The sequence below is a fragment of the Microcaecilia unicolor genome, chromosome 3 (assembly GCF_901765095.1).
Source record: "Microcaecilia unicolor chromosome 3, aMicUni1.1, whole genome shotgun sequence".
In the NCBI taxonomy this organism is placed as follows: domain Eukaryota; kingdom Metazoa; phylum Chordata; class Amphibia; order Gymnophiona; family Siphonopidae; genus Microcaecilia; species Microcaecilia unicolor.
Window position 1 is genome coordinate 216,494,335 of NC_044033.1, and position 113,049 is coordinate 216,607,383.

Genomic DNA, 113,049 nt, shown 5'->3' on the forward strand with positions numbered 1-113,049 from the left:
CAGCTCTGGCTAGGCCTCCAAGCCTAATTTTTAGGTTTTGTTGAGTGCCTGGGGTTGAGGGCTCTTCTTGAGCAAGTGCAAACCTGGTGGCGCCAGGTCCCTCCTTTTCTCCCCCCTCCCGCTGGCTCCGTTTTTAAAAAAAAAAAAAATTTTGAACGTCCTTAAAGGCGTTTATTTCGACGTTTATTTAAACGTTTATTGCAGCTACTCACTGGGACACCAGGTCGTTACAGCTCGGAGCGGACAGCAGGTAATTTTTACCTTTTATAGCGGGCAGGGGGTTCCCCGATTGGTCTCCACGTGGCCCATGGCGTCGGAGGGCGAGGGCGCAAAGAGTCGCTCCCCGGATCGCGTGTGCGCTTCCAGAGGGGATGCGGGGTGCTTAAAGTCTGATTCGCCCTTGTTGGGTGACAGTTTCGTGACCGATGAGTGTCCCGGTCCTTCCTCCGGTGTGGCGGTTTTTCCCGCCATAAACGCCCATCCCCCGCGGCTCGCCTCCGCCATATTGGTCGGCCACGCGGCTCGGACGGCTTCTTCTTGGGCCGCCCTTGAGGTGGGAGACATTGATGCCATGAACGCCCTTAATTTGGGCGACGGCACAGAAGCGGCTAAAGTTAAGCGCCGTTCTTCCCGCGCGGCTCCTTTGCGGAGTGTCGCGCCGGACGCCATTTTGGATGCGCAGCATGTCTCTCCCCCGCTCTTCGAGCGCCGGTTGAGGGTGCGTCTAGGGCTGTTGCCCAGGCTGCGGAAGTGCACAGTCTGGGGGGTTTCTCCCCCGAGTTTGTTTTGCTGCTGCATCAGGCCTTCCTTATGCAAAACGCTGCCCCTGCTCCCTCGTCTGGTAAAGAGGTTGAGGCCCCCGGAGGTAAACGCCCTTGGGTTGATTCCCAGGCCTTGGAGGACTTTGTCTCCTCCGATGTAGATGAGGGCAGCGTATCTGAGTTCTCCCAACGGTCCTTTGCGGATTCCTTGGAGGAGACGGATCCCCGCTCGGATGGAGCGGATGACCCCTCTGCAGCGCGGCTCTTTAGCTCAGAGGATTTGCCCAACCTGTTAGTGCAGGCCATGGGCATTTTGAAGATTTCCTCTCCGGAGGACGTCTCTCCCTCAGCCCCTGTTGGCTCTGCCATTATGCTGGGGACGAAGCGCCCGCCTAGAACCTTCCACGTGCATGATGCCATGCACACCTTAATTTCGGCTCAATGGGATGTCCCGCAAGCGAGCCTTAAAGTGGCTAGGGCTATGTCCCGCCTCTATCCTTTGCCTGAAAGTGAACGTGAGGCCTTTCTGTGGCCTACCGTGGATTCTTTAATCACTGCGGTGACTAAGAAAACGGCGTTGCCGGTGGAAGGTGGCACGGCCCTAAAGGACGCCCAAGACAGAAGATTGGAGGCGGCCTTAAGGTCGTCCTTTGAGGCGGCTGCTTTAAGTTTGCAGGCCTCAGTTTGCGGCTCCTATGTGGCCAGGGCGTGCCTGACTTTGGTGCAGCGGGCTTCCCCCTCAGATCATTCCTTGAGGGCTGATTGGCCGGCCCTGGAATCGGACTTGGCCTATTTGGCAGACTTGCTGTATGATGTCTTGAGGGCCTCAGCTAAAGGCATGGCTCAGACAATCTCTGCGCGGCGGTGGCTTTGGCTGAAGCATTGGTCTGCTGACCACGCCTCTAAATCCCGCCTAGCGAAATTGCCTTTTAAAGGCAAGCTGCTCTTTGGGGTCGAGCTGGACAAAATCGTGACCGATCTCGGCACGTCTAAGGGCAATAAGTTACCAGAGGTCAGGGCTCGGGCTAGTACTCGTCCCGGTACCTCCAGAGGACGGTTTCAGGAAGCCCGTCGGTACCGCCCGGGCAGGTCGGGCTCTTCTGCCTCCTCTTCCTTCAAGAGGAACTTCTCCCCCAAGCAGCATTCCTTTCGCAGAGACCGCCGTCCCGGAGGTGCTCCCTCCGGTCCTCCCCCAGGGTCTCGTACCCAATGACGGGGCCTTGGTCCACACCCCAGTGCAGATTGGAGGACGGCTGTCCTCGTTTCTGGGCGAGTGGACCACAATAACTTCAGACGCTTGGGTGCTGGAAGTCATCAAAGACGGCTACAAGCTAGAGTTCTGCCGACCCTTAAGAGACGGGTTTGTACTCTCTCCCTGCAAGTCTCCGGTCAAAGCTGTGGCAGTGCAGCAGACCTTGGACAATCTGATCCGCCTGGGTGCGGTCGTTCCGGTGCCAGAAAATCAGCTTGGCAAGGGACGTTACTCCATTTACTTTGTGGTACCAAAGAAAGGAGGTTCTGTACGGCCTATCCTCGACCTCAAAGGGGTCAATCGGGCCTTGAAAGTTCGGCACTTTCGCATGGAGACTCTCCGCTCTGTTATAGCGGCAGTGAAGGCAGGGGAGTACCTGGCATCCTTGGACTTCAAGGAAGCGTACTTGCATATTCCCATCTGGCCTCCCCATCAACGCTTCCTGCGTTTTGCAGTCCTGGGCCGACACTTCCAGTTCAGAGCCCTCCCGTTCGGGTTGGCTACTGCTCCGCGGACCTTCTCCAAAGTAATGGTGGTCATCGCGGCCTTCCTGAGGAAGGAAGGAGTGCAAGTCCATCCTTATCTGGACGACTGGTTGATCCGAGCCCCCTCTTATGCAGAGTGCGGCAAAGCTGTGAACCGGGTGGTTGCTCTTTTGAGCTCCCTGGGGTGGATCATCAACTGGGAGAAAAGCCAGCTGCGCCAGACTCAGTCCCTGGAGTATCTGGGAGTTCGATTCGACACCCAAGTGGGCAGAGTGTTCCTGCCAGACAATCGGATTGTCAAACTTCAGGCTCAGGTGGACCAGTTCCTAGTAGCCTCTCCTCTTCGGGCTTGGGACTATGTGCAGTTGTTGGGCTCTATGACGGCCACGATGTAAGTAGTGCCCTGGGCCAGGGCTCATATGAGACCACTACAACACTCTCTGTTGCAGCGCTGGACTCCGATGTCGGAGGATTATGCTGTGCGCCTTCCCTTGGACCCAGCAGTGCGCAAGGCGCTGAGCTGGTGGATGCAGACAGACAAGTTGTCTGCGGGAATGCCTCTGGTGACCCCGGAGTGGATTGTTGTCACGACGGACGCCTCTTTGTCGGGCTGGGGAGCCCACTGCTTGGGAAGGACAGCGCAGGGGCTCTGGTCTCCTGCAGAGGCAAAGTGGTCTATCAACCTCCTGGAACTCAGAGCCATTCGGTTGGCGCTTTTGGAGTTCATCCCGGTACTGGCGTTGAAGCCAGTACGGGTCCTGTCGGACAATGCCACGGCTGTGGCCTATGTCAACCGCCAGGGAGGTACCAAGAGCGCCCCTCTAGCCAAGGAGGCTATGAGTCTATGCCAGTGGGCGGAAGCGAACCTGGAACAGCTGTCAGCGGCCCACATTGCCGGAGTCATGAATGTCAAGGCGGACTTTCTCAGTCGCCATACCTTGGAGCCCGGAGAGTGGCAGCTATCTGCTCAGGCGTTCTTGGACATCACGAAGCGCTGGGGCCAGCCGAGCCTAGATCTGATGGCGTCATCGGCCAATTGCCAAGTGCCGCGCTTTTTCAGCAGAGGACGGGACCCTCGATCCCTGGGAGTAGATGCTCTTCTCCAACAGTGGCCGACACAAGAGCTTCTCTATGTGTTCCCGCCCTGGCCCATGCTGGGCAGGGTGCTAGACCGGGTGGCAAAGCATCCAGGCCGGATAATCCTGGTGGGTCCGGATTGGCCCAGACGTCCCTGGTATGCGGACTTGATCAGGCTCTCAGTCGACGATCCTCTGCGGCTGCCAGTGGAGCAGGGCCTGTTGCATCAGGGTCCCGTGGTGTTGGAGGATCCCTCCCCCTTTGGTCTTACGGCCTGGCTATTGAGCGGCAGCGTCTGAGGAAGAAGGGCTTCTCAGACAAGGTTATCGCCACTATGCTGAGAGCGAGGAAGCGCTCTACTTCTACTGCTTACGCCAGAGTTTGGCGTACCTTTGCAGCGTGGTGTGAAGCAGGCTCACTTTCTCCCTTCACTGCTCCAATTTCTTCAGTGTTGGCGTTCCTGCAAGAAGGTCTGGAGAAAGGCCTGTCGCTCAGTTCCCTTAAAGTCCAGGTAGCGGCCCTGGCTTGCTTCAGGGGCCGCCTGAAGGGTGCTTCCCTGGCTTCGCAGCCAGATGTGGTGCGTTTTCTCAAGGGAGTTAATCACCTGCGCCCTCCTCTGCACTCGGTGGTGCCTGCGTGGAATCTCAATCTGGTGCTAAGAGCATTACAGAAGCCGCCTTTTGAACCCTTGTCGAGGGCATCTCTGAAAGACCTGACGTTGAAAGCAGTCTTTTTGGTGGCTATCACTTCAGCCAGAAGAGTTTCCGAGCTCCAGGCGCGCTCATGTCGAGAGCCTTTTCTGCAGTTCACTGAGGCAGGAGTGACTATTCGCACAGTGCCTTCCTTCCTGCCCAAGATTGTTTCTCGCTTCCATGTGAATCAGCAGCTCTGTCTCCCTTCCTTTCGTAGGGAGGAATACCCAGAGGAATACTCTGCTCTTAAATATCTGGATGTGAGACGAGTCATCATCAGATACTTGGAAGTGACCAATGATTTCCGGAAATCGGATCATCTGTTTGTCCTGTTTGCAGGTCCTCGTAAGGGTCTGCAGGCTGCTAAGCCTACAGTGGCAAGATGGGTCAAGGAAGGCATTGCAGCGGCTTATGTGGCCGCAGGGAAGGTGCCGCCTATCCAGCTGAAGGCTCACTCCACTAGATCTCAGGCGGCCTCGATGGCAGAGGCCGGGTCCGTCTCCTTGGAAGAGATATGCAAGGCGGCAACTTGGGCATCGGCCCATACATTCTCCAAGCATTACCACTTGACTGTGGCGGCACGGGCGGAGGCCCGGTTTGGAGCTTCAGTGTTGAGGTCAGGGATTTCAATGTCCCGCCCTGGGTGAGTACTGCTTCGGTACATCCCACCAGTCTATGGATTGATCAGCTTGATGATATGGAAGGTAAAATTATGTATAATCATACCTGATAATTTTCTTTCCATTAATCATAGCTGATCAATCCATAGCCCCTCCCAGATATCTGTACTGTTTTTATTCTGGTTGCATTTCAGGTTCAAGTTTAGTCTTCAGTTACTTCAGAAAGACTTCGTGTTCAAGTTTTTTCACTTGGATTCTTCAAGAGTTAAGACGAGTTTGTGTTACAGTGAGCTGCTGCATTCCTCTCCCCTCCGTTATACGGGGCTGGATTGAGACTTAAAATTCTGCCGGCACTCCCTCCCGCTTCGTGCGGCTGTAGGGCAGTTTTGTACCCCTCCCGCTTCGGCGGTGTTAGGGTCAGTCAGCTCCTCCCGCGGTTGCGGTTGCAGGATAAGCCAGATCCCCCCGCATCGGCGGGTGTGGTGTCCCTCCCCCGCTCCGCGGGGATGAGCTGGACGGATTCCCCTCCCCCACTTGTGTGGGGATGAGCTGGGTTAATTCCCCTCCCCCGTTTCGGCGGTGGTGAGCTGGGCAGAGTGTCCCTTCGTGGGTGTAATTCTCTAAGTGCTGAGTCCTGCGGATGGAGCTTTGATATCGACATACTGAGGAGTTTCCGGCAGCACATGACCACATATAGGGAGGCAAAAGTTTGCTCTCTATCTCCACCTGCTGGTAGATGGACACAACCCACCAGTCTATGGATTGATCAGCTATGATTAATGGAAAGAAAATTATCAGGTATGATACATAATTTTACCTTCGTCCACGCCGCGCAGCCGAGAAGAGGACTTCGGCTGGCGGGGGTTGGGGAGGAATGCACCACCTGTACAAAAACTAAAAAAACAAAACGGGGGGACGACCCTGGAACTTGGAGAAACGGAGGGAGGGATGGACGACAACCCTGGAGCACGGAGGAAGGGGGGGGGGGGGGGGCCCAGGCTCACACACTCTCTCTCTCTCTCTCACAGAGACACACACTCGCACACAGTCTCACTCACTCTGTCACACACACCACACGCAAATTCACTCTCTCTCTCGCACAGTCACTATCACACATACACACTCCGAGGAAAACCTTGCTAGCACTAGCCCGTTTCATTTGTGTCTGAAGAGGGCCTTTTTCTACTAGTGTCTAATACGTTTTTGCTATTGTTTTGGGTGAACTCAAACGCCGGCAAGCTCCGCCTACTGGCTTCAGCCCATATAATGGGCTGGATAGGCTCATGCCGTCTCCAGTCTCAATCTAACCTTCTTGCTGCCATGTGAACCCCAAAGGATCTACGTCCATCTCCGTGGGATCATTCCTGCAAACCCCGTTCGGCTGTCTACTGCTAACTTATTGAGATCGCCCCCTACAGGCCCGCAGCTTTCCTTTTCCGGCTTCCCGCCCTCCTCTGACGCAACGTTTTTAATTCTCCTGCGTCTTGCTTGCCCTGCTCTGATTCAATTTCCTGTTTCCGGCAAGGGAAGGCGGACGCATCGGGAGTCGGGACGGAGGGAAAGAAGTTGTGAAAGGGGACGAGGAGGTACCGGAGAAGGAAAGCTGCGGGTCTGGTGGTGGGCGACCTCAGGTATGAGCTTGACGGTAGGAGTGGGAGGGTTTTGAGGAAGACGTGCCGGATCGTTGACAGGTAGGAAAGGGGAAGACATGTTGGACAGGGGAGAGTGAAAGAGAGAGGTGGCAGATTACGGGGAGGGGAGACCGGTCCCGATAGTGTGAAGAGGGATGTTCAGTGTGTGAGAATGTGAGGGCAGTCGAATTCGTGTGACTTGGTATCTCTATATGCTGGCTGTCGTTTTCTGTATTCATTGCTATTTTACCTGGTGTTAGAGGCTGTAATGAGTCCCTTATAACCTACACTTAAAAATAAGTTCACTTTGCTTTCACGTTCTGCAGAGTTCAGTAGTATCAGTGATATAAAGAAAAGAGGATTATTTACAATCATAGGTTAGAATTATCCAGCAGTGCTGTTTTTAACATGAGTTTTCAAGATCCGTTAGGTCTGGGAAAGAGAGGTATGTGTAACTAAGCATGATTATAGCTTTTGTGACTATATAAGAGTAGGTGAAAAAATGGCATGTTTCTCCTTCTGTTTGCAAACTCGTGGATGGTGTTCGGGAACTGGATGTGAAAAGACATGGTAAAGTGCCTTTTGTTAGAATGACTGGGACTATGGTGAGCTGCCAAGTTACCCAGTTTTAGGAGTGAGACCTTTTGGCCAATCCTGGTTTTAAACTTAAATCCCAAAGCAGTCTGGTACTTCTAGTCCCTGATTCTACCCTTTGAAATCAGTGCTGTAGGTCCCATAATGCATTAGGATGAAGTTGGCAGAAAACTGGAGCTGCCCTAAAATCTCCCTCCTGGATCTGGGTATCTTGGAAGTTCTGAGGATGAGGGGTGTATGTGAGTGAAGCTTTCAGCTTATGCGTACAGATGGAGCCTCCCCACAATTGTTTTCATATATTACTTTCACTTTGCAGGTACTGTTATGGTAGTGTTCCTCTGATGTGCTATATTGCTGCTGCTGCTGCTGCTAAAGTCTTGCCTATTTCACATCACACCAAGACGCTAGTACTGTAGTGCCCTTCTGCTTATCTACACTTATTGGCTTTTCTGTGCTTTGTTTTCATGTACTGTTTGCCTCTTTGCAGGCAACTATAACTGTAGTGTTTCTCTCTCGGTGTACAATCTCACTGCTGCAGTAGTCCCACCAAAGTACTTTAACTTAGCGGTGGTATATGCTGGAGCAACCTCAAGGAGCTACTCCTGGGCAGTTCCTCATTCCGTTTCTTTGTAGCTTCTCTGCATTCTTTGGAAAGCCCACTTTGGCTTTTGTCCTCATCATATTCCCCTTTCTACTTGCTGCCTCACCATCAGCTATGCCACCTTCTTCCTCTAATCTTATTCCCATTTCTCTGTTGGTCTTCCCATTTGTAGGTCTTTCCATTTTAAGACCTTTGTTTTCCATAACATTATTCAGAACTGTAATATCCCAGGCTCTTTTAATATTCAGGTACCTCACAGAGACTTGGCTACAGAACAGAGAGGAGCTCTTTTTGTATCGATGCCTGCCTCCAAACTGCACTGCTGTTTTTACATCCAGGTTTATTAGATGAGGGGAGGGAGAGTTGTCATTTTTTCCACTATGCTTCCAATTGTAGATCGCTTTCTGTGACACTGTTTATCCTGAACCACATCTGTTTTTTTTTGTCTGGAATTAGCAGCTCCCCTGCTTTTTCTTATAGTCTACTACCTGCCAGATGCACATACCACTATGTGGGATGTTCTAGCTAACACCCTTTCAGATATAGTGGTTCTTTATTTTAACTTTATAGGCTTTGATGATTTCAGTGGTCACCTACACTGTCCTTCTTGGTCCCAGGATATCCATTTTCTCAATCTATCTGATTTTGGCTTTAGACAACATTGATGTCTCCATTTATTCCGCAGAACACATTTAGGTCTTGTTCTCTCTTCCAGTGACTCTCTTCCTTTTAGTTTAATTCCTTTTCTTCTCTCCTCTCCTGATCTCTTAGTCTAATTACACACTAATCTCTTTCACTATATCCCCGAACCCTCCATAGTTAGGTGATTTCCCTGTTCCATCTCACAGCCTGAGCTGCATTGACCCCTCCACTCTAACCCACTTTGGTTTCTTCTTTTCCCTTCAAGTGGACTGGCTGGCTTTATCTGAGTAGGTTGCTTGTTAGTACTCTAAGCTGCATTCTGTTTTAGATTCAATTGTTCCCCTGATATCTGTTATGTCCTTCTACCCTGCATCAACACTGGAACTATTGGGGACTCAGATTTTTAAAGCATCAGCATGGCATATCGAGAGACACTGGTGGCATAGGACCTCAGCCACTCTTGCTCATTGTAGGTCAATTCATAAATTCTGTCACACAAAAATAACAGAAGCCCAAAGAGCCTATTCTAAGCAAATATGGTTAAATGTATTTGTAACTCCCCAACCCCTCCGTCCTTTTCCTCCTTTCCCGAAATCACTGATGAGGAAACAACACATCTTCTCTCCTCCTCAAAACAAACTACCTGTTCCTCTGATCCCATTCCTACCCACCTTCTTAACACCATCTCTCCTACTCTCACCCCTTTTATCTGTCATATCCTCAATCTTTCACTTTCCACTGCGACCGTTCCTGATGCCTTCAAACATGCCGTGGTCACACCACTCCTTAAGAAGCCTTCACTTGACCCTACCTGTCCTTCCAACTATCGACCCATCTCCCTCCTCCCCTTCCTCTCCAAGAATATTTGAACCGCCGCTGTCTTGACTTTCTTTCATCTCAAGCTGTTCTTGACCCACTCCAATCTGGCTTTCGCCCTCTTCATTCAACTGAAACTGCACTTACTAAAGTTTCCAACGACCTGTTACTGGCCCTATCCAAAGGTCTCTATTCTATCCTCATCCTTCTCGATCTATCCGCTGCTTTTGACACTGTTGATCACAGCTTACTCCTTGATACGTTGTCTTCACTTGGATTCCAGGGCTCTGTTCTTTCCTGGTTCTCCTCCTACCTCTCGCTTCGCACCTTTAGTGTACACTCTGGTGGATCCTCTTCCACTTCTATCCCATTACCAATCGGTGTACCTCAGGGATCTGTTCTCGGGTCTCTCCTGTTCTCCATCTACACTTCTTCCCTTGGCTCTCTGATATCATCCCATGGCTTTCAATACCATCTCTGCACTGACGACTCCCAGATCTACCTCTCTATCCCCGACATCTCAGCCAGCATCCAGACCAATGTATCAGCCTGCCTATCTGATATCGCTGCCTGGATGTCTCAGCATCATCTGAAACTTGATATGGCCAAAACCGAGCTTCTCATCTTTCCCTCTAAACCCACCTCTCCTATCCCCCCTTTCTCTATTTCTGTGGATGGTACTCTCATTCTCCCTGTCTCATTAGCTCATAACCTTGGGGTCATCTTCGACTCCTCGCTCTCCTTCTCTGCTCACATTCAGCAGATTGTCAAAACCTGTTGTTCCTTTCTCTAACATCAGCAAAATCCGTCCCTTCCTCTCTGAGCACTCTACCAGAACCCTTATCCACACTCTTATCACCTCTCGCCTAGATTATTGCAATCTGCTTCTCACTGGCCTCCCACTTAGCCATCTCTCTCCTCTTCAATCAGTCCAAAACTCTACTGCGTGACTCATTTTCCGCCAAAGTCGCTATGCTCACATTAGCCCTCTCCTCAAGTCACTTCACTGGCTCCCTATCCGTTTCCGCATTCAATTCAAACTTCTCTTACTGACCTATAAGTGCATTCACTCTACCGCTCCCCAGTACCTCTCCACTCTTGTCTCTCCCTACGCCCCCCCCCCCCCCCCCTCTGGTACTCCATTCTGTGGATAAATCTCTCTCGTCTGTCCCCTTCTCCTCTACTGCTAATTCCAGACTCCGTTCCTTTTATGTCGCTGCACCTCACGCCTGGAATAGACTTCCTGAGCCTGTATGTCTATCCTCGTCTTTGGCCGTTTTCAAATCCAGGCTGAAAGCCTATCTCTATCGCTGCTTTTGGCTCCTAAGCACTACTCACTTGCCCTGTACCCTTTTATCTCCACCTCTTTAATTCCCTTACCTCTTAGTTGTTCTGTCTGTTTGTATGTCCTATTTAGATTGTAAGCTTTTTGAGCAGGGACTGTCTTTTCCTGTATGGTGTACAGCGCTGCGTATGCCTTGTAGCGATATAGAAGTGATAAGTAGTAGTAGTAACTGATGTTTCTGTACCGTTATGTAATTCTACAACCCACGTATAATTTTTCCTAACTGTTATATGTAAGCCACATTGAACCAAAACTATATTTTTGGGTAATTGTGAGCTATAAGAATGAATAAATAAATTCTCTGTCTTTAATTGCCTTAGGAAGCTCTTTCCATTGTTCCTCTGATTTCTAGTCCCCTTCCCTCTATTCTTGATAACGTGGATGGTACTTCTTTGCCTACGTCTTTGACTTCAAAATAACTGAACTGCAAGAATCACTACCCTCTGTGTCTTACCCAACTTTTCTGTCCACCCCCTCTGCAATCCTTTCCCTATTCTCTGCTGTTGCTAATGCTTTTGGTTTTTTCAGCCTTTGCAAACTTTGTAACCTTGTCTTGACAGTGGTCATCCTTCAATATTCTTACCACAACTACTCTCTCCAAACTTTTGTCCTCTTCAAAATAAAGGTTTGCTCTCTTGATCATTTTCCCTCATCCTTAGATATGTGCTCCTCTGGGTCTCCTCCTACTAAATCTTTCAGTCTCCAAACTGAGATTATTATCAATCTGGTCTGGACACATACTCAGTGCGCCCTCTTATTGAAACGCCGGACTGTCCTTCTATGTTAAATTGTACAGCGCTGCGTAACCCTAGTAGCGCTTTAGAAATGTCAAGTAGTAGTAGTACTTGACTTCTACCTTTCAAACTGTATAGGTCTTTATCAAATCTCCCTTGTATGTGTAAACTGTTGGAAAAAGCAATGTTTGCTGAGCTACTACATCACGTGGAAGCTTTGAATATTCTTCATCCCTGGCAGTCCAGCTTCCTTCAGACCCATAGTACTGAGACTTTGAGCACAGGCTTACTGAATGAGCTTCATGCTAGAAATGACAAGGGCAGAATGGCTCTGGTGGGGTCAGTTGACCTATTTCAGCTTGTGATCTGACTCTGGTGTTGTCAGTTGACTTAACTTCAGCTTTTGATCTAGCCGATCATTCTCTTGGCTTGGTTAGTAGACATCAGCCTTTATGGTACCATCTTACAGTGGTTCGTTTCTCTTCTCTCTAGAAGTTCCTTCTCAATAGCATTTCCCTCCTCCAATGATCTAGAAACCAAGGAACAGTAACAAAGTGTAACATTTGCACTGTTACATGGATCAGTTGACCAGCTTATGTCCCTCTGCAGAGGGCAGTGATTAAATAATATATATACAGTTCTTGATCCAGTTTTCTCCATGTCTACTGGATTTTTGTTCATTCCTTCAGCCCTGCAGCAGATGCCAGGTTCTGAATTATAGGCTCCTGATGGCATGCCATGAAACAAACCACTCCTTATATCACCCATGTGCTGTAAGACACCTCTCACATGATCTTACCCAACACCTCCCATCCAAATCCTCTTCTACCTTCAGCTTATTATCGACTGTATCTAATTTCATGTAATGACTATATCATATTAACATCCTGTAAGCCACATTGAGCCTGCAAAAAGGTGGGATAATGTGGGGTACAAATGCAATAAATAAATAAAAAAAATAAATAGTGCTAAAAAACCTATCAGCACAATGAAGAACCTGTAATTTACTGGTTGCATGATGCACGGATAACATTATCTCCAAAATAAATTGTAGACCCATCCACTCAGCGCTAAAGAGCATTTTATGAGACTTTAGCACAGGATGAATTATGAAGAATTTGTTCTGAACTCTGTACCCTATTCTTGAAAAGTTATTGCTTTAGAAAGCTTCCCTTTCATTGTCATGTGAGGTGACATAGTAAATGACAGCAGATAATGACCTTGAACGGTCCATCCAGTCTGCCCAACAAGATAAACTAATTTTACGTGGTATGTGATACTTTATATGTGTAACCGAGTTTGATTTGTCCTTGCCATTCTCAGGGCACAGACTGTAGAAGTCTGCCCAGCACTGTTCTTGTACTAAAAGTTCTGAAGCTAACATCAAAGCCACTTAAAAATTACACTGCAGCCCATCCATATCTATTCAGTTATGATCAGTGTGCGTAGACCGTAGAAGTCTGCCCAGCACTAGTTTTGCTTCCCAATTACTGGCATCGCCACCCAGTGTCCGCTAAAATTCCGTGGATCCATTCCTTCTAAACAAGATTCCTTTGTGTTTATCCCATGCATGTTTGAATTTCATTACCGTTTTCATCACCACCTGCGGGAGGGCATTCTACGTATCCACCACCCTTTCCATGAAAAAATGCTCCCTGACATTACTCTTGAGTCTGTCCCCCTTCAACCTCAATTCTTGTCCTCTAGTTCTACCGCCTTCCCATCCCTGGAAAAGGTGTGTTTGTGGATTTAATACCTTTCAAATATCTGAACATCTGTGTCATTTCACCCGTTTCTCCTTTCCTCCAAGGTATACATGTTTAAATCGGCAAGTCTCTCCTCGTACGGTTTGCAATGCAAATCCCATACTATTTTTGTAGCTTTTCTTTGCACCGCTTCCAGTCTTTTTACGTCTTTAGCAAGATACGGCCTCCACAACTGAACACAATACTCCAAGTGGGGCCTCACCAATGACTTGCAGAGGGGCATCAATACCTCCTTTCTTCTGCTGGTTATACTCCTCTCTATGCAACCTAGCATCCTTCTGGCCACGGCCGTCGCCTTTCCACATTGTTTCTTCACCTTCATATCCTCAGACACCAATACCCAAGGTCTCTCCTGAGTCAAGCTTACTAATCTCTCCCCTCCTATTTGGTATTTCTCTTTTGGGTTTCTGCACCCCAAGTGCATCACTCTGCACTTCTTGGCATTACATTTTAACCGTCTCGACCATTCTTCTAACGTTTGGAGATCCCTTCTGATTGTTTCTACTCCCTCCAAGGTATCCACTCTATTGGCTGTCTTCGTGTCTTCTGCAAAATTACAAACCTTTTCTTCCAACCCTTCAGCAATATCTCTCACAAATATATTAAACAGAATAGGCCCCAGCACCGACCCCTGAGGAACTCCACTGCTCACCTTGCTTTCCTCCTAGCAGATTCCATTTACCACCACCCTTTGCCACCTGTTGGTTAACCAGTTTCCTATTCAGTTCACCACTTTTGGATCTAAGTTCGGCCCTTTCAGCTTATTTTTTATTTTGCATTTTCAAAGTTATACAAGCCAGAGTTCAAACACTACAATTTTCCAAAGTACATTAACTGGTCAACTCGTCAACATTGCCAAATTTTAACCAATATCAATAATGTATCTTCTGCCATAATTCCCATGCCCCCCTCCCTCCCAACTCCCCTGTTTCACTCTTCTGCAGATTATGTGGCATCAGGGTTTTACAGTGGTAGCCATCCAAATTGTATAAGGTTCCCAGATCTTTTGATGTTGAGTCAAACGCCCTTTTTTTAAGGCTGTAAGTTTGGACATCAGTTGAATATACTCCAATTTTCCCAATACCATTGAGGTGTCCGGCAGTCTCGGTTTTTTCCAGGCCGCTGCAAGTACTAATTTGCCCGCTACAAACACCTGGGTGGCAAATTGATGTATATGCCGTGGTATATTGGGTGGTTTAAAGTGTAATAGGCAATATTCCATTTTCACTTCATAATGTAAAGCTGTCACTAAGCAAATAAAATCTACAATGCTTGCCCAATATCTTTGCGCGTGTATACAGGACCACCAGACATGATACATATTACCCTCCTCTCCACAGTCCCTCCAGCATTCTGCTGAGCTTAGTCGAAACATTTTAGCCAAACGGCTAGGGGTGTAGTACCAGCTATATAAAATCTTATGTCCATTCTCTACCATGGTACTGGATACTGACACCCGCAGTAAAGATTTAAAAACCTTTGCCCATTGTAAAGGGTTATGAGCTATTCTCATGGCTAGGACCCATTTTTGTGTATAGTATTCTACTGGGTACTCTCGTGCCAATAGGGCTTTGTATATTCTAGTAATACACCCTCGTCCTCCTCCTCCCGTCATCCCCCTTTCCAACTGTGTTTCAGTTAGCTCGAGTTCCTCTCCCGCTTTTCGTTTAATGAAATTTTGCACCCTAACATAGTGGAAGGCCTGAAGCAGGGAGAGCCCATATTCCTGACACAATTCCTGGTACGTATGAATCCTATCTTCTTTACACATTTGTCCCAGTTCATACAACCCCATTTCTTCCCAGTCTTTGTATACCTTGCCAAATTCTTCAGAGCCGAATTGAGGAGCAAATCTAAGGTAAGTATGTTGAAAGTAAGTGCGCTCTGGGATGAATTTTCCCCTTATCTTAATCCATATTGCTAGAGGCCATTGTAGAAGGTAGAGGCTTCTCCGGCTTAGTTCCTTAAGTGTCTGTTTGGGCAGCCATGGGATCGCCCTAAGTGGGTATGGTTCCAGCCAGTGTTGTTCAATGCCCACCCATATCTTCTCTGTGTTCTGGGACCAAGTTGCTAAGAGCCTAATGTGTGCCGCACAGTAGTAATCATAAAAAGAAGGGACCCCCATACCTCCTCTGTCTCGGGGTTGGTACATTGTGTCTCGTTTTACCCTGGGCGGTCTTTTCCTCCAAATAAAGGAGAAGACTTTGCCTTGTAGGCCTCGAAAGAAGGCATCAGGTATGTCTATGGGTAGTGCCATGAACAAATATAGCAATTTCGGAAGCATTATCATCTTAACAGCATTAAACCTGCCCACCCATGATAATGTCAGACCTTCCCATCTTTCCATTTCCCGGAATAAGTCACATACCTTACCTGGGAAATTGTGCTCGAATAGGTCCTCTATTCGGCGTGTGATATTTATCCCCAAGTACCTAATGTATTTAGATGCCCATTTATAAGGGAATTGTCTTTTCAGTAAAGCTAGTGTTGAATTAGGTATATTCACATCAAGTGCCTCGGATTTGTCAAAATTAATTTTGAAACCCGATAGTGCCCCATAATTTTGTATCTCTTCTCCTATCACCGGGAGGGCCCTTTGAGGATCTTTTAGGGTGAGGAGAATGTCATCTGCGAAAAGGAGTATCTTAGTTTCAATGCCCCCTCCTCTAAGGCCCTTTATCTCTTGATTCGCTCGAATCTTGGCGGCCAGTGGTTCCATCACCAGCGCAAACAGTAAGGGCGACAGTGCGCAACCCTGTCTGGAACCTCTGTGTAGGAGAAATGGACTTGTCAGTGTCCCATTAATGCGCACTGCCGCCGATGGGCTTTGGTAGATGAGATGGAGCCACTCCACAATCCTCCCTTTAATTCCCACCTTTTCCAATACTGCGAACAAAAAAGGCCAACCGACTCTATCGAAGGCCTTTTCTGCGTCTAAAGATAATATACAGAGTGGTGATTTAAGTATATGGGCCCCCTGTACTACCTGCAATATTCTCCGAATGTTGTCAAACGTCTGCCGTGTGTGGACAAAGCCTGACTGATCTTCATGTATAAGTTGTGGAAGGTATTTCTGAAGCCGTGTAGCCATAATCTTTGTAAATATTTTATAGTCCACCCCTAATAGTGAGATCGGTCTATATGAGCTGCATAATTGGGGATCTTTACCTGGTTTATGTAAGACCGTTATTGTAGCCATATTCCAGGTGTGTGGCAAGCTTGTGGTTTCATCTAACGAGTTAAATACTCGTAATAGCATTGGGGCTAGCATTTTCTCATATAGTTTGTAAAATTGAGGGGTGAACCCGTCTGGCCCTGGAGCTTTATTCGGGGATAACGCTCGAATCGTCTGTTCCACTTCTTCTAATGTGATAAGCTCTCCCAAAGTCTGCATGGCTTGTTCTGGAAGCCTCGGGAGGTCTATATCTGTTAGATACGCCCTTATCTCCTCTTCTCCACCTTCCCCTTCAGCACTATATAAGTGTTGATAGTATCTTCTGAATGCCATTTCTAAGAACTCGGGCTCCGAATGCACCCCTCCTCCCCCTATCATGTTCCTATTGGTGTGTTGTGCTAGTTTATGAGCCAATAACCGGCTGGCTTTGTTGCCAAATTCAAAGTGCATTTGACGCACACGTTGTAACTTTTCTGCTATATCAGCCAGCTCATGTAATTGTGTGCGCAGCTCATACGCCTGTCCCCTTAAACGTAGCGGGTTTTGAGCTGTCCCCTCCTGCAGCAGTTTCTCTACTTGCATTAGCTGCTGGCGCAGAGCATTATCTTTCGCACATCTCTCTCTTTCCATCGCCTAGAGCGCAACCTTTCAGCTTATTCACGAGTCTTCTGTGGGGGTCCGTAACAAAAGCATTTGCTGAAATCCAAGTAGATTACAGCTGGTGCATGTCCTTCATCCAGATCTTTGGTCACCCAGTCAAAGAAGTCAATAAAATTTGTTTGGCAGGATGTTGCCTCGGGTCCTGTAACCCGTTGTCTTCTAGAAAGTTAACTATCTTTTCTTTCAGTAGCAACTCCATTATTTTTCCTACCACCGACATGAGACTTGCCGATCTCTAGTTTCCCACTTCTTCCCAGTCTCCACTTTTGTGAAGAGGGACCACATCCGCTCATCTCCAGTCTCGCGGAACCTCTCCCATCTCTAAAGATCTGTTAATTAAATCTTTCTCTCTGAGCTTCCTCAGTATCCTGGGATGTATCCCATCTGGCCCCATAGCTAGCTTTGTCCACCTTCAGATTCTCCAGCTGTTTAAAAACAGTTTCTTCCGTAAAAGGCGCAGTATCCACTCCATTCCCAGATATTCCTTCTGCAGCCAACCGGGGTCCTTCACCAGGATTTTCCTCCGTGAACACTGAAGGTCTTCCGCTCTCTGGGTTGGCCAGGACTGGGGGGAGCAGTGTTCATAGCCGGTGGTGGGGAGGGGAAGATATTTTATTATCTGGCTATTTGGATATGGCTGGCATATTTTTTGACTTTATTTCATTGTCACTGACTTATCTTTCAAAGGACATTAAAATAATTAACTAGACAACAAGGTATGCCATCCAGATATCGTTCATCTGAATATTTGCCTCACGGTAAATGATTTTGGGAAGGGATTTTAGATTTACCTCATGCCTTTTTCAGTTGTATCTCAAGGTCGATTACATTTAGATGCAGTATTTCCCTGTCCCCAAAGGGTTCACAATCTAACCCTATTGTTTACTAAGCCGTGCTAAAGCCGACACAGCCCATTCACTTTGAATGAGCTTTTGTCGGCATTGCCACGCGGCTTAGTAAATGGGGTAAGTTTGTACCTAAGGCAGTGGAGGATTAAGTGATTTGCCCAAGCTCACAAGGATCCACAGTGGGATTTGAACCCTGACTGCCCTGCACCAATTTTAAAGTTCCTCCTGTGTGAACAGGTGATGTCAGAGGCTGCGTCTGCATGCACTTCATGGAAAGCCTCACTCCTCTCAGATGCTGAGAGGATCCATTCTTGAAAAGCTATTATTTTCATGGTGTGGTGAAGCTGTGTAAGGGTCACACCTTTGCACCAGGGTCCTGGTGTGAAAGCTTTCCTGCTCAAAGCACAAGGGTCCAAAGCACGAGTGCGGTACCCTCGGTCTAGTTTTTTTCTACAGAGCAAGGAGGTTGCGTCTGGTTGATCTCCCCGCCCTCGGGACTATTTTTCTCTCTAATTTCATGATTTTCTTCCTTCTCTTTTATAGTTTTTTGTCCCTCCTCATATGTTTTGTAGATTGGTTTAGCTCTTTGAGGTTTTCTTTATTTTTCACGACTCCCAAGGACCTCTTGGACCAGAGGTACTGAGCTCAATTAGAGGTAAGCCCCTTGTAAGGTGGTTTTTTTTTTTTTCACTGTTCTCATTTTATCATAGTCTCCTTTTTTGAACGCTAACGTATTGGATTTCCTGTTTATACTTACTCCAAAGCTAATATCTAAACCTGATCATATTATGATCCGTGTTATCAAGCAGCCCCATCGCCATTACCTCCCGCACCAGATCATGCGCTCCTCCACTAAGGACTAGGGCCCAGATGCACTAAACCTGAACGACCCTTTTAATGACCCTTAACGAAGAAATTTTCAAACGTAGCATGCATCAAAGGCCATTTCCCGAGGAAGCTAGCAGCTAACGAAACTGGAATGCAAATGATAAACTACCATTGAAATGTAGACAATTCGGAATGCACTAACCATACCGACGATAGCAACGATTCACTTACCGCCAGAAATTTAACGTCCGCTCAGACCTGTCGTTAAAGCCTGAGCTGTCATCTCCCCGCTGCCCCCTGACGATGAAAAACCAAATTGCTGGCATGTTTAAAAAGAAAAGTGGCTCCCTGCTTCCCTGTGCCTAAAATAAAAAACGAAACTAAATTAAAAAAGGATAGGGAGGGGGCAAAGGCACTCATCAGCAGCGTCCTGTATGGACGGCCTTGCCTTGCCCCCCCCCCCCCCCCCCCCCCCCCGAAGTCCCCGCTGCTCCAATTGTGAAATAAAAGCTGTTAAAATGAAACCTTTGCAGTTGCTGGGCTCCCCCTATCTTCCTGTCTCTCTCTTCTTCAGTCGGCAATGCTCCGCCTCCTGCCCTCCTCCACCTCCGTGCCCCGCCCCCCCGAGTTTGTCCCCGCCGCTCCCCCCTCCACCGTAGATAACTGACGTCAGAGGAGGGCGGGCACAGGAAGAAGAAGGAGACATCGGAGGAGACAGAAGAGATCAAGAACAGCTGATCCATCCCTTGCAGTGCCTTCAAACATAGGTGAGAGGCGCTGCACCGGCCTTTATGGTGGAGGGGGGGGTCCGGTGGAGGGGGGGAGCGGCGGGGACGAACTCGGAGGTGGAGGAGGGCAGGAGGCGGAGCATTGCCGACTGAAGAAGAGAGAGACAGGAAGGGAGGGGGAGCCCAACAACTGAAAAGGTTTCATTTTTAACAGCTTTTATTTCACAAACGGAGCTGCGGGGACTTTGGGGGGGGGGGGGGGAGCAAGGCAAGGCCGTCCATACAGGACGCTGCTGATGAGCGCCTTTGCCCCCTCCCGATCCTTTAATGTTTGTGGAGACATGCAGGGGAAAGTGGGGAGCCACGTGTTTGTGTTTTCTTTTTTTTCTTTTACGTTTCTGGCATGCGCAGAGCAGCCAGCATAACGCTTGGCTGCTCTGCGCATGCTTTACGAGCCGATTACCGACAGGGATTAGTGCATCGTTCTTTACAATACCGCACCAAACTTGTGCGACTTGTTTTTTTGGAGCATTGGTCGTTTTTTTTAAATTTGGTAATGGCTTTAACGATTTTGCTTTTTTTACGTTTGGTTGATGCATCTGGGCCTAGGTCTAGAATTTTTCCTCCTCTTGTCGGTTCCTGTACCAGCTGCTCCATAAAGCAAGGAATTTTACTTCCCTAGCATGCCCTGATGTTACATTTACACAGTCAATATCGGGGTAATTGAAATCACCCATTCCTTGTCATGAAGCATATGAAGCCATTACGTATGGGTTGTGTCCATCAACCAGCAGGGGGAGATAGAGAGCAACTCAACTTTTCACAGTTCCTCATGGCCAGTCAGCTCCACTGCCTCTTCAGTATTCTCTATCTCCCCAAGCAGGGTGGCTGCAGCTTCTTCGAGCTCCATCAAAAATCTGCCTGGGGGTGGCTCCTGGCTTGCCAGTTGTTAGCCGGGGTGTTAGAGGCTATAGCAGCTTCACTTTGAAGGCACATAGGATAGCCCTTTTCCTGCCTTACCCATGCCTCCGTGGATGTGGACATATTAGCTTGCTTTTCCTTGTCCTTTCCCACTCAGTGGATGCAGGCACATTGGTTCGCCTTTCCCTGCCTTTCCCACTCATCTGAGCCTCCGGAGTTCTTATTACCTCTGCTTTCCTCACAGCGTTAAAAAAAAAAAAATGGAACAGAGGTTTTCCTTTGATTCTTCTATGGGACCGGAGCTGTGATACTCGGTCCGGTGAGGTAAGAGTGTTTTCTAACTCCTTCGGGGTGGGCCCGCGATCGGGGCGTTTTTGGTGCGAAACTGCCATTTTGAATTTTTCCGCCGTTTTCGGCGATGGCTGCAGAGAATGTAAAGCGCTGTTCCCGGTGTGGCAAGCGCAAATCAGCAGCGGGGCTCTGTAAATCGTGCTGTACAGGTGTAAGAGCCGGCCCGAGCATGGCGAGCGATGATTCTTCCCACTCAGAGCTGGCAGCGGACGCCATTTTGAATTCTCCGCATGGCGCGGCCTCCATAGAGACGGAGAGCCGGGGTGGGGGGGGACCTCGAATTGAGGCTATTCAGAGAGCGGCTAGCCCTGGCCGGGATCTGGGTGCCCAGGGCAAGTTTTTCTCCCCTGATTTTGTGTTATTTTTGCATAAAGCATACATGCTGAAAAGAGCTCTCCCTCAAGGGTCGTCTGAGGCCCCATCTATTGTGCCCCCCCCCCCCCCTGCTGGATTCTGGCCTGGGACTGCCCGCTGAGGCTATTTGCCCTGATAATTGGCATAAAGAAAAGCGTAGAAGGGCTAATTTCCCTTCAGATTGTAGTGCACCTTCCCCCCCCCCCCCCCCCCCCCCCCCCCCCCCGTGGTCGGGCTGTGAGGATTCGGAGAGTTCTGGCAGGCCTTCGTGGTCTGAGGAGCCAGAATCAGGTGCAGAATTACCACAGGATCTGGATGATCCCTCCGCGGTGAGGATTTTCCACCGTGATGAGCTGCCAGCACTTATTTCAGATGCCCTACAGGTCCTTTCTATTGAAGAGCCTGACAGTGGCACGGCCTCCTCTGTGAATCCTAGGATGGCTAGTACCAAAAAGCCTGCTTGAGCCTTTCCTTTGCATGACTCCATCCAAAAGCTTATTTCCGCTCAGTGGGCTGACCCCGAGGGACCTTTTGACAGTTTCCAGGGCTATGGGGCAATTATACCCTCTGCGTGAGGAGCATTTGGCTCGCTTTGCAATGCCTAAAGTAGATGCCCTAGTCACTGCGGTGCCAAAGAGAACTACCCTCCCTGTGGAAGGAGGAGTTGCCCTGAAGGATATACAAGACCGTAGGCTGGAAGCAGCACTTAAACAGTCCTTTGAAATTGCAGGTCTTACTGTTCGGGCATCTGCATGCAGTTGTTATGCTGCTAGAGCCTGCCTGGCGTGGTTGCAACAGGCAGTGGAACAGCCCGGAGATGGAGCAGAGCCCTTCTCGGATGTGGCTCCGCGGCTGGAGTCGGCCTTGTCCTTCTTGGCTGATGCCCTTTATGATATTGTCAGAGCTTCGGCTAAACAAATGGCAGTAGCAGTGGCAGCTCGCCGTCTTATTTGGCTACGACATTGGGCAGCGGACATGGCCTCTAAGCAAAGGTTGGTGAAGTTGCCCTTTCAAGGCCTTCTCCTATTTGGTGAGGAGTTGTGGAAAAAAATTGTTAAAGGCCTGGGAGATCCTAAACCACTACTACTACTTAACATTTCTAGAGCGCTACTAGGGTTACGCAGCGCTGTACAAATTAACAATTAAGGACGGTCCCTGCTCGGAAGAGCTTACAATCTAAAGGAAGAGCTTACAATCTAGCGCTTGCCTGAAGATAGGCCGAGGCCTTCCTCCAAGGGCCAGGCGGTCCACTCCTCTTATAGACCTCGCTTCCGTGAAGCTAGAAGGTACCGCCCGGGGCGTTCTGCTGGGTTCACTTCTCGTGGCCGTTTTTTCAGCAGAGGAACTCCTTTCGCTCGGACAAGCGTTCCGCAGCCACTGGCTCTAGGCCTGGAGTTCAGGGGCGACCCTCTCAATGATGGTGCGCCGGCCCCTCCTCGCTTCCTGTCATCGGAGGACGTCTTTCCCTTTTTCTCGAGGAGTGGGCCAATATTTCCTCAGATCAGTGGGTTCTGGACCTGATCAGAGATGGCTACAGAATAGAATTCAACGCCCCAGTAAGAGACGTGTTTGTGAAGTCCCGATGCGGTTCTGCTGCCAAACGGGCGGCGGTAGAGGAGACTTTGCAAGGTCTGATTCAGTTAAGGGCCGTGTCCCCGGTACCACCCGCCGAACACGGCTACGGCCGATACTCCATCTACTTTGTGGTGCCGCGAAAAGGTGGGTTTTTTCGCCCTATTCTGGACTTAAAAGAATTAAACAAGTCCCAGAGAGTGCGGCATTTCCACATGGAAACCCTGCGCTCCGTCATTGCTGCGGTACAGCCAGGAGAGTTTCTCACATCTCTAGACCTGAAAGAAGCTTACTTGCACATACCAATTTGGCCCCCGCACCAGAAGTTTCTGAGGTTTGCGGTGTTGGGAAAACATTTCCAGTTCCGGGCCTTGCCTTTTGGCCTCGCCACAGCTCCCCGAACCTTTTCGAAGGTAATGGTGGTAGTAGCTGCTTTGCTCAGGCGAGAAGGTATCAGGGTTCACCCGTACCTAGACGACTGGCTCATCAGAGCAGACTCTGTAACAGAGAGCTATCGAGCTACAGCCAGAGTGGTCTCAGTACTTCAATCTCTAGGCTGGGTCGTCAATATGGCCAAAAGTCACCTGACCCCCTCGCAATCTCTAGAATATTTGGGGGCCAGGTTCGACAGACTCGGGCTATGTATACCTACCCGAGCTAAGGCGGTGCAAGCTTCAGAATCAGGTCCGTCTGCTCCTAAGGATGCCCCGCCCGCGAGCTTGGGACCTTGTCCAGCTGCTGGGATCGATGACAGCCACATTGGAACTGGTGCCCTGGGCGAGAGCGCACCCGAGACCTCTACAGTATTCCCTACTTCAAAGATGGTCTCCAGTTTCTCAGGATTATCAATGCAGACTTTCTTGGCTCCCTGCGGCCCGACTCAGCATGGAGTGGTGGCTCTCAGACAGCATGCTGCGGCGAGGAATGCCGCTGGTGCTCCCCGATTGGTGTCTAGTAGTGACAGATGCCAGCCTGAAGGGCTGGGGCGCACATTGCAAGGGGAAGCATGCCCAGGGTCTATGGACACCCGAGGAGTTGGAGTGGTCCATCAACCGCCGAGTTGAAAGCGGTGTTTCAGGCGCTTCTGGCCTTTCAAGTGACCCTGGAAGGATTGGCTGTCAGAGTAATGTCTGACAACACGACAGCAGTGGCCTACATAAATCGAGAAGGCGGCACTCAGTGCAGAGCACTGGCCGCGCAGGCCGAACAGATTTGCCACTGGGCCGAGCTGCCTCTTCTCTCGGCAGCTCACATTGCAGGTCAGAGCAACGTGCAAGCCAATTATCTAAGCAGGCATCAGATCGATCCAGCAGAATGGGAACTAGCAGATGAAGTATTCCTGCAGATATGTGCCAAATGGGGCAAGCCCGTGATGGATCTTATGGCGACAAGTTCAAATGCCAAAGTCCCGTGCTTCTTCAGCAGACGGCGAGCTCCTCGCTCGGCAGGGTTGGATGCCTTGACTCAGCCTTGGCTTCCGGGCCTACTATATGTGTTCCCTCCATGGCCCTTGATAGGGCGCGTGCTCCTGCGGATTCGGCTGCACCCAGGAGAAGTGGTCCTCATCGCCCCGGATTGGCCCAGGAGGCCTTGGTATGCGGACCTCCGACAGATGCTAGTGGAGGCTCCCCTTCCTTTACCTCTGGTACCGAACCTGTTGTCACAGGACCCTGTAGCCATGGAGGACGCCTGCCGCTTTGGCCTTATGGCATGGCGATTGAGAGGGCGCAATTGAGGGACAAAGGCTATTCAAACAGTCATTTCCACTCTCCTGCAGGCCCGCAAGCGTTCCACTTCCGTGGCTTATGCCAGGATTTAGCGCCAGTTTGAGTCTTGGTGTGCTTCAAAAGCGATCACACTCATGCGGGCTCCTGTCTCGCCGATTCTGGACTTTTTGCAGGATGGTGTACAAATAGGCTTGGCCTATAATTCCCTGCGGGTGCAAGTGGCCGCATTGGCCTCCCTTCGTGGTAAGGTTGAAGGCGTGTCTTTAGCTGCTCATCCAGATGTGGCATGGTTTCTTAGTGGGGTGCTTCGGCTCCGGCCTTCCGTGCGAGCACCCTGTCCAGCTTGGAACCTGGGGCTTGTTTTGAAGGCCCTGCAGGCTTCTCCTTTTGAACCGCTTCGGCGAGCATCGGAGAAAGATTTGACAATAAAGGCCGTTTTTCTTGTGGCCATTACTTCGGCGAGACGGGTGTCAGAGCTCCAGGCGCTGTCCTGTAGAGACCCATTTCTGCAATTCTCAGAGTCCAGGGTCACGGTTCGGACCGTGCCTTCCTTCATGCCTAAGGTGGTTTCAGCATTTCACCTAAACCAGCCTATTTTTTTGCCCTCCTTTGATAAGGAGGAGTTTCCAGAATCTTTTGGGCAGTTGCACCTGTTGGAAGTGCGCAGAACTCTGCTGCAGTATCTGCGAGTTACTATCTCTTTCAGGATCAATGATCATCTGTTTTGCTATCAGGTCCTCGCAGAGGGTCTCCAGCGTCTAAAACCACTATTGCCCGCTGGCTCAAAGAAACTATCTTTTCAGCTTATCTGCTTGCTAGCCGGTCTCCGCCTGTAGCCTTTAAGGTGCATTCTACCAGAGCGATTTCTTCCTCTTGGGCTGAAACTGGAGCACTCTCTCGTCAAGAGATATGCAGTGCAGCAACATGGGCTTCTAAGCTCTCTTTTGCCCGACATTACAGGCTGGATGTGGCTGCTAGGAGGGATGCGCGTTTTGGAGCACAAGTGCTAGCGCGTGGTATGACCTGTTCCCACCCTATATAGGGATTGCTTTGTTACATTCCATACGTAATGGCTTCATCTGCTTGATGACAAGGAAGGGAAAATTAGGTTCTTACCTTGGTAATTTTCTTTCCTTTAGTCATAGCAGATGAAGCCATGAGCCCTCCCTGTATGACTGTCTGTATGCTGTGAATCTGTTTCAGGTTCTGTTCTTGTTTCCTGAAGTTCCTTTCTTGGGAGAAAGTTGGAAAACAGTCTTCAGGATTCATGTTCACTTATAGGAGGATGAGTCCATTCCCTCCAGTTTATGTTTTGGAGGATGAGTTTATTCCCTCCAGGAGGTTGTGTGTATCCCCTCCAGTTATACAATAAGGAGGACGAGTTTATTCCCTCCAGGAGGATGTGTTCATTCCCTCCTTTTGTGTTCATGCCCTTGTTAAGGGGCCATCGTTCGCTGTGAGGAAAGTTCATGTTATTCCCATTGTGGTTTGCCATACTGCTTTGGAAGCTTCAAATACTGAAGAGGCAGTGGAGCTGGCTGGCCATGAGGCACTGTGTAAAGTTGAGTGCTCTCTATCTCCCCTTGCTGGTTGATGGACACAACCCATACGTAATGGCTTCATCTGCTATGACTAAAGGAAAGAAAATTACCAAGGTAAGAACCTAATTTTCCCTTATTATCGTGTTGCCCAGCTTGTTAGCCTCCCTAATTTCCAATAACATTTCTACATCCGTCTGTTCATCCTGGCCAGGCAGACAGTAGTACACTCTCATCACTATACTTTTCTCCTTTACACATGGAATTTCAATCCATAGGGATTCCAAGATATGTTTTGTTTCCTGCAGAATTAGTATTATAGAGTTGTTTAATTAAAATTTCTTAAGGTACTAGGGATATCAGATGAATATAATGATCCTTTTGATTGTTGTAATTTTATTTAGGGTTTGCTTCTTAGAAACTAATTAAATGTAATTCAGACTCTATTGAAAATTCTGCCTCCATAAAAAGATTTTGACAGATGCATCCAGCCTGGACTGGGGAGCTCATGTAGATGGACTTCACACTCAGAGCACTTGGTCCTCCCAGGAGGTCAAATTTCATATCAATCTTCTGGAACTGTGGGTGATTTAGAACGTTGTAAAGACTTTTAGAGATTGACTTAGGAGCCAAATAATTCTAATACAGACAGACAGGTTGCAATGTACTGTGTCAACAAGCAGGGGGGTATGGATTCTTACCCCTTGTGTCAGGATGTGGCAGTGATGCTCAGAGCCACATACCTGGCAGACAGGCTAAGCAGGGTCATGTAACCGCATGAGTGGTATCTCAATATGGACGTAACCTGTGAGATTCTTCGAGTGTGGGGCACCCCTTTGCCACTCATCTCAACAACAAAGTCCCTCAGTACTGCTCCAGACTCAGATCACATGACAGACTAACATCAGATGCATTCCTCTTGAATTAGCGAGGAGTGTTTCTTGTATGCATATCCTCCCACCCCTCTAATGACTTTGTTTAAACTGTAGCAAGACCGGGGAACCATGATCTTAATAGCACCCTACTGGCCGAGGCAGATCTGCTTCCTTCTACTTCTGTAGTTATCCTCCGAAGAACTGTGGAGGTTGGATTGTTTTCTGACCTTTATCACACCGAAGAATGGGGTTTCTTCTGCATCCCAACCTCCAGACCCTGGCCTTCACATCCTGGATGTTGAGAGCTTAGAATTTCAATCTTTGAATCTGCAAGAGGGTGTCTCCAAGCCTGTTGGCTTCCAGGAAAGGTTCCACTAAGAGGTGTAGGAGGTTTGCCGTTTTTGGTATGTGGGCAGGGCTCTAGATCCACAAAAACTGCTTGAATACCTCCTACACCTCTCTGAGTCTGATTGAAAACCAGCACTGTAAGGATTAATCTTTCTGCAATCAGTGCATATCACCACCCTGTAGGGAGCAATCCCATCTCTGTACAGCCTCTAGTTGATTCTCAATGCTGTCCTTACCCAGCTGGTGAAAGCTCCTTTTGAGCCTCTTGATGTCTCTCATCTGAAGTACCTGACCTGGAAGGTCTTGTTTTTGGTGACAGTCACTTCAGCTTACAAAGTCGGTGAGCTTCAGGCCCTAGTAGCCTGTCTGTCTTACATAAGATTTCATCATAACAGGATAGTTCTTAGCATGCATCCTAAGTTTCTTCCTGAGGAATGTCGGAATTCCATCTTAACCAGTCAGTTGTCTTGCCAACATTCTTCCCAATACTTCATGGCCACCCTGGCGAAAATGTACTTCATATCTTGGACTATAAGAGAGCCTTAGCCTTCTATATGGCGCGGGCTAAAGCCTATAGACAGTTCACTCAACTTCTTGTTTCTTTCGACTCAAACAAGATGAGGATAGCTATCAGTAAGCTTTGTCCAATTGGCTTGCAGATTGCATCTCCTTTTCTTACGCCCAGGCTGGGTTGAATCTTGAGGGCCATGTCACGGCTCACAATGCAAGAGCCATGACCTCGGCAGCTCACTTAAGTCTGCCTTCATTGAGGAGATATGCAAGCCTGCAGTGTGGTCTTCGGTACACACATTCACATCTCACTACTGCCTCAAAAACAATACTCTTTATGACAGTCTGTTAGGTCAGACAGTTCTGCAGAACTTGTTTGGTATCTAGAATCCATCTCCACCCTCCTAGGCCCATTTTTACTCTGTTCCAGGCTGCAGTTTTAACCAGTCTTTATATTATTTTTTAAGTTAGTCTTGCCCGTTTCGAGACTTGTCCTAATGTTGTTTTCGATGACCCTGGTGGTTAAGGATTCCCAAGTGTGGGATGCTACTGTTCTGGGAGAATACCTGCTACAGGTAAGTAACTTAAAAATAGAAAGACTAGGGGACACTCCATGAAGTTACATGGTTATACTTTGAAAACAAATAGGAGAAAATATTTTTTTCACTCGGCAAATAGTGCATCCTCTGGCAAGTTCCAGAGCTTAACTAACAGCAGTTAGCATATCTAGGTTTAAGAAAAGATTTGGACAAGTTCCTGGAAGAAAAGTCTGGGGAAAGCCCTACTTATCTCTGGAATCGCTAGCATTGAATCTTGCTACTTTTTGGGATTCTGCCAGTGGCCACTGATTGAAACAGGATAATGAGCTAGATAGACCTTCAGTGTGACTCAGTATGGCAATTATTATGCTCTTTTGTAAGCAAAAGAGTGTCGAGGGAGATCTGGCTGCAAGCTGCGCCAACTTATTGCAGCTGCCAACACCTACATTTGCACGGCAGTCTGTGTTCATGGCTGGTTATAATTATCAGTAGCTGAAAGAAGTTGGTGCTGCTTGCAGCTCCTCATGGACTCTGCTTATTGACAGATAAAAATCCCTGAAACCATAAGACAGTAGATCATTCTTCCCCCTACAGAGCCACTGTACCCCTTTCCCTACCTCAGCCCCCTCTTCAGCACTCTCCCAGTTCATCTCACACATCCCATTACCACTGGTCTGTTTCTCAGTGTCACCTCTACAGTCCCTCACAACACTGTCAGCACCTCTGCCAAACCAGGGCAGCTATATGAAGTCCTGTGATGTCCTGTCTATTGAAAACAGCATATGACTTCATCACTGCTTGGATCACACCGTTCCAGAGCTGTGCAGGAAGAGCATGATACCTGCTGCTTTTCAGCTACTGCTTTACATCATGGCAGCATGAGAAATTCTGTGCAGAAACACACAAAATCTGTGCAGATTCTCGAATGTGAGGAATTCCCCCAGGAGTAACATATGCAAATGGGTAGGTTATACAGTAAAAAGTGGCAGTTCTCTCTTCCAAAGAGAGATTTAAAAGGAAGAAAGAAGGTATTTATTTATTTAACACATTTATATCTCACATTTTCCTACTCAGTTGCAAGCTCAATGTGGCTTACACAATACCGAAGAGGCAGGCTCCGGTTCAGTAAAATACAAATACACAATATAGTAGTAAGCATGTAAGAAACATAAGTATAAGGCAACAAAGAAATAAAGAGCGGGTGGTGATAGAAGTCCAATACGGTCAATAGTTTTGCTGTGTCACAGGAAGTAGAAAGTTAACTTGGATCAGGGGGGTAGGCCTTCTTAACAAGTTGGTTTTCAGTATGCACCTCATTACCCAAACAAATGAGAAGGAACAAATCCTTTTGTGTTAAAATAAGAATGAGACCTGCTAAAGAAACTGTGGAGACAAAGCTGGTATTTGGAGCCAAACTAATGTTTGTTCAACTTTTGGGGGATAATTTTGTAACTTTTTTTTTTTTTTTCCCAAATTTTGTTTTACAAGCAGAAAAGGGTTTTGTTAAATTACTGCAGGCAGTACTTGCATTGTAGGAATGGAGAAAATTCATGCTTTTTGACCCGAATGTAGGCATGTTTGAGTGGAGCTGGTGCAAGTGTAAATGTACATTGGTGAAGTTCACATTGTTGCAGTTTTTGTTTTTGTGCAGCCTTTTTATAAAGATTCATAGGCTGCTTAGATTGTCTTTATAAAATAACCCCAAAATAGGTGCCTACTTGCACTTCTATCTAGGTGACCTGTTATAAAAAATTATGCTACAGAAGACTTGGGTGCTGTGATTGACTTTTCCCTAAATTCTGAAGGTTTGTCTGCACGTACCACTTAGTGAATTCTTACTCCCTATCTGCTTCCTATCTTTCTGCAGAATACACAAACATGAGCAGCTCAGAAGAGGTCTCTTGGATCTCCTGGTTCTGTGGCCTACGGGGCAATGAATTCTTCTGTGAGGTGAGTGCCTGGCAAGAGAGGATCACAGGGGTGGTTGGGAGGAAGTAGACAAAGTAGGTGGGGCACAGGAGAAGATGATATGATTTTCAACTTGTGGGTAATACACCTGTCACATGGCCCTTTCCGCCTACACAGTGAGTGTGCCATTCCTTCAGGAATGTTCTCAATATTGGTTCCTTCCCATTTCTTGGGAACTAGTTCTTGCCCTCCAGTTGAAAAGATACAAGATGTAGGTAGTCTTGGTTCATGAGTTTGTACAGCCTTGTCACTATCTAGAATTCCATCCCTTCCCCAGAATGTGAAAGATCTACCCTATTCATCTCCTGAGGGAGAAGGGGTGATGGAGAAACATAGGGCTTTGTTAGAATTTCTTCATTCTTGTTGTCCTTGATTACATGGTGCCGGGAGCTCTGGGGAGTCAAAGGATTCGGCACCTGAGAAGCGTTGGCGCCAGGAAGACCGCTCTCCCGCCATACAGGAGGTGCTGATTTGACCGTCTCCAAGCAGCTGAGATCCTGCTCCCGTATCAACCCCAGCAGTTCTGCAAACTGCACCCCAACCGGTATCCCAGCTTTTCCCCAGTGTCGGCCCTCGATGAGCACATTCAGGCCTTGCTCCCTGAGCTGCTGGATGGCCTTATGCAGCGATGTATATCGGGGGGGGGGGGGTGCTTGCGCCCGCCATACCTTCCGCTGTGGCCCCACCTGACTCTCAGCCTGTGGTGCGGCCTCCGATGCCGGCGGCGCTTGCAGCACCGGTATCAACTTCCACCTAAGCCGGTATCCCCTCGACATCCATAGAGGAAGCTTCACCGGAATCGAGGTGGGAGCCAGTTTCTCGACGCTGGTCTCGAGGACATGGCTCCTTGGCATCGAGGCATGTTCGGTCTCAGACATCCAATAAGGAGATCCTGTCCGACACCGAGGAGGAGCGCTCATGGGAATCAGAGGAAGATCCCAGATACTTTTCCTCAGATGGGTTTTATGGGATCCCTTCTGAGCCCTCCCCACCTGAAAGGAGACGGTCTCCACCTGAGAGCCTTTCTTTCCTATCTTTTGTCAAGGAAATTTGGTGGAGGATGAGCCCAGGGCCAAGATGCTCGAGGTCCCGGACTAAACATCTCCTCCTAAGGAGGCTGTGTTGGCACCTTTCCACGAGGTACTCCTTGTCAGGAACTGGGTGTCCCCTCTGTTGGTCCCTGTTGTGCCCAAGATTGACACCCAGTGTCGGATCCACAGTGAACATGGGTTTGTAAGGCCTCAGTTGCCTCACGATCCTTGGTGGTGAATCTGCTCTCAAAAGAGCCAGACTACTAGGGACTGTGCCTCGGCGCCCCCAGGCAGGAAAGCTACAACCCTGGATTCTTTTGGGAGGAACATGTACCAGGCTTCAGTGCTGATCTCCCGTACACAGTCATACCAGCTCTTCACACGTGTTTACTTGTGAAACTTCGGAGCAGGCTGAGCCTTTTCGCCAGTTGGTCAAGCAACAGGTGTGTCAAAGTTCTTGGCCAGTGGCACTTTTGACACTTTCGATGTGGCATTCAGGATCTCTGCTCAAAGTATAGCAATGCGCAGATTCTCATGGCTGCGTGTTTCTGACTTGGAACATTCTGTTCAGCAGAGGTTGGCGGATACCCCTTGCCGGGGGGATAACCTTTATGGAAGGAAGGTTGAGGTCACTGACCAGATCAAGAAACACAATGAAACCATCTCTTCTCTCTCCCGCTGGACACCTTCTGTATCCACCTCCTCATTTCGGAGGGTTTTTGGCAAGCCACGGAGTGGTCCTACTACTATTCTAGGTGTAGGTACGCTCTTGCGGCTCGTCAGCCTACTCAGGTTCAGCCTCAGCGCACTCGTTCACATCAACAGCCTGTGCCTAAGGCCCCTGCTGCTCCCCAGTCAAAGCAGGGGGTAAACTTTTGTACTGGCTCCAACAGAGCATAACCGCAGTAAAAGTGTCGGTCCTGGACAACTTGCCGGGGGGGGGGGGGGGGGGGGCTAAAATGTTTTCACCAAAGGTGGCCTCTTATAACCTCTGGCCGGTGGGTTCTTCATATAGTCTGTCTTGGATACGCCCTCAATTGGCTCTCCAAATTACCCACCGAGAGCTCATTCTTTCATCTCTCAGCACAGGCAAGTACTTGCAGAGGAACTCTCTGCCGTTCTGAAGGCCCGTGTGGTCAAACCCGTTCCACCAGAAGAGGAAACGCAGGGATTCTATTCCAGGTACTGCCTTGTGCAGAAAAAGACAGGGGGGATGCATCCCATCCTAGACATGAGGGCCCTTTACAAATTTTTAGTCGGAGAAAAGTTCAGGATGGTTTCCCTGGGCACCTTTCTCCCCATGATTCAGAAAAATTATTGGCTGTGCTCTCCAGACTTAAAGGATGCATATATTCACATCCCGATACTTCCATTCCACCAGAAGTATCTTCGATTTTGGCTGGGAACACATCACTTCCAGTATTGTTTGTTGCCATTTGGCCTCGCGTCAGCTGCCAGGGTTTTCACCAAGTGTCTAGCAGTAGTTGCAGCATCGCTATACAGACTGGGAGTCCATGTGTTCCTGTATCTTGATGATTGGCTAGTGAAGTGCACCTCAGAGGATGGTGCTCAGGAGTCCATGCAGATTCCTAGAGCTACTAGGGTTCGTTTTAAACTACCCCAAGTCCTATCTCCACCCTGTTCAGCGATTGGAGTTCATAGGAGCCCTGCTTGACACGCTGATGGTTTGAGCCTATCTTCCGGAGACGCGAGCAGACAATCTTGTCTCACTGGCGTCCAGGGTTCGTGCCTCTCAGAAGATCACAGAACGGCATATGTTGAGATTGTTGGACCTCATGGCTTCCACAGTGTACATTACTCCCATGGTATATCTTCACATGAGATCAGCTCAATGGATCCTGGCTTCTCAGTGGTATCAGGCCACGGGGAGTCTAGAAGATGTCATTCAGTTGTCCCCAGAGCTTGAATGCTCTCTACAGTGGTGGACCATTTGATCCAATTTGACTCTGGGACTGCCATTCCAAATTCCTCAGCCACAGAAAGTGCTGCTGACTGATGTATCTCTCCTCGGTGGGAAGCTCATGTAGATGGACTTCACACTCAAGGTGCTTGTCCGCCCAGGAAACGAATCTTCAGATATCCTCCTGGAGCTTCGAGCGATCTGGAACACACTAAAGGCTTTCAGAGATCAGCTGTCTTACCAGGTTGCAATGTATTACACCAACGAGCGGGAGGGGGGACACGATCTCGCCCTCTATCAGGAGACAGTCCGGATGTGGCATTGGGCTCGGCAACACGGCATGTTTCTTCAAGGCACTTATCTGACGGGCGCAAACACTGTGTCTGACAGGCTAAGCAGGATAATACAACTGCACGAGTTCTCTCCATATGTGTGTAGCACGCAAGATCTTCTGAGCGTGGATCTTTTTGCCACTCAGCTCAATCACAAGGTCCTTTTGGTTTTTTCAGGCTTCAGGCCCACAGCAGGCTAACTTCCTCCTCAGTTGGGGGACAGGCCTTCTGTATGCTTATCCTCCAATACCTCGTGGGAGAGACTTTGTTTGAAACTCAAGCAAGACCGCGGAACCGTGATTCTGATCGCACCATATTGGCTGCAGCAGATGTGGTTCCTTCTTCCGGAATTATCCTCCGAAGAACCGTGGAGATTGGAGTGTTTTTCCCGACCCTCATCATGTAGAGGTTACTTCTACATCCCAAGCTCTAGTCTCTGGCTCTCACAGCTTGGATGTTGAGAGCCTAGAATTCACTTCCTTGGGTCTTTCGGAGGGTGTCTCCCGGGTTTTGCTGGCTTCCAGAAAAGATTCCACTAAGAGGTGCTACTCTTAAGTGGAGGAGGTTTGCCATCTGGTGTGAGAACAAGGCCCTAGATCCCCTTACTTGCACTACACAGACCCTGCTTGAATACCTTCTATACTTATCAGAGTCTGGTCTCAAGACCAACACAGTAAGGGCTCACCTTAGTGCTATTAGTGCTGCTTATCAGTGTGTAGAGGGTAAGCCCATCACTGGACAGCCTCTAGTTGTTTGCTTCATGAGAGGTTGCTTTTGTCAAAGCCCCCAGTCAAATTTCCACCAATGTCATAGGATCTTAATGTCGTTCTAACCCAGCTGATGAAAGCTCCTTTTGAGCCACTGAATTCCTGCCGTCTAAAGTACTTGACCTGGAAGGTCATTGATGCACCTTATACTAAGTTTTATCACAACAGAGTAGTCCTCCACACGCACCCTAAGTTCCTGCTGAAGGTGGTGGTGGAGTGCCATCTGAACCAGTTACTTGTCGTGCCAACATTCTTTGCCCAACCTCATGGCCATCCTGGCGAAAGCAGCTTGCACATCTTAGATTGCAAGAGAGCATTGGCCTACTATATGGAGCAAACAAGGCCCCACATACAGTCCGCCCAGCTTTTTGTTTCTTTTGATCCCAACAGGATAGGGGTTGCCATCTGGAAACCCACCATTTCTAATTGGCTGGCAGATTGCAATTCCTTCACTTATGCCCAGGCTGGGCTGGCCATAGAGGGTCATGTCACAGCTCATAATGTCAGAGCCATGGCTGCGTCGGTAGCCCACTTGAGGTAAGCCTCTGTTGAAGAAATTTGTAAGGCTGTGACGTGGTCTTCAGTCCTGACATTCACATCTCATTACTGCCTTGAGCAGGATACCCGATGCAAGAGTCATTTTGAGCAGTCAGCGTTGCAGAATCTTTTTGGGGTCTAGAATCCAACTCCACCCTCCTAGACCCATTTTATTTTGTTCCAGGCTGCACTCTCACTCAGTTGTATATAGTTTCAGGTTAATCTCTGTTATGTCCTCACCTTTGCGGGGCCCAATTAACCAATGTTTGTTGTTTTGGGTGAGCACTGGATGCTAGGGATTCACCACTTCTGAGAATATTGAAGCCTGCTTGTCCTCGGATGAAGCATAGATACTTACCTGTAGCAGGTATTCTCCAAGATCAGCAGGCTTCATATTCTTACAGTCCCGCCCACCCTGTGTATGGAGATTATATATCCAGGGTTTTGCATTGGGTTAATAGCTGTAACTTTTGTGGTGTTGGAAATTGGTCATAGAGTGTGGTTGTGCTGCATTATAGGACCGGGCCTGATGGCGTTTACTCTCTTATGTGCTTGATTCACTCTTTCTTTTGGTCTCTTTCCTCTCACACTGCCACAGAGTCTGAGGGCCTGTGTTTGTCCCTTTGTCCTGCAGGTGGATGAAGACTACATTCAGGACAAATTTAACTTGACTGGGCTAAATGAGCAAGTGCCACATTACCGGCAAGCGCTGGACATGATCCTCGACTTGGAGCCAGGTGACGTCAAGTCATGCACATATCCAGTCTACGGCATCTACCGGTGGGGAGGGAGGGTACCTCAGTCGTAACCTATTTAGAGCTTCACTGAAATTGAGCAGTGCAGGTGGCTGATGGGGTTGCACTGACGTAACAGCATCAATATTTACTCTGTTGAAAGCAAAGTCTCCTGGATTATGTATAGCGCTACTTAAAGTTGTGTGCGCAAATCCAGTTATATTCTGGATTTGCACGCACAGTTTATAACAAGCCAATCAGTGCCAGTAATTGCCAATTAAAACAATTGTTGACTAATTGCCATTACTTAGTATATGCACACAACTGTCTAAGCTTATTCTGCAACGTGATGTGCGTAAATTCTAAGTTGCATAGTTGAAAAGGGGGTGTTGAATAGGTGGGTTGTAGGTGCTTCTCTAATCTATGTGCTTTGAAGAATACACCCAGTCTGTGCCTAACTTAGGCATCTGGATTTACACTAAGTTTTACTTGGGCGTAACTGCCCAGGACTAAATTAAATCACACGGACGGGCGCTCTTCGTATTCTATAATCCGCGTGGAAATTTAAGCATATTATATAAAGTGTGCCTAAATGTAGGCATACTTTATAGAATATACCTCGGTGTATTTTTTTTTTCGGCATGGAATTTTCAGGTGCCATAGATAGATACACTTCATGGCAACAGCAACATGGGGTGTTGACACATAGGGGTTGATATTCAGCCACAAGCGGTGAGTCTTTTTTTTTTTTTTTAATCTGGCATCTGTGTTTTTCCTGGATATTAAATGACTGACTATGTCCGGGCACCAGCATTGAATATCTAAGTTTATGGAGCCAGCTCTGTTATGCGGTTAAGTGCAATATTTAGCATTTAACTGCATAAAGATAGGACTGACTTTTATGCGGTCTGATTTGCTTAAATGTGAATGGAGGAATTTTCCCTTGAGAATAACCTTGGAACAATGTAATTTACATTTGCAGTTATATTGTTCGGTCACCTTTCAAGCTAAAACTAAATTTATTAACAAAAGGGCCCTTCTACCAAGCCGCGGTAGGCTGTACGCGCATGCAGCATGTACCCAAATGAGACAACTGCCAGGCCAGTGCGCCCTCCTGGCTGTAATTTCAGATTTGGTGCGCACCCATAACACGTGGGCGAATTATTTCCTCCTACACATGCCAGTTCTGCTAGTAATCGGCACTTGGTGCACACCGACCAGTCACCGTGCGTGTAACGCGTGAGCCTTTAACGCTAGATCAGTGGATGGCATTAAGGGCTCAGGCTGGTTTGGGGCATGTGCTGGTTTCATTTCTACCGCAGGCCCTTTTCCTGTCCCATTTTTTTGTAGATGCGGTAAAAACTGGCCCGGTGTGTGCCCAGTACACGCGCCTACACTTCTGCAGGCCACTTTTTATTGCTGCTTAGTAAATGGGCCCCAAAAGGATTGAGTCGGAGCCCCTTCTCAATCAAAAAGCTGTTTGCTGTAGTGCATAATTTGAGTACAATTGAGACTCTAGAGAAATGGAACTAGTTTGATTACCTGTGAGGAATTTGCTATAGGTTTTCATAACAACGTTAAGGTTATTCTCCGAGGACAAGCAGGCTGCTTGTTCTCACTGATGGGTTGACGTCCTCGGCAGCCCCCTCCATCGGAAAGTTTACTAGCAAAGGCCTTTGCTAGTCCTCGCGCGCCCATGCGCACCGCGCATGCGCGGCCGTCTTCCCGCCCGAAACCGGCTCGAGCCGGCCAGTCTTCTTTCGTCCGCACTCGGTACGGTCGTGTTACGCCGTTCGTGCCCCAGAGAGTCGACCTCGCGCGTCCTTTTCGACGTGTTTTTTGTCCTTTTTTTCCTGAAAAAGTTCGGGAAGCGCTCCGGTAGTGTTCCGGAAGACCCTTTCGGGTTTTCTGCCCTTCCCGTATTTCTCAGTTTTTGCCCCGTAAGTTTTCTTTCGTTGTCGGGGTAGGCCTCTTTTGGCCTCGGTCGAGATTTTTCTCCCTCTAAATTTTGGTGCTTCAATTTTCGCCATTTCGGCTTTTGATTTCGCCGGCGTGATTTTTCCGCCCATGACATCGAAGCCTTCCAGCGGCTTCAAGAAGTGCACCCAGTGCGCCCGGGTAATCTCGCTCAGTGATAGGCACTCTGCGTGTCTTCAGTGTCTAGGGGCCCAGCACCGCCCTCAGAACTGCAGTCTGTGTTCCCTGTTACAAAGGCGGACTCAGGTAGCGAGATTAGCCCAGTGGAACGTTTTGTTCTCGGGCTCTTCGTCGGCATCGGCACCGGAGGCATCGAGTGCATCGACGTCGTCAGCGTCCGGACCATCTTCCTTGGCTGCCGCTCCATCGACTGCATCGAGGCATCGGACCTCTGCATCGGCGCCGAGGCATCGGGCGACTGTATCGACGTCGGTGGTACCGAGACTTCGTCTGCTGATGTCGTCGGACGGAGGTGCATCGTCAGGAGTGCAGGTGAGGGCTGTCCATTCCCCTGCTGGTGGCGGTGAGCCTTCGGGTGGGTCTCCTCCTACCCTGAGGGCTCCTGCGGTACAGCCCCCCCGGGATCGACCCTCTTCGGTCTCGGCCCCGAGGAAGCGACGGATGGATTCTACGTCCTCCTCGTCGGTGCCGGGGAGCTCCGGTGACATGCTTCGGAAGAAGTCGAAGAAGCATCGACACCGGTCTCCTCCCCATGTCGGCACCGAGAGCTCTGGGTCGCCGAGGGATTCGGCACCCAGCAGGCATCGGCACCAAGAGGACCGCTCACCCTCTGTTCAGGAGGTGTCGATGCGCTCCACTCTGGACAGCCCGGAACAGCCTCCTCGCCCGGAACAGGTTCTGACGTCGACGCCTGCATCGGCCTCTCAGCCTTTCTCTGCAGCCGCTCTAAACGAGAGCCTCCGGGCCGTTCTCCCAGAGATTCTGGGAGAGCTGTTGCGCCCTACCCCTCCGGTACCGGCGGTGCTTGCGCCTCCGGTACCGTCGAGCGTGGCGCCGGCTGGCCCATCGCCCAGGTTGAGGTCCCCGACGTCGGTACCGCGTGCGGTGCCGACCGCGGCCACCTCCCAGAAAGGCTCCCCGACTACGTCGGCGGAGGGAGCTTCGCCGATGCGGGCGAGGGAGTCTACCTCTCGACGCCCCCACCGTGGACGGGGTTCCACCGAGTCGAGCAGGGCGAGGTTGCAGACACAGGTTCGTGAACTTGTGTCTGACACCGAGGGTGAGGCCTCGTGGGAGGAAGAGGAGGACCCCAGATATTTCTCTGACGAGGAGTCTGAGGGTCTTCCTTCTGATCCCACTCCCTCTCCTGAGAGACAGCTTTCTCCTCCCGAGAGTCTGTCTTTTGCTTCCTTTGTCCGGGAGATGTCTACGGCCATCCCCTTCCCGGTGGTTGTGGAGGACGAGCCCAGGGCTGAAATGTTTGAGCTCCTGGACTATCCTTCTCCACCTAAGGAAGCGTCCACTGTTCCCTTGCACCATGTCCTGAAAAAGACATTGCTTGCGAACTGGACCAAGCCACTAAGTAATCCCCACATTCCCAAGAAGATTGAGTCCCAGTACCGGATCCATGGGGACCCAGAGCTGATGCGCACTCAGTTGCCTCATGACTCTGGAGTTGTGGATCTGGCCCTAAAGAAGGCTAAGAGTTCTAGGGAGCATGCTTCGGCGCCCCCGGGCAAAGACCCTAGAACCTTAGACTCCTTTGGGAGGAAGGCCTACCATTCTTCTATGCTCGTGGCCAAGATCCAGTCTTACCAGCTCTACACGAGCATACACATGCGGAACAATGTGCGGCAGTTGGCGGGCTTGGTTGATGCTCTTCCCCCTGAGCAAGCCAAGCCTTTTCAGGAGGTGGTCAGGCAGCTGAAGGCGTGCAGAAAATTCCTGGCCAGAGGAGTTTATGACACTTTTGATGTTGCGTCCAGGGCCGCTGCTCAAGGTGTGGTGATGCGCAGGCTCTCATGGCTGCGTGCCGCCGACCTGGAGAATAGACTCCAGCAGCGGATTGCGGACTCGCCTTGCCGTGCGGACAACATTTTTGGAGAAAAAGTCGAGCAGGTGGTAGAATCTCTCCACCAGCGGGACACCGCATTCGACAAGTTCTCCCGCCGGCAGCCTTCAGCCTCTACCTCTACAGGTAGAAGATTTTTCGGGGGAAGGAAGACTGGTCCCTATGCTTCTGGTAAGCGTAGGTACAATCCTCCTTCCCGACAGCTTGCGGCCCAGGCTAAGCCCCAGCGCGCTCGCTCTCGTCAGCAGCGTGCGCCTCAGCAAGGCCCCGCGGCTCCCCAGCAAAAGCAAGGGGCGAGCTTTTGACTGGCTCCAGCAGAGCATAGCCGACATCCAAGTGCCGGGCGACCTGCCGGTCGGGGGGAGGTTGAAAGCTTTTCACCAAAGGTGGCCTCTCATAACCTCCGATCAGTGGGTTCTGCAAATAGTCCGGCAGGGATACACCCTCAATTTGGCTTCAAAACCTCCAAATTGTCCACCGGGGGCTCAGTCTTACAGCTTCCAACACAAGCAGGTACTTGCAGAGGAACTCTCCGCCCTTCTCAGCGCCAATGCAGTCGAGCCCGTGCCATCCGGGCAAGAAGGGCTGGGATTCTATTCCAGGTACTTCCTTGTGGAAAAGAAAACAGGGGGGATGCGTCCCATCCTAGACCTAAGGGCCCTGAACAAATATCTCGTAAAAGAAAAGTTCAGGATGCTTTCCCTGGGCACCCTTCTCCCCATGATTCAGCAAAACGATTGGCTATGCTCTCTGGACTTGAAGGATGCCTACACACACATCCCGATACTGCCAGCTCACAGACAGTATCTGCGATTTCAGTTGGGCACACGCCACTTCCAGTACTGTGTGCTACCCTTTGGGCTCGCCTCTGCGCCCAGGGTGTTCACAAAGTGCCTAGCTGTGGTAGCAGCGGCACTCCGCAGGCTGGGGGTGCACGTGTTCCCATATCTCGACGATTGGCTGGTGAAGAACACATCCGAGGCAGGAGCCCTGCAGTCCATGCAGATGACTATTCGCCTCCTGGAGCTACTGGGGTTTGTGATAAATTACCCAAAGTCCCATCTTCTCAGTGCAGAAACTCAAATTCATAGGAGCCCTGCTGGATTCTCGGACGGCTCGCGCCTGTCTCCCAGAGGCGAGAGCCAACAACTTGTTGTCCCTCGTCTCGCGGGTGCGAGCGTCCCAGCAGATCACAGCTCGGCAGATGTTGAGATTGCTGGGCCACATGGCCTCCACAGTTCATGTGACTCCCATGGCCCGCCTTCACATGAGATCTGCTCAATGGACCCTAGCCTCCCAGTGGTTTCAGGCCGCTGGGGGTCTAGAGGACGTGATCCACCTGTCCACGAGTTTTCTCGAATCCCTGTATTGGTGGACGGTTTGGTCCAATTTGACTCTGGGACGTCCCTTCCAAATTCCTCAGCCACAAAAAGTGCTGACCACGGATGCGTCTCTCCTGGGATGGGGAGCTCATGTCGATGGGCTTCACACCCAAGGAAGTTGGTCCCTCCAAGAACGCGATCTACAGATCAATCTTCTGGAGTTGCGAGCGATCTGGAACGCTCTGAAGGCTTTCAGAGATCAGCTGTCCCACCAAATTATCCAAATTCAGACAGACAACCAGGTTGCCATGTACTATGTCAACAAGCAGGGGGGCACCGGATCTCGCCCCCTGTGTCAGGAAGCCGTCAGCATGTGGCTCTGGGCTCGCCGTCAAGGCATGGTGCTCCAAGCCACATATCTGGCAGGCGTAAACAACAGTCTGGCCGACAGGTTGAGCAGGATTATGCAACCTCACGAGTGGTCGCTCAATTCCCGTGTGGTACGACAGATCTTCCAGGCGTGGGGCACCCCCCTGGTGGATCTCTTCGCATCTCGAGTGAACCACAAAGTCCCTCAGTTCTGTTCCAGGCTTCAGGCCCACGGCAGACTGGCATCGGATGCCTTCCTCCTGGATTGGGGGGAGGGTCTGCTGTATGCTTATCCTCCCATTCCTCTGGTGGGGAAGACTTTGTTGAAACTCAAGCAAGACCGAGGCACCATGATTCTGATTGCTCCTTTTTGGCCACGTCAGATCTGGTTCCCCCTTCTTCTGGAGTTATCCTCCGAAGAACCGTGGAGATTGGAGTGTTTTCCGACCCTCATCACACAGGACGAGGGGGCGCTTCTGCACCCCAACCTCCAGTCTCTGGCTCTCACGGCCTGGATGTTGAGGGCGTAGACTTTGCCTCTTTGGGTCTGTCAGAGGGTGTCTCCCGCATCTTGCTTGCTTCCAGGAAAGACTCCACTAAGAGAAGTTACTTCTTCCATTGGAGGAGGTTTGCCGTCTGGTGTGACAGCAAGGCCCTAGATCCTCGCTCTTGTCCTACACAGACCCTGCTTGAATACCTTCTGCACTTGTCTGAGTCTGGTCTCAAGACCAACTCTGTAAGGGTTCACCTTAGTGCAATCAGTGCATACCATTACCGTGTGGAAGGTAAGCCGATCTCAGGACAGCCTTTAGTTGTTCGCTTCATGAGAGGTTTGCTTTTGTCAAAGCCCCCTGTCAAGCCTCCTACAGTGTCATGGGATCTCAATGTCGTTCTCACCCAGCTGATGAAACCTCCTTTTGAGCCACTGAATTCCTGCCATCTGAAGTACTTGACCTGGAAGGTCATTTTCTTGGTGGCAGTTACTTCAGCTCGTAGAGTCAGTGAGCTTCAGGCCCTGGTAGCCCAGGCCCCGTACACCAAATTTCATCATAACAGAGTAGTCCTCCGCACTCACCCTAAGTTCTTGCCAAAGGTTGTGTCGGAGTTCCATCTGAACCAGTCAATTGTCTTGCCAACATTTTTTCCCCGTCCTCATTCCTGCCCTGCTGAACGTCAGCTGCACACATTGGACTGCAAGAGAGCATTGGCCTTCTATCTGGAGCGGACACAGCCCACCAGACAGTCCGCCCAATTGTTTCTTTTGACCCCAATAGGAGGGGAGTGGCTGTAGGGAAACGCACCATATCCAATTGGCTAGCAGATTGCATTTCCTTCACTTACGCCCAGGCGGGGCTGGCTCTTGAGGGTCATGTCACGGCTCATAATGTTAGAGCCATGGCTGCGTCGGTAGCCCACTTGAAGTCAGCCTCCATTGAAGAAATTTGCAAAGCTGCGACGTGGTCATCTGTCCACACATTCACATCTCATTACTGCCTGCAGCAGGACACCCGACGCGACAGTCGGTTCGGGCAGTCAGTTCTTCAGAACCTGTTTGGGCTTTAGGATCCAACTCCACCCCCCGAGGGCCCTGTTTGTTCTGTTCCAGGCTGCACTCTCAGTTAGTTGGTAAATTTTTTAGGTCAATCTCAGTTCTGTCCTCGCCGTTGCGAGGCCCAATTGACCATGGTTGTTGTTTTGAGTGAGCCTGGGGGCTAGGGATACCCCATCAGTGAGAACAAGCAGCCTGCTTGTCCTCGGAGAAAGCGAATGCTACATACCTGTAGAAGGTATTCTCCGAGGACAGCAGGCTGATTGTTCTCACAAACCCGCCCGCCTCCCCTTTGGAGTTGAGTCTTCCCTTGAAGTGTATTGTCTTGCTACATACTGGACTGGCCGGCTCGAGCCGGTTTCGGGCGGGAAGACGGCCGCGCATGCGCGGTGCGCATGGGCGCGCGAGGACTAGCAAAGGCCTTTGCTAGTAAACTTTCCGATGGAGGGGGCTGCCGAGGACGTCAACCCATCAGTGAGAACAATCAGCCTGCTGTCCTCGGAGAATACCTTCTACAGGTATGTAGCATTCGCTTTATTTGAGAATTTGTAAGAGATTGTCTGCCATTGAAAATTGATCTACCTATGGAGTCTGTTTGAGAGAGCTTTTCAGAGGCAGATGATAGGTGATTAATCTTTTGAAATAGGTGAATAATTCCCCTTGTGTGTTGGATGTTTGTCATCCTTCTGTTGTAATGGTCTTAAAAACGTGTGGTTATTAGACTGATTCAGCATATTTTAAATTAATCATTGACTAAAGGCATTTTGCCTATAGCAGTGGTTCCCAGAGATTTGCATACACTGCCTCCACTGCATGCAAATCACTGTCATGAATAGTTATTGTGGATATCCTGAAAACATGACTGGGGTGCCTCCAGAACTAGGTTTGGGAACAACTGGCCTATATCATTGAAAAAGCTGCTGTGAAACTTTACTTAAAAACTTTTACTTTAGATGCTTCTTGTGCTTATTTCTTCTCTTCCTTTTTTTAGCGGAGAATGGGTATGAACTTGCTATCCAGCTAGTACGTTCCAGTTCCCGCAGCCTAACTGATTAACATGTCTCTAATGTGAGAGCTTTTAGTACTTCCTAAATAGGTAGTGGCAAGTGCTTCACCATCAATTGTTTTTCAGGTTGCTTGCTCTAATGCAAACATTAGTGCACAACCTGAAAGAGAAATACTGGAAATTGCACTGTTTCCCAGACACGCTAGAAATGAGCTTATTGCACAGGAAGGTCCTACATTAGCATGCGCCAAGCCCATTTATTTGTGTAATTTAATAGACATATCCCCATGTAGTAGTAAGTAAATAAATATCAGAGATTAAGGGCTCCTTTTACTAAGGTGCACTAACAAGATTTAGCATGTTCTAACGATTAGTGTGCTCTAAATGTTAAGAAGCTCATGTTATTCCTATGGGCTTCTTAGCATTTAGCGCATCTTAATAAAAGGATCCCAAGAATGTGATCTGTAGCCCTTTAGTTACAGAAGTAAGAGAAAGTTTTAAAAATAAATAATATAAATAAACAACAGATATAAGTAAATCATTTGTATCCATTTTCTTCTCTTGCACCACTGATTCCAAGCTTTGCATTGAGTCAGTGCCGCTCAGACTTTTTCCATCCATGACACCATGGCTGCAGCAACACCTTGATACTGTTAAAATGCATCATAATGATGTGCTTATTTCTTCGAGGACAAGCTGGCAGTTGTATTGTCACAACTGGTTGATGTCATCCAACAAAGCCAAATGCGGATTTTAACTTACAGCGTCCTACTGTGCATGTGCTACTGTTTTCCTGCGCCCCCCCCCTCCCCCCCACATGCAATGCTTGGTCCCTCAGTCTTTATTTTCCGCAGGTCAGGGAGGACATGTTCTCGCAGCGTGTGCATCTCTTTTTCACAGTGCCTTCCCGTGCAGGTATTTTTTCTCCTTCTTTGAAGAATTTTTTTCATTGTTATATTCCTTTAATTTTACTAGTTTTTTTTCAGCTCTTAACCTTTATTTTTCGTGAGTTGTTAGGCCAGAACACCAAACTCAATTTGAATGCTGCCCCTTTTTCAGTTAACAATTGTAGAGTTTAAATTCGCTATGATTCTTTTCTCGATGTCTCAGAAGACCCCCAATGGCTTCAAAAGGTGTGCCCAGTGTAATCGGGTGGTTTCTGTGATGGACCTGCATTCTTGGTGCCTTGGCTTGACCATTAGCCTAATTCTTGTTCTCTCTGTTTTAAAAATTGCAGTTGAGGACACACAGGGCATGTCAGTTCCAACAGGAGAGACTTTTTTTTTGGCTCCTCAAAGGCTGGTACATCATCATCGGCACCAGAAGCATCGACCTCAATGGCTGTGAAGGCTTCAGCATCCACTAGGAGTGCACCGGTATCGAGAAGGTCTCCACCTCTCGACATCGGATGCTGAAAGTAGGACCTGGGAGCAGTCAGTATCAGACCCACCACCGAGGACACGTATACATTCTATGTTGTTCTCATCAACACCAAAGGACCATGATGCTGAGTATCAAAAGAAGGCCAGAATGATTTAGTTTTAAATATGGCAAAAATAGAGGTAATGATTGTGGGACGGGAAGAATTGAAAGCGTGGCCTAAGACGGTTTGCTTGGGAGATATAAATGTTCTGGTTAAGAAAGAGATGAAATTGTTGGGGATGATGCTGGATCTTAGGCTTACAATGAAATCCCAGGTTGCTAATGTTGGTTCAAACAGCCTTTAGACAATTATATATGACTTTTAGATTAAAATCTATGCGTACTTCATATGATCACTGTTGTGTGGTTCAAAGTATGATTTTGATGTGACTGGACTACTGCAATGCCTTGTAAGTTGGTATGGCTGCTTCAGGAGTTAAAGCATTGCAGATAGTCCAGAATGCTGCTGTGAGAACAATTGTGGGTTTATCTAGATTTTCACATGTGACACCTACTCTTAAACAACTGCACTGGCTTCCAGTGGCACAAAGGATTCATTTTAAGGTGCTGACGTTCATCAGGCGTTGTTTGCTTCTGCTCCGTTTTATCTGAAGCAAGTGCTGCAGGTGTACCGTCTCTGATGTATGTTAAGCTCAGAATCTACTATGTGTATTTCTGTTGATGCAGTTATGCAATTGCGATATGCTGATACAAGAGCTTTGGCTTTTGTGTCAGCTGGAATCTCCTTGTGAAATGAACTGTCTGGCCAACTTCGGCGATGCTCTGACCTTAAGCAGTTTTTAAAAATTTTGAAAACAAAATTGTTTGTTTCTGCGTTTTGGTAATTATGTCTACTGCTTGATGCTGAGTAATGTTTTTGTATTTGTGGTTGATTATGAATGGTTTTAATGGAAACCACCTAGGTCTAGGTGGTATATAAGCTTTTAAAATAAATAAACGTCTGTCCTCATCGATGTATGCATGGTGCTGTGGGCGCCAGGTCGCTGATATCCGAGAAGTGCAGGCACTGAGGGGAGTGCTCCCTCTCTTTAGAAGAGGTGCTGGTGCGCAAGTCTGAGCAGCCGGGGTCCCTGTTACTAGTTTGACACTGCCTTTCTCCTGGCTTCCCAGCCTTTGCCAATGCCTTTCTTTGATGAGAGGTTCCAAGCCTTGCTCGAGGAGAGCTGGTGCAGGTGCTGTAGCTGCAATCCACTCAGTCATCCAGGTTGCTTGTGTCAGCTGTTGATTAGCCCCAGATTCTTCCTGAGGCTCCATCTATGTCTGTGCAGAGATCTCGACTTTGACACCTCAAAAGGTGTCGACATCGACACAAAGAAGTACCAGTCTCATGTCGGGGGAGGAAGCTTCCGTGGAATCAGAGTAGGGCTCTTCAGGGCATGGACAGGGTTCCACTGAGCCGAGGCAGGCACAGACTCAGCCCGGTCGGAATACAGTGAGGAGTCTGAATGGGACCATTGATGGGAATTAGAAGAGGACCCTCGTTACTTTTCGGAGGAGAAGCCTTACAGGGTACCTTCTGATCCCTCCCCACCTCAAGAGAGACGTAAATTTCCACCTGAGGGGTCTCTCTCTCTCTCTCTTTTCTCCTCCCCCCCCCCCCCGGTTTTGTCAGCGAGATGGCTTCTGCCGTCCCATTTAAGTTACAGATGGAGGAAGAGACCAGGGCAGAGATGTTAACTGTCCTGGACTACGAGTCTCCTCCTAAGGAAGGGGTTATGGTACTGATGAACTGGGAGTCTCCCCTCTCAGTGTAGGTCGCACCTAAGAAGGTGGATGTGCAGTATCGTAACCAAAGGCTCCTGGATTTGAGAGGGCCCAACTGCCTCGCCACTGTCTGGTGGTCAAATCCACCCTCAAACGAGCTAGGAGCTCCAGGATTCATACCTCGGCTTTCCCAGGTAGAAAGGCTCGGACTCTAGATTGTTTTGTTGTTTTTCAGGCCTTGATGCTCATTGCCTGCATCCAGTCCTACCAGCTCTACACGAGCCTGTACTTGTAGTCTTTGGTCCGCAGTACACTCAGTCTTACAGATTCTGTTCCACAGGAGCAGGCCACAGAACTTTGCCAGTTGGCCAATAAACCGCTGGAGTGCAGGAAGTATCTGGTCAGAGGCTCGTACGATTTGTATATTACTACTTATCAGTTACTACTACTACTTATCACTTCTATAGCGCTACAATTCCTTCCTGTGCTAGGCTTGTTACTAAGGGAGGCCTAGGCCTGCTACAGAGGCCTGTGCATTGCTCTGTTTGGTTCTTACATGTTAGCCTACTGAGCATCTTGTGTAACAATCAGTGCTTTCTCAGGAACTGAGAACAGACACTTCACAGATGCACATTCAGCTAAGTATGCCTTTCATATAATATGGATATAACCTTGGAAGCTGCTGATAGACTGACTTGGGGTGACAGGACTCAAGGGTATTGTTCTATGTAATTTTTGCTCTGTGACTAACTGCACGCAGAACTGATAGCTAATTAGCCAATGGCCACCGACTGTCCACATGAACCCACATCAGGAGAGAGTGATATAATACAGGAATATCCATATATGGCACAGGCTAGTTTCTGATTTCTAGTTTGGGAGAAATCACATGATTTATGAGAAACGTAACTTGCAACAGTATATATGGAATTGTTGGGACAGTGTTAGCTGAGCAGACTTTGTTAGCCAGTTTTTGCGTCTTTCTTTTGTTGTCTGACAACCTGCTCCAGAGAGAGAACGTTTTATTTTGTATCTGACTTAGTGTTATACCAATAAAGATTTCCTCAGCAATCCTCCAGACCGTTCAAGACGCTTGGGTTATGCACTCCTACCAGCAGAGGGAGACTGAGAACACTAAAACTTCTTATACAAGAAGCCTGTGCAGACCTTCTACTAACCAGTATTTTCTCAGTCTCAGCAGAGGGTAGATGTGTGCAGTCTGTGCAATGCACTCAGTCTGGTAGGCCCGTTTGGGGTTTCTAGGTTGGGTTGTAAATGTTAGAGAACCCGCACTTGGATTTCTATTACAGGGTGTAAGTCCTAAGGGGCTTCTTATTCCCTGTGGGGTGTCACACCCGAGTGGCCCGGGTCCCTCCCCCTGTGCTCTTCCTCTGGAGGACTGCTTGACCTCGGCTACAGACCTTGTTCTGTACCCTTGAGGCGTTTAGGCATCAGCAACGAGGTTTTAAAAAAAACTTTTTTAAAAGGCGGCTATTTTGGCCGTTCTTGTGGTAGTCCAGAGATAAAACGTCTTCAAGGGCGTTCTTGCCTTAGGCGGTTTTGCCTATTAGTCTGTCAGAGCACAAAGCAACTGTTTGTTTTTATTGTGTTCGCGGCCATTATGTCTAAGCTGGCGAGGTGTCGGTTTTGTGCAAAGCACGGCGTTGAAGTGAAAGGTGGCCAATGTAAATTTTGTGGGGAGCCTACGTTGTCAGCGCTCTTGCCCCACGTGCTTTTCCCTGAGTCAGCGGAGGTGTTGGGCGGCGATTTGACCGCACATTCCGGGCCGGCAACAGCGGGGCCAGTTTTGGCGGGAAACGCGGCCATTTTGGCTACATCTCCCGGGTTGGCCTTGACTGAGCCGTTTTTGGCGGGAAGCGCGGCCCTTTTGACCACGCGTTCTGTACCGCTGCCAGGGGACCCGTGTGTGGCGGGAAGCGCGCCTAGTTTAGCTGTGGATCACACGATGGACCTGCCGCCTTGGGAGCAAGGGGGGGTCCGTTGCAGAGACTGCGGGAAGTTTTGTTGGGGCTTCAGCAGCATTGGGGGGGAGGGTCTGGCTTCCCCCCTGAGTTTGTTTGGTCTCTGTATAATGCCTGGAGAGCTGGCCCCTCTCAGGCTGCTTGTTCCCCGGAGGCTGCTAGCTCAGTGGGAGTTAAGCGCCCACGGGTGGATATTTCGGAGCCTATGGAGATACTTTCTCTGCCTGGGTCAGACGTTTGGAGTGACCCAGGAGAGGAGCATCTCTTAGATGTGTCTGAGAGTGGTTCGCATTTTTCATAAGGAGGAGTTGTTAGAGCTCATTGAGCAGGTGATCTCTACTTTGAAGTTTGCTCCGGCGGCAACTCCCTCTGCGGAGGGACCCCAGGTAGATCCCTTGGTTAATGGGATTCGGAGAGCCTCCCGTACCTTTCCCATGAATTCAGACATTAGGGACATGGTTTTTGAGGAATGGTCTGTGCCGGAGGCTGCTTGTAAGGTGGCTATGGCGCGGCTGAATCCTTTGCCTCCGGAAGATTTGGTCCTGCTGAAACCACCTACTGTGGATGCGGTGTTTACGGCGGTTTCTAAGGCTACGGCCATTCCGGTGGATGGCAGTACAGCCTTACGGGATCTTAAGGATAGGAAGCTAGAGTTGTTTCTGAAGCGCAGCTTTGATTTGTCGGCTTTGGCCTTGCAAGCCTCTGTGTGTGGGGGCTTGGTAGCCAGAGCTTGTTTCCGTTGGACGGAGAAGCTCTTGGATGAGCCTGCATTAGATAGGACTGGTTTGGTTCATGACCTGGCCAAATTGTAGATGGGGTCTTCGTTTTTGGCAGACACCCTTTATGATTTGCTAAGGGCTTCGGCTAAGAATATGGCTCTGGTGGTGACGGTTCGCAGGGCTCTTTGACTTAGGGGCTGGGTGGCAGATGCAGCCTCTAAAGCAAAGTTGTGTTCTCTACCTTTAAAGGTTCTATGTTGTTTGGAGAGGACTTGGATAAACTGATGAGTGGTCTTGGGAATACCAAGGTTTCACGGTTGCCAGAGTTACGGCCTAAGGCAGCTAGTCGAGGTGGTTCGGCTAGAGGTCGGTTTAAGGATGAGAGGTGGTACAGGCCTGGCAGATTTGTCTCCTTCTAAAAGCCGGTTTTTCCAGCGGACGCAGTCCTTTCGAGGGGGTCGTCGAGGAGGTCGGGACTCCTCCGGAGGTGCCGGAAATGGTAATAAGTCCTCCTTATGAAGGTGTGCAGGTCCAGCCTCTGGTGAAGGTCGGGGCGCGCCTTTGTCTGTTTTATCAGGGGTGGACCCAAATTACTTCAGATCAGTGGGTGCTGGAGGTCATTCGCGACGGTTATGCGCTTGAGTTCAAGCACCTGCTGCCGGATCTGTTCCTTCCCTCTCCTTGTCACTCTCGAGTCAAGTTAAAGGCTATTCAAGAGACTCTGGGTCGCTTAATCCAGTTGGGAGCTGTGATACCCGTTCCTCGGCACGAGCTGGAAATGGGTTGTTATTCCATTTACGTTGTGGTGCCGAAGAAGGAGGACCAGTTTCGACCCATTTTAGATCTCAAGAGGGTCAATGGGGCTCTCAAGGTGCCATCGTTCCGCATGGAGACTCTGCGCTCGGTCATAGTGGCTGTTCGTCAGGGAGAATTTCTCACACCACTGGATCTCACGGAAGCGTATCTGCACGTGCCAATTCGAGAGGCCAATCAGCGTTTCCTTCGTTTTGCTGTTTTAGGGAGGCACTTTCAGTTCTGTGCTCTGCCTTTTGGTCTGGCAACGGCTCCATGCACCTTCTCCAAGATAATGGTGGTGGTGGTAGCAGCGGCTTTGTGGAGGCAGGGAATTCTGGTGCATCCGTATCTGGATGACTGGTTGATCCGGGCGAAGTCTTGGGCTCACAGTGTGGCGGCGACGGCTCAGGTGGTCGCGTTTCTGGAATCGCGCGGATGCGTAGTGAATGTAGTCAAGTCAGTTGATCCCATCGCAGAGTCTGGAGTACTTGGGAGTGCAGTTCGTGTTTTTCTGCCGGATTCTGGGATCACCTCTCTTCAGCAGCAGGGTCCAGCTGTTAATGTCCGTTCAGAGTCCAACGGTTCGAATGTACCTTCGGGTTCTGGGCCTCATGGCAGCGACAATAGAGGTAGTACCATGGGCCAGGGCGCATATGCGTCAGCTTCAGGCGGCTCTGTTGTCCAGGTGGTCTCCTCAGGTACACAGTTTGGAGTTGCGGTTGCCATTGAGGGGGGCTCCTTGGCGCAGTCTCCAGTGGTAGCTGTGCTCGGCCCTTCTGAAAAAGGGCATGCCGTTGGAACCTTCTCAGTGGGTGATTCTGGTAACGGATGCTAGTCTGCTGGGCTGGGGAGCTTAGTGTCTCGGTCGGTCCGCGCAGGGGCGGTGGTCTATCAACCAGTTGGAGACAAGGGCGATTCGGCTAGCTCTGTTGGCGTTTCGCTCAAGTGTGGTCGGAAAGGCGGTAAGAGTCATGTCCGACAACGCGGCAGCGGTAGCGTATGTCAACCGGCAGGGCGGTACAAAGAGTCCACGGTTGGCAATCGAGATGGCTCTGCTCATGAGTTGGGCGGAAAGGCATCTAGTGCAGATTTCCGCGGCGCACGTGGTCGGGGTGGACAACGTGAAAGCGGATTTTCTAAGCAGACAATGTTGGACCCCGGAGAATGGTCTCTGCACTGGTCGGTGTTCGACCAGATAGTTCTAAAGTGGGGAATGCCAGTAGTGGATCTCATGGCGTCGGCACAGAATGTTCAGGTTCCTCGGTATTTCAGTCGGCGTCGGGATCCACGAGCGGAAGGGATCGATGCGTTGGTCCTTCCGTGACCTCAGCGGGTATTGCTGTACGTGTTTCCCCCATGGCCCTTGATAGGTCGTCCTACAGAGGGTAGAATGTCATGCAGCTCCGGTGTTGTTGGTGGCTCCGAATTTGCCGCGTCGGCCGTGGTTCGGGGATCTGATGCGCTTGTTAGAAGGCGAGCCTCTGCGGCTGGGGGGCTCGGTGCTGTTGTGTCAAAGTCCGATTGTCATGCCGGATCCGGATCGGTTCTCTCTTACGGTGTGGCCCTTGAGAGGGAACGGTTGAGAAAGAAAGGGTTTTTCCCTCAGGTGATTCAGACGATGCTGCAGTCTCGCAAACGTTCGACGTCTTTGGCCTATGTGCGTGTGTGGCGCATATTTGAAGATTGGTGTGGGGACCGGACATGTGTCCCTTTGACATCTTCTGTGTCGTGCATTTTAGATTTCTTGCAGGATGGTTTTGAGAAGGGCTTTTCATTGTCATCTTTGAAGGTGCAGCTGGCTGCTTTGGCGTGTTTTTGGGGTAAGGTGCAGAGCAGGTCGGTTGCGTCTTCCCCGGATGTGGTCCGTTTTTTGAGGGGGGTGAAGTTGATTTGTCCTCCTCAGCGGCCGGTAGTTCCACAGTGGGATCTTAATATCGTTCTTGACTGGCGGGTTCTCCTTTTGAGCCCTTGGAGTCTTGTTCGATAAAAGACCTATGAAGGTGGTCTTTTTGGTAGCTATATCGTCGGCTCGCTGGATTTCGGAACTTCAGGCTCTTTCATGTAGGCCTTCGTTTCTGTGGTTTTCTAAGGAAAAGGTTTTGCTACGTCCAGTGCCTTCGTTTTTGCCTAAGATGGTATCCTCCTTTGATGTCAATCAGGTGATTTCGTTGCCGGTCTTGGGGACCGGACAGGGGATGCTTCTCAGCGTCGTTTGGCGAAATTGGATGTGCACAGAGTGTTGAAAGTATACTTGCGCAGGTCAGAAGAATTCAGGTCTTCGTACAGGTTATTTGTCCTTCATGGGGGGCCCAAGAAGGGATCGGCTGCTTCTAAGGCATCTATAGCTCGGTGGTTGAAGGATGCCATCTCTTCGGCTTACATATTGCATGGTGGTGCGGTGCCGGTGGGGCTCAAGGCACATTCCACTAGGGGGATGGCGGCTTCTTGGGCAGAGAGTAGTTTTGTTCCACCGGTGGACATTTGTAGAGCGGTGGTGTGGTCCTCCCTGCGTTCTTTTGTCAAACATTACAGAGTGGATGTACAGGCAAGGGAGGATGCCAGTTTTGGAACTGCAGTCCTGTCCTCTGGGCTTCGCAGGTCCAACCCTTAGATGTGTTAAACTGCTTTGGTACGTCCCAAGCATCTTGAACGGTCTGGAGGATTGCTGAGAAAGGTGAAATTAGGCCTTGCCTGCTAATTTTCTTTCCTCTAGATTCTCCAGACTGTTCAAGAGCCCACCCAGTGTATCGGACAGTTCAGTATGATGATTTCTTTAGACTTCAGTTGCTGATATTTCTAGTAGCTCCTGTGATTTGGGTCCTGGAGTTTTACTAAGGGCAGTTTGTGGTACCGTTTGTGCCCATCTGCAGTTGAATTCCCCCGTCTTAAGGGGAGGAGATCTGAGTGTGGATTCAGTGGTTTTGTTTAGTTGAAGGTGTTTTGTTCCTCTGCTTTGTTACTGTTTTACTGGTTAGTAGAAGGTCTGCACAGGCTACTCGTATAAGAAGTTTTAGTGTTCTTAGTCTCCCTCTGCTGGTAGGAGTGCATAACCAAAGCGTCTTGAACGGTCTGGAGGATCTAGAGGAAAGAAAATTAGCAGGTAAGGCCTAATTTCACCTTATTTCTGATTGCGTCTAAACACCTGCTTCTCTCTCTTGTTTTTACAGCCTATGAGGCTGTAGTGTTTTCCCTCCCTGTGGGGGCTAAGAGATAGTGAAAACACAGATTCTTTTGACATAGCATCCAGACTCTCTGGTATGGGGATGCACAAACTCTCATGGCTGCATTTCTCTGAGCTGGAACCAGTGGTGCAGGAGAGGGCAGACATTCAGTGCTGAGATGACAACTTGTTTGAAGAGATCGCCAACATCATTAAAATAAAAATTAAAAAAAACATGGACACCATCCAGACTCTGTCTCGGCACCCTCCAGCTGTGTCCTCTTCCTCACGGAGGTATGTGAATGGGCCTAGACGGCGAACCTAGTACTAAAGGTGTAGGTTCCTGCTGCCTTTCCGTTCTGCCCAGCACTCGTCCTTACCAACCCCATTGTCAGAAGCCCCAGCCGGTGCCCCAGTTGAAGCCAGGAACAAACTTTTGCCCAGCTCCAAGAGAGCATATTCGCCCTCAAAGTAACCGTCCCGGATGGCCTGCCAGTAGGGGAGAAGCTGAAATTTTACCATCATAGGTGGCCCTTTTAACCTCCAACCGGTGAGTTATTCAAATTGTCTCCATTATGCCCTGCATTGTCATCAAAAACCACCAAATTGCCCACTGAGAGCGTCGTCATTCAACCCTCAGCACAAGCGAGTACTTATAGAGGAAATCTCTGCCCTTCTACAGGCCAAGGCAGTCAAACCCGTGCCACCAGGGGAGAAGGGAAAGGGATTCTATTCCAAGTACTTTTTGTGCTGAAGAAAATGGAGGAATTTTATCCTATCCTAGACCTAAGGACCCTAGAAAGTTCAGGATAATTTCCCTGGGCACCCTTCTCCCTAAGACTAAGGAAAATGATTGGCTATTCTCTATGGACTTAAAGGATGACTATATCCACATTTTGATACTTCCCAGTCACAGGAAGTCTCAGATTTCAAATAGGGGAACACCATTGCTAGTATTGTGTCTTTGAGGGCATTAAAAAATCGTTGTTCATTGGTATTTTCATGCCATGGGTACCCTTTCATTGGAATCAAATATGCACGTTTGTTATGTGAAAGTCTTCAGTGAAGAGATGACACAAAAACTGAGTGAAAGATATGACAAGCCAGGGGATGGGGTGACAGAGGACTAGGGAAAGTGACGATTTTCCAGCATTTATAAAATAACCACCTATTTTATTGTTGGTTTTTTTGTTTTTGTTTTTGTTTTTTGCTTTGGTGGTGTTTTATCAGTGTTTATTGATCAAAACCTAAAATTGGACACCCTATCTATAATATATAAAGGTGGGCGGAAATTCAGTCATCGGAAGGAAGAGTAGTCTAGTGTGTAGGGAGGTAAGTTGGGAAGTTTGAGTTCAAAGTCTCCTTCTGATGCTTAGGGGCAGACTGACAGCAGTGTTCTGGGCCCCTGGGCAGTAAAGGTAACTGAACCCCCTCCCGGGTGCTGCCCACCCCCACCCACACACCTGCCTCCTTCCCCGGTCCTACCTTGAAGGGCCTTGGTGGTCTAGTGGCCTCTTTGAGGGCAGGAAAGAACCCTACTCTTCCCTGCCCACTGCTTTGCCCGTCTTTTCAAAATGACTGCCGAGGCTTCCTGCTGCAGGGAAGTCTCAGCGGCCATTTTGAAAATGCAGCGGCTCTGGGCAGAGTAGTGGCAGTGGGCAGGAAAGAGTAGGGTTCTTTTCCGACCCCGGAGGCCACTAGGGTTATAATTAGGAGTGCAAATTGGGGTGTCCACAAAGCTCTGTGTTAAAGATTCATGTAATGCTGTGGTAGCTCCACCTCCTCTCATCAGTTCCTCTTCCTAAACCAGTGACAGTGACTGTGGTATAGTGTCATGTGTTCTTCAGGAGGGCACCTCTTCATACCTCCTTAGGGTCATCCCTGGTGATACCTATTGGATCAACCTAAGAATTATGCAAACATGCAGCCATACATGAGTCATTGAACATATCAGGTTCCCTCTTCAGATGTCATTGGCCCATTTTGTTCTATTGTTTCCTGCTACAGATGAAGAGCTGGAGGATAACCCAAACCAGAGTGACTTGATAGAGCAGGCAGCTGAAATGCTGTACGGTCTGATCCATGCTCGCTACATCCTGACCAACCGTGGTATTGCCCAGATGGTGAGTGAGATATTTCAATTGATGGGGCAGGCAAGGCCAAGGTTGGAGGCATATAGTATGATTTCTGGTATACTTTTATGGGAAGAATTGTTCTGCCTTCTGCATTAAGCATTGGCAGAAGGATGAGGATAGATCAAGCTAGCTTTGTGGAGGAAATAAAGGAAGGGAGATGACTCGTGGCTGGAATAGTTGATATGGCGAATAAGAGCAGAGGATTATAATGATAATCAGTCTCAGATTAGTGTGTGTGTGTGTGTGTATATATATATATATATATATATATACAGTGGGGGAAATAAGTATTTGATCCCTTGCTGATTTTGTAAGTTTGCCCACTGACAAAGACATGAGCAGCCCATAATTGAAGGGTAGGTTATTGGTAACAGTGAGAGATAGCACATCACAAATTAAATCCGGAAAATCACATTGTGGAAAGTATATGAATTTATTTGCATTCTGCAGAGGGAAATAAGTATTTGATCCCCCACCAACCAGTAAGAGATCTGGCCCCTACAGACCAGGTAGATGCTCCAAATCAACTCGTTACCTGCATGACAGACAGCTGTCGGCAATGGTCACCTGTATGAAAGACACCTGTCCACAGACTCAGTGAATCAGTCAGACTCTAACCTCTACAAAATGGCCAAGAGCAAGGAGCTGTCTAAGGATGTCAGGGACAAGATCATACACCTGCACAAGGCTGGAATGGGCTACAAAACCATCAGTAAGACGCTGGGCGAGAAGGAGACAACTGTTGGTGCCATAGTAAGAAAATGGAAGAAGTACAAAATGACTGTCAATCGACAAAGATCTGGGGCTCCACGCAAAATCTCACCTCGTGGGGTATTCTTGATCATGAGGAAGGTTAGAAATCAGCCTACAACTACAAGGGGGGAACTTGTCAATGATCTCAAGGCAGCTGGGACCACTGTCACCACGAAAACCATTGGTAACACATTACGACATAACGGATTGCAATCCTGCAGTGCCCGCAAGGTCCCCCTGCTCCGGAAGGCACATGTGACGGCCCGTCTGAAGTTTGCCAGTGAACACCTGGATGATGCCGAGAGTGATTGGGAGAAGGTGCTGTGGTCAGATGAGACAAAAATTGAGCTCTTTGGCATGAACTCAACTCGCCGTGTTTGGAGGAAGAGAAATGCTGCCTATGACCCAAAGAACACCGTCCCCACTGTCAAGCATGGAGGTGGAAATGTTATGTTTTGGGGGTGTTTCTCTGCTAAGGGCACAGGACTACTTCACCGCATCAATGGGAGAATGGATGGGGCCATGTACCGTACAATTCTGAGTGACAACCTCCTTCCCTCTGCCAGGGCCTTAAAAATGGGTCGTGGCTGGGTCTTCCAGCACGACAATGACCCAAAACATACAGCCAAGGCAACAAAGGAGTGGCTCAGGAAGAAGCACATTAGGGTCATGGAGTGGCCTAGCCAGTCACCAGACCTTAATCCCATTGAAAACTTATGGAGGGAGCTGAAGCTGCGAGTTGCCAAGCGACAGCCCAGAACTCTTAATGATTTAGAGATGATCTGCAAAGAGGAGTGGACCAAAATTCCTCCTGACATGTGTGCAAACCTCATCATCAACTACAGAAGACGTCTGACCGCTGTGCTTGCCAACAAGGGTTTTGCCACCAAGTATTAGGTCTTGTTTGCCAGAGGGATCAAATACTTATTTCCCTCTGCAGAATGCAAATAAATTCATATACTTTCCAAAATGTGATTTTCCGGATTTAATTTGTGATGTGCTATCTCTCACTGTTACCAATAACCTACCCTTCAATTATGGGCTGCTCATGTCTTTGTCAGTGGGCAAACTTACAAAATCAGCAAGGGATCAAATACTTATTTCCCCCACTGTATATATATATATATATATATATATATAAATTTTTTTTCTCTGAGGACAAGCAGGCTGAATATTCTCACTAATGGGTCGTCGTCCGTGACGGCCCAGAACCTCAAAACAAAAGAGAAGACTCTGCAACGCTCCACGAACGAGTTCCCGCCCGCGACACGAGTTTGAGCTCCCTAGTTCTTTTTGATCCGCGATAGAGTTGTGTTTTTTCCTCACACTCCTTTTTCGGCTCAGGAGATCTGGTTTTGGGCGTTTACCACTTCTTTCTGCCTATTTTATTTAATTTTTACAGTCAACTAAAAATTAAAAAAAAGAAAAACCTCTTTTTCCCTTATTTTCTTAGTTTTTCTCCCACCTTTCAAGTTTCTTTATTTTTTGTCGCGGCCGCCTTTAGGCCGCTCGATCGGACTATTTTTTCCTTTTTTGTGGCTTTTATTTGGCACCATCGAGCCGTTTAATTTCGCAGCCGCCGGTTTTCCCTCCATGTCATCGAGGACACCCAGCGGCTTCAAGCGTTGTACTCGCTGCAACCGGGACCATCTCAGGAACCGACCCCCACGCGTGGTGTCTTCAGTGCCTGGGCCCCGACCATCTATCAGCTGCCTGTAAGCTGTGTAATTTGATGAAGAAACGGACCCAAGTGGCTTGGGAAGTTCAATGCGAGAAACTTTTTTTCTGCTCGGTCCGGCCCTTCGACGTCTGCATCGACATCTGTACTGAGGGCGGTGTCGTCTGTCGAGGGAAGCATCACATCGAAAGTGCAGGTAATGGCGGCCGAAAGACCACACCGTGCTGGGAGCAGCGAGGCATCGAGCGGGTCTCCACCTGTCTTGAGACCTACTGCTATGCAGGCCCCCCGGGACCGAGCTTCGTCGGTCCCGGCCCAGAGGAGGCGTGAGGATTCCACGTCCTCCTCTTCGGTACCGAGGAGTCTCGATGACGGGCGTTAAGCGAAGGCTAAGAAGCACCGTCATCGTTCTCCTTCCGTGCACGATACCGAGAGTTCCGGGGAGCCGAGGGAGTCGGCACCCGAGAAGCGTCGGCGCCGGGAGCACCGCTCACCCTCCATTCAAGAAGTGCCAATGCGTCGGTCATCTGGCAGCCTGGTACTGGCTCTCGAACCCCCTCAGATTCTGCAACCGACTCCTGCACCGGCCCTCCAGCCTTTTCCGATGGGAGCTCTCGATAAGTGTATCAGGGCCCTTCTTCCGGAGCTTCTGGAAGGGTTGCTGCGCCAGTCTGCCTCGGTGTCGGGGGTGCTTGCGCCGACTTCCGTACCGACTGCGGGGGCGGCATCTGGCCCATCGCCTGTGGTGAGGTCCTCATCTTCGGTACCGCTTGCGGTATCGGCGTCTGCTGCCACCCAGGTCGATTCCCCCTCGACGTCGGTGGAGGAAGCTTCAACAGAGTCCAGGCAGGGGTCAACTTCTCGACATCCCCCACGAGGTCGTCGATCCTCAACGTCAAGACAGGCTCGGGTTCGGGCTGCTCTTGGGGAGCTTTTGTCCGATACTGATGAAGAGCGCTCATGGGAAGAGGAGGAAGACCCCAGATACTTTTCGGAGGAAGAGTCATGTGGGGTCCCCTCTGATTCTACTTTCAATTGGCAGAGTAGGATGTCTGCACCTGAGAGTCTGTCTTTCTCATCTTTTGTATGGGAAATGTCTAAGGACATTCCATTCCCTATGGAGGTTGTGGAATGTGGATGAGCCCGGGGCCGAGATGCTCAAGGTCTTGGATTATCCTTCTCCGCCTGCTGAGGTTGCAACGGCCCCCCTGCATAATACATTCAAGGAAGTGCTTATGCGGAATTGATCGTGCCCTCTTTCTAATCCTGTGGGTCCCAAGAAATCCGAGTCCCAGTACAGAGTCCATGGACAGTCTGTAATGGTGAAGGCCCAACTTTCTCATGATTCCATGATGGTGGACTCTGCTCTCAGAAGAGCCAAGAGTACTAGAGACTATGCCTCAGGGCCCCCAGGCAGAGAGTCTAGGACCTTGGATTCTTGTGGGAGGAGAATGTATCAGGCCGCTATGCACGCTGCCAAGATCCAAACTTACCAGCTCTACACAAGCATTCACTTGTGGAACTCGGTGAAGCAACTGTCTAGTTTGGTTGAAGCACTTCCTCCGGAGCTCCCCGAACCTTTTCACCAGGTGGTCAGGCAGCAGAAGGCGTGTCGCAAATTCCTGGCCAGGGGGACTTATGACACTTTTGATGTAGCATCCCGAGTAGCTGTTCAAGGTATAGTGATGCGCAGACTGTCATGGTTGCGTGTCTCTGACCTGGATCATAAGACCCAGCAGCGAATGGTAGATGTTCCTTGCCGGGGGGATAATCTTTTTGGAGAGAAGGTAGAAGACATGGTTGATCAGATCAAAAAGCACCATGATGCTATGGATTCTCTCTCCCGCTGGGCGTCTTCTGCTACCACCTCCTCATCCAGGAGGTTTTTTGGAGGGCGGAGGAGAGCTCCCTATTCCTATAATAGGCGTAGGTACACTCCTGCTTCTGGGCAGCCGGTTCAGGCTCAGTACCAGCATGCGCGTTCCCGTCAACGCCGTTCGCCTAAGGCCCCTAGGGCTCCCCAGCAAAAGCAAGGGATGGGCTTTTGACTGGCTCCAGTACAGCATAGCCTCAGAACAGGTGTCCATGCCGGACGGCTTACCCGTCAGAGGGAGGTTGATATTTTTTCACCAAAGGCGGCCTCTTATAACCTCCGACAGGTGGGTTCTTCAAATAGTCCGGTTAGGATACACTCTGTGTGTTATCCAGGCCTCCAAATTGCCCACCAGGAGCTCAGTCCTTCAGCTCCCAGCACAAACAGGTACTTGCAGAGGAACTCTCCGCCCTTCTAAAGGCCAATGCGGTCGAACCCATTCCACCAGGGGAAGAAGGGCTGGGATTCTATTCTTGGTACTTCCTTGTGCAAAAGAAAACGGGGGATGTGTCCCATCCTAGACCTAAGGGCCCTGAACAAATTCCTAGTCCGAGAAAAGTTCAGGATGGTTTCCCTGGGCACCCTTCTTTCCATGATTCAGGAAAACGATTGGCTATGCTCTCTGGACTTAAAGGATGCCTATACATACATCTCGATACTCCCAGCTCACAGGAAGTATCTTTGGTTTCGGTTGGGATCTCAGCACTTTCATTACTGTGTACTGCCCTTTGGCCTCGCATGTGCACCTAGGGTCTTCACAAAGTGCTTGGCAGTTGTCACAGCATTGCTACGCAGACTGGGAGTGCATGTGTTCCCTTATCTCGACGATTGGCTGGTAAAGAGCAACTCGGAGGCAGGAGCTCTACAGTCCATGAGGATGACTATTCGACTGCTAGAGCTACTGGGGTTTGTAATCAATTATCCCTTGTCCCGGTTCAGAAATTGGAGTTCATTGGAGCTCTGTTGGGCACACGGACGTCTCGAGCTTATCTTCCCCAGGCAAGGGCAGACAATCTCTTGGCCCTAGTGTCCTTGGCTCGAGCGTCTGAACAGATCAAAGCTCGGCAGATGTGGAGACTCTTAGGACACATGGCTTCCACAGTATATGTAACTCCCATGGCACGCCTACATATGAGATCAGCTCAATGGACTCTAGTTTCCCAGATCTAGAGGATGTGATCTGTCTCTCCACTGAGTTTTGCAGAACCCTTCAGTGGTGGACCATCGATCCAATCTGACCTTGGGACATCCATTCCAAATTCCTCAGCCGCAGAAAGTGCTGACGACTGATGCATCCCTCCTAGGGTGGGGAGCCCATGTGGATGGACTTCACACTCGAGAAATTTGGTCCTTTCAAGAAAAGGATCTTCAGATCAACCTCCTGGAATTATGAGTGATCTGGAACGCTCTGAAGGCTTTCAGAGATCGGCTGTCCAATCAAATAATCCAAATTCAGACAGACAATCAGGTTGCTATGTATTACACCAACAAGCGGGGGCAGGAAACTGTCAGGATGTGGCTTTGGGTGCACCATCATAGCATGTTTCTCCAAGCCACGTATCTGGCAGGCGTAAACAGTCTGGCCGACAAGTTGAGCAGCATCATGCAGCCTCACGAGTGGTAGCTAAGCATGGCTGTTGCCCACAAGCTCTTTCGAGAGTGGGGCACCCCCTTGGTGGGTCTTTTTGCTACTCAGATCAATCACAAAGTCCTTCAATTCTGTTCCAGACTTCAGGCCCACAACAGACTAACGTCAAGTGCCTTTCTCCTTCATTGAGGGACAGGCCTTCTGTATGCTTATCCTCTCATTCCTCTAGTAGGGAAGACTTTGCTGAAACTCAAGCAGGACCGTGGAACCATGATTCTGATTGCGCCTTTTTGGTCCCGTCAGATCTGGTTCCCTCTTCTTCTTCTGGAGTTGTCCTCTGAAGAACTGTGGAGATTGGAGTGTTTTCCGACTCTCATCACCCAGAACGAGGGGTCGCTTCTACATCCCAACCTCCAGTCTCTGATTCTCACAGCCTGGATGTTGAGAGCTTAGGAATTGCCTCTTTAAGTCTTTCAGAGGGTGTCTCCCAAGTCTTGCTTGCTTCCAGGAAAGATTCCACGAAAAGGTGTTATTCTTTCAGATGGAGGAGGTTTGCCGTCTGGGGTGACAGCAAGGCCCTAGATCCTTTTTCTTGCCCTACACAGACCCTGCTTGAATACCTTCTACACTTATCAGAGTCTAGTCTCAAGACCAACTCCGCAAGGGTTCACCTTAGTGCTATCAGTGCTTATCATCAACGTGTAGGGGGTAAGCCTATCTCTGGAAAGCCTTTAGTAGTTCGTTTCATGAGAGGTTTGCTTTTGTTAAAGCCCCCAGTCAAACCTCCACCAGTGTCATGGGATCTCAACGTCGTTCTCACCCAGCTGATGAAAGGTCCTTTTGAGCCACTGAATTCCTGCCATCTGAAGTACTTGACCTGGAAGGTAATTTTCTTGGTGGCTGTTACTTCAGCTCGTAGAGTCAGTGAGCTCCAAGCTCTGGTAGTGCATGCACCTTATATCAAGTTTCATCATAACAGAGTAGTCCTCCCCACTCACTCTAAGTTCTTGCTAATGGTGGTGTCAGAGTTCCATCTGAACCAGTCAATTGTCTTGCCAGCATTCTTTCCCTGTCCTCATACCCGCCCTGGTGAAGGCAAGTTGCACACCTTGGACTATAAGAGAGCATTGGCCTTTTACGTAGAGCGGACAAATCCCTATAGACAGTCCACCCAGCTGTTTGTTTCTTTTAATCCCAACAGGAGGGGAGTCGCCATCGGAAAATGCACCATCTCTTATTGGCTATCAGATTGCATTTCCTTTACTTACGCTTAAGCTGGGCTAACTCTGGAGGGCCATATGACGGCTCATAATGTTAGAGCCATGGCTGCATCAGTGGCTCACTTGAGGTCAGCCTCCATTGAAGAGATTTGCAAGGCTGCAACGTGGTCATCCATCCACACATTCACATCTCACTACTGCCTTCAGCAGGATACCCAACACGACAGTCGGTTTGGGCAGTCGGTGCAATCTGTTCAGGGTTAAGAATCCAACTCCACCCTCCTAGGCCCATTTCTGTTTTGTTCCAGGCTGCACTCTCATTTAGTTGTTTCTTTTCAGGTCAATCTCTGTTATGTCCTCACCGTTGCAAGGCCCAATTGACCAGTGTTCATTGTTTTGAGTGAGCCTGGGGTCTAGGGATACCATCCATTAGTGAGAATATTCAGCCTGCTTGTCCTCGGAGAAAATGAAGACACATACCTGTAGCAGGTATTCTCTGAGGATAGCAGGCTGAATATTTTCACATACCTGCCCTCCTCCCCTTGTAGTTCTTGTTTTTCTGGTTTGCTTTTTATTAAACTAGGGAGCTCATGCTCGTGTCGCGGGCAGGAACCCGTTCGCGCATGCGCGGTGCACTCGGGTCACGCAACGGAGCGTTCCAGATTCTTCTCTTTTGTTTTGAGGTTCTGATCTCCTGGGCCGTCGCAGATGACGATCCATTAGTGAGAATATTCAGCCTGCTGTCCTCGGAGAATACCTGCTACAGGTATGTATCATCATTTTTTTTATTATTTTAAAACACTTTTGTATACTGCCAATCTTAAAATTATTAGTAGATTCCAGTCAATACATAGATAATATAAATACTCATGACAAGACATTCAGAATAATTCTTCAACTTCTTCCAATAACCTTCTCATCCTTCTGCATTCAAAGTGCAATTAAGCAGTGAATTCCTCACTTGAGCACCTAAAACTGAACACACATGCTCTCCAGTAACTACTTTCCTTGCATGATGTGAGAAAGGTACCTCTAACAAACCTTGTTGTGGAGAGCGCAGGCTACAACAAATTTTGACATTTTCTTAAAGGTACAGTCATATTTAGCACATTTCACCACAGGACATCAATGCAACAAGATCAGCACCAGTGTAATGTGCTTTCTATAAGGAATATCCACAATCAAATGTGCTGAGTTTTGTATGAACTACAAAACATGAATTACAAAATTTGGTAAACTATAAAATGGGGCATTACAATTATTGATTGCAGGAATTTGTACAAAACCTTGGAATGGAGGAGTATCTTGATAGTTAAAGCATTGGGCTGAAAACCAGGGAAGCCAGTTTTAAAGCCTACTGCTGCTTCTGGTGATTTTGGGCAAGTCGCGTAACTCTCCACTGGCTCAGGAAGAAATCTTAGGGGCTCTTTTACTAAAGCTTAGTGCACGCTAAAGTCTAAGAAACCAAATTACAAGCCTTCCCTTGATGACACTGTTTTTTACAGCATAGTTAGATGTTTTATATTTTTGTATTTAGATTGTTGAATTAAGAATTTCCATAGTGTCCCACAGATCAGTCCAAATACTTGATTGGTGGGCAGCAGAAGGAGGAGGGCTCACATTTATCTTGTGCAGGAGGATTATAGCAACGTGAAAGGTGTCTTTTCCTTATGTAGCTTCCCACTATTCTAGACTGGGTGAATCTCTTCATAAAGGTGGTTAATAAATCCCAACAAATCAATAAAAATAAATAAACCTTTAGGATACTTGTGTTCATCAATCAGCAGGTAGAGATAGAGAACTGAAAACTGGGCTGAGACATATCTTTCTTTGCATCCAGTCCTGCTCCTCGGTATTTTCTATCTCCAGCAAGTGGAGGGACGCACTTTTCAGCCTCTGGTTTTGAGTGATTTGCTCCTGGTCCAGTTGGTCAACTGGTCCCCACTTAAGCTTTGTGGGTGACTTGAGTCTGCAGAGTCCTATCTGGAGGTCTTTAGACCTTGTCTCTGGTGCCCCGCAAATTTACTTCTTCCCTCCCTTCACCCCTGTTTCCTATGGAGCTCTCCTTTTCCAGCACAACAACCTTAAAAGAGGATTAAGAAAGAGATTTGGGGAGAGCCGCCTGCAGTGGCAAGTCTGACTAAAGTTTGACTTGGAACTGCTTGGAGGACTGCAAGTTCTACTTGGTGCAGGAGAGGAGTCCTGACTCACCACTTGGGGACTGTGTTGTGCTGCGCTTGTGCCAGTCGGGGTGAATGGTGACTTCTATGGAGGCAGTTAAGCAGTTTTTCCTGCTGTGGGACCCACTTGCAGGTGTCAGCGTGTTACAGTGCATGCAAGCCAGGAATCCCGTGGGCCATAGGGGAAACGGTCAGTGGTAACGTCTTCAGTTTTGGTACAGCATCTGAATATGCTGAGGAATTTAGCCTCTCCGGCAGGGCCGGTGTGCAGTTTGATGCAGGAGAGCACAGGAATGGGCGACATTTTGTCGGGGTCGACTGGCAGTGAGGAACTGTCTCTGTCTAATCATGCGCGAAGTACAGCTACTATTTTACAACCTCAGGGCTCGACAGAGCATTTAGCTACATTGAGATCTTTGTTTTCTCCAGAGTTTATTTTGTTCTTATACCAGACCTACTTACTGAAGCAGGGACGGTCAGAGTTGCTGCAAAGTGCTTCAGTTTCTCTCCCCGCTGCTCCTCTGGCTCCAAAGCGATCTCATTTAGACCTCCAGGAGTGGGCAAATGAGGCTCTATACTTCTTTCTCCTTATCTGTCTGATGTGGCCTTGGTCTGTTCAGAAGAACCATCTTTGAAGGAGCCGTTAGAGGAGGGAGAGCTCCCTCCTGAGGAGGGGGATGACTCGAAAGTACTGAGGCACCGGTGGTGCTTTTCATTGAGGAGCCTTCTGCTTTGGTGTCAGGAGTTTCATCTTCATTGATCATGTGGGGGCTTAGAGGTCTATCTAAGGCCTTCCTGATGTATCCTGATATTCGGGAGCTGATTACAGCAGAACAGGTCTCACCAGATGCAGGGTTGAGAGTGGGAAGAGCCATCTCTACCTGTTGGTTCCAAAGGAAATTGCAGCTTCCTAGGGTGGAATCACTTGTTACGGCAGTGACTAAGAAGGCCACCTTGCCAGTAGAAGGAAGCATTGCCCTAAAAGACCTACAGGATAGGAAGCTAGGCTTCTTGAAACAAGCCTTTGAAGTGGCCTCTTTGGGTCTTCAAGCAATAATGTACAGCTCGTTCGTGGCAAGAGCATACCTAAATTGGCAGCAGCAGTCTGCAACACAAGACAGGTGCCATAATGCCCAGCTGGAAGTGGTGTTGGCCTACTTGGCAGATGCTATTTATGACATGTTATGGGTTACAGTCTGCAATATGTCTTTAGCTATCATTGCTTGTTGGCAGCCCTGGTTGTGGCATTGAGCAGCGGATGCAGTGTCAGTCATGTCTAGTTAAACTGCCCTTTTGAGGCAAGTGACTGTTTGGAGAAGATCTCAGTAACTTCTTAAAACAACTGAGGGAAACTAAGCTACATTAGTTGTTGGAGGATAAGCCAGAAACCTCTGATCGTCCATCTTCAGGAAGCTTTCAATCTCAATTTTGAGACAGTAGATGGTACCGGCCTGGTCATCATCAATATGGTCAGAAGTACCGCTTTCAGGCACACCAGTCTTCCTTTTGTGCATACAGGAAGTCCTCCTCTCAATCAGCTAGGGTGCCTAGTGCCTCCTGAGCTTCACAGTGATGCAAGGCTAGTTAACTCTTCCTCTGGTGGGAGGATGTCTTCAGGAGGAGTGGGCCAAAGTCATGTCAGACCAATACCAGTGGGTTCTGGATATTCTTACAGAAGGTTACAAGTTGGAGTTTTCTTGCAGTCTCCTTATCAAAATGGAACCAAGGTAGTCGAGGTTCAGGCTACCATAGATTCCTTGCTGGTGGGCCATTGTTCCAGTTCCCCAGGCCAAACAGGCTCAAGGCAGATACTCCATCTACTTCGTTGTCCCAAGGAAGGAAGGCATCTTTTGTCCAGTCTTGAATCTCAAAGGTCTAAATCTGAGTGTCCTACTTTCCCATGGAAAAGCTAAGAGCAGTCATAGACTCAATTCAAGCAGGAGAATTTCTCACCGCCCTCGATCTCAAGGAGGCATACTTGCATATACCCATATGGCCACCATATCTGAGATTTCTATGTTTTGTGTTGCTGGGCCGTCACTTCCAATTCAGGGCTTTTGCCCTTTGATCTCGCCATGGCACCAAGAATGTTTACCAAGGTTATGGTGGTGGCGTTGGCCTTCCTTTGGCGCCAAAGAATCGGAGTTCACCCGTATTTTATTTGTTACATTTGTATCCCACATTTTCCCACCTATTTGCAGGCTCAATGTGGCTTACATAGTACCGTAAAGGCGTTCGCCAATTATCTTGATGACTGACTGACTCATTTGTGTGTTGTCTTATTCGGACAGTGTGGCGGCAACAGATAGTTGTACGTCTTTTGCAGTTGTTGGTTTGGGTGATCAGTTTCAAAAAGAGCAGATTAACACAGACGCTGGAGTATCTGGGCGTTCAATTCGACATAGCAAGTGAGAGGATCTTTCTTACGGAATGCAGGAGGTTGAAGCTGGTTCAGCAGATTTGTCTTCTCCGTCATGAGAGGCCCAAGGTCTGGGACTGCTTCCAGGTTCTGGGGTCAGTGACAGCGGCAATGGAAGTGGTGCAATGGGCAAGGGCTGATAGGCAGCCTTTAAGAGAGTCTCTTCTTGGTGCAGATATTTGGCGTTACAGAAGTACGACCTTTATCTTCCTTGGATGCTGGTTGCCAGACAGGAGTATGCAGTGATGGGTGTCTCCCAGGAATTTGATCATTGAAGCTCCCTTTCCGAACACAATGGGATGTGGTGATAATGGCCACCAGCAAGTCGGGTTGGGGAGCTCATTACATCTGGCACAGGGCACATGGACGGAACAGGAGTCTCTGTAGTCGATAAATCGCTTGGAGCTCAGGGCAGTGTGGGATGCCTTGTGTGACTTTGCTCCTTTTGGCAGGGGGCCCCAGTCTGAGCTTTCTCAGACAGTGCAATGGCGGTGGCTTATATCAACAAGAAAGGCGGACCTGCAGCAATCCGATGGCAGTGGAGGCAGCCCTCTCTCATGAATTGGGCAGAGAATCTTCTCTGCTTCTTAGTAGCTCACAAACGTTTCTCTTTGGACTCGGGAGAATGGGAAGTATACATCCTGTGTGCAATTCTGGTCACCGCATCTCAAAAAAGATATAGCGGAATTAGAAAAGGTACAGAGAGAGGCGACAAAAATGATAAATGGTGACTTCCCTATTAGGAAGGGCTAATGCGGCTAGGGTTTTTCAGGTTGGGGAAGAGAAAACTGAGGGGAAACACAATAGAGGTCAAAATACTGAGTGGAGTAGAACTGGTAGATGTGAATTGTTTATTATTTCCAAAAATACTAGGACTAGGGGACACACAGTGAAGCTACTAAGTAGTAAATTTAAAACAAACTGAAATATTCTTCACTCAATAAGAAATTTAAACTTTGGAATTCATTGCCAGAGAATGTGGTAAAAGCAATTATCTTAGTAGGGTTTAAAAAAGGTTTGGATAATTTCCTAAAAGAAAAGTCCGTAAGCCATTATTCTCCGAGGACAAGCAGGCTGCTTGTTCTCACTGATGGGTTGACGTCCTCGGCAGCCCCCTCCATCGGAAAGTTTACTAGCAAAGGCCTTTGCTAGTCCTCGCGCGCCCATGCGCACTGCGCATGCGCAGCCGCCTTCCCGCCCGAAACCGGCTCGAGCCGGCCAGTCTTCTTTCGTCCGCGCTCGGTACGGTCGTGTTACGCCGTTCGTGCCCCAGAGAGTCGACCTCGCGCGTCCTTTTCGACATGTTTTTTCCTTCTTTTTCTAACAAAAAGTTCGGGAAGCGCTCCGGAAGTGTTCCGGAAGACCCTTTCGGGTTTTCTGCCCTTCCCGTAATTTCTCAGTTTTTGCCCCGTAAGTTTTCTTTCGTCGTCGGGGTAGGCCTCTTTTGGCCTCGGTCGAGATTTTCTCCCTCTAAATTTTGGTGCTTCAATTTTCGCCATTTCGGCTTTTGATTTCGCCGGCGTGATTTTTCCGCCCATGACATCGAAGCCTTCCAGCGGCTTCAAGAAGTGCACCCAGTGCGCCCGGGTAATCTCGCTCACTGATAGGCACTCTGCGTGTCTTCAGTGTCTAGGGGCCCAGCACCGCCCTCAGAACTGTAGTCTGTGCTCTCTGTTACAAAGGCGGACTCAGGTAGCGAGATTAGCCCAGTGGAACGTTTTGTTCTCGGGCTCTTCGTCGGCATCGGCACCGGAGGCATCGAGTGCATCGACGTCGTCAGCGTCCGGACCATCTTCCTTGGCTGCCGCTCCATCGACTGCATCGAGGCATCGGACCTCTGCATCGGCGCCGAGGCATCGGGCGACTGTATCGACGTCGGTGGTACCGAGACTTCGTCTGCTGATGTCGTCGGACGGAGGTGCATCGTCAGGAGTGCAGGTGAGGGCTGTCCATTCCCCTGCTGGTGGCGGTGAGCCTTCGGGTGGGTCTCCTCCTACCCTGAGGGCTCCTGCGGTACAGCCCCCCCGGGATCGACCCTCTTCGGTCTCGGCCCCGAGGAAGCGACGGATGGATTCTACGTCCTCCTCGTCGGTGCCGGGGAGCTCCGGTGACATGCTTCGGAAGAAGTCGAAGAAGCATCGACACCGGTCTCCTCCCCGTGTCGGCACCGAGAGCTCTGGGTCGCCGAGGGATTCGGCACCCAGCAGGCATCGGCACCGAGAGGACCGCTCACCCTCTGTTCAGGAGGTGTCGATGCGCTCCACTCTGGACAGCCCGGAACAGCCTCCTCGCCCGGAACAGGTTCTGACGTCGACGCCTGCATCGACCTCTCAGCCTTTTTCTGCAGCCACTCTAAACGAGAGCCTCCGGGCCGTTCTCCCAGAGATTCTGGGAGAGCTGTTGCGCCCTACCCCTCCGGTACCGGCGGTGCTTGCGCCTCCGGTACCGTCGAGCGTGGCGCCGGCTGGCCCATCGCCCAGGTTGAGGTCCCCGACGTCGGTACCGCGTGCGGTGCCGACCGCGGCCACCTCCCAGGAAGGCTCCCCGACTACGTCGGCGGAGGGAGCTTCGCCGATGCGGGCGAGGGAGTCTACCTCTCGACGCCCCCACCGTGGACGGGGTTCCACCGAGTCGAGCAGGGCGAGGTTGCAGACACAGGTTCGTGAACTTGTGTCTGACACCGAGGGTGAGGCCTCGTGGGAGGAAGAGGAAGATCCCAGATATTTCTCTGACGAGGAGTCTGAGGGTCTTCCTTCTGATCCCACTCCCTCTCCTGAGAGACCGCTTTCTCCTCCCGAGAGTCTGTCTTTTGCTTCCTTTGTCCGGGAGATGTCTACGGCCATCCCCTTCCCGGTGGTTGTGGAGGACGAGCCCAGGGCTGAAATGTTTGAGCTCCTGGACTATCCTTCTCCACCTAAGGAAGCGTCCACTGTTCCCTTGCACCATGTCCTGAAAAAGACATTGCTTGCGAACTGGACCAAGCCACTAAGTAATCCCCACATTCCCAAGAAGATTGAGTCCCAGTACCGGATCCATGGGGACCCAGAGCTGATGCGCACTCAGTTGCCTCATGACTCTGGAGTTGTGGATCTGGCCCTAAAGAAGGCTAAGAGTTCTAGGGAGCATGCTTCGGCGCCCCCGGGCAAAGACCCTAGAACCTTAGACTCCTTTGGGAGGAAGGCCTACCATTCTTCTATGCTCGTGGCCAAGATCCAGTCTTACCAGCTCTACACGAGCATACACATGCGGAACAATGTGCGGCAGTTGGCGGGCTTGGTTGATGCTCTTCCCCCTGAGCAAGCCAAGCCTTTTCAGGAGGTGGTCAGGCAGCTGAAGGCGTGCAGAAAATTCCTGGCCAGAGGAGTTTATGACACTTTTGATGTTGCATCCAGGGCCGCTGCTCAAGGTGTGGTGATGCGCAGGCTCTCATGGCTGCGTGCCGCCGACCTGGAGAATAGACTCCAGCAGCGGATTGCGGACTCGCCTTGCCGTGCGGACAACATTTTTGGAGAAAAAGTCGAGCAGGTGGTAGAGTCTCTCCACCAGCGGGACACCGCATTCGACAAGTTCTCCCGCCGGCAGCCTTCAGCCTCTACCTCTACAGGTAGAAGATTTTTCGGGGGAAGGAAGACTGGTCCCTATGCTTCTGGTAAGCGTAGGTACAATCCTCCTTCCCGACAGCCTGCGGCCCAGGCTAAGCCCCAGCGCACTCGCTCTCGTCAGCAGCGTGCGCCTCAGCAAGGCCCCGCGGCTCCCCAGCAAAAGCAAGGGGCGAGCTTTTGACTGGCTCCAGCAGAGCATAGCCGACATCCAAGTGTCAGTGCCGGGCGACCTGCCGGTCGGGGGGAGGTTGAAAGCTTTTCACCAAAGGTGGCCTCTCATAACCTCCGATCAGTGGGTTCTGCAAATAATCCGGCAGGGATACACCCTCAATTTGGCATCAAAACCTCCAAATTGTCCACCGGGAGCTCAGTCTTACAGCTTCCAACACAAGCAGGTACTTGCAGAGGAACTCTCCGCCCTTCTCAGCGCCAATGCGGTCGAGCCCGTGCCATCCGGGCAAGAAGGGCTGGGGTTCTATTCCAGGTACTTCCTTGTGGAAAAGAAAACAGGGGGGATGCGTCCCATCCTAGACCTAAGGGCCCTGAACAAATATCTCGTAAAAGAAAAGTTCAGGATGCTTTCCCTGGGCACCCTTCTCCCCATGATTCAGCAAAACGATTGGCTATGCTCTCTGGACTTGAAGGATGCCTACACACACATCCCGATACTGCCAGCTCACAGACAGTATCTGCGATTTCAGTTGGGCACACGCCACTTCCAGTACTGTGTGCTACCCTTTGGGCTCGCCTCTGCGCCCAGGGTGTTCACAAAGTGCCTAGCTGTGGTAGCAGCGGCACTCCGCAGGCTGGGGGTGCACGTGTTCCCATATCTCGACGATTGGCTGGTGAAGAACACATCCGAGGCAGGAGCCCTGCAGTCCATGCAGATGACTATTCGCCTCCTGGAGCTACTGGGGTTTGTGATAAATTACCCAAAGTCCCATCTTCTCCCAGTGCAGAAACTCAAATTCATAGGAGCCCTGCTGGATTCTCGGACGGCTCGCGCCTGTCTCCCAGAGGCGAGAGCCAACAACTTGTTGTCCCTCGTCTCGCGGGTGCGAGCGTCCCAGCAGATCACAGCTCGGCAGATGTTGAGATTGCTGGGCCACATGGCCTCCACAGTTCATGTGACTCCCATGGCCCGCCTTCACATGAGATCTGCTCAATGGACCCTAGCCTCCCAGTGGTATCAGGCCGCTGGGGGTCTAGAGGACGTGATCCACCTGTCCACGAGTTTTCTCGAATCCCTGTGTTGGTGGACGATTTGGTCCAATTTGACTCTGGGACGTCCCTTCCAAATTCCTCAGCCACAAAAAGTGCTGACCACGGATGCGTCCCTCCTGGGATGGGGAGCTCATGTCGATGGGCTTCACACCCAAGGAAGTTGGTCCCTCCAAGAACGCGATCTACAGATCAATCTTCTGGAGTTGCGAGCGATCTGGAACGCTCTGAAGGCTTTCAGAGATCGGCTGTCCCACCAAATTATCCAAATTCAGACAGACAACCAGGTTGCCATGTACTATGTCAACAAGCAGGGGGGCACCGGATCTTGCCCCCTGTGTCAGGAAGCCGTCAGCATGTGGCTCTGGGCTCGCCGTCAAGGCATGGTGCTCCAAGCCACATATCTGGCAGGCGTAAACAACAGTCTGGCCGACAGGTTGAGCAGGATTATGCAACCTCACGAGTGGTCGCTCAATTCCCGTGTGGTACGACAGATCTTCCAGGCGTGGGGCACCCCCCTGGTGGATCTCTTCGCATCTCGAGTGAACCACAAAGTCCCTCAGTTCTGTTCCAGGCTTCAGGCCCACGGCAGACTGGCATCGGATGCCTTCCTCCTGGATTGGGGGGAGGGTCTGCTGTATGCTTATCCTCCCATTCCTCTGGTGGGGAAGACTTTGTTGAAACTCAAGCAAGACCGAGGCACCATGATTCTGATTGCTCCTTTTTGGCCGCGTCAGATCTGGTTCCCTCTTCTTCTGGAGTTATCCTCCGAAGAACCGTGGAGATTGGAGTGTTTTCCGACCCTCATCACGCAGGATGAAGGGGCTCTTCTGCATCCCAGCCTCCGGTCCCTGGCTCTCACGGCCTGGATGTTGAGAGCGTAGACTTTGCCTCTTTGGGTCTGTCAGAGGGTGTCTCCCGCGTCTTGCTTGCTTCCAGGAAAGATTCCACTAAGAGGAGTTACTTCTTTCTATGGAGGAGGTTTGCCGTCTGGTGTGACAGCAAGGCCCTAGCTCCTCGCTCTTGTCCTACACAGACCCTGCTTGAATACCTTCTGCACTTGTCTGGTCTCAAGACCAACTCTGTAAGAGTTCACCTTAGCGCAATTAGTGCATACCATTACCATGTGGAAGGTAAGCCGATCTCAGGACAGCCTTTAGTTGTTCGCTTCATGAGAGGTTTGCTTTTGTCAAAGCCCCCTGTCAAGCCTCCTACAGTGTCATGGGATCTCAATGTCGTTCTCACCCAGCTGATGAAACCTCCGTTTGAGCCACTGAATTCATGCCATCTGAAGTACTTGACCTGGAAGGTCATTTTCTTGGTGGCAGTTACTTCAGCTCGTAGAGTCAGTGAGCTTCAGGCCCTGGTAGCCCAGGCCCCTTACACCAAATTTCATCATAACAGAGTAGTCCTCCGCACTCACCCTAAGTTCTTGCCAAAGGTCGTGTCGGAGTTCCATCTGAACCAGTCAATTGTCTTGCCAACATTCTTTCCCCGTCCTCATTCCTGCCCTGCTGAACGTCAGCTGCACACATTGGACTGCAAGAGAGCATTGGCCTTCTACCTGGAGCGGACACAGCCCCACAGACAGTCCGCCCAATTGTTTGTTTCTTTTGATCCCAATAGGAGGGGAGTGGCTGTAGGGAAACGCACCATATCCAATTGGCTAGCAGATTGCATTTCCTTCACTTACGCCCAGGCGGGGCTGGCTCTTGAGGGTCATGTCACGGCTCATAATGTTAGAGCCATGGCTGCGTCGGTAGCCCACTTGAAGTCAGCCTCTATTGAAGAAATTTGCAAAGCTGCGACGTGGTCATCTGTCCACACATTCACATCTCATTACTGCCTGCAGCAGGATACCCGACGCGACAGTCGGTTCGGGCAGTCAGTTCTTCAGAACCTGTTTGGGCTTTAGGATCCAACTCCACCCCCCGAGGGCCCTGTTTGTTCTGTTCCAGGCTGCACTCTCAGTTAGTTGGTAATTTTTTTAGGTCAATCTCAGTTATGTCCTCGCCGTTGCGAGGCCCAATTGACCATGGTTGTTGTTTTGAGTGAGCCTGGGGGCTAGGGATACCCCATCAGTGAGAACAAGCAGCCTGCTTGTCCTCGGAGAAAGCGAATGCTACATACCTGTAGAAGGTATTCTCCGAGGACAGCAGGCTGATTGTTCTCACAAACCCGCCCGCCTCCCCTTTGGAGTTGAGTCTTCCCTTGAAGTGTGTTGTTTTGCTACATACTGGACTGGCCGGCTCGAGCCGGTTTCGGGCGGGAAGACGGCTGCGCATGCGCAGTGCGCATGGGCGCGCGAGGACTAGCAAAGGCCTTTGCTAGTAAACTTTCCGATGGAGGGGGCTGCCGAGGACGTCAACCCATCAGTGAGAACAATCAGCCTGCTGTCCTCGGAGAATACCTTCTACAGGTATGTAGCATTCGCTTTAAGATGGACTGTAAAAATCCACTGTTCTGGGATCTTGCCAGGTATTTGTGATCTAGATTGGCCACTTTGATCTGACCCAGTATGGCAACGCTTATCTTATTTTATGTTCCAGCCAGGGTTTTCAGCTGATAGTGGACCAATGGGGTTCTCCGCTGCTGGGCTTGATGGTGACAAATTGGAATGCCAACTGCCCAAGTTCTTCAGCCATTGGAAAGACTTGGGCTCGATGGAGATCAATGCCTTACTGAAGCCCTTGCCGAAGATGCATCTACTGTATGTCTTCACTTCTTGGCCCATGGTATTCCACATGTTGAAAAGGATCACATTGCACTGGAGTCAATTCTCAAAACTTTGCATTGTCTGCGGAGGCTGTGGTGCGCAGACTTGCTGGACATGGATCTTCTTTGCCTTCCATAGATACGTGGCCTACTGAAGCAAGGTCCAGTGCTTATGGAGGATCTATTTCCCTTTGGTCTTGGCTTGGCCATTGAAAGGGCTTGGTTGACACGAAAAGGTTAATCTGATTCGGCCATTGCTACCTTGCTTCAGGCTTGGAAATGCTCCACATTCATGGTGTATGTGAGAGTGCGGAGGATGTTTCAAGGGCTGGTATTCTGAGCATGGACTTTTCCCCTTCTCTGCAGCATTTCCCCAGGCAGGCCTTCAGAAGGAATTAGTGTTGTGTTCTCTTAAAGTTTAGGTTGTGGCTTTGGCCCATTTCAGGGGCCAACTACAGAAGACGTCTCTTGCAAGTCGCCCGGGTGTCATTCAATTCTTGTGGGGAGTGGGCTGCATGCTACACCATGTCCAGAGTGGAACCCTAATTTAGTCCTTCGGGCTCTGCAGAAGCCTTCTTTTGAGCTACTCTGGAAGGCCGCCTTGAACGATTTTATGTTGGCCAGCATTCTTGCTGGCTGTTGCGTCGGCACGTAAGGTTTCGGAGCTTCAGGCTTTCTTGTTGGAATCCCTTTCTCCACTTTTCAGAGGTGGGGGATCTCCCTGCGCATGGTTCCTTTCTTCCAAAAATGGTATCAGTATTTCATCTCAACCAATCTGTGGAGCTTCTTTCTGTCCTTTCGCAGAGAGGATGAAGATGCTCAGTATTCTTCCTTGAAGCATCTCGATATGCATGGAATCCTCATTTAGATATCTGGAAGTCACAAATGAGTTTCGCAAATTGGACAGACATTTTTTTTTTTTTTGTAAACACAGGCTTGGCTTTCCAAGTCCACAATTGATAGATGGCTGAAGGAGACTATTTGCTTGCGGAGAAGCAGGCTTCTCAGGCGTTGTGGGCTCATTCTACGAGGTGGAGAGCGACATCCTGGGTGGAGACTATCTTACTGTCTCTGGCGGATATTTGCAAGGCAGCAATGTGGTCGATGCTGCATACCTTTTTCCAAGCGCTACAGAGTGACGTGGCATGCTTGAAACAGCACAGAGAGTGTTCAAAGTACAGAACACAGTCCAAATAGCCAAAGAAAGCATTAAGAGTCTTCAAAATCGGGTCAGTTTCTTTAATAACAAAACTTGGAAGGTTGTTGGCCAAGTTATGTGATTAAAGAAACTTTGTCCCGATTTTAAAGGTTCTTAGTGCTTTCTTTGGCTATGTGGCATGCTTGGAAGCCAGTTTTGGGGCTTCGGTCCTCGGGGCAGCAGTGCCAGGATCCCACCCACTCTGTGGATTGCTTTTATGAATTCCACAGGTTCTGGAATTGTGGGAAGCTACGTAATGGAAGGAGACATTTAGGTCTTACCTGAATTTTCTATTAAGTCTTTCCCGCTATTCCAGAGGCCTCCCAAGGTTTCTGAGATGTTTAGTCAGTGCAAAGTAATGGGCTAAATAATGACTGTCAACCTTGCATGGTGCTTCTTGCATATGTCTTGTTCTCTACAAGTTGTCCAGAGATGAGAGAGGTCCACACACATTTGCTTGTCTGGTTATTGTTAGGTTAGCAAGTTGTTTAAGGTTGTTGTGTTTATTCTGAGTATTTTCCTTATTGCTTGCCTGCGTAAATACTAAGGAATGGGACTGGATGCCAAGAGAGATGTCTCAGCTCAGTTTTTTCAGTTTTCTATCTCTACCTGCTGATTGATGGCCACAACTATCCCATAGGTTCTGGAATAGTGGGAAGGATTGATGGAAAGAAAATTGGTATGACCTGATTTCTCCTTTTTTCCTGTTTCTCAGGATAGATTTCTGACTCTCTCTTCTTTTCCTCACCAGCTCGAGAAATACCAGCAGGGAGATTTTGGGTATTGTCCTCGGGTTTACTGTGAGAACCAGCCCATGCTCCCCATTGGTAAGTTTGCTAATAACCCAGCAGCCACAGAGCAAATGAAGGTGTGGATAACTGTTACATACAGGTCTTCAACAAGATTCACGTTACTAGAACAAATGTGGGATAGCTATGAGAACTAAAAAAAAGTTTAGGAGACAAATATTGACTGGTCATTTTATTTCCCTTTCCTTTAGTTGTAGGCCCTGGCTCCGCTACTGACTCTCTGGTAGCAATTTGTGAGGTGTTATTGGATCTTCTGTGCTTTTCCTATTCTGCTGCTGATTCTGTGCATCTCCTCACCTTCTCTAGGATTATCTGACATCCCTGGAGAAGCAATGGTGAAACTCTACTGCCCCAAATGCATGGACGTATACACCCCCAAGTCTTCCCGGCACCACCATACAGATGGTGCATACTTTGGCACTGGCTTCCCTCACATGCTTTTCATGGTACACCCCGAGTATAGGCCCAAGCGACCAGCCAATCAGTTTGTGCCCAGGTAAAAGTCATCTAGTTGATTTTGTTACTAGATGAGAATGTCTGCATTACTTATTTTTGATGATAAGCTGCATGGTATAACTTCATACTATGGATAAACATCTGCTGTCCTCAGTATCCCAGTGTTCAGGCTGTGTTTATTTCAGTTTCTTAACTATAAGCCTAATAAGTCCTAAGGCAGTATAAAATATTTTGGGGTAGATTTTCAATAACTGAAAACCATGTGCTCAATTCTCAGCCCACACAAACTATCCTGATACTGACTCAAAGTGCCTGCAATTGTTTGAGGATCAGGTTGTTTTGTGGCTAAACAACATGAGCACTTTTAAGTTGTCAGATGAAGACATAAAATACAAACATTAACTAATTTAAACAAATTTAGATAAGTAGTTAATGAACACACTGTCAACCGTGTTCTAGGTGGATGAACATCCACTTTTTCATAGATTTTTAACTGTGTGAGGGGTAAAACATAATGAATGCCTAAAATTATGGCATTACAACTCTCCGACCACCCCAGAAATTGCCCCTACTCTGGAAAAACTACCTTGCTTCCACCTGCAACTGCCTAAAAACACACACACACTGACGTGCAGAGGGTTGGAATGAATTCCATAAGGCATGCTTTCCCCACTTGTTTAACATTACATTCAGACAAATCTTCCACCATGTCTCTAAAATGCTCCTGGAGCACTGGTTTTAACGTATTGCATAAACATGTTCTGGGCAGCTGAAAATCTGTATCTGTAGATTCAACTAATATAACTCCTTTTTTTTTTTTTTTTTTTTTTTGGCTATCTGTGGAGCACTTTGTGCTTGACTGTGTCCATGTTTCTTTTGCTCACGTTCAATGACTTGTTTGGCCTTAAGCACAGATGGAATGACGTACATCAAGAGTTTGCAAGGAAAGGGCTGTAAATGCTGCATTGGCAGTAGGGTAAGCAAGCACTGTACAGTACGCTGACCCAACTGAAGTGAAGCAGCGTGGGTTACAGTAGCAGAGTGTTCTCTGAGGACAAACAGGTCATAATAGTCTTACGTATGGGTGATGTCATCAATGGAGCCCGGTGCAGAAAACACTGCTTAGCGTAGTTTCACTTTAAGAGTTTGAGGCAGTACTCCCACTGTGCATGTGTGGGTGCCTTCCTGTCCGAGTCGCGAGCACAGGACCAACAGACGGTCTTCATCTGTGGTGAAGAGGGGTCACATTCGGCTGAGGTTCTCTTCAGCTCGCTTTTTTTTTTTTTTTTTTTTCTCATCTGGTGCCTTCTCTCAGGGGTTTTTGGCTATGTTCCTCATAATTTTCTTTTTGTACCAAATATACCTTTTCTGTCTTCTTTGTTGGAGTCCTGTTCCTGTTTCTCTCCCCCCCCCATTTTTAAGTTTTTTTTTTTTTTTTTTTTTTTTTTTGGGGGGGGGGGGGGGTCTCTGAAGGCCTACTTAGGCCTGAATACCGGTGGGGTAACATCGAGATTTTTTTCAGGTGAACTTGTCTTTTTTCCTCACTATTGAGTCATTCAATTTAGCTTCGGCCATTTTTACCTTCCTTGTAGTCAGAAGTTCCCAGTGATTTTAAGCGCTGTTCACGGTGCAATAGGACCATCGTGGGGCTGACACCCATTCCTGGTATATTCAGCGTTTGGAACTAGACCACAATTCTCTAAACTGTGTTCTTTGTGTTTGCAGAAAGGAACCCAGAAATCCAGAGAGGCTCAAAAATAGACTTTTGGAGCGAGGTTCAAATCATCGGCATTGGTATCGGCCTCGACGTTTGCATCAGTCCCAATGGCCACTAGACCCAGTTCAGACATTGGGTGGGGGTAGACGTGCATCGAGTGGGTCTCTACCTGCCTTGGCACTGGCCACTGTGTAGGGCCCCTGGGATCGGTTGTTATCGGACCCGACACAGAGGAGGTATGTGGATTCAACATCATACTCTTCAGAACTGAGGGACGTCAGTGTTCGGCATTGGGCGAAGGCCAAGAAGCACAAACATCAATCTCCTTTGACACACAGTGACGGGAGCTCCAGGGCATTGAAGGTGTTGATACCTGAGAAGCGTCGGTGCCAGGAGGAGCGCTCCCCCTCTGTTGAAGGGGCCTTCACGCCGTCTCCAGGTAGCCGACACCCACTTTCCACCATGACGCTGCAGGTTGTTTCCAACCTGGCACCCCAGCCTTTTCCAATATTGGCTCTCGATGAAAGGATCCAAGCCATGCTCCAAGAGCACTTGGCGGGGCTTCTACAGGCACAGAGTTCATCAGCACTAAGGGCACTTGCGCTAGCCTTGACTCTCCCACTCCCTGCCTCCCAGGGTCCTCAGTCTGTGGTGTGGTCACCAATACCAGTGCCACATGGAGCATCAGTGTCAACATCTGCCCATGTAGGTACCCCCTCATCGTCTGTGGAGGAAGCTTCGCAGGAGTTCAGTGAACCTGCATTTTGGCACCATTCCAGGTGTGAGCATGGTTCCTCGCGTTCGAGGCAGGCACGGATTCTCTCCAGACAAGGCAGTACTTGTAGAAGAACTCTCCGCCCATCTCAAGGCCCATGCGGTCGAGCCCGTTCCACCAGGGGAAGAAGGGAAGGGACTCTATTCCAGGTACTTCCTTTGCCTAAAGGTCCTGAACAAATATCTAGTCAAAGAAAAGCTCAGGATGGGTTCCCTGGGCACTCTTATCCACATTATTCAGGAATAAAATTGGCTATGCTGGACTTGAAGGATGCCAATACTCATATCACAGAAAGTATCTTCGATTTGGTGTGAAGTCATATCACTTTCAATACCGCGTTCTGCAATTTGGCCTCGCATCATCTCCCATGGTATTTACAAAGTGTCTAGTGGTAGTCGCTGCCAATGTTCCCACTAAGGAGCAGCCTTGTGCATGCAAATTTTTTTCGTGTGAACGATACATTTTAAAAACCAACACTTTTTGAGTTCCTGTATTATCAATGCATTTCCCTATACAGCACAAAAAAAACAATACACATGATTATTTACTGCATATTTAATATTAATTATCAAAAAAATTAACAGAAGTGATGTAACAAATTTTCTTTTTTAAAAATTTTTTATTTCTACTCATAATTTCACTGACTGGGTTCAAATTTGAAGCAGACATCCAAGGCAGGCTCGGACAGGAAACTAGCAAGCTAGGCAGACAAGACTGACAGTAATCATGGCAGGCAAGGCTGGCAGACAATGCTGACTGACAGGGTTCAAAGCAGTCACTACTGCAGTCGGGCAAGGCAGGGCCTTCCTTAAACAGACGGTCTTGCGGTTCCAGTGCTTTCTTAATAAAAGTTCCTTTTGCATGTGCACATATACTCAGAAGCAGACACGAGCTTACCCGGAAGCTGGCGGTGGTTGACTATAGGAGCTGCGGAGATGTGGACTGCCAACCCAACGAATGTCGTGGGATCCTTCAGGTATGTGAAGAGAGATTATTCACCCCTTCAGAAGCAGCCAGCCATTACCAGACTGTGTGCAGGGTTCTCGAGGCCAAGTGCATTGTCAAGGTGAGTGACCGTGAAAACAAAGTGAGCGACACTCCTGGTATGAACTTGCGCAGCTATTGTTAGTAATATGTAATTTACCCTTAAAATCGAGCGTGGTACTGGAAGATTGGAGGGTGGCCAATGTAACGCCGATTTTTTAAAAAAAGGTTCCAGAGGAGATCCAGGAAATTATAGACCAGTGAGTCTGATGTCGGTGCCGGGCAAAATGGTAGAGACTATTATAAAGAACAAAATTAGAGCATATTCAAAAGCATGGATTAATTAGACAGTCAACGTGGATTTAGTGAAGGGAAATCTTGCCTCACCAATCTACTACATTTCTTTGAAGGGGTGAACAAACATGTGGATAAAGGGGAGCCGGTTGATATTTTGTATCTAGATTTTTAGAAGGCGTTTGACAAAGTACCTCGTGAAAGACGCCAGAAGAAATTGGAGAGTCATGGGATAGGCGGTAGTGTTCTATTGTGTATTAAAAACTGGTTAAAAGATAGAGAACAGAGAGTAGGGTTAAATGGTCAGTATTCTCAATGGAGAAGGTTAGTTAGTGGGGTTCCCCATGGGTCTGTGCTGGGACCGCTGCTTTTTAACATATTTATAATTGACCTAGAGATGGGAGTAATTAGAGAGGTAATTAAATTGGCTGATGACACAAAGTTATTCAAAGTCGTTAGATCGCGGGAGGATTGTGAAAAATTACAAGCGGACCTTACGAGACTGGGCGTCTAAATGGCAGATGACGTTTAATGTGAGCAAGTGCAAAGTGATGCATGTGGGAAAGAGGAACCCGAATTATAGCTATGTCATGCAAGGTTCCACGTTAGGAGTCGCAGACCAAGAAAGGGATCTCTAGGTGTCATCGTCGATGATACGTTGAAACGTTCTGCTCAGTGTGCTGCTTTGGCTAAGAAAGCAAATAGAATGTTAGGTATTATTAGGAAAGGAATGGAAAACAAAAATGAGGATGTTATAATGCCTTTGTATCGCTCCATGGTGCAACCGCACCTCGAATAGTGTGCTCAATTCTGGTCGCCACATCTCAAAAAAGAGATAGTGGAATTAGAAAAGGTACAGAGAAGGGCGATGAAAATGATAAAGGGGATGGGACGACTTCCCTATGAGGAAAGGCTAAAGCGGCTAGGGTTCTTCAGCTTGGAGAAAAGGTGGCTGAGGGGAGATATGATAGAGTTCTATAAAATGAGTGGAGTTGAACGGGTAGATGTTTAGCATCTGTTTACGCTTTCCAAAAATACTAGGATTAGGGGGCATGCAATGAAGCTACAAATTGGAGAAAATGTTTCTTCACTCAACATGTAATTTAAACTCTGTAATTCGTTGCCAGAGAATGTGGTAAAGGCAGTTAGCTTAGCGGAGTTTAAAAAAAGGTTTGGACGGCTTTCTAAAGAAAGTCCATAGACCATTATTAAATGGACTTGGGGAAAATCCACTATTTCTGGGATAAGCAGTATAGAATGTTTTGTACATTTTTTTGTTGTTGTTTGTTACATTTGTACCCCGCGCTTTCCCACTCATGGCAGGCTCAATGCGGTGGCCAATGGAGTGTTAAGTGACTTGCCCAGAGTCACAAGGAGCTGCCTGTGGCGGGAATCGAACTCAGTTCCTCAGTTCCCCAGGACCAAAGTCCACCACCCTAACCACTAGGCCACTCCTCCACACTTTGGGATCTTGCCAGGTATTTGTGACCTGGATTGGCCACTGTTGGAAACAGGATACTGGGCTTGATGGACCTTTGGTATTTCCCAGTATGGCAATACTTATGTGCTTATATTTATGAGCGATCGCTCTTGTGCTCACATTAGAAGGAATACTGGTTGCTGCGCAGACTGGGAGCCTGTGTTTCCCTGCCTGGACAATTGATTGATGAAGAGCACATCGAAGGGAAGTTTTCAGGATTCCATGTGGTCCCATCTACCACCAGTTCAGCTATTGGAATTCGTAGGAGCCCTGCTAAACACAGTTCAAGTGCAAGCCTTTCTCCCTCTGGCAGAAGCAGACATGGCCGAGCGGGTTTGTAGCAGCCAGCAGGTCATGGCTTGGCAGATGCTTAGTTTGTTAGGCTACATGGCCTCCACAGTACATGTCACCCCCATGCATGCTCCATTTGAGATCTGCCCAATGGACCCTAGCTTCCCAGTGGTCTCAGGCTAAGGGGAACACAGCGGATGTCATTTGAATCACCCCAGAGCTGGCTCAATCCCTCCTCGGGTGGCCAGTTCAGTCCAATTTGATCTTGGGACTAGCATTCCAAATTCTTCACCCAGAAGTAGTTGACAACTTCTGCATCCAACCTAGAGTGGGGGGCTCATTTAGACAGACTTCATACTCAAGGTCCTTGGTCAGCCTAGAACAGGGGCGTAGCTGCTATGGGGGCCTGGGCCCCCATAGATTTGGCCCTGGACCCCCCTGCCAGCGACCCTCTCAAACCCCCCCCCCCCCTCGCGCCGCCTGCTACCTTTGCTGTCGGGGACCCCAACCCCCGCCAGCCAAAGTCTTCTTCCTTCGTTTGGTTTCTGACTGAGTCTGACGTCCTGCACGTACAACTTGCAGGACGTCAGACTCACAGAAACAGAACAAAGCCCTGCAGATCGCAAGCAAAGGTGGTAGGCGACGGCAGGCGGGGGGGTCGAGAGGGTCATCGGCGGGGGGGCGGGGGGATCAAAGTTGTTGGAGGTATCAGCAATGGCGGACGGGGGGGGGGGGGCTAAATGTGCCCCCTCGGCTCTCGGCTCTGGACCCCCGTACCGTTGAAGTCTGGCCCAGAAGAGACAGTTGCAGATCAACTTCCTGGAGCTCCGGGCAATTTGGAATACTCTAAAGGCTTTTGGAGATCAGCTGCTCAACCAAATTGTACTCAATCAAACAGACAATAAGGTTACAATGTATTTTATGTCAACAAGCAGGGAGTTAATGGGATCCTACTCTCTATGTTAGGAGGCCATACGGATGTAGAACTGGGCTGTTCAGCCCAGGATCATCCTCAGAGCCACATACCTGGCAGGAGAGTTCAACAGCCTGGCCAGCAGACTGAGCAAAATAATGCAGCTTTTCAAGTGGTCTGTCTGCATGGGCTTTGCTTATGAGATTTTCTGAGAATGGGACACACCCTCGATGGATCTCTTTGCCACTCATTAGAATCACAAGGTCCCTCAATACTGCTCCAGGCTCAGATTATATAACAGACTAGCATTGGGATGTCTTCCTCCTTCATTGGGGTTCAGGTCTTCTATATGCATATCCTCCCATCCCTTTAGTGGGGAAAACTTTACTGAAACTTGAGCAAGACCAGAGAGCCATGATCCTGGTCACCTTGTCAGAGCCATGGCTACATCGGTAGCCCATTTGAGATCAGCCTGTATTGAAGAGATTTGCAAGGCTGCTTCACCGTGGTCTTTGATCCACATGTTCACATCCCACTATTGTCTTGAGCAGGCAACACGACAGCCAGTTGGGACAGACAGTCCTGCAGTCCATGGAGCTTTGAGGTCGAGAGATCCATACCGATTAATTTTTCCTTCTTTTTCTGGTGTTCGGTATAAGCGGATCTTAGAGGACTCTATTATCAGGCTGTTCTGCTTTGGTTTTCACTACCATTAGAATTATGTGTCTCCATCTTATTTTTCATTTTGTAAGGTTTTAAAAACCTATATATTTAAAAAAATGTTGGCACAATTTCTTATTTCTTGCAAATTTGTATATCTATGTATTTTCTGGTTCATTGATATGTTGCCTTTTTACTTTTTGTTACCAGCTTTGAACCTCTATTGAATGGGAGTTAGCAGGATACAAGAACCATATTAAATTACATTACATTATAGAATTTGTTTGGGGCCTAGAATCAACTCCACCCTCCTACGCCCATTTTATCTAGGCTGCATTCTCACAACCAGTATGTATATAGTTTCAGGTTAATTGACTTTTTGGTCTCGCCGCAGTGAGTCCCTGTTGTCCTCATGTTGTTTTTTGGTGAGCTTGGGAGCTAGAGATTTCCACTTGTAAGACTATTCCTGCTGTAAGACTTGTCCTCGGAGAAAGCAAAGTTACTTGCCTGTAAGCAGGTGTTCTCCAAGGACAGCAGGCCAATTAGTCTTACATACCCTTCCCTAGGAGTTGGATTGATTAACATGACTTGGGCGGAAAGGCACCCGTGCATACGCGGTGGGAGCGCTGCCTCAAACTCAAAGTGAAACTACACTAGGCAACGTTTTCCACATTGGGCTCCGTGTATAATGTCACCCATATGTAAGACTAATTGGCCTGCTATCCTTGGAGAACACCTACAGGTAAGTATCTTTGCTATGTTGGTAGTGTAGCCTGGGAATGTGACCACAAATGTACAACAGCATTCTTTTGGGTTTCAGGCCTTAGTGGCATGCTCACCTGGCACAAGTTTGAGCAGTGTCTGCACTAGCACAGGCTACGGCTTCATTTGGCAACGGTGATGGGATGTCGAGTCAGGTATTGACAAGGGGGGAAATGGGCAACCACAAGATTCCTTTAAAGTGCTAGACGTGTTAATGGTAAGCACTGTAAGGCATATGCTACACAAATCTGACCATAAAGTACCAGTTCTAGGGTTTGCTGTCTGCACAGGGGCTAATGTCGGAGAAGGGGCATATCAACCAGACACAGATACCGCACCACACACAAAGAGCTTGGTTTAAAGAATGTCTTTGGAAGTTGTATGTACTCTTTGGATTGCAACTTTCCATCTTTTTTTTTAACCTGTGTAGATTTTGTTTGAAAATGTACATGTTCAGTTCTGTTGCATTCATTTTTATACTAAGGATAATATGTCTGGTTCTTCTCGTTATTAATTGTCATCTTTTTGTTGTGTTGTTGTTTTTTTGTTTTTTTTTTTTAGATTATATGGATTCAAGATCCATCCTATGGCCTACCAGCTACAGCTGCAAGCAGCAAGCAACTTTAAGAGTCCTGTCAAAACCATCCGCTGATCCGCAGCCAGACTGCATGAAATGCCCCCAACACACACACAATATCCACAAGATGTTTTCAAGACAGAAAGCCAAGATTGAAGGGCTGTCCTTAAATTTTTTTTTTTTTTTAATCTTTCCGTATGGTCCTTTCCCTGACAGGACACTTTCTGTAGAATTTTTCTCTTACCCTCCCTTCTCCAGCCTGCCCCCTCCTGTATGAAAGTCTATGACTCAGATGCGTTTTCAGCCTGTGTTTAAATTAATTAAATATTTCTGTATTCTCAGAATGATGTCACCAGTATTTTGTATTTCTCTAGCACATGTTATTTTATGGTTAAAATGACCATTGGGTGCAGTGGCACAGAATTAAGTACATGCCATACTAGGACAGACCGAAGGTCCATCAAGCCCAGCATCCTGATTCTAATAGTGGCTAATCCAGGTCACAAGCACCTGGCAAGAACCCAAAAAAGTACAATACATTTTATGCTGCTTATCCTAGTGATAGGCAGTGAATTTTCCCCCAGTCCATTTTAATAATGGTCTATAGTTCCTTTAGGAAGCCAACCAAACTCTTTTTTTCTAGATGCTTTTTGCAGTCCACCAAAGGTATATGGCCTGTGCTTATATACCTTGGAAAAAGGAGACACCATAGCTGTATTCTCTCAAAGAAAGGAAGAAAATGGGAGAGAGCTGCAAGCATTCAAATACTTAGCAGGCTTCAGTAAGATACCAGAAGGTATCATTATACTAGAATAAAAGGTTAAAGGACAGGACGCTCATTATATGAAACTGAATGGAGAAAGGCCAAAATAATACAAGAAATTCTTCAAGGACAAGCAGGCCATATTCTCACATGTGGGTGACGCCATCCATACCGCTTGGTGCGGACCACTTAGCAGTGTGCTATACATTTTAAATAGCATGCACAACGTCCCTCCCGTGCATGCATAGGACCAACAGTCGTCTTCCATCCGCTGTGAGGAGAAGACGTGTTTCATGGCTCCCTCATCGTATCTGGTGCTTGTCTTTTGTGCATTCCCTTCAGGATTTTTTTTTTTCTGGGTTCCCCCCCCCCCCCCCCCCCTTTCAGGGTGTCTTCCTCTTCCCTTACAGTTTTTAGTTGATTTTCCCCACTTTTAGGTTTCCTTTATTTTTTCATGCTCAGTAGGCCCTCTTAGGACTGAGCTCCAGTCGTGGTTTTTCTATTTTTTTTTTTTTTTTTCTTGGTGATTGGCCCCTTTTTAATGTCACCACCTTCCAGCTGTCTTCTTATGAAGAAAAGGACTTGGCTAACCAGAGAGGCTCAAAGAGAGAAACCTTTTTGGAGCCTGGTCTGAATCCTCAACTTCTGCATCGGTAGGGTTACCATATGGCTCCAGAAAAAGGAGAATGGATTGAGCCAGCCGGGTTTTACTTCCATTGCTTTCCATTGAAAGCAATGGAAGTAAAACCCGGCTGGCTCAATTATTTCCATTGAAAGCACTGGAAGTAAAACCCGGCTGGCTCAATCCGTCCTCCTTTTTCTGGAGCCATATGGTAACCCTATGCATCGGTATTGGCGTCGAGCCTTGCAGCAGCATCGGTCCATATGGCTGCTAGACCCATGTCAGATATTGAGTGGGCATGCATCAAGCAGATCTCCATCTGCCAACACTGACCGTTGCTCAGGGCCCCCGGGACCACTCAGCATTGGACCAGACACCGAGGCGACGTGGAGATTTGATGTCCTACTTATTGGCACTGAGGAGTATCAATGACTGGTATTGGGCGAAGGCCAAGAAGCATTGGCATCAAACCCCCTCTATGCATGGGCCTAAGGACCCTGAACAAATTCCTGGTTAAAGAAAAGTTCAGGATGGCTTCTCTGGGCACCCTTCTCCCAATGATTCAGGCTCAAGGTTGGGCTCTTTGAACTTAAAGGATGCCTATACCCATTTCCTGTTACTTCCAGACCACAGGAAGTATCTCTGTTTTCGACTGGAAACACATCACTACTAGTACTGCATGTTGTCATTTGTCCTTTTGTCAGCTCCCAGGGTGTTCATCAAGTGTCTTGCAGTAGTCAGTGTTGCTACGCAGGCTGGGAATCCATATGTTTCCCTATCTGAATGATTTGACTGGTGAAGATCGTATCACTTGGCAATGTCAGGAGTCCATGCAGAAAACTATTTGGGTGTTTGAGCTACTAAAGTTCGTTTTAAACTACTCCAAATCATCACGTGACGCCATGCTGGAGAGCGGTAGCACCTGAACGCTGCTCCGGCGCCTAACCTCTCCCTCACGCGCATTGAAACACGATTCTGACTTGCTGGAAGCTATTCCTGGAAGGGGAAAAAGAGCTGATTTCGGATACGGAATTATTAGAACAAAAGCGAAGGGAGATGGCGGCTAAAACGACTCAGAAAGATAAGCTGCGCCAAAAGGCAACGGATTCTAAGATGGCCGCCGTACCCAGCAGCGCGGACCCGACAGTAGCGTCGATCTGGGTCTCAGAAATAACGACAGAGATGACCGCGGTTCTAGAAGAACTACTTGAAAGACGCCTCACACCAATTGACACGAAATTGGAGAAATTACAAACGAGAATGGAGGATCTCACACGCGAATGTGTTGCCTTCCAGACTAGGACCGGAGAGGTAGAAGACCGGGTTACCGTAGTGGAAGAGACACAGAATAAACTTTTACGAACAGTAGAGACATTGGAACAAAAGATAGAGGACTTGGAAAATAGGTCCCGCAGAAACAACCTCCGACTGGTGGGCCTACCGGAAAAGCTGGGAGGTAGAGATCTAACATCGGCTCTGGAGTGCTGGTTAATGGAGCAAGTGAGATTTCCCCCTGATCTAGGCCCACTAAGGATAGAAAGGGCACACCGCTTGGGGACACGCAGAGATACAGATTCCCGACCTCGGGTGGTCATATTGAAGGTGTTAAACTTTGCCCATAAGCAGTGGATTTTACAAGCCTCACGAGGAGAGAAAAATCTAACATTTGAAAACAAACGGATTATATGTTTTCAAGACTACTCAGTGGGAGTGGCGGGAAAGAGGAAAGCTTTTTCACCCATTTGTTCCAAATTATTTGCAATGAAGAAACGCTTTACCTTGATGTATCCAGCGGTATTAAGGATAATGCACGAAGGAACGACTCGCACTTTTGAAAAGCCAGAAGAAGCCAAGGAGTTTGTGGATCAGATGGAACAGGAGGAGAGGAGTAATCGGAGCGGAGGCTTACCGGATTGAGTACGGGAAAAAAGGATGCCAAGAGTCAATATGGAATATATGGACTATATGGACATTTATGTCTGGTAACTACTGATACAGAGGATAGTCTTGGACTACTAGAGGAAATTACCGGAGTTGATATAAAGTTAACAGGTTTGAAAGACTGTGGTAGCAGGAGGTCAAGTATATAGCTTGGGAGGGGGAGGAAGGACAGAAAAAGGAGTGAGTAAAGTATGTGTGAGAATATGGGCGAGTTATAAGAGTATATATGTATGTTCAAATGTTTAAAGGTTAATCTGTTGGAGTTATTGTTTTCTCACTCCCACGGTTATAAAGAGACAAAAATAGACATAATGGGAGGAAGGAGGGACCCGGGGTTTTCTTAAAACACGGCAAGAAGTGTATAGGGGGACACAGAGGGAGAGAGGTTGGGGGGCGACTATACGTGATGAGTCCCTATCAGGGAACGGTCAAAAGAGGGGAGGAGGGGATGAGGGGATGGGAGGGAGTAAAGGGGAGGAGGGATAGGGATAGAGATGGGGGGAAGGGGGAGGGGGGGAATGGGAAGAGAGACGGATATATTAAAAGAAGAACGAGGAATCCAGGGAGGGGAGGAGGTTCAGGTAAAAGGGAGGGAAGGAGTAATGATCGACGAGTCTATGGGTACAACACAAATTTCATCCCGGAAGGGCAGTGGCTGGGATGCCCACCGGGTAGGGTTAGGAGCAAGAAAACATGCAATATTAGTCATAGACCAACCAAGATTCCATGATTAAATTGATCACCTGGAACGTAGGCGGGATCAATTCACCCATTAAGAGATCCAAAATTCTACAGCAATTGCAAAGATATAAGATAGATGTGGCTCTGTTACAGGAGACACACTTAAGTCAGGAAGAACATGCTAAGCTACGCACCTGGTGGGTACAAGAGTGCATAGCTGCAAATGCTCTGGGAAAAAGAGGAGGAGTGGCGATTTTAGTTCGCAAAGGAGTAGCGGCCACAGTGAGACCCCTCATGATAGACCCCGGGGGGAGATATGTCATAGTAGAGCTAGACATAGATGGGCATAAATGTGTGATCTGCAATGTATACGCACCAAATCAGTATGACAAAAAATTTTATAACTCGGTGATAGGACATCTGATGAAATATGCTGGGTCACCTATAATAGTGGGGGGAGATTTTAATACAGTATGGGAACAAACGATAGACAGCTCCCAAGGACAGAGGAGGGATGGGGCAGCGTCCAACCAGGGATTAAAAAGACTGGGGAAAATGATAGACTTGATTGATATATGGAGGATGCTGCACCCCTTGGAGAGGGATTTTACACATCACTCTCGAGCTCATGCATCACAAGCTAGAATAGACTATTTCCTGGTCACTAGAGATCTGTTTGGACAGGTAGCCACAACCAATATAGGACCCTACACGATTTCAGATCATGCCTGGGTATATATGGAGTGGGAGGTGCCTACTAGAAAGCTTAAACAAAAATTCTGGCAGTTCCCACTGGAATTATTTACAGATAGACAGTTGGGCGAAAGGCTTCAGAAGAGTTGGGAGGAATATAAGACCATTAACAAGGAACACGAGACTGACCCTTTACTGTTCTGGGACGCCGCCAAGGCGGTGCTTAGGGGAGAAATTATTAGTCACACACATCATGTCCGAAAGGCCCGAAATAGAGAAATATTAAGATTGAGTTCTATGATTTGTAGGGCAAGACAGGCATATGGGAAGACAAATCAGCCTGAGCAACGCACTAAGTTACTGGAGTTGCAGGTGGCTCTGAATGAACTACTGCATAAGAGAGCGGCTAAATCGCAAATTTATTATAGATTCCAATTACATAGATATGGTAATAAATCAGGTCGCATGATGGCTCGCTTGGCTAAGCCTAAGTCACAAAACAGGAAGATATTACAAATGAGAAATAGCCAGGGACAGTTGGTACGGCAAGATGAGCAGATAGGAGAAATCTTTGCTAGATTCTATGAACAATTATATGAAACGCCATTTGACCAAGGCCTCCAGGGTTCTCTTTATTTAGATACATTACAACTCCCAGAAATAACGCAAAGTGAGAGGGAAGTGTTGAATAGCCCAATTCAAGAAGAGGAAGTAGAGCAGGAAATAACGAGAGGGAAATTGTCGAAGGCTCCAGGACCGGACGGGATGCGTATGGAGTTTTATAAACTTATGAGAGATAGCATTACTCCCACGCTGGCTAAGTACTTTAATAAGATAATAGATACAGAGCGTTTGCCATTCAATCTTTCCAGGGCACAAATTACAGTTATACCAAAACCTGGTAGGGACCCTCTGATTCCAGAATCGTATAGACCAATCTCATTGTTAAACGTTGAGGTGAAATTGTTAGCAAGAATAATGGCAAACCGGTTAGCGAAAATGCTGCCAAAGTTAATCCATGAGACACAAGTAGGGTTTGTAAAAGGGAGGACGTCTGCAAAGAATCTAAGACGAATATTAGGGGCATTGGAGATGAGAAAAAGAAACAACACACCAGCACTACTTATCAGCTTTGACGCAGAAAAAGCGTTCGATAGAGTGCATTGGGAGTTTCTCTTTGCCACGTTAGAAAGATATGGAATTACGGGACGGTTCACTTCAGCCATTAAAGCGTTATATCATGAACCGAGGGCTACAATTCGAGTCAATGGATTGGAGACAGAGTCGTTCCCGATAAGAAGAGGTACCAGACAGGGGTGCCCATTATCTCCTTTACTCTTTGTACTGACGTTGGACCCCTTGATCCGTACCATCATAGAAAACCCTTTGATAAAAGGGATGCCCATTGGTAAACATCAATTTAAAGTAGCAGCTTTTGCTGACGACCTATTAGTGATGATTACGGAGCCCCAGGATTCCCTTCTTAATTTAATGGAAACGTTCGAAGAATATGGAGACTATGCGGGTTTTAGATTGAACCTCCTAAAATCGGAGGCACTAGCCTCCTCAGACGAAGTAAAGAAGGGATGGAGACGAGAATTTCCCCTGAGTTGGGCGAAAGACTCATTCAAATATCTAGGGATTAGATTGACTATGGATACCACACAGTTATACTCGCTTAATATAAATAGCCTATTAATGGATACGAAGAAACATCTAGGTAATTGGGCAGGATTACCCATATCTTTGAGAGGCAGAATAAATTTAATTCGCATGATGATTTTTCCTAAATGGCTTTACGCCATGCAAACACTACCTCTCCGTCTATTGCAGAAGGACTTGAAGAAGGTTAACAGGGCTTTTAGTCAATTCTGCTGGGCAAAGAAAAAGCCCAGATTGCAAATGCATTTCTTGATGGGGGGCTGGCACAATGGAGGACTGGGTTTACCGGACCTTCGTAGTTACAACTGTGCCTGTTTACTGAGGCATATAGGAGACTGGGTGAATCAGACAAGTGAATACACCCCATTAGAGATTGAACAAGAATACTTCTCGCCCTACGACCCTTTAACACTTTTGCATCAAGAACGGCGAAACCTGCCGATAAACCTTAAACACTGTGTGATATTACAGCCATTAAGAGAGACTTGGAGAGGGTTCATGAAACCTATGGGGGGAAAGGCCACAATTACTGGATTATTATCTATAAGGGGTAATTTGAACTTCGATCCGGGACGGGAAAACGTGGCATTTTTAAGATGGGAAGCCCAGGGGATTTCAAGGATAGAACACATGTTGGATGGGGAAGGGAAGTTGATGGAATTTGAAACACTACAAACCAGACTAGGTACACATTGGGGAGATAGGTTTGCATATGCTCAGATTAAGCACTACATTCTTAGTTTGGACCAACCAGCTTTGCAGATGAAAACGGAGGAGAAAGTGAGAGATTTCTTCCAAAAATTGGAGATTACTGGGGTAACAGTGTCGGCTATACATAGGGCATTAACATTAATTTCCACACCCAAGAATTTTCAGTCCATTAAACAAATGTGGGAAAGGGACTCCGGAGGGAATTTAGGGAATTGGGATGTAAGAGCCACCCTGAGAAGTATTCCTGCCCTTACGGTAGATGAGAGGTTGAGAGAAAGTGGATACCGAGGAGTAATGAGAGCTTATTTCTCCAGACAGCAACTTGCACATATAAACCCCAGAAGTAGTGATAGATGTGTTAAGTGTAATGCTACAGTACATACATTATATCATGCATTTTGGGGTTGTGTGAAGATCAGAGCTTTCTGGAGTCGGATCCAGACGTATATGTCTACTATAGTGGGAAGGGTAATAAAGGGATCCTGGGATCACTATATTTTAGATACACATTCAGGATTTCGGATGACGGATAAGGGGATGAGGACTTGGTGTCGAAAAGTATGTTTAGTGGCCAAGAAAACTATACTACAACACTGGGTCTCTCCAGATCCCCCGTCCTACTGGCAATGGAGGAATCAAATTCATTTGCTAGCCACCTGGGAGGCCAGAGAGGCGCGGGGATCCCCCAAGAAGAAAAAGGCCTTTATGCAAGTTTGGAATGGATATATAGATACGTTAAGCCCGCGAGGTCGCAGTCTGCTTTTGAATTTTACCTGTTAAATATAAGATTATATATTTGTACCTATGGTTTTCATTGTTGAAGTAGAGGGGAGATTATGCTCCTTGGGAGGGAAGTAGGGGGGGGGAGGGGAAGGGAAGACACACCAATGGGGCCCAGAAGAGTATAGGGCTCACTTGGGAGATTTATTGGGGAATGGGAGGAAGGAGGGGAGAAAAAATGTTTAAAAGATTGTTGAAGGATGTTATCACTGTTTGTAAGGTTGGAAGCATCTGGGGCGAATTGTTGTAGACCCCTGATTAAGGTTGTGATACGATGTGTACATCAATAAAAAATTGTTGAAACATAAACTACTCCAAATCCCATCTGCTTCCTGTATAACAATTGGAGTTTATTGGAGCCCTGTTAGATATGCAGCAGGCGCAAGCCTTTCTTCTTGTGCCAAGGTCAGATACCCTCAGTGCCCTTGCCACTTGGGTTTGAGCCAGCCAGCAGGTCACAGCTGGGCAGTCCATTTCATGCCTGGCATCTCTTCACATGCCAGCTGCCCCGTGGACCCTATCGTTCCAGTGGTATCAAGTCTCGGGGAACCTAGCTGATGTCATCATCCGTGTGACATCAGAGTTGGTACACTCCCTGCTTTGGTGGACAGTTCAGTCCAATTTGACCGTGGGACTTCCCTTCCAAATTCCTCAGCCCCGGAAGGTGCTGACGACGAATGCATCCCACCTGGACAGATGCATCATTTAGACGGATCTTCTGGAGCTTTGGGCAATCTGGAATGCTCTAAAGGCTTTCAGAGATTGGCTGTTCAACCAAATTGCACTCATTCAAATTGACAATCAGGTTGCAATATATTAGACCAACAAGCAGGAGGGGACCGGATTACGCCCTTTGTATCAGCAGGCCGTGGCACTGAGCTGTTCAGAATGGGATAGTTCTCTGAGCCACTTACCTGGCGGGCAGATCCAATAGACTGAGCAGGGCCATGCAACTACACGAGTGGTCTCTCAGCAAGGGCATTGCCTGCAAGATTTTATGGGTATGGGGCACAAACTCTGATCTGTTTGCCACACAGAAAGACTACAAAGTCACTCACTCAATACTGTTCCCAAGCTCCAGGCCTATGACAGACTAGTGTCTGATGCCTTCCTCCTTCATTGGAGGACCATACTTCTGTACGCATATCCTCCCATACCTCTTGTGGGGAAGACTTTTTGTTGAAATGTGAGCAGGACTGGGGAACCATGATCCTGATGGCCCCGTACTGGCCCAGGCAGATCTGGTTCCCTCTTCTTCAGGAGTTATTCTCCAAAGAACCGTGGAGATTGGCATTTTTCTGACCCTCATCATGCAGAATGAGGGATCTCTTCTACATCCCATTCTCCAGTTTTTGGCCCTTACAGCTTGGGTGTTGAGAGCTTAGAATTTGCTTCCTTGCTTCTTCCTGAGGGTGTCTCTGGGGTCTTGCTGGCTTCCAGGAAAGATTCCACAAAGATGTGTTACTCTTTCCAGTGGCAGAGGTTTGCCATCTGGTGTGAGAGCAACGCCCCAGATCCTCTTTCTTGCCCTACACAAGCTGCCCTTGAATACTGTCTGCAACTCTCTGATTCTGGTCTCAAGACCAACTCTGTAAGGGTTCACCACAGTGTAATTAGTGCTTATCACTGTGTAGAAGCTAAGCCCATTTCTGGATAGCCTCTAGTTGCTCGCTTCATGAGATGTTTGCTTTTGATAAAGCCTCCTGTCATGGGACCTCAACGTCGTCCTCATCCAGCTGATGAAAACTCCTTTTGAGCCACTCAGTTCCTGTCATCTGAAGTACTTTATCTGTAAGGTCTTGTTTTTGTGGCTGTTACTTCAGCTTGCAGAGTCAGTGAGCTTCAGGCCCTAGTAGCAGATCCACCTTATACTAAGTTTCATCACAACAGAGATGCACACACCCTAAGTTCCTGCCTAAGGTTGTGTTGGAGTTCCATCTGAACAAGTTGATTATCTTGCCAACATTTTTTTTCCCAAACCTCATGCCCATCATGGCGAAAGTACATTGCACACCTTGGACTGCAAGCAAGCAGTGGCTTTTTACTTGGAGCAGATAGGTCCTATAGACAGTCCACCCAGCTTTGTTTCTTTTGATCCTAACAGGTTGGGGGTTGCCATCAGAAAACACACAAATCTCCAGTTGGCTGGCAGATTACGTTTCCTTCACATGCCCAGGCTGGGCTGACTCAATGAGGGTCATGTCAAGGCTCATGATGTCAGAGCCATAGCAGTGTCGGTAGCCCACTTGAGTTCAGCCTCCATAGAAGAAATCTGCAAGGCTGCAATGTGGTCTTCAGTTCACACATTCACACTTCGCTACTGTCTTGAGCAGGATACCCAATGTGACAATCAGTTTGGACAGACAGTTCTGCAGAATTTGTTTGGGGTCTAGAATCCAACTCCACCCCCCCCCCCCCCAGGCCCCGTTTGTTCTGTTCCAGGCTGCACTCTCACACAGTTTCAGGTTAATTTGTGTTTTGACCTCTCTGTTTCGAGTAACAGTTGGCCTCCAGTGGTTGTTTTCGGTGAGCCTGGCAGCTAGAAATTCCCCCATATGAGAATATGGCCTGCTTGTCCTTGGAGAAAGTGAAGATACTTACCTGTAGCAGGTATTCTCAGAGAACAGCAGGCCATTCATTCTCACATAACCTCCCCTTGGAGTTGTCGCCTCTCTTTACAGCTGTTCTATTGTACTGCTGCTCCTATGCTCTTGTAGCGGGTGAGAACGCACTCGTTCTGCGCTGAGCAATGAGGATGATGTCACCCACATGTGAGAATGAATGGCCTACTGTCTTTGGAGAATACCTGCTACAGGTAAGTATCTTTGCTATATACCAGCAAGGGCAGTGACATCCTTCAAATAAGACAGGAGCCAAAACTGCCTGTGTGAAGTAACTACATTTCTAATAGAACAATAGACAATGCAAATGTGCAGATTATCAGAAACAAAAAGTATTTTGTTTAATCAAAGGAGAGGGAATTTCAGAAAGTGCCTTACTGAAATGATCTATGTTGAAGGGCAGTCCTTAACAATGATACAATTACTGTGTTCACCAAAAATAGCTTGTTAATTACAATCTCTGGCACTTGTACTTCTGAGAGAATTCTGTGCAGTGCAGCAGTTGTTCATCTAGTCTCCTTCCCATGGTGATCTCAACGAGGAGGAGGAAAATGGCTGCATGTCAGACCACCTCAATGAACTTCTCCTTTGCTGTCCTGTGCCTAACTGCTGATTTGTTTAAATGTGGCTTAACTGAAAATACAGAAATTACAGTTTGTGTATAGATCTATATCAGCGGAAGAAGGATACATTATTTTGGTTTCATATTTTTGAAGAGGGTGGTTGGGTGTATTGATGTGGTTTACAGTGAAGGTAGAGTGTTGGTGACTAATTGCCTGGTACTGAAAAGAACATAAGAATAGCCATACTGGGCTGTGTCGGCATTACTGTGCAGCAGCCAGCATGTCTTTGTAAAGTGAGGATTTTTAATTTATGATTACTCTTAGGACTTCTTTTGTTTGGACCTAGGGACTAATGTATAAATGGGTGTAGCTACTGTAGGGGCAGAGCCATATGTAGTGATCCCGCCTTTAAGGTTGGCCCTGTATCAAAAAAAGCACTGCTTATCGGGATCAGGTGATCGACCATGTCAGAGGTGCTTGACATGTTGAACTGTATGATTAGGATTTTTTGTCTGTACTGATTTCTGTTTTGAAGTTGGCTAGTAGTGTTATGAATACTGTTTCCGGTCTGAATCCCAATCAGGAGTCATGGAGTACAGAGAAGTTGTTGAGGTAATTCATGAGTTGTTTGGCTACCAGTCCTTTCATGATCCTTGGTCATGACTGGTATGGAGGCCACTGGTTTGAGGTGTATTTATGATGGGAAGTTATTCAAAAAAATAGTTAAAATAATAGATTAATAGTGATCTTGGTTTTAGTTATGCTGCTGTTAGTGCAATAATTACTTTTATTTTAATTTTAGCTTGTGCCTTTTCAGATGTAGCTGAAGACAAGTGACATTAAGATACAGGAGGGATTTCCCTCAGAGGGCTTATAATCCAAGATCTCCGTTTACTAACAGTTGTTAGCTAGTCAATGTACATGAATGCAACTTAATGCAAGATCAATCTTGCAAGCCCCATTATTTTCAATGGGGGCTATCGACTCATGTTAATTGGATCACTCATGTTAGTAAATAGAGACCTTAGTATAATGACGATAGTAATGATGATGATGGTGGAGGGGAGGATAATAATGAAGATTAATGGCTATTACAGTGATATTGCTGATGAATATGATAGTGTTGACGATGTTGGTAATTAATAAGTTCACAATAGCAATGATGGCTTTAATAATGCTGTTGATGGTACAATAATAATGAAATTTTTGACTGAGTGGTTGTGGGATTGAGCATGATGATGATTTCAGCAATCACATGTAGGATTTTGGTGATGAATGTAATGGTGACTGCTGACAACATAATTGAAGTTTGTATTCCGCTACCACCTTATCAGTTCTAAGCAGACCAGACTAAAAGAAGCCAGGGCAATCTCTGGGAATTACATAATAAAACTAAAGGAAATACAATACATCTTCTGTGATAAATAATGTCAAACTATAATCTCTTCACAATACTCACTGTACCTAACATATTGGAATAACTATGTTAACAATACTATGTAAGCCACATTGACCCTGCAAACAGGTGGGATAATGTGGGATACAAATGCAATAAATAAATACTATTCATTTTTTTAAACAAATCTGCAAAAAAGAATAGTTTTAATTTTCCTCCTAAAATCTAAATAGTTGTAAAAAAAAAATCTGTAAAACATTGCATATATCTTTTCCCAATCTAGCAGCCTGAAAAGCAAATAGAATTTCAGAAATTTTCATTATTTTTTAAAATCTTTTATAGAAGGAAGCCAAATGGATTGCATGTACTTCCTCTACGTGACCTAACTACATAAGTATTGCCATACTGGGACAGACTGAAGGTCCATCAATCCCAGCATCCTGTTTCCAACAGTGGCCAATCCAGTAGAGCTAATAAATGTAAAATATTCATACATGTAGAGTGGAGCTAAACCAGACAATACTTTACACACACACAAAAAAAAAATTAAAACTGGATCCTAGCTTCTATAGCCAGTGCAAAGTCACATTAAATTTTGAGATACTATCATATTTCTTTAGAGAAAAAAAAATCAGTCAGCAGTATTTTGAATAGACTCATTTTTGTCAGTAGTTGTTTAGAGCAGCCTAAATAAATGATGTTGCAATAGTCCAATTGTGAGACCACTACCACTTGTGTTAACCATCTAAATTGATCTGATGTAAAAACATTTGTGTATACAGCAAAGCTTTCTCATCAACCAAAACTTTTTTTTTTTTAATCAAGGTAGCTAACCTGAGGCTCTAGTGATGTTTTTATGTAAGAATATTCCCCAAATCTTAATTGCCGGTGAGAGTTCATACTTAGTTCATACTTATATTGGTCAATTGTGAAGGATGTCATATTAGGATGTGGTTTATTCTCAATCAAAAGAAATGGTGGTGATAACACTGATGTTGAAAGTGACAATGTGCACTACAGAAACAAAGAATAGAACAGATAAGGTCTCTTGTGCACTACAGAAACAAAGAATAGATAAGGTCTCTTGGGACAGCCAGTCTGTTGAATTATATCTGAAGCAAAGTTATTTACTACCACCGTTAGGTCCTGGAGTGCCTTCCAGATGATATTCAATGTAACCACGGGAACCAAAAACTCCAAGCTGATAGCTCTTACAGATTTAGGAGTGGCACCGCCGACTCAGGTTCAGCTGTAAACTACTTCTGTTTCAGCATTCACTCCTCCACTCCTTTGGACATGGTGGTTAAATGATTCGGGAGCGATGAAGTTGTTTCCAGATCAAAGAGCGTCAACGCTCCTTTGCTGGCGCTAATCAAAGGACTCACCAACCCAGTCATCTGTGGGCAGCTCGTCGCGCAGCGGTCCCACACTTGCTGCACAGGGGACAAAACTCTGGCCATCGGCAAGAGGTTTTCTTGGTGTAAATGGTCACATCTAAATGTTGCAGTTCCTGGTGCTAAGCGCAATTCTAGAAATAGCGCCTTAAGTGCCATTTATAGAATAGCACTAAGCACTGTTTTTTCTGTGCCAATTATAGAATTTAGTTATTTGACAATACTGCCTTTTCATAGGATCAGACCAAGGTGGTTCACAATTTCACATCAAGTAATTGCTCGTTTAGATCTGGAATTTGTAGGAGAGATTGAGGTGACGTCGTCTACCTCTCATGTTCAAAACCACCTTTAAACCGCAACAGTTAGTTTTATATCCCCTGCTTTAACCTATGGCAGACACACTAAATGACGGCAGATGAAGACCCGCACGGTCAATCCAGTCTGCCTACCAAGGTGGCCAGAGCAGTGCCCACTACTCTGTGCAGGCCCCTGTCACCCATGCTTAAACACTGATTCTCAAGTTTCTACCATGCCAACCGTATAGGCAGCCAAACATGATGGAGTTTTGGTTATAGCAACATGTCCCCAAATATTGCTAACAGTAGTCAACTTACCAGTCAAGATGTCTTCTCCCCCGAGCTACATAGCACCTACTTACATTTTTAAAAATGTGGGCCACTGCGGGCTTTTTATACCCTAGTATTCAGCACTAGAACATAGCCAATTGCTGGGACTTATCAGGGTACAAGAGTGAATATCGGCTGGTATTCAGATAAGTGCCTGGATTAAATTAGGTTAGCCTCTTTTGAAGGCCTAACTTTATCTGGGCTCTTACCTGGTTACTGAACTAAAATCCCAGTTAATAGAGTAAATCCTAGCTCTGTCCCAGTACTACACAGATAGTGCCAAGGCAGTCTGTTTGCAGATTCAGCGACACTGGGCAAGTATTTCCTACCTGGTTAAATCACTTTGACCTGGGTTTTTCAGTAACACAGCTGATTATTCTTTTTGGTTTTTGTTTTTAGTTGTTTTAACATTGGTTCTCTTGGCCTTGTCAAGTGTTGGCTGCGAATGTTATCTCGTATGTGTTTGCGTCTCTTTCCTATTTTTTTTTTTGCTCAAATGTCCTTTAATAAAATCTTCACTTGACTTGACACGGGCCATGTTGTGGCTAAATGGCCTGCATCAGGAGTCTAAGATATACACATATATCAAAATATAAAAGTCTAAAATATATATATACATCAAATATAAACATACAAATAATAATATACCAACTGAAACAATGTATAAAGCCATCAAGACATATTTCAAAATGCTTATATAGATCATAATATTGCATAACATTTTGAAAAAAAAATAGAGGGGTTACTACATTCTACTTTGAAACGACTTCTAAAAGTACACAAAAACATTTAATAACATTTCTAAAAAGGAGAGGTAAGTAGAGTACTTTTATATATCTAATGATAAATATAAAACATCCAAAAGTAATATGTAAGAAACATACATTATATAACACTTCATAATTTACCTTTAGGTTTCAATAATTTTATTGATGATAAATACAGTAAACAGAACCATAACCATTCAAATCTGGCCTTTAAGTATTGCAACATGCTTGTGGACATAAATGTAGAGATCAGGCCACATTAATCATCAAGGATTTTGCCTTTTCTCCCCCCTCCCTCTAACCTATGGTTCCCAGTAGTTAACAATCCAGCGGGTCAAACAGCTTGACTCAACAATTGTCTTATTAGATTACATAATACAGTACATTACCCAGATAACAAGAGGTCCTTACACCGTATTCATTAATCTAGCTGTCAAGCTCCATCCCTCTCCCGCCCTCTACCCTCCCAGTGTCTCTTTCCTATTTTTAATGGTGTTCCAGGATAGATCTGGGACTAGAGTAGATATTGCACTTTTTATAGAAGAAAACATTTATAAACAATAAAAGGGTGCTGGCTGGTTGGGTTCACATCAGGCTGTGCAACATAGATTAATTAATTACATTTTCTGCTTAGTCTGTGTTGAGGAACCAGTCCTCAGTTTTACTTTGAAATTATTTCATTTATTTTGGCTGGAGAAAGGAAACATTTATCTTCTCTTCATATTACAAATAACTCTCCTCACTCCCTGTGATCGGAGCTGGATCTATTTTTACATATAATCCTCCTAGACAACAAAGGAAAAGCCTACAGCAACCTGCATCAATTGGACCATCCAAAGATATCAGAACCAGAAACTATAAAGTTCATACCTGTAATCTGTGAGTTAAAGTTTTAGTCTAACTACATAACTATTTCTAAATTCTGAATCTATTAGATTCCTTAAAACCAAAGCCAGGAATCAACCTCCTCTGCATGTCTCCAAAGAAAGTCACATAGAAGTGCTAAGTACAGCCATTTGTCTCTCTATTGCTGGAAACATTTGATCTCACAGGCCTGGTCTGAATTTACATCTTTAAAAAGGTCTGATCTTTTAGATTATTTAATGCCTTAATCCTGCATTGCCAGCTAGTAAGGGTGATCTCCACAGGGGTGGACTGCGTTGCCACCCAGTGAAAACTAGCTTCTGCCACAAAAAATGTGCCTTAGGTCCAGCAGACCACAAAACATTAGTGATCCCAGTGGTGTGTGGGAGAGGAAACTATAATCCCCACCAACCAAAGAGAAGGCAAAAGTACAAGAGGCCTAACACTTATATAACAATACTTAACAGATCACCTCATTACCACACCAAAGCTACCCCCAGCACCTCCAGACCACCTTTGGGGACTGTAGGACTGGTGAATGCCAGATCAGCTGCAAAGAAATCCTTGGTGATCCATGATGCCATAAATGAACAACATCTTGACATCCTAGGAGTAAATGAAACCTGGTTCGATAAAAGTGGGGGTTTACCACTGGCTGAACTATGACCAACAGGTTTCAACATCCAATATCAACCAGGAAGATGGGGTGGAGGGGTAGCAGTCTTGATTCGAGATACAATCAAACTATGCAGAATATTCATCCCCAGCTACATGAATCAGAATCTCTTTTACTTCAACTCGAAGAGGAGAAACCTGGCTGCTCATGATATACTGAGCACCTCGTAACAACACATTACATAGTGGTGAAAAGCAAATCCAGTGCTGGGTAGACTGCTACAGTCTATACCCTGATCATGGCTGGACAGATTCCGCTTCAGTAGTTGGAGAACAAGGTCAGTGCTGGGTAGACTTCTACGGTCTGTACCCTGATCATGACTGGACAGATTCAGCTTCAGTTGTTGGAGAACAATGGCAGTGCTGGGTAGACCTCTACGGTCTGTGCCTTGATTGTGGCTGGACAGATTTGGATGGGCTGGAGTGGGCTTCGATGGCAGCTTCAGTAGTTGGAGACTAAGGCTAGTGCTGGGCAGGTTTCTACGATCTGTGCCCTGAAAATGGCAAGTACAAATAAAGATCAAGCTTGCATATATAGTATTACATCATACCTTATGCTTTGAGTTTATCTTATTGGTAAGACTGGATGGACTGTACCGGTTGTTATCTGCCATCATCTACTACGTTACTATGTGGTTACTGCTGTCCTGGTGCTACCACTGCCTTTCAACATTCAATCAACACACAGTTAATACAGAGCTACCTGGGTTTCTGCCAGGTACTTGTGACCTGGATTGGCCACTGTAGGAAACAGGATAGTGGTCTAGATGAACCACTGGTCTGACCAGTATGACTATTCTTATGTTCTTATGTAGAAGGGCCTGATATTCTTCAGTCAATCAACCACAAAGCACACCCTACAAGATGAAGCCCAAGCTAGAGACAGTGGTCAGCCACAGTGGATTGGCAACATGCTTGTATGCAAGTTATTTGGAAAGGCATGAATGAAATGCTCTCTATGGAATTATCTTTAGTGTCCTAATGAATAATTGGAGCAAAGGAGTAGCCTTGCGGTTGAAACATGAGGCTGATAACCAGAGATTCCTGGTTCAAATCCCACTGCTGTTCCTTGTGACCTTGGGCAAGCCACTTAACTCTCCATTACCTCAGGTATAAACTTAAATTGTAAGCCCTTATGGAACAGCAGAAATACCTAATGTACCTGAATGTAACTTACCATGAGCTGAATTCAAAAAATAAATCGGTGGAAAGGGCTGGGATAGTACTTACGGTTTTAATAACCCTTCAAGTAAGTAGCAGTCTCTGAGCAGCTCTGTTTCCTCAAGGGCCTAAAAGAGCTTAGAGGAGAGAAGCCACACGCCTGAAGCAATCCTCTGAACCAACATCTGAATTGCCCTTCTTCCTCAGCAAATATTGGTGCGGTGTCTCCTGCTTGTTCAACTCTGAAGTCAGTTGACTCTGTGTCTTCATTTGGACCTTTAATCGACAGCTTCAACTGGATAAGGCAGAAACCATTGGTTTGATGCCCCTGCAGGTGATAATGCCTTCTGGAGGTGTATAGGGAAGGGAATTTGAAGCAGTTGCAGCTGTGCAAGACAGGCTGTGGGAAGAATCCATCAATATACAGAAGCCGCCTGAACTGAGTGGGGCTGACAGCGCTGTGGCATCTGTGGTGGAATAGCTGGCAGACAAGGTAGAATCTATTGCTCCTTTGCTTTCTGCTTCTTTTACTTTACAAGGACCTAAGGTATTTTTGTTAGAAGCTATCTGAGAGGCTATACAAATGTTGGGTTTAATCCTGACAGGATCCATTACTGAATTAAATACTGCTCTCTAGGATAGTAAGCAAAACGTTATGGTTATCGAACAAGAATGTAAAAAAAAAAAAATTTTCACAAGAAATTGGACAGTTGAAGGCATCAATTTGTAATATGGAAAATCAACAAAGTGAGATAATTAAAGACTTAACAGTTTTGAGATGCAAGTCTGATTCTTGAAAAACTGATTAGAGGATGCAATTTAAGAATTTTCCTAAATTTCCCACTGGTGACCCCAAGGGATATATTTCAGAAATACCTCATGGAAGTTTTAAAAGTGCCTCAGCAATCTATTCCACCTATTACAAGATTTATTATCTACATGTGGCTAAAAAAAACAGCAAGTTGGCAAGACTTTGAAAGGGCAAGAAATGGAAGTGCTTGATGGTTCTGCTTTATTAGAACGATCCGATTCAGAAACTTTGGTTACTGGAACATTGCTAGTTCAATTAGCTCTATAAGCAGACCAGGAATGGTTGCTTTGTATGTTTAGACACCAGTCAGTTGCTTTTTTCGAATTTCTTAAGGTGTTTCCGGACATCTCTAGGGAGACTAAAAAAGGAGAAGACAGTTTCTGCTTTATTGCCCTCAAGTTTTGCAGTTGGGAGCATTGTTTTATTTAAAGTTCCCATGTAAATGGAGGAAGTGACGTCACGAGGCTCAATGACCGCTTGATCCATCGGCTCCGCACACCCTCACCCAAATTCTGGACCCACTGCACTTAAGAGTACCTCCTTTTGTGGGCTATCGCGGCAGAACGGGCGCGAGAGGCAAGTGTCAGCGCGATGAGTAAAAAAAATACAGCGCCGTCGAAGGACGGCGAGCGCCAGTCCACGCGGCAGCTCGCGAAAGGCCTCCCACACATGGCGTCTCCCAGACCATGGAGCATGGTGGAAGCAGAACCGCTCGCCCCTCGTGAAGATCGGGAAGGCCCTGCCCTGACCTCGGCGCAACCGGCGGAGCTGAAAAAATATTTTGAAGAGCTTCGAGCTGAAATCCTAGCCTCCAAGGAAGAGATCCTTGAACATGTGGATTCGCTCAGTGTAGACCTGCGTGAGCTGGGGGGCAGGGTAGAGGCGCTTGAAGAAAGGGCCGACGAGCAGGGGGAGAAAAATGAGGAGGTGGAGAGGAGACTGAATAAAATGGAGGAACAGGCTGCAGAACTACAGTACCACCTGGACGATATCGAAAACAGGGGGCGCAGGCAGAATCTCCGTTTTCGGGGAGTTCCAGAGGCTGGAGGTCTGGAGGACGTCCCAGAGGTGGTGCGCGCCCTCTGTACAAAGTTGATGGGGGAAAGCTTTGACGTGGATACAATGGGCATTGACAGGGCCCACAGAGCACTGGGGAAGCCCAGAGATAACATGCCAAGGGACATTGTGGTGCGCTTTACCGCATATGGGTGCAAAGAACAGATATGGCAAAAGGCACGGCAGAGCCCGCCATTGGACTACAATGGAGCAAGAGTATCAATTTATCAGGACCTCTCCATATTTACCCTCAATCAGAGACGAGCAATGAAACCAGTAATTGAAGTCCTGAATAAAGAAAAGATACCTTACAGGTGGGCTTTCCCATTTGCAATTTGCTACAAGATCAAAGGGGAGAAGATTCAATGTTGACAGGTTGAGAAGGTGTGGCAACATCTGTACGCTGCGGGTCTGGCCTCGACGGAGTTACCGCCGGCTGTGATGGCACCCTCTACCAAAGCGCGGCTACAGCGGTGGAAAAGGGTGGAGAAATCCTCGAAGAAGAATGTGGCCAAGACTTGAGTGGTAGCAACATCCATAGACTAAATTTGTATGACTGTTCACAGTTTGGGGGTAGTTACTGAGAGACATAAATGATGGTGTTGAAAGGACAAGGTACAAGGGAAGCAAATGTCGAAGCAGTGGAGAGCGAGCGACAGCAGAGAGGGTGGGGGGTAGTGTGTGGGGAGGTGGGATTGAGAGGTTTCTTGTCTGTAAGTATTTAGTAAGGTTGTTTAACATTTGGTTTGGTGGCCAAGTGGGGTTTCGTCCTTCATAGTCCCAAGTAGTGTGGGTCACACTGGTTGGTGGGGGGTTCCTAGAGGACGGGGTTGTAAATGCGGAATGGAGGGGAGGGGGGTTGGGGGGGCGGCAGGGGGAGGGGTTAGAATGTGGAGTGGGATGGGAGGGAGGGGGCCTAGGGCTTGGACCAAACAGTAGCCTAACAATAAGTGCAGTGAAATAAAGTAGGATGGCAGACATTAAGGTATTGACTTACAACATAAAGGGGCTGAACTCGCCTTACAAGAGGCACGCTCTGGGACGAGAGCTACGTCTGATGCACCCTCAGGTGGTGTTCCTGCAGGAAACTCATCTTCGCAGGAGGAATGAGGGGCTGTTGCCTACCAGGCAATACCCCCTGGTGTGCTGTGCATCGGACATGAAGGGGGCTCGGAAACGAGGTGTGGCTATCATGTTCCACAAGGATGTCCAGGTCCAGATATTGCATGTAAAAAGGGAGGCCGAGGGAAGATATTTATTTGTGCATGTTATGTTGGAGCAGGAGGAATGTACACTGGCATGTGTGTATGCCCCTAACGAGAGGCAGGAACGTTTTTTTTTGCGTCTCCGGAGGGACTTGCAGGCATTCGCAAGGGGAAGGGTGCTGATGGCAGGAGATTTTAATGCAACCATGCAGCCTGGCCTAGACCGGTCTACACCCCCAGCTCCAGGAGATAATAAAGTCTCTCATGCCCTGAAAAATATGGTAGAGGAGCTGGGGGTGTGTGATGTGTGGAGACAGAGGAATCCTAGTGGGAGAGATTATACATTCTATTCTCAGGTGCATTTGTCCTGCTCCAGATTGGATTATGTATTTGTGGATAAAATATTGCTGAATGGTGGGGGGGATTCCTCAATTGGGCACATTTCAATTTCAGATAATGCACCGGTCTGGGCTATCATTCCCTCCCTTAGGGAAGAGGAGCGAGATACCAGATGGTCTCTAAACAACTGCCTGTTAAGTGATCCTGACATAGTGGATAATTTCGTCCCGGTCCTGAAGGAATATTTTGAAATTAATTTGGACTCTGGCCCTACATTGGGCACAGTGTGGGACGCTTTCAAAGCAGTTGCGAGGGGCTACTTCATAAAGTGTGCTAGTCAAAGGGCCAAGGCGCGACTGGTGCAATGCATGGAGAGGCTTGGGGCGCTGGAGAATAGACACAGGGCTACTGGCTCTGTGTCTGATTACAGACAGCTCCAGGAGGTGAGGTTGGAGTTGGCTGAGCTGCATGAAGAGAGTTTGCAGTTTGTGCATGCCTGTTTAAAACAAGTATACTATGAAGGTACTAACAAGCCAGGCAGAATGCTGGCTAACAAATTGCGGAAGCTGAGGGCAGATCGCCAAATTCTGAAAGTGAAAGATGATAAGGGGAACCTGTTGCATACCTCAGCCCTGATTAGGGAGCGTTTTGCCCAATATTATGAAACACTATATAGGGAGGATGCCTCTGTACAGACTGGGGACATAGATAACTATCTGAAAGGCAGAGGTATGCAGACGCTGTCAGAGCAGCAGAAGAGGGAACTGGAGGCCCCGGTGTTAGTTGATGAAGTACTTCAGGTAATCAAAACATTGCCAAATGGTAAGGCCCCGGGCTTAGACGGGTACACAAATGAGTTTTTAAAGATTTTTGGGGGGTCTTTGGCACCGTACCTGACGTCGGTTATTAATTCAGTAAGGGAGGGTGATGGGCTGCCCCGATCAATGATGGAGGCATGGGTTGCTGTAATCCCAAAACCGGGCAAAGACAAAGCAGAGTGTGCCTCTTATCGACTCATACCGATATTAAACGCCGATGTAAAGATATTGGCGAAGGTGCTAGCCAATGGACTGAGTGCGGTGCTCCCCTCGCTGGTTCACCCGGACCAGGTAGGGTTCGTACGTAAGAGGCAGGCTATGGACAACATTCGTAGAACACTGAACTTACTACACAGGGTAACAGTAAGGGCCATACCAGTAGTGTTGCTAGGATTAGACGTGGAAAAGGCATTCGACAGGGTCCACTGGGGATACCTGGACGGGGTGCTACAGAGAGTGGGGATAGGGCAGTTCGATAGGTCTTGGATTCAGGCTCTGTACTCAGCCCCACAAGCTTGTGTGAGAATCAATGGGGGAAACTCTGGGGTCTTTAGGCTGGGGAGAGGAACCAGACAGGGCTGTCCTCTGTCTCCCTTGTTGTTTGCCTTGGCGATCGAGCTACTGGCGGTGGCAATACGTGAAAACGATGACATTACAGGAGTTTGGGTGGGAACTCAGGAACATAAGATTGCTCTATTTGCAGACGACGTACTCCTGTATTTGACAAAGCCTCTGGTCTCGCTGCCCAATTTGATGAGGGAGATAGGGGAGTACGCTAGGATCTCGGGTTACAAGCTTAATGCTAATAAATCGATGGGTATGGTTGTGGGCACCCCGCCGAGCTTTTCAGAAACACTGAAGGCATCTTTTGCCTTTAAATGGGCAGAAAAGGAATTAAGGTATCTGGGGGTACAGATTCCAAAACACTTGCCTGAATTGTTTGAGGTCAACTACCCAGGACTTAAGAAAGAAATAGTAAGAGATTTGGATCGTTGGATGCCTATGGGATTATCCTGGTTAGGTCGCATAGCCACAATCAAGATGAACGTTTTGCCAAGACTCCTGTACCTGTTTCAGGTAATCCCTATGAGACTCCCCAGGGAGTTTCTGTCGGGGTTGCAGGATAGGATTAACAGGTTTGTTTGGAATCAGAAGAGGCCACGGCTCTCCCGAACACTTCTGTAAAAGGGTAGAAAGGAGGGCGGATTGGGAGTCCCGAATCTTTACTGGTACTACTGTGCAGCACAGGCTAGAGCGGCAGTGGAGTGGTTCCGCTCTGAGGACCACAAACTCTGGGTCCAATTGGAGCAGTCACAAGTGGGCTTCCGTAAGTTGGGACATTTGATGTGGCTGCCGGCACGGCACAGAGGACAAGTAGACAAATTCCCTCCCATAGTGCAGGCTACATTCCACTACTGGGACAATATGTTCGAAGATGGTCAACCATTCTTGTCTGGTCTGGCACCTATAGTGGATAATCCAGGGTTCCCCCCGGGGGTGGGGGACACTATCTTTAGTAGATGGGTGAGGAATGGCTTGGATATGTGGGGACAGATGCATGTGGGATCCAAAGTGCTACCCTTTGAAACTTTGGTGGAGGACTACAGCCTTGGGAGGGAAGATCGCTATGCGCACATACAGACTTTACATTATATGCAAGGACCTGCCTATCTAACATGTATGAAGAGGGAGGCTCACCCTTTGGAGGTACTGTGTGTTGACTCTAAGACCACCCGAGGAATGATATCCTTCCTGTACACGCATTTAGCAGCTCGACATAAACCCTCATTTATACATAGGAGGCGGTGGGAGCAGGAGCTGAATTTTGAATTGCCAGAGAAAGTATGGGAGCACCTGGAGAGAGGTATATTGAAGTCAGCGCGATCGGTAGCCTTGCAGGAGAATACATTAAAAGTCTTCTACAGGTGGTACCTCACGCCTGTAAGGTTGAGCCATGTGTGCCCATTAGTGCCAAGGTCGTGTTGGAGACAGTGTGGGGGTGAGGGAACTATGGGACACATATGGTGGACCTGTCGTAAGGCCCAGGCATATTGGAGGGGAGTTCAATCCAGACTCCAAAAATGGATCGGAAAACCTGTGCAGTGGCATCCTTTGATTTATGTATTGGGGAGGAGGCCTGAGGGATTACAGATGAGTCAGTGGTTGCTGGTGCGGGGGGCCCTGCAGGCTGCCCGGATTAACCTGGCAAGGCACTGGAAGGCCTCGGGGGTCCCTCCGCTGACAGCATGGATCACGAAGGTGAAATATATTTGTGAGATGGAGAGACTGACGGCTGTGAAAAGAAAAGTGTTACCTAAATGGGAGAAGGTGTGGATGCCATTTTTGAATGCCTGTCCGAAATAGATGAAGATTGGTCTGAGAGGGGAGAGGGGGAGGGATTGAAGGGAGGGTGGTCGAGGGAGTGCATAGGGGAGGTAGGGAAGAGGGGGGGAGAGGGTATTACAAAACTGGATTAAAAATATGAAGTATACAAGGCGATTATGGTGAGGCCAAAGACACCATATGATACTTCATGTATATTACTTAATGTTGTGTGGGGCTCACTTGGAATATGCTGTATTGAGCCGAGTTATATATGTTCTGTCATGTTCTTTTTGCTCAATAAAGACTTCTAAAAATTAAAAAAAAAAAAAAAAAAAGTTCCCATGTAAATGTATTGTTAAATTTAAAGGTAAGTATATTTTCTTCACACTGACTCGCGTGACTGCATTTGTATCTACTAATAAGCTGCCAATACAGCCTCAATTGGAACAACCTAAGATCTTTGTTGCTAAGCTGCAGTTAGCAGCTGAAACCCACAGAGATAACTACCAACCCCTCTATTTCTTTTTTTTGATTAAAAAATGCAGGTTCTTTCTTTGGAATCCCAAGCTTATTCGGTAAATTTGGAGTTGATGAGGAGGTATAACTAATAAATTTTCCTTTACAGTGTGTTTTATACTTCTGGCGATTATGTACTTCATATTCTGTTTTAATTGCTTGATTATATTTGTTCAATTTAAAAAAAATCAATTAATAGACTGTCTTCTGCAGAGCGCCAATATGTGTTCATGACAGACACCTAGTCAAGCCAAGTTGTAAATTTCACTACAATTAGTGATATAAATGAAAATTGGAGGGTCATGAAAAATAAATTCTCTTGGGATTTCCTCTGGTTATGCATGAAAACTGTAATTATTTTTGGCAATGGTCAAATATAGCAGAAATGCCACTATTGCCAGCCCTATGGGAGGAACAATGGACTGAAGTGTCATCCTTTACTACAGTGATGCCTAAACCTGACCAGCCAGTCAGATTTTCAGGATATCCACAATGAATATGCATGAGATCAATATGCACAAAGTGCCTCATCTGTATGCAAACTGATCTTATGCATACCTGACTGGCTGGGGTAGCACTGTAGTCTGATATTATGGGATGCTTTTCCCTCTTAGGCAGTATTTTCCCACTGTCCAGCCAGTATGACACAATGAACTATTATGGTGTTAGGAAGTACTTTTCCTCGGGAGCCAGTACTAAGTCAGTATTATAACACAGCGTTAGAGCCACTCTCCTCTGAACCACCTTGACCACCACTGTTCTAAAGATCCAAAGAAGTGACCTTCCATTCATTTGCAGAAAACACTATTCTGAAGGATTAAGATTTAGAAAATAAGTTTCCTTGTGTAACCACTTGTGCTATCCGTTCTTTTCAGGTTATGACACCTATTTACTGGACAAGAATGCATGTCCAGTTTTCCAGAACATACAGGTTCCCTCTTGCAAAAATAAGGTCCAAAGGAATCTGAGGCTCACTCAGGACATTACTTCTGGATCAGTCTTAGACTAGTACAGATTTCTCTATATCTAACATGGTTACTCAAATACTGCACTACCTATGCAAGTTTCTAAACTGTGAAACAGATTTATCATCTGCAAAACATTCATTACAAAATATGCTGTAAAATACCATTTTGGGAAGGAAACCACAAAATCAAGGAAAGAAAATTCCAAAATATCAGAACATTAACATTAAAAAGAACCCCAACCCCATACAGGTATCCAAAACTCCCTGCAACTCAATCCAACTTCCCAACCACACACTACCATTCAGTATTACGATGCAGCCTGGGAACTCCAACTTTGCATATGGCTATTTGGCACTCGCTGTGGTTTCATCACTCAACCTAACACACTTTCACCCAGCAGTCCTCAAGGCTTTCCCCAAGATCACTCAGCCATCATTTTTTGAGACTCTCCCAACATGACCATTCAACCTCACACTGCCATATACAGTGGGGGAAATAAGTATTTGATCCCTTGCTGATTTTGTAAGTTTGCCCACTGACAAAGACATGAGCAGCCCATAATTGAAGGGTAGGTTATTGGTAACAGTGAGAGATAGCACATCACAAATTAAATCCGGAAAATCACATTGTGGAAAGTATATGAATTTATTTGCATTCTGCAGAGGGAAATAAGTATTTGATCCCCCACCAACCAGTAAGAGATCTGGCCCCTACAGACCAGGTAGATGCTCCAAATCAACTCGTTACCTGCATGACAGACAGCTGTCGGCAATGGTCACCTGTATGAAAGACACCTGTCCACAGACTCAGTGAATCAGTCAGACTCTAACCTCTACAAAATGGCCAAGAGCAAGGAGCTGTCTAAGGATGTCAGGGACAAGATCATACACCTGCACAAGGCTGGAATGGGCTACAAAACCATCAGTAAGACGCTGGGCGAGAAGGAGACAACTGTTGGTGCCATAGTAAGAAAATGGAAGAAGTACAAAATGACTGTCAATCGACAAAGATCTGGGGCTCCACGCAAAATCTCACCTCGTGGGGTATCCTTGATCATGAGGAAGGTTAGAAATCAGCCTACAACTACAAGGGGGGAACTTGTCAATGATCTCAAGGCAGCTGGGACCACTGTCACCACGAAAACCATTGGTAACACATTACGACATAACGGATTGCAATCCTGCAGTGCCCGCAAGGTCCCCCTGCTCCGGAAGGCACATGTGACGGCCCGTCTGAAGTTTGCCAGTGAACACCTGGATGATGCCGAGAGTGATTGGGAGAAGGTGCTGTGGTCAGATGAGACAAAAATTGAGCTCTTTGGCATGAACTCAACTCGCCGTGTTTGGAGGAAGAGAAATGCTGCCTATGACCCAAAGAACACCGTCCCCACTGTCAAGCATGGAGGTGGAAATGTTATGTTTTGGGGGTGTTTCTCTGCTAAGGGCACAGGACT

The 113,049-nt window shown here is 47.8% G+C and overlaps 1 protein-coding gene across 1 annotated transcript; it reads left to right on the top strand.

Moving 5' to 3' along the window:
* Positions 1-6,368: 6,368 nt before the first annotated feature.
* Positions 6,369-85,986, top strand: CSNK2B (casein kinase 2 beta). The gene is made up of 7 exons (XM_030197472.1): positions 6,369-6,518; positions 29,858-29,940; positions 35,181-35,283; positions 55,346-55,461; positions 76,672-76,747; positions 77,036-77,225; positions 85,623-85,986. The coding sequence occupies exons 2-7, from the start codon at positions 29,869-29,871 to the stop codon at positions 85,711-85,713; spliced, it is 648 nt and encodes a 215-aa protein (XP_030053332.1). The 5' UTR covers positions 6,369-6,518; positions 29,858-29,868; the 3' UTR covers positions 85,714-85,986.
* The last annotated feature ends 27,063 nt before the right edge of the window (positions 85,987-113,049 follow it).

Coding starts and splice junctions, on each gene's coding strand:
- CSNK2B (XM_030197472.1), top strand. CDS start 29,869: ATGAGCAGCTCAGAAGAGGTCTCTTGGATCTCCTGGTTCTGTGGCCTA. Junction 35,284..55,345: donor GATCCTCGACTTGGAGCCAG/GTGACGTCAAGT, acceptor TTCCTGCTACAG/ATGAAGAGCTGGAGGATAAC. Junction 55,462..76,671: donor ACCGTGGTATTGCCCAGATG/GTGAGTGAGATA, acceptor TTTCCTCACCAG/CTCGAGAAATACCAGCAGGG.